The sequence below is a fragment of the Xiphophorus maculatus genome, chromosome 2 (assembly GCF_002775205.1).
Source record: "Xiphophorus maculatus strain JP 163 A chromosome 2, X_maculatus-5.0-male, whole genome shotgun sequence".
NCBI classification, from domain to species: Eukaryota; Metazoa; Chordata; class Actinopteri; order Cyprinodontiformes; family Poeciliidae; genus Xiphophorus; species Xiphophorus maculatus.
Window position 1 is genome coordinate 15,257,352 of NC_036444.1, and position 144,179 is coordinate 15,401,530.

General features: G+C 37.1%; 4 protein-coding genes across 8 annotated transcripts in view; 2 read left to right on the forward strand and 2 right to left on the reverse strand.

Annotated features, from left to right (window-relative positions):
- Window positions 1-22,175: 22,175 nt before the first annotated feature.
- On the reverse strand, window positions 22,176-49,231 carry pamr1 (peptidase domain containing associated with muscle regeneration 1). The gene is made up of 14 exons (XM_014469954.2): window positions 48,901-49,231; window positions 38,941-39,117; window positions 37,778-37,903; window positions 36,938-37,052; window positions 33,326-33,543; window positions 32,575-32,682; window positions 30,776-30,946; window positions 30,428-30,619; window positions 28,418-29,296; window positions 28,157-28,333; window positions 27,754-27,820; window positions 27,360-27,589; window positions 23,200-23,558; window positions 22,176-23,121 (listed from the first exon to the last, which is right to left on the reverse strand). The coding sequence occupies exons 1-14, from the start codon at window positions 49,055-49,057 to the stop codon at window positions 22,552-22,554; spliced, it is 3,546 nt and encodes a 1,181-aa protein (XP_014325440.2). The 5' UTR covers window positions 49,058-49,231; the 3' UTR covers window positions 22,176-22,551.
- Window positions 49,232-69,749: 20,518 nt separating this feature from the next.
- On the reverse strand, window positions 69,750-74,349 carry LOC111610826. Of its 5 annotated transcripts, XM_023345817.1 has the most exons (11): window positions 74,141-74,349; window positions 73,108-73,181; window positions 72,846-72,921; window positions 72,612-72,727; window positions 72,056-72,198; window positions 71,700-71,784; window positions 71,372-71,516; window positions 71,058-71,251; window positions 70,715-70,859; window positions 70,489-70,616; window positions 69,750-70,141 (listed from the first exon to the last, which is right to left on the reverse strand). In XM_023345817.1, exons 3-11 carry the CDS (start codon window positions 72,910-72,912, stop codon window positions 69,836-69,838), a joined length of 1,329 nt encoding a protein of 442 aa, XP_023201585.1. In that variant the 5' UTR covers window positions 72,913-72,921; window positions 73,108-73,181; window positions 74,141-74,349; the 3' UTR covers window positions 69,750-69,835. The 5 variants fall into 5 exon arrangements, with proteins under 5 accessions (XP_023201585.1, XP_023201567.1, XP_023201579.1 ...); XM_023345799.1 differs by lacking the exon at window positions 73,108-73,181; XM_023345811.1 differs by having other exon boundaries at window positions 72,846-73,181.
- A 3,857-nt stretch (window positions 74,350-78,206) lies between these two features.
- On the forward strand, window positions 78,207-85,377 carry fjx1 (four jointed box 1). The gene has a single exon (XM_023353403.1). It carries the CDS (start codon window positions 78,631-78,633, stop codon window positions 79,912-79,914), a length of 1,284 nt encoding a protein of 427 aa, XP_023209171.1. The 5' UTR covers window positions 78,207-78,630; the 3' UTR covers window positions 79,915-85,377.
- Window positions 85,378-107,723: 22,346 nt separating this feature from the next.
- The window catches only part of trim44 (tripartite motif containing 44), a 48,126-nt gene continuing 11,670 nt past the window's right edge, over window positions 107,724-144,179 (forward strand). Inside the window, exons 1-5 of the mRNA XM_014469971.2 lie at window positions 107,724-107,946; window positions 109,866-110,470; window positions 113,438-113,515; window positions 123,438-123,734; window positions 129,789-129,811. Of these exons, the coding sequence (XP_014325457.1) occupies window positions 109,880-110,470; window positions 113,438-113,515; window positions 123,438-123,734; window positions 129,789-129,811 (989 nt within the window). The 5' untranslated portion in view covers window positions 107,724-107,946; window positions 109,866-109,879. The remainder of the gene's footprint in view (window positions 107,947-109,865; window positions 110,471-113,437; window positions 113,516-123,437; window positions 123,735-129,788; window positions 129,812-144,179) is intronic.

The following is a 144,179-nucleotide window of genomic DNA, read 5'->3' on the forward strand; positions in this document are numbered from 1 at the left end:
GGCTCGGGTTGGAGGGAGAGCAAGGTTATAGTGATGAAGGGGGGAGTAATGGACATGTCCAGAATGCCAGTTCTTTCAGGCCACTGATGTCATGCCTGTGCCCACCGTGGGAGAGCAGCGGAGGGACCAAGGCGCCCCATTCTCTGTTCCCCCTCTCTCCACAGTCTCTTTTCCAGGATGAATGAATCTTTGAAAAGCGGCAGCCCATTGTCTCACATAATCGACGCCGATTATCCCAATTTTATGCAGCCTTCCCAGTGCGAGGAGGTTCCCCGAGTGCTGGCATTGAGGACCACTGCGATGCAGTAGGGACCACAAGGGGTTGTCCTAGCAACACTCTGTGACTTAGTGGGAAGGGCATGAGGGGAAAAGAGGAAGCTTTTAGTCACACAAATCCAGCACACAAACACAGCCTGATTAAAAACCACTTATAGATGCTATACGACCCGAGTGAATGATCGAACAGACACTCATTATCTTCACCTCAGCTTCTCTGTAACATCCATATAAAACCATTTCATTATTTGGATCGAAAGAACATTTGCAAGCAGAACATTGTTGGTGTTGCACTCCTGCATTTTAAATTGATTACTTATATTTACTCCACCATTGGTGCAACATGTGGTTATTCAATAACTATGAAGTGGCTGGTTGTGCGGTTATACTTGTCAAATTCAGGTTTTATAGCATAGACATACATGTAAATTAGAAATGCCAGTTTCCCACTGGCCTTTTGAGAGGCCCAGAGCCCAGTCTCATGATTTGTGTATCACAATATACTGTGAGGCAAAGACAACTGGATCTAGGCCAGTTTCCGGATATTTCCCCCTTCTAACCGAACCAACCACCCAACCCCTGGGCCTCACAACCACTTGTAATACAGTGGAGAGAGAGATAGACTCACACATTCTGGATGTCCACAAGCTCCAAACCCCCTACCAGGTCCCTCCCAAAAGAGATCTCTCAGCAAACCCTTCAGGTTGTGAGGTGCATGTGAAGTAGGAGAAACATTCCAGCACCCAAAGGAAAGAGAAGCTTTGTTACTCCTTCACTCACTCAATCACGTATCTCGAGATAATTGCTGAGATGAGTGCATTCATTGATAAAAAGGCATTTCCACAGCAAATACAAAAAAACTTCCCACTGGGAAGGAAGTGGCTTCAACAACGAATACCCCGTCAAAGTCTCTACTGTCCTTTCTTCTTATTTCCTTATCATTTTTTGAAAATATGTTTTAATCATAATCATATTAGACCTCAACCTTTCCCTCTCTAAACATGTTCCTGCACGTAAATTCATCTGAAGCAAAATATTAATCTCAAATTTACAACAAATTTGAGAATTGTTCTAAAAGTCTGAGTCTTTCTAAAACTTTCTAAAACTGAAAGACGAACGCTCTCTTGAATCGAATCCAAGTGGACCTTCAAGAGAGATTAAAAATCTGATCAAATCTGCATACTAAGTAAAGCTGCTTTTATACTGATTTTCTATGGGCCAATATTAGCACGTTGTTCTCAGACCAAGTTCAAACGCTAAACAATAAATGAAGGTGTTGTGACATAATTTGACACACTCAAACATTACTTTGAATAAAACCATTTTGCTTATTTAAGCATCCAGCTGGAGCAAACTGCTGGATTCCAATGATTCTCTCACTACTACCATTTGTTGCTGAGTACTTGAAGGAAATCTTGGGTTAAACATTGCAAGTATATAAAATGTTTAACAGGTGAAAATCTTGTTATGCCATGAAGTATAGCAAAATACTTCATTTTTCATGTCAATAAATGTTTGGAAAATTTAATGTACTATTTACAACTGACTCAGTGTTAAGCACCATGGTCTGTGACATTTCAAGACTATGTAAGCTCTCTGATTAGGAAAAAATGTGGAATATTGCATATTTTAGTTACGTGGGATCCAAATTTAATTGGACAGGCTATATGAGATTTTTTTTTGTACTAAAATCAGCTGTAACCCGAATACTCCCTTCTATGTGTTTAACATTTGTTCTATTATTAATACTCCCTTGTTTTATTGGGTGATTTTAAAATCACCCAGTACATTTTAAAATCAGATATAGTCTGAGTAAATGCAAAATGCTGTTTTCAAATGATCATGCCATTCAAACCATTATCATTTGATGGTTTGAATAGCATCAAACCATCCTTAGCCCTGTGTGAAAAAGTAAAGTCACACCTTCCACTCACACTTTTAAATCTTGGATTATCTCCAGAATGCTGGGCGGAAATGTATTGGTCACCACTCTTAAAGCAACACATCTAAAAAAAAAAAATACAAAAACAAAGTCATTGAAATACATTACTCTGATAAAGTTTCAAATCCAATTATATAGCTTTGGAACTCTACTGAATTGAATTTACAGTATTGGAACAGTGGTGAACCTTCACAGGAGAGACCAGCTTACCAAAAGAATGTCACAATAGAATGTTGAACATCTAAACCACTACAGGTTTCACTTGTCTCAGTTATGGCCTGTGGCCATGATTAAACAATAATAAAAAGACTAGGTAAAGACCAGTAATGACCAAAGAAAAGAAAAAAAAACTATCACCCATTTTCCAAAATACATCTTGATGATAACCAAGACTTTTGGGAAATAATTTTATCAAATGACAAGACAATGTTGAAACCTTTTGGAAAGTTTCAAGAGAGTTAAGAGTGAAGAAAGTTAAGAGAGTTAAGAGAGTCACTATATCTGGTATAAAACTAGCATCACATTTCAGCAAAAAGAAGAAGAAGATGGTTTAATCAAAGTTCAGACTAAAAAATCTGATTGAAATGCATGGCCATTAAGATCCTGAAAATGTTTGAAGCTCTGCAAGATGACAAAAAGGTTTGCCAATTCTTGGCAGCACAGTTGTTACTGCCAAGGGTGGCACAAGAAGTTAAGGGGAAATTATTTTCCTCATAGTTTGGATAGCTTTTGTTGCCATTTGAAAAGTGCCTTTTGTATTTACTGAAGTCATCTGATTCCCATACTATATACTAAATTCAGTCTGTAATGACAGTTCTACCTGACTCTGACTCCTGCATGACTTGTTCTTAAGGAGTTAGGTTATCCTGAGCTATCTCTGTAGGTATGTTGCTAAAGGCTTAGGATGCAGGACAGACTGAACACTTTTCCTTACTTTTCTACTTCGTTCTTCTACTACTTTTCAATTTGCTGTTACTTCAACTTCTAACTTTATGTTTTCTCTCTGTTATTTTTCTCTCCAGAGAAGCTACATCTGGACGGGCATTCTGTTTGGCTGTAATGCCTTGTTGGAGAGGGTACTGGCTGAGAAAAAGCTGCCAAAAAACTCCTGCTATTATCTTTTTACTTTTCATTAACATAGAAAGCACTCCTACAGCAGCTCTTCTGTTTCTTTTTATGTTGTCTTAGTCTTCTACTGTTTGATAACTAGGATAAATTGAAATGTATGTGTGACAGAAGTTAAGATCTTAAGATTTGTTAAGAGCTTCGAGAAGACATTTATTGTAAACTGGAGTTCTATAAATGAACTGAATTCAACTGAATTAAAATTACACTGATGGAAGTGTGTCCCCAAAAAAATGTATAAAAATACAATTAATTTTTGACAGGACTACAGAGCTATAGTACTTGTTTTCTTCTAAATAGGGGGGAAAAAAATCCTTATTTTGTGTTTTGATTCATATCAGCATGGATCGCGCTGACTTAAGCACAGACTAAGCTGCTTTTAGCGAAAGCAGATTTTATGCTGGCATTTGATCTCATTGCTGGCCTATGACATAACCTCTCATATTAGACATTTGCATTTTTTAAATTGTTTCTTTTTGTGCTGCCTTGTAAAGATTTTACTTGAACCTTCTATTATTTTTATCCCATATATGTAATAGCATGAGTGGATTTTTGTTATGGCAGTACAAGTGATAGACCATGTACCAAGATATCCAAATGATTTATAAAAACTGACTATTTAAAACTGCAAAGGTTTTATTTCAAATCATTCCCATGATTTAAATGTCAGTTTATTGAGATAGAAAAGACGATACATGCAGTCAGAGTGAATGGAGCTTTCTCTAGTTAAATGAAACAAGCATTCTCTACATTGAAAATACAAAAATTTTAATGTTTGGCAATATTTCCAATAGCAATAAATACAGACAGGCATGGTGTAGGAACCATGCAGTTAAATCATTCAACCACATCTTAAATTTCAGAGTAAATCGACTGTAAAAATAGAATGATCCTGTATATCTGTGGTCACTGAATCAAGGTTACTGCACATTGAGAATCCCACACCAGCTCAGGCCTACAGTGATTAGTGACTGCAGTTGAAACTTTGTAGAAACCCTCCTTTAAAATATTTTCAATTTTTATCATAATATTTAAAAATCCAAAGATTATTTTAATCTACCAAGAATTTCGCACGGAAAAATCTCAGGAGTTTTCCCCTCACCAGCAAAGCCTTCTGTGTTCATAAAGAGGAAATCATGACAGAGGGTCTGTCAGTCTATCAGATGCTACCAGTCCCACTGTAATTTTGCCCCATCAGTGTATGATGACAAGCCGTTGTCAGCGGGCTGCTCTTAATCTGAGACAGACTTTTCTTTAATGGCATGTATCTCAGAAAATAATTCAGCTTCACTGCTGAAGGTCAGTTGAGCAGCCACTGCTTCACATTTTTCCTAAACATTTGACGTTTATGTGCCCTGCTTCAGTATTTATAACCTTAACTCTGTCCTCTCTGTGCTTTTAAAGAGATGTATCTGTGATGCCCATCATCTGGGTCCTTCTAAGCAGAAGCTAGACGAATTTTATTGCTGCTTGGATCTAAGCTCTATCTTCCTACCCCCGCCACTTCCACACAAATGCTGAGATGAGCGGCTGAGAAAAACAAAATCACACAGTACACTAACTTGAGATTTTTCATACTGTAAAGGCATCTCTTTCTACAGCTGCCCAAACTTGCAGTTTATGAACCGAGTCATTAAACTATCACTAGCAAAACCTGCCTCTGCTTAACAGAACATGCAATATCCCTGCATACCACTTTTGATGGCTTTGGCCTGATCCCCACAGGAGCTCATTAAATCAGTCAGTAAGGCAAGACCACCACACCCCTCTCCACAAGTACCCAATATGTCGCTGACGGGGAATGACAGGAAGATAAGAGAGGAGTGAAACAGCAAGATGCAGTGCAAACAAAAATGAGTAATAGTGTTTGTATGTGGAGGTGGGTTGATGAAAAGGGGGTAAAATAAAGACAATTTGCTTAGCTAAGGAACAGTGGAGACAAATGAATGGAGATACAACCTAAAGAAAAATGTGGGGAAGGTTAGATAAGGGAGTTGTCTTTGAAGTTGCCAGGTTATTTGTAGTTACATGAAACATTAACATCTGTGTAGAACAGCTGGAGCAGTGTAACGCAATTGCTTCATAAATCTTGTTTCATACATCACCAGATTTAACACTCTCAGATTTAAATGCATGTAGATAATCCATCACACTTGAAGTGCAATCTTTCCCACAAAAGTGAATGCAAATTCACACACACACACAGACATGCAATGCAACATTGTCATCTGGGATCCTAAATCTGATGCTATTGAAGGTGGACAAGTCAGATTGCAGTTACCCTGAGGAGTGCTTATAGGTGGAGTAAAATAGGTCGGATGCTCTCTTTCTAATTAAACAACAGAGCCATAAGGGGCTGAGCACAGCCAGAAGCAGTCACCATGGCCCGCTCTCCTCACACCCCCCACAGTTTTGACTAAAGGCCACTCCTGCAAACACACACGCAGCTCATTACATCCGCAAATTAAACCTAATGAACTCTCTGTGTACACACCTCTGACATTTATGCAACAAAAATAGGTTTCTGATCATTGCTGGACCAAGAGCCAAGTATGTGTTGGAAATGCTTGCCACTAACTGTGGCACATAGTGATGTTTAGGCTTTAAGATTATAGCAGCCTGGTGAAATCCAGCCACTGGTCCTATGCTATTTGCTTATACAGCAGCTATGGGCTCTCGACAATTGATACACATTCACTTCCTGGAGGTCTGGAGTATGTTGAAGTTTTACATTTTACCCATTGACTAACGTTTGTCCATGACATATGTAGTACGCCAGTTCAACAATAAACAGTAAACAATCAACCTCCACTGTAAAGACATAAGCGCCAATCCAAACAAGGTGGTTGTTATTGTTAATTCAATATTTGAAAGTGTGGCCAACACAGACTTCTTTGCACTTTGAAAGACATAGGATTTTCAACATGGGGGGTTGTCTGGTCATGTCTAGGCTTGCTTCCAAGCACTTGAACATTTGGAATAACAACACACACACAATGCAGAATGCAGGGAGACTTTCCTAAAAGGATCATGTCACATTTGTCCACGAGCAAATAATGTTTGCTAGTAATATGATATACTTTGCAAAATCTTCATGAAGGCAGAAGGGAAACCTCTGTTGTACCTCAGTTCATTGATTTTTTTTCATGCTCTCATAGGCTTTTCTACTGCCTTATGATGATCTGATGCAGGCAGCCACAATCAACATCAAGCTGTTCTCAACAAGAATATGTTCCACATGCTGCCATCGTTTGATCCCAGTCACAGGGAGATCCCTTGAGCTTGAAGATCTTATTCTTTTCAAAAGATTGTGAAGTCAGCTTTAGCTGAGATTTCAGGCCAACAAATTCCTTCAAATCCCAGTTATACTTTAATCTTCAGACAAGACAGAAATACAGTCTCAATCACTGAATATTCATATATGTCAACAGGATGGATGGATGGATGGATGGATGGATGGATGGATGGATGGATGGATGGATGGATGGATGGAGATAGATAGATAGATAGATAGATAGATAGATAGATAGATAGATAGATAGATAGATAGATAGATAGATAGATAGATAGATAGATAGATAGATAGATAGATAGATAGATAGATAGATAGATAGATAGATAGATAGATAGATAGATAGATAGATAGATAGATAGATAGATAGATAGATAGATAGATAGATAGATAGATAGATAGATAGATAGATAGATAGATAGATAGATAGATAGATAGATAGATAGATAGATAGATAGATAGATAGATAGAGTTCCCAATTAACCAGTGAATTATGTGCTGAGCCAAAACTCTCTAACAAACCCCTCTCTGTGTTCATCAGCCATTGAGGCAAGCCGCTCTTGGAACACGCCAGCTCTGCTAGAATAATGGGCCACTTTACTGGACTCCAAGTTGGTTCACAGAATCCAGAGCTGGGAAACTGCTAACATGGGGTTCATAGGGAGGAGGGAAAACTTAATTGTTTCCTCTGGGGTTTTTTTTTGTTGTTTTTGCAACTCACCCTCCTCTCTTCTCCTCTTTTATTTCTGAAAAGAGGACTGACAAATAGGCAGTGAACAGCACTGTTGTGTGTTCCACTGGACAAGTGAGTGAGGTAAACAGATCTACAGTGTAGGGTCTATCAACTGGAGCTTGTCAGAATGGGATAGGCTGATCAGTGGGGAGCAGCACTCATGGAAAGGGTGGATTGGTCAGGGGTCTATGCGAGTGAGTAGAAGGGGTGAAGGCTAGTGTTTGTTTTTTTTTGTGGAGAGGTGGTGGATGAGGGTGATGGACGTAGCAGGCCAGAGAAACAGTGAGAGAGGGAGAAGAAGGGGTGGACATGGCTGCTGAAAGTTACTGCTTCTTATGTGGCCATTGAGTTTGGGCTGAAGTTCTCATGCATGTCCCATGTGGGCTTCCTAAAATGTCTGAAAGTGATGGAGCGCTCTGAGATTAAGCGGGCAATTGACAACTCTGCCTTGCTCTCCCACAGCTCAGGCTATTTACATACTCAAGAGGAACATTAATGCCTGTCGATTCCCTAAGTCTGAACAAAAGATGCACACAAACCTGCCTCTGAGGCCCATTGTGCACTTAATTGAGGATTTGTAGAAAAGGAAAAAAAAAAGGGGAGAAATGGAAAGGAAGAAGGGTGAGACTGCAAGGAAGAGGGAGTGAGGAGAGCAAAGGAACTTGGTGGTGGTGATGGGAGAGTTGTCATCTTCATTAAGCACTTTTTTTTCACATAGAGTTCCAAATACACCAGAAGAATTGATGTGGCAAAGTGTCTATCACTGTACCTCTGTTTCTTATCAATCTGCATACGAGTAGAGAATTTAATCTGGATGCCTAATAAAAACAGGGCAATTATTGAACAGACCTGGATTGGCAAAGATAGCTGAAAAGGCAGTTAATTTAAATATGCACACGATTTCAGTGCTGACACAGCTGATTGTAACATACTGACTGACAGGCTGGAATACTGAAAGTGATTGGTATTGTGCTAGATTTACTCAGATTTTAATGACAGTGACAACTTTGTGCCAATTAGCAATTGGAAATCTGAGTGAACATGATGTCACTGGTGGTTCCTCAAGGCTTAATACTTGGACCACTTTTAATGTTTCCTGTCAAAGCAGGGCATAGAATAGCTTGCTTTTATTTTTTTTAGTTTCTATGCTGCTCAGCTCTGGAAGAATCAAGCCTAAAAAACTTTAGTAAAGCCTTTCCATAGAGGTCAAATGTTATTTTGTCAGTTTTCAATCATGCCTAAGCTGTTAAAATGTGTTAATTTGGAATTAACTTTTTTTCAGTGTTATGCTTTAATTTTGCTATTCCTTTAATGTATTTCTTGGCTTTATCACATTTTTTATTCTTTTCCTGTAAAGGTCTTTGATATTCCTCCCCTTGACTTACTATTGTACTATGTTGGATAAAATAAAATTTCTAAATAACTTTATAAAGAAAACATGGATGCGAACAGTGAAAGGCAGAACCTGTTTCTATGTTTCAAATGTTATTATGTCTTTTGATTCTTCAAAACAGACCCCTAGCTTACCTCTTTTTCAAGGATCAAAGCGAGGTTGTGTATCATTTTTCTCATTTTCAGTTTGGACAACATGTTTTAAGCTCACAGTTCCCTGGCATACACTAAAGGCAGCTCGATGTGATAACCAGTGTGAATCTGTCGGACTGAATCTTGTGACAACTGTTCAGATGAACCGTTTTGTTTCAAACAAATCTCTTCATGTGCTTTCATTATAATTCCTTTGTTGCTGCACAATGGGCTGATTATTTACAGTGGCATGGCCTTTAGTAACAGAGGGGAAAAACAAATATGAGACCCCCGCCCTCCACCCTCTTTCCGTTCTGCCTCCTCTACGCCTTACCAATCACTCTGTGAGCAATTTCGTGACACCCCCCTGCTGACCTGAATTCCAATGCAGCAGGTGCCAATAGGATGTGGGAGGTTTGGGGATTTCAAAGGAGAACAGCAGCGCTGTTGAAAAGGTGGATGAGATAACGTAATCAGAATATCAATAAATGCTGACTCTATCCCTTTCAGACTCCCCCTGCGTGTAAATTAATGTATGATATCAATTATAAGCATTAACTCTACTTGTGTAAAGCTATAAAAAGGGGGAAATTAGCTAATTAAAAAAGGTACAGAAGTAGTAAACTATGGATGCATCAATGAGTTTTCCCATGAGCAGTTTTGATCAGTGATTAGCATCAAATAGTGAAAAATCAGATTTGTATTTCTTCCTAAGCATAAACACCAGAAGTTCCCACTATTTTGTCTGTTTACACACCAAACTGAAAATTGCACTTGGGGAAAAAAAACAAACAGCTGGCTCAATATTAGTGTTGGGCTTTTTTCATTATTGTAAACAAATATATATATCATGATAAGTATTCTGATTTGTTGTTCTTTTGATAAATTCCAGTAAGTGACTATAAAAAAAAACATCTGACAGTATTATTACTATTTTCTCTACTGTTTGTTCCACCAGAGTATCAATAATTATCAATAAATTAAAAATTATTATGAAACGGGAAGATTTTTCCAAAAGTTTGTTTGTTGCACTATGTATGCCATGAATGCAGTGCCATGCATTTGCAGGCATACAGTTACCTAACAAAAGTAATAGTTGTTAAGTATAATTTTTTATCATTATCACAATACAAAATATTGTGATAAAATTCTAAGTCCACATAGTCCACCATGACTGAATATGAGAGAGGAAAAATATGGCAGACTTACCGATGCCGAAAGCTAAGTTCAAGTCCAAAACTTTGTATCAACCAACAACTTGTACTTTGATGCACCACAAACATCTGATAAAAGTTATGATATTCAACGCACAAATAGGGATTAATCACATAATTCCATAATTCCTGTTAGATCTAAAACTACTACACCTATCTAAAACTCTGCAGAACTTTTTTTCAGTACTTAAAAAAACATCATCTAAATTATTTACACCTCTGGTAGATACATGTTTAAAATTCTTTGTATCTAGTTTAGAAGTTTGATATTAATAAGAAATGAGACAAAAGTCTCTCCAAAGACAAAACAATTACAAAATAAATATAAATTTTGAAAATAACAACACGTCTTTTGTTTACATTTAATTTAAAAATGGCATGATGAACATGATTTAAACTCTTCTTAATAATCAATTAAAAAATATATTGGCAATGCAGCAATTAGACACATCATATATTTCCCATATTTTATGTTTCCTATTTAAGTTTGATCATTTATCTCTAACTGTGATAAGTTTTAAGTTGGAAGACCTCATTGCCATCCCCCTAATCTGTTGCAATCTCCATAGGTTATCTATTGTATTCCAGTCAGGAATCTGGCTTAATATTAGTTCTGGTCAAAAAAAGCATGTAAGTAAAATCAAAGCACTACTTAAATCTTAATGAAGCATACATACTTTGGGTCCTGACTATAGTTTGTTTCAACATGTGTTGACCTTCTATTGCAGCCCTTACCTATTTGAAAAACTTGCAGGCTATTATTATTATTAGGGTGGTATTCTTCACCTGTGTCTACCCTGACAGACAAAAAAATAATATATAGCCTGCAGCAGTCTGTTGAAGTATGCATCAACAATTTAAACCTATGCTTTCAGAATTCCACTTTTTTTGACAGAAAGACTAGGAATATGAAACACATAATTGATGTCATATGACAGAGACTTTGTTTTAACCCCACACTAAAAGAAAATTCAAAACCTTACTTGGTGGTATGCAATGATTTTTTTTCACTAAAATATTTATATTTGACCTAAAATTAATTTAAAAATCTGCAAACATGCATGGCTAAAGACAACAGAAACTCATGTTTTTTTGTTTTTTTTCCAAGCACACAGTCACCATTTACACCGTGTTCAAAATTATTATGCAAATTGGATTTAAGTATCATAAAGATTACTTTTTTTTTGTGGTATTAAATTTATAGATGGTATTGTGTGTCAGGGCTCTTTGAATCATTATAATTAATTTAGTTTGTCTGGTGAGCTCAATTAAAGGAAATCTACTTAAGAAGGATGTTCCACATTATTAAGCAGGCCACAGGTTTCAAGCAATAAGGGAAAGAGAAAGGATCTCTCTGCTGACAAAAATCATCAGATAGTGTAGTGCCGTATGACAAGGTATGAAAACATTAGATATTTAACAAAAACTGAAGCGTTGTCGCACTGTGAAGATATATGTGGCTGATTCAGAACAAATTTGATTCATACTGTAATAGCTCATGGCTTGAAAATTATACTGACCATCATTTGCATTGACCATGTAAGAAAATCTGAGAAAATGTCACTTGCATAATAATTTGGAACACAGCGTATGTTGCTGTCTCATAGCGAAACTGAAGAGGCGCTTCAACAACAGCCAGCTGAGATCTATCGTTTTGCCGCCCAGCAGCAGCCCCGCTGGTGAATGCTTATGTGTCTGTTCCTGTGCAGTCATACAGAAGTGAAGGGAAGCAGGCTCTTTGTTTGGCCAGTCCATGGGAATGGCCTCACTCTGTTAAAGCTCTCTGAGAAACGATATGCTGATTCTATAGGCAGGACCATAAGAGTGTGAATCACCCTCTTCTCATCACTGGGAAGATGCACAACCAGAATACAGTGATGAGGGGGGAAAGACAAGTAAAACTGAATGATATTAAGGTAATTAGAAAGGAATTAAATGATAGGATACTGAGAAAGCAAAAAAAGAGAGAGACAGAGATAGACGAGCAAGTAAAAAGTGAACAGAGGAGCTGGATGGTACTTTGGCAGCTTCTGTGTGTTCCCAGGAGGATTACTCAAACACTGGATGCAAAAGACTGAAAACAAAACCACACTGAAGCCCCATGAATGGTCATGCACATCCGTTTACTTGCCCAAACTCACACATCTCAGAGACTGTGCTCCTGCTGGGTCTGCTGTCTATTTCACCTGGATTCTCACCTCTTTTTTCCTACTTCTACTGTCCTTTTCTCTCCCAGTTTCCCAGCTCAGTAACTACCATCTATCTCCCTCCCACCAGTGAGAGGAGAGCTTTGACTGCACTTACTGGCAGGTAACATATGTTCCATCTTCTGGCTGTTTGCCCAAAGGCAGGATGATTTAGTCACACAAAGTGCCTCAAGAAGAACAGACCCCACCTTTTTTTCCTCAATCACAGTCTGTGATTTATGTACACAAGACTAATGAAACAATTTTATGGTTTTGTTTCTTTTCTTTTCCATATTTTAATCTTTTAATTTATCCCTCCCACACAGTAATTTTCTCACACTCTCACAACACGTCTGCCACTGGTATAATCTCACTTCAGAAGTGTTTCCACATTATTTTTGGATTGATTTTTTCAAGGAACAACACTGCACTGAAGGAGCAATGTATAAAACAAAGAACATGAGCATGCATTATTTTAACCTGTTTATTATCGTTTCATGCAAACTTTCTGCAGCAGTTATTTTCAAACGATTGATAAAACTCCACAACAACAGAAATACCAGTTGGGGCACAAAATGACTGATGGAGAACAGCCATTTGTGGTGATGTTAATGCTTCAGGGCCCCGCATGTGTTGGCATGTTGCTCTGACATGTATTTGCTTTTGTCCCAAATCTATTCCCTAACAATGTTGCAGCCAGTATACTTGGACAAAATTATTTGCAGCACAAAACAGGAAAAAGAAATTGCATTTTCATTCTCCAACACAAAATCATTTTCTCTGATCTACTTAACTTCATCAATAACTTTTTTCTGGGCAAATCTTGATCAGTCTGATGTACATGCCCCCTGGTGGCTGTAGAGTAACACTCTTAAAGTACATGTTAATGAACACACAGAGAAAAGCCCCACAGGTAAAAAATTACTTTAAGGGTCATAAAGTTAATTTGATTATTTCTGCTATTTGTGTCTGAGCTGGGGGAACATGTGTTGCATGCTGCAACAGATTCTAAATAAATTACCCTGTAGCAATCTTTCTTTCACAGCCATGTTTATAACATTCATCTGATTTGACTGCCAGTACAATCACATTTGAAGAAAAAAAACATGATATAAATGAGCACTTTACCTGAAGAGGTAATTAGTATGAAGTAAAAGATGTAACTATCAAGCATAAAGCATTGAATATAGTCATTTGAACTCATTGTTGGCTCAGTAGTTAAAACATGTTGCGCAAAATGCTGTAAGGTAAAAGGCAGTGTGGTGGCTTGTTAGGCTCAACCGGAAGTGGGGGCCCAAATGTTCTTTTGGGCCTCCTACAATTCTGGGCCTGGCTCTGGTGCAAATGAATATTGAAAACATGCAAAACATACTTGATAGGATTGCTGTCTGTAGCTACTGTTCATATAATGAACACATATGCTTGCATGCATCAGAACATGCTTACTATTAAGTGACTCGTTGTGCTTTGCAGTCTGTCTGAGCTTGCCTTGAATGTCTGCTGTGTTCATTCATGTAGGTTAGAAATGCAACATAGATAGCAGTCTCTGGAAAGAAATGTGTTAGCTGCCTGGACACTGCTGTTCAGAATCCCCCTTCAAGGCCAGGGTTTTCCCTTGACAATACCAACACAAACCGCATTTTGAAGCCTGCACCACCAGAGGAACATGTACACTACAATCCATCATTTATCCGAGACTCACAGTTCACAGGAGCGTCTGCAAGCGCCTGCCCAGAATCACTTTCCAGACAAGCCAAGATGCAGAAGGCAATCAACTCAAGGTGCCAAGAGACTTGGTTTCCATGGTGACATTGATGGTACCTTTGAAAAAGTGCCTGTTTCCGTGAGTGCGTTTTATTGAGCATGCATGCGTTTTAATATGAAAGCGAAAAAGGACTATGATGATTGGCTATGGAGATGGGTGGCGCAACCACGGCACAAAAACAAGCGTTTGTAAAATTTGGTTTTCTCAGATGTAAATATGTAGGGCAACAGAAAAAGGGAATTCCTTTACATCATGCCATTAATTTGCAAAAACAGGAAGTTGTATTCATTTCCGATCGCATTAGAAATACAGTACAGGAGAAAATGCATCTTGAAAACCCTTTTTCAAAATATAATGTTTTAGATTTGCATTGTAATTCACACATTTAGATCATTAAACCATTTAAGTCCACCTGAATCTATGGTCTTTCAAATATCGGTTAATCACGTGGCCAAAATGTAAACACTATCAATTCCGAATTTAGCTCGAAGCAACTTGTTGACAGCTAATTCAAACAAAAAGATAGCCTACTTGCGTTTTTGTTGAAGCAAATGTTTATTTAGATACCAGATTCCACCATGATTAAAGAAGCAAAAGCCACAAAATTACCCAATGACAAGCTTTTACATCTCTAGGTGTTGCAATTAATTTTGGACAGAGGCTTCAGTCTGAACCGGAATGCACATTTTGTTCTTTTTTAAAACACATAACTTGACTCTTTCATAGTTTGCTTAAACTTTTTCATGCACCTCTTCTTGTAATTTCAGAATTATGACAGAAATAATTGCACTGTTTTATATGACTTATTATGGTTATTAAAACCTTGGTAGTCTGCGCTGTACGACTTTTCTTTGAAATATGTTTCTATTTATTTGTTGTGTCTATAGTCAATGGTCAATGTAGCATCGCAATCCCATGCTCATTTCAGAATGGAAATATTAACTTCAGTAATTCAGCACCTGAATAAATGGCTAAAGTTTAACTTCTGCTGTTTTAACTGTAAAACAGCTAAAATCACAATTTAAACAATTGTTTCCCCTATAATCTACAGTAAAAAGCGTTCTGTCGTTTGCACGATAAAATGAAAAAAAAAAAAAAAGCATCTTACCTTTGCTGGGAACCACGATGGGAAAGTTTTTCTTTCTCTCTCTCTCTCTTTTTTTTTTTTTTTTTTTTTTGGTGTGTGTGCAGGCTCTATAAGCGCATCCGCTTCAGACTGGGTGAGCCACAACGGTCCGGGACAGGAGCGCTTCACACACCAGAGGGGCTTCTTTTTTTTTCTGTCAGTAAAATCCGAGCAGCTCCTGCAGCTCAACGCTCCCACTGAATGAGCTCTGTCTTACCTCGCTCTTCGACGCTTTACTCCCCACCGTCTACCTCCTCCTCGTCTCCCCCTCCCACCCTCCTTCTTTGTCTCTTCTGCATGGGAATGCCAACTCCCGTTGGTCGAAGATGCAGCCTACACCCTAACATCCCCTCTTCCTCCCTCTGTCTCCTTATTCTTCTCTCTCTTTTTAGTACCCTCACGCAAACACTATTTAGTGTTAAAGTTCATGCGAAATCTGTTGAGGACGGGAAGCACATGGAGAGAGTCTGTGATCAGAACTGATCACAGACTGAATCCTAATTGCCTAAAACGTAGCTTTAACATTTTAGGGAAAGTGCTGTTCTCTGTCTTTGTGTACATTCTTTTTTTTTTGACAGAAATAAATGTTTTAGACCTGCTCTGTTCACACGTGTGTCAGGAAATCTAGAGTTTGTCTGTGTAGTCTGTTAGAATAAGCAAAGTACACCATGTCCCATTGGTCAACCCATTAATTTACAGCATGCCCCACAAGTATAGGCAAACCTTCATGTTTAAAGAGTCATTAAATACATTACTCCTATATTGCACTAAGTATGACCAGAATTGTTTTTAAAATATATTAAATAGTCTTTAAGTTGAGTACATTTATATAGTATTGGTTACCCTAATCACTCTTGTAAAAGAAATCTGACAGAATATTCACCTTCTCAAACATGCCAGATTAGATTTTTATGTGTAAATATGAGATTGATATGAACAAATAAATACATTTAATGTCTCACTTTTATATTGTTAGTTTATTCACACTTCAATTAAACTTTATTGCTTTTTTGTGGGACATTTTTTATTATGATACACTGACCATAAAATTATATTGGAGCGAATATCTAACATGCTAAATCACATTTGCATGTTTGCAACTAATTATAGCTAAAGGTAATTTGGGTAAGGTAATTTGTCTTGGTTTTATTTTGTGAAATCATAATTCCCAACCAAAACTGAGATAACAGCTGAGTAAATTTTGATACCGATAAGCTAATTATTACATTTATTCAAAGTAATAATGCTATACATAACACAAATACCTGTCTCATGTTTCCCTAATTTGTTGATAATACACTGCACTTTCTGCAGAAGAAGATCATACAACACTCTAACATGGCCATTTTCCCCAGTGTTTTTTGTCTTCAGTAACACCCAACAGTTCTATCAGTTGCAGAAGCCTTTTCATATGAAACAAAACAACACCTGGCTATGAAAAAGAGCTTCATGTGGGCTGCAGCAATTAGAGTCTCACTGGTTCTACTTGCGGCTTTGCCACCAGACAACAAGAAGAAAGTACAGAATATAATTGCCAATGTGAGTGTACCAATACAATATGAAGTCGTTTCTTTTTTTTTTATTCTCTTAGCTGCTTAAAATTGTGCACATATGAAGATACATGATCAAAACAGAAAACACTGGTCAAATCAACAAGCAGATATGTTGTGAAGCACTTTGGTCAGATGAGGTTCTTGTAATTGTGCTGTGTTAATAAACTTTGACTTGTGACTTCTGCCTTTGGTGCAAGCAGTTTCAGGTTTCACTAGAGGAGTGAGCAGATAACCTTTGGTTTCTGACTGAGCAGGTGTGCTGGCAGGAACAGCCTGAGCATGTGTGACGCATGATTAAAAAGCCCAAGAAAGGCTGAGGAAAAGACATCATTAAAGAAGCATGTTGATGGAGAGTTTCCTGTACGGTTTGCTTAAAATAGTCTCCAGACGTCAATTTATCACTACTAGATAAAGCACATGAACATTAAACTTTGATCTTGATTTATGAATTTATAGCAGTAATTTATAGCCTTCATCTACTTGTCCTTTGCTAATGTTTTTTTTTCATGTTATGTTAGACCACATTCCTGCAATTTAATCTTACCTACTCTTTTGATCAACTGCATCACGTAGTTCAAAAGAACGGTGGTTATACTGAATACTAAACATTAAAAATGCTAACATTTTTTTTGCTAATTTTGAATGGATTATGTACACTTTCTTCTAGAAAGTGGATAAATTATTAAAAATTATGTTTTGATTTAACTTAATAAAATTTGAGCACATTTGCACATTAACCAACTGCACATGTGCTGTTGTCTAATGTGCTCAGATTTCATTCAGTATATTCCCAGTTTCTCATTTTCTGTTTAACATTAACGTTTTGAGTTGATTGAGATCATTGCATTGGTTCAATGGGAATAGTAGCCATCAATCAATCAATCAATCAATCAATCAATCAATCAATCAATCAATCAATCAATCAATCAATCAATCAATCAATCAATCAATCAATCAATCAATCAATCAATCAATCAATCAATCAATCAGTTTTATTTTCAATTCCTCTTACATGTCCAGACATACAAGGGAATCGAAATGACGTTTCTCACTAACCCACAGTGATACAAGACAGGGCGTTACTAACATTGAGTAACAATAAAAGACACAGTCTAACTAAAATTATCCTAAACAATTAATAAATAGATGTACAATAACTAGACATATAGCGTAAAAAGTTTTACAACTGAGAATGTATATATATATATATATAAGTATATGGAGATATACAGATACAAAAAGTGGCAGAAGTGCAGAGTTTATGTGCCGACTTTGCCCTCTATGTTAGGAATGAATCAGGAATGAATCGTTTGATGACAATGAAAGGTCATGCATAAAATAGCAACTGTTGTCTGACATCTCTGAAAGAAGGGAAGATAAACATTGGCAATATGAGCTATAATTCAGCTTTGTTTCTTACCAAAAAAATAAAATCTCTTTGTCACAGTCTGACATTCCCTTCTCTTGATATATTAACTCAGAACAGTGATAGACGGTGAGCAGTGAATTATGTATGTCATATAATTTGAAAAACTAAATTTCCTGCTAATACTGAAGTCAGATTAGAGATAAATACATATGAGAAATTGACTTAATAAGGCGCTGCATGTCGCACATCATGTGAGGGTTTTACAGGTGGTTTTTTATTATGACACAACATGATGGTTTTTTTTTGTTTGTTTCTGTTAATTTTATTTTATTTTTATCTGTATTTTATTTTTAATACAGAGATTCTGCTGTGATTTTTGTATGTAAGAATACTTTCTAATCATGGGCGTAGGTTTGGATATGGACGGTCCTGACATGTCACGACCAATATTCAAGGATATAAAATAGTCCCGACCAATTTTTATTGGCCATATTAATAAAATAAAAAAAAACATATGTATTTTTTAACAAAAACAAAATAAATAAACGAAAATCTACATTGATTAGTTTAATATTTCAATATACTACGCAGTGGTAGCATTCATTTTAAAATTCGCTGTTATGAACTATGACGACCCGCTATTGGCTCACAGAACGTGGATCTACGTTCTTTGATTAGCTGCACCAGGCAGCGGCCAGCTGGCCACACGCGGAACGGAAGCTTGGTCCATGGTGCTGACAGTGAACGCGTCTCCTTCTGAGTTTGACATTTATTATGAGTCTCCGAGACCATGTCACCACCAAAAAAGAAAAGGACGACAGACATTAGAAGTTATTTCGCTACCTCGGCTGTAAGTACAGTGAGTGGACCCATAAGTTAGATATCTATCACGCAATAATATCTCAACAATTGGATCTTTTTCCTGAAGTGCAAGAAGTCATTTTTTGTTCTTATCTGCAATTGTGTTTGTTGTATAATCAGTAGATCCAGAGGATATTTCTTTTGATCTTACTTGTAATGTTTGCTGAATTTTGAAAAGGAAAAAGTAAAGTGTTGTAAGTTGTAAGGTCCCACCAAAACTTAGACCAAACTTATGCCCTTGTTTCTAATCCCATATATATATATACAGTATATACTGTACAGTATATATATATATATATATATATATATATATATATATATATATATATATATATATATATATATATATATATATATATATATTTCAATTTGATACTGATGGGATATGACATCAGTTCATCAGTTAATTGATCTAAAGATTTATTTTAAAAGATATAAAATTAAAAACCTGAATACATTTTGCTCTTGTTTTATACATTTGTTCAAATGTTAACACGTCTGTTCTACACTACAAAAAATTATATTGGCTATTAAACTTCATTCACTAGATAGATAATGAGACTAAATATTTATTAAAAAATCTTGCACCCTTTTCTGATAACTGTCAGAAATGACATAAGTTTTTGACTCACAAGACACTGAGAAGAATGTGACATTTCTCAATAGGTAACGGTTAGTAATTCACCTGTTAAGGTGAGGCATGCCCTGCTGATTGCAGCCACAAATACATCATCTGGCATTTTAGAGCATAATTTTTGGAGAGTCATACTGATCACCAATCTTTCCTGTGTGGACTCAGAGCCTTTCTGTTAATGTTCAAAATGTCAGAGTGAATTCCTATGATTTTATTGGTTGTGTTACATGTTTTGTTTTTTGTTTTTTTTTGTTTACATAAAAATATGTTAATAATGTTAATAATGTCCATAATGCTATAAGACAGCATTATGGAACGAGACAGTAAATACATTTACATGTGAAAGTACATACAAGCAGGATATTTTTTTTACCACAATCTAATGAATGGCACAAACAGCTTAATATGGAGCCTAATATTGGCCTGCTGAGCAAAGCAATTTCTTTAAATACATTTCATACATTTATACATGTTGGCTTACTCAAAACTATTTCTTTTCATTTCTTCTCTGACTTTGCAACATCAGCACTTTTGATACAGTAGTATCTCAGAAACCATGTGTTGGCATTTTTAGAGAAAGCACTCAATGTTGGGTTCTCTGAGCTGTGTCAAAGCGGTGGGTGCGTTTCTCCTAAGCTCTCTCTACGCAGATTGTGGTGGGCAGGACTAGACCTGATCTGGCAGCAATCAGAAGCAGTGATAAGAGGAGTGGTTTCCCCCGAGGCAGACACCAGCTGATTCACTCACTTCAAGTGATAACCAGATCTGAAGTTAGAACTTATTTACCCTGAAAACTTTCCATGTCGTCCCTCCTTGCTGTCAGTTTCTCAGATGAAGATCTCCTCCTGGATTCCTGGATTCTGTTCTGCGTCTGGCTGCTCTGATGTTGCTCTGATGTTCCTCCAAAAGTCTCCATGGCAATACTTAGATTGTTCCTATGACAAAAAAAAAACTTTCCCTCCTTACCTATTCAAATCTTCATCCAACCTCCAGTAATATTAATAATCACCCACCTTCCCTCCTAGAGAGGCCCTGTGTTGATCCTCTCCCCTGCTAGTGCCCTACTCTTTCCTGAAATGCCACTTGTCCACAATAAAACTATTAACCTTCCTGATCCTGTGTGCCCATTGTCTGCATCAGAGTCTAATAAAAACAATTAATATGACACACATATATGATTTTTGTGTGTGCCTCTTATACCTTTTTAAAAGCATGAATGGTAGTCTATTTGGAAAATTTAAGACAAACTGGCACTCTGCACAGTAAGAAAACTAAATATTATATTTAAAGAGAGTTCCTATGGTTTTGCTCAAGGTTTGAAGTAGTCATCCTTTATCACACTGTCTGAAATTTTAAGCCCTAGAGTCACATGTGACCATTTATGCCATTCACAGTAATAACCTCGGCCATTAATGTTACAGAACTGAGCAATGTTAAAGAAAATACAGAAGGAGGGTGATTCACCCAAACTCTTCACTAATGGATTGCACAAATTGCTTCAGTCTCAGATTATTATATTGCAATAAAATGTTTTTAACCTCTGGTTATTTGGGTATTATGTGTATAGAAAATCTGCATCGGCAACATTAATGCTTAAAAACAAATTACACCTTCAAAGCAAGTATTCAGATTCCATAAAAAATGAATATAATTCCCAATTATGAATTAATTCAATTTTGTCGCATTATGAGAGTCTAATTTACCAGCAAAGCAGATGGATCCATTTTCTTCATCCCAGGACACTAAAAGTAAAAATGGTAGCAGACACCAAACTGCGGACGTCAACTGAGTCCCTTTGTGAAATACAAGGGTAAGAATTGTACCCCACTGCCTCTCAATGTGCTAACCACTTTCTCATGGCAGCATTTTCTCACCATTACTCTGGTTTAAACTAAGACAACGTCTCTGTTTCCAGGTCAGCCAGACTATGGTTGAGTGTTTTCTGTCTCTGTCTATTGATGGAGCCTTGTGAGTTTACAAGTGCCTGTGAACGGAGACCATCCTCTGGGAAACACAGAACTTTGGTGATCTCAACCTTTTGTTAAAAAAAGGAAGAAGACTGTGTGTCTTTTACTGATAGTGATAGTAGTACATGCTTAAATCTGTCCCCTAAGATATAGACATAGGCAAATATTTGATTAAATATTTCTGCACTAGATCAAAGTCAGTTTTCTAATTACTAATACTGTATTTTGTAAATCCTATCTTTCATGAGTTTCAGAGTATTTTATTTATGGTTTGAGTTGTTCATTCAACTGTAATTGCTTTCTCTAAAGTTACATATTGTATATTGAAGCCACCATACTGAGGGTTCTGAATTCTACTTTATAACATTGTAATCATGCTTTTACATGTTGAGTCTTCAGACTATTTTTCAGTTCTTTCAAACATGTTTTTTGGTCCGATGACGTGATTTTATCTTTTTTCTTTGATTTAAATGCTTTTGGTTCTATTAACTGATGATGATGCATTTAGTTTTGTGGTTGCAATATAAAAAAAAAAAAAGAGTGAAAAAGTTGAGGGTGTAACGTACTGTATCATGTACATATGATATTTAAGAATGGGGACATATACCTTTTAACACACTATTTTCTTTATTTAAAAAATGCAACATTTTACATTATGTCTTTTAATACATTATATACATCTTTTGCACCATTAGTTCTGTTATTATTCAGAACACTGACTTAATAGATATTACAATCCAAACCTTTATTAGTTAGAATGATCATCTGAATTGTTTTCTGGTCATTTTCAAGTCTTTAACATTAGTCTAAGGCACCCAAACTTTGAGCTATTCAGAGGAAGAGGTAATTGCTTAACACATCTAGGTTTGCTACCACGCCAATTCACTTAAAGCATTATATTGTCCAGTGTTGCGTCTGCATTTACTTGGAAAATGCCCTTTTGCGTTAGACATTGGACAGAATGAGTACTCTGAGACCAGGTCTTTATTTGATGTTGCTCTCAATCCAGTCTTTAAAGTTATCCACACGTGTGTAAACTGTGTAGAGTTCAGGATCACATTCCCCCTGATCATAGCCAAAGCTCACCAGTCCCAGGAGTCTCCACAAGCCTCTGTTGTCCTTTTGCACCTGAGAGAACTTTGAATTATAGCTGACCTGGTTCCCAGAGTTGGCAGGGAGGACAAGGATGCCCCCAGTGTCAGACGGACATATGTTAGATGGACCATAGTCAGGTTTTTGGCTTGCACATAACATATTGTCTGTAACACTGACCGGCACACCGTTACGGGCATACTGATGCTCACACGGGACTATATCAGCAAGGTGAACCAACCCAACCCTTGCCTTTTCCTCACGGCCCAAACTAGAATCCTGCAATGGAGACCAGCCTGTCACAAGCCCTTGATCTGATGTAACCTCTTCCTCCTCGTTCTCTGACAGGCAGAGCGGCAAGACTTTTTCTCCAATTCTTGCCTTGTCGAATAACTTGATAACAGCAATGTCAGAGTCAAGAATATTAGGATCGTAATTAGGATGCACAGCAATGGAGCTCACCTAAGAGAGAAAGAGATTTGTAACTTTATTAGATTTCTTGCAGAGCAAAATTGGAAAATAAAACATCCAGAAGCTTACCCTGAGGTGTTGAGGACCCTTATTTTCCCTGCGGTCATTGCGGTAGTGCTTCCCAACGACCACCTTGATGGTGGCTGTATCCACAGGATACATCTTTCCAAGCTCTGTCACACAGTGAGCTGCAACTACCAGACTCCTTTGGTTAACCAGAGCCCCGCTGCAGACAAGCTGCCAGTCAGAGGCCTGATTTAGGTTGCTACTTCTGTCTCCAGCATCTTTCTTCAGTGTTTCGTCCTGGTTGCTTCCTTTTGTCACCTTAGTCTCTGTCTCCTTGAGGGAGCGGCGGTATATGGCCGCCAGCCAGGGCCAGTGAGCCTCTTCTGGCCTCTCTGGGTCAAAGTTTACATGTTTCCCACAGACTGCCAAAAAGGAAGAAACAAAACGAGAAGTGAGGCTATTATCAAGGCGAAACAGGAAGATACAGAAAGAAATTACTTAAATAAAGACTGAATTAAGAACTTACAGACTTTTAATGATTTTATTTCCTTTGAAGACAGATAAAAAGCAAACCAGTGCCATAGTTGGCAATGTCAAATGCCAGCAATAATTTATTTTGCCTATCTGACTAATAATCTAAAAGACAGAAAAATAAAATAAGATAAATGCTTAACTACTTGTTTGACTTATTTTTCTTTCAGCTTTTCCTTTTATAGGTTGCCACATCGAGTCATCTGTCTCCAAGTAACCCTATCTTCCTCATCACTCCACTTCATGTCCTCTTTCACTTCATCTATAAAGCTCCTCTTTGGTCTTCCTCTAGGTCTCCTGCCTGGCAGTTCCAGCATCAGCATCCTTCTACCAATGTATTCACCATCTCTCCTCTGTACATGTCCTAACCAGCTCATCTACGTACTGGTTTTACTTCTTTTTTAATCATCTGAAATGTATTATATATTTATTCAATACACTCCATAAACAACTGTCCTTTAATAGTATTAAGACCCCTTAAGCTTGTTCAATTTTCTGATGCTACAACTGCACATTTCAATGGATTTTGTTGGGATTTTACCAGCAGATAACAGATATGAAGAATAATTGTGAATCAGAAGAATAACAATTTGAAAGGATTGCAAGTATTTGCACTTTTATGTACTTCTAAATAAAATCAAGCACAGCCTATGAACATAAATAGTACATATTATAGGGGGTAAAGAGATTATTTGTTTGAAAAATACAGATTTATCTGGCATTCCATTCCAAGGCCAGATATTCTAAACATACAGCCAGCGGCTTAATGTAATGGAGTCTGTCCAAGTGTCCAAATACCTCAGACAAAAGCAGGAAGATAAATACACAGGCATTTCATACTTATTTACTTATTTAAAATGATATACCTGTTTCCTTCCACTTAACAGCTAGAGGTATGAATAATTGATTTTTTTATTACATTCTTGAATAGTGCATTTTTATAAAATGCTGCTGTTGCTCATGACAAAAAGAAGAGCAGTGCTCTAGTAGTGATAAAATGAAAATTTAATTGCAGCTTACATGAAAACCTTTTAAATAAAAGATAGTATTGTTTTAAAGTCTCTTTATATTTATTTCTTAATTCAGTATTACACATCAGTTACAGTTTTATTATCAGTTTTTTTTTTTACTGAACTGCTTGTATAAATAAATAAAACAAAGGCAAAAAATAGATCTGTGTTCTGTAAAATGATATGATCATATTTAAGAACAATAAAAACTTGCTTTGTGGGTCTATGTGAAAATGTTTTAAACGTTGCTTCCTTATGATCATCAAAAGACACATCGGACATACTACATAATAATTAATCTCAAATCATTCCAGTTTAAACCATCTGTAAATCAAGCATTGCATTCAATACAAATCAAACGGAGACATATTAAACAAAACGAGATTTTCTAGATTATTGTCTTCAATCCCACAACTTGTGGTTAGTTTTTTTTTTTGCAACAGTTGAATTTACATCCATCCATTGCATTGGGCCTGGTGTTTATCTCAAGCAGTCAGTTAGCTCCACATTTCTCAGAAAAAACCATAAAGGCATATTTTAATCTTTTTTACTGCAGCAGTCTTTCATTGAGAAGTTATGCAAACTTAAAATCTTATCTACTTTAGATAACCCCCATAGCGTCTTCAGGTTATTGACACAGAAAGATAGAATGAGGCCATGACAAAGCAAACATTTGCATGTAAGAACAAATCTCATATACTAAAATGCAATAACTACAATCTTCAAGAGTATTGTAATTCATAAACCTTTGTTATTCCATTATGACTATAAAACGGATGACCAGTGTCTCTGGTGTACAGTAAACCAGTCTAAAAGGCAATGCATTCCAGTAGCTAAAGGGATATTAAAATTATTTTACAACCCTCTTTAGTAATTTTCTATTAAACAACCTACGCTGGCGCCATCTGGTGGGCAGTTGATGCTTAATCCTTTTCTAAATTTTCATCCAGAAGCATCATCAACAAAGAAAAGCCTATCAAGAGCTAAGATTAAATTATTTGCACTGTCCTGATGCACTTTAGTCCCCCATATGTATTAAAAGTGTTATAAATGACATCTCTTCATTAATGGGATGTACTGCTGTGCTTCCATGTGCTCCTTAAAAAAGTCAGCAACATGGTTGTCTATTAAAGAGCCTTCACTTGAAAGGCATTTTATTGTTTATATCATTCATTATGATGTAGTAGAAAGTTCATTTTATTTTGACATGTTCTATTTTGCTTGCAATATTACATTGTTACAAACTGTTACCTTCTCTCTGCAACTAATTACAAACATTTTGGTGCCAAAATACCTGGTGCAATTGCACTACTACATAATTGTCTAATGAATAGTTAACTATTCAGCTATTAACCCAGTAGTGGTTTAAGAGCAGACTAGTTTCTTGTGAATAATTGGTTTTAAGTCAGTGTACGAAAAGCCTTCAGTGTGAATCAGTATATTGCTTATACATTCTTATAAATGTATAAATTCTTTATATTGGGAATATTATTGTAAAGTGGTACGAGGTTTTTACCCAAACGTGGGATTTTCTTGCCTTTTCAAGATGGCAACATTACATTTGTGTCTTGGTTTAGTTCTGTCTAGGTGTTAGCTCTGTACTTGCTCTTTAATAGACAAGCATACCATGAGAACGGAAAAAAAAAACCTAAGCCACCAGCAAAATTATTTTATTTTTTAAAATTGATCTGTTTTAATACACGTATATTGTAGAGGGGTAAAAAACAAGTTGTTAGTAAACAAAACCAAGAAGTAAGAAAATAGGCACCCCAACATAATTTTTCATTTTGTATCTTTAATTTCTCATCGTAATAAGTGCTGTAGTGTTATTTCAGTTAGTCCGTGCAATTCTACACATGGCCGCTAGGGGCGCTGACGCGTTGGTGACCAAGAAAAGATTGAGCACACCAGAAGAATAAATCTTCCTGTAGAAGGTAAAAGGAGCTCAACGTGTGTGTCTCGTCTTTTTCATATCGCAGGTCAGTAAAAATGTATTTTGATGCATAAATGCGGTGTCCTTTAAGAATTAAGAGGTTATAGACTCGAGAGTCAACTGGTGGGTCACTTTGTACAGCTTCGGATTGACATTGTGTAGAAAACGGGACGCATTTCTGGAGGCTAACTAATGCTAATGCGAGCGAACATTAGCATTAGTGTTGAGCTAGCTGAGAAACAGTTGAAGGACTAGAGATTGAATTCATTTTGAACTTATTGTATTTTTCACTTTTGAAATGGTAAAAGACATTTTCTGGTGTCTTTTCTTTATGGGTTATTTCAATAACACAGAAACAATGTTGTCAAACTCAATGAGTAAATGGTTGCATGAAGAGACAGTATTAACGGAGCAGTTTGTAGTTTTTTTTGTGTAAGAGATAAAATACTGTAATGTTGTTAAAACAGTGGATACAGTTAAAAGCTACATTGCTTAAATATTAAAGTATATGTTGTGCAGAATAAAAATTGTAAAAGCTATTAAAATAGTTAAAAGCATGAGAAGGATAAATATTTTTTTAATAAATATTTACGTCCTTTGACATTGCCTAATCCTAAACATTTATAAATAGTAAACTGTCAAGAAATTATCTAATGGCCTTTTATGATTGCAAATATATCAAAGCAGCAGTAGTGAACTGTGCATCTTCTTCTACCTCATGACCATAAGTGAAGCCCTGCTGCCCTCACCTGGTGAACATGAGACATGGCGTCCGCTCCATTTCCCTGTCTTTAAACATGTGCGCCGAGCGCTGCCAAAGTGATGATAATACTGAGAAGCACACTCATACTCAATATGGGTGTAAAGATGATGGAAACCCTGGGATAACTGAGGAAGCACTGGGGAACTTTTAGTGGGCCCCACAGCCTGGAGCTTCTGGTTGACTGCAGAGGAAAGGAGCCTGTGGACGATCGTCTTCCTGTGGGGCAAAATAACCGCTTGAAAAAAAAAAGAAGCTTTTTCGTGCAAGTACTGAAAAAAAGAGTTTCTTTCTGATCTACAAGTTAACCATTTTAAGTAGTGTTCTGGCAGGTCAATTACTTTTACTTCAATATATTTGTGTGAAAACATTAATAAGCATACCTGGACGGTACATGTGGTGGCAAAATTTTTTGCTTGACCAGTTCTGATACTTTGGGTTCTCGACATGCTGTGAATAATAACAATAATAATAATAATATTTTCAGAGCACGTCCGATACAAACAGTAAAATTGAATTGACATCAGGTTTTAAAAAGGTAATAACAACTCTTTAAAAGTGTATGTAAAACCTCTCAACTAATATAAAACATAGGAATTGTAACAATGGAAATTGTTCTTTGCAGGATGAGAGTGCTCTGGAGCATTTACTACTTTTAGTCTGCTTTGGATTGTTGCCTCTTTCTTACATTCATCGGGAGAGTAAAAGAGATTTTCCCTTTTTTATCACTGGCAAAAATCTCCAGAACATTTAGACCAAACTAAAATAAACATAAGGTACCAGTACCTCTGAGACAGAAGGGCTGCTTGCCACTCCAGGTACCATCTGGCTGACAGGTTCGCCTTTTATCGCCGCTGAGAGCATATGAGTGGTTGCACATAAACTCCATAGTTTCTAGATCCAACCCTGGCACCACCTGGTGGTAGCCGTTGTACAAGCGGGGAAGAGGAGGACACCTCCTCTCTGCAAAAATGGAACACACTGTAGATGAGTTTAAAAACTCAGAACATTTGTTTTTGTGTTTTTCTTTTTAAATAAAACTCTTGCCTGTTTGGCTCTGGTTGACTTCTTTGTCTTTTTCTCTTTCTTCCTTCTTTCTTTCCAACTCCTTAGTTTTTTCTAAGGAATCTTTTTCGGTTTCGTCTTTGGTAGTAAGAGATTTTTCCTTTGTTTTCCCATTTTCCCCATTTGCTCTGTACAAAGTGTACTGTGTCACATTAATTCGAGAGGGATCAATTTTCCTCACTGTCGTCGGAGATCCAGTGGTGTTATTTTCTTTCTTTGCATCCTTTGAGTTCGGAGAGTTTGTGCTGTTCTTTGTCAAATCCAGCTCAAATGTTTCCGCAGTGGTGTCACCCTCAGACACATTCGTCTTCAGTTTTGTGTCATTTGGGCCAAATTTATCTGGGTCTCTCTTTCCATTAATTTGCTCATCTTTTCGTTGCTTCTCTTCTTGCCCTTTGTCTTTTTTTGGCACTATTTCTGTGTTGTTAGCCTTCCCTTTCTCTGGCTCAGGGTCTGAACTTTCTTCCTTTTTCTCTGGTGCCTTTGGTCCCTCTGGTTCTTTTTCCTCAACTGTGTTATCCCTGCTGTCAGTGCTTTTAGGATCCACTTCAATTTTTTTGTCTTCGCTGGGCCTCTCTGATCCAGTATTTGTTTCTTCTAAATCACCTTCATCCTTACCTTTGTCGACAGTATTTTCTGGAACTGTTTTAGTGTATTTATCTTCAGTGTCCACTGATGTTGTGTTCTCTACCCAAGAGTATATATCTTCCCTGCCAGCACTTCCTTTTTCTGTTGTGTTTTGTTGAGGTATCTCTTTAGCTTTACTGTTATCTTTCTCACTCTCTATATCTACTCCCCTGCCAGTGTCTGCCTCTTGCACTTTATTTTTATCTTTTTCAGACTCAGTTAGAGTGTTATTCACTGTGGATGAAAGAAAAGGAAAAGATCTTAAGAGAGACACTTGGAACAGTTCCCACATCCCTCAAGGTTTTTTAAGTATCATCACATTGCAACCAAAAAGGGCAAATATATATTATATGGATGTCATCTGTTAGACCAGCATGAATTGTGAAGTACACAGAGAATGACATATATATATTTTTTCTTTAACAAATGATCAAGCTATTTCCGGTCATAACAGGAAAATCTGTCGACATGTCAATTATTAGTTCACCACTAGGACTGGCATGTTGGAAAAATACTGAAATAGGTCCTCTGGTCTAGCAAAAAAATTAAAAAAAGACAGTATCTTTTAAAGTACATATTTAGTGGTTGTATTTAGGGTGTGACAAAAAACTTTACATCACTTTAACATGTTACACTAACTGCAAAAACTGTTGATGGGAGGCTTAATGCTGGGGATAGTTTTCTTTAGTAGGGTTAGTGAAGGTGATGAATTGAAGGGGGGAAATGAAGCTAAACACAGAACAATTCTTCAAGAAAAGCCGACACAAACATTTATTAGTGAGGTTTGTGTTCTATTAGAAAAATAACCTGAACCAGCCATTGAAGTGGTTTAGAATCAAGATGAATAATGAGTTGGAATGTTCAAGTCAAAATCCAGATTCTTGCAAGAGTTGAAAAATTGTATTCACAGAAACTCTCTCCAATCTCTCTGAGCTTTGTGAAACTTTACAAAGCAGAGATGGCAAACATTTTTGTGTTGAGATATGCAAAGCTGGAGCAAACAGACACCTGCAAAGGCAGCAAAAGATGCACTAAGTATTGCTGAATTCAAATGCACTTCAGTTTTTTTATTTTTACACATTTTTGGAAACCATATGTGCACTACTTCTGTCACATAAAATGCTAGTAAATTACACATAATGTCATGTTACATTATGTCATGTAATAGGTATGATTACTTTTTTAGACTTCAACAAGCGGTCTGTAAAACAGGCTTGGATCAGAATTTTGTCTTAATGCTGAACATCTTTTTAACTTATTTCTTCAAAGATATCTTTATAAAAAAAATTGATTGATACGTAAATATTTGACCCACAGTCGGATTGTTTTTGTGTTATTTTTATGTTGTAGGAAACATAGTCTGACCTTTAGAGCAAAAAGGAGGAGTCCCACTCCAGGTGTTGTTTGGGAGGCAGGTTCTCTGGGAGATCCCAATGAGTTCATAGGGCTGGTTGCACATATACTGGAGTGCTATGAGGACATCATTTGGTCCATACACCAACAGGTGGTCACCATTTACTGGCTTGGGTGGTAAAGTACAGACTCTTTCCACTGGCACTAGAGACAAGGGAAGAAAATCAAGCTATTTTCCATGATCTACATCATCCCTCAGGCTGCGTGAAAAGGTCACAAAAACAAGAGAGTACCACACTGACTACCCAAATCCACAACTGTTACTATTTGGAAGAAACTAAATCCCATATTTTATCTTACCACATTCAGGTGCTGTTGCACTCCAGGTGCCATCGGTCAGGCAGATGGCAGTACGAAACCCCCGCAGTTCAAAGCCCGGGTCACAGCGGTAAGTGATGCGAGAACCAGAATGTAGAAACAGGCCCTCTGTAGAACCATGTTTGGGCACTGGAGGCCTGTGGCATCCCACCACTAAGAGGAAATACAGACTTGCACAGTTTATTAATGAAAACATGCTGCTTTCATTTCCTCTTTCATAAACAAATAGTGCATGTTCACAATTATGATGTATAGAAGGCATCTTGAATGTCTCAAACTTTGTTTTATTGTATTCATAGTTGTTTAATGTTCTAAACAACTACGAAAACACAAATCAATGCAGTCACATCATTTTGGTTTTTGCCCACATGCAATGACTGACAAAAGTTAAACATATCATTTGCTTTCCACTAAGAAAGTTCCAAAGATTTTAAAGCGTACCCTGCTATCACGGGGGCTTGTTTACAATTAATTTCACCCATCATGGTAAAGTGTGAACAGTTCACAGCAAAACTTTCACACATGGCTTGTAAATTTGCCAGAAATAGATGCAATAAAAGAGCCGTAGTCAAACTGCTCAACTTTCCACTGTCGTAAAGTAGCATTTATGAACTGAAGTGAGACAAACTGATAAAATGGTTGTGGAACAGATAAAAAACTCAATTGTTCCTGTGTTGGATATTAGAATTGTTGTGCAGATTCTAGCATGCAATTTCTACATCCATATTAATCCTAAAAGACCTGCAACACCAAGAGTTAAGGTCACGAAGAAAGTACATTAAAACTGCAGTTCTCCGTGTCAGGTAATCTCTCAGGAAAATTTATGTGTTGATGTGAACTGCAACATCTCCAAGAAACTGTCTTTGGCTTTGTGACTTGGAAAGCAAATTTATAATCTGGGCATATTTTCCTGTGGTCTCTAAATCTTTTATTATCATTAAACAGAGTTTACCAATATGACTCAGATGCCAAAGGATCAAAACAATTTTCTATCTTGAAGATATCATGACAAAATATTTATTTCATCATGTAAAAAGAATACAAAAAAATAGAATAAAAATGTATAGCACAACAGCAAACCTACCATCGAGCTGGAGCATTACAAAAGTCAGGCACAGTTTCACAAAAATAAACTCTGTTTACTAATTAGGTGGGTGTTATCACAGGAAATCACAGGGTTGTGAATAAAAATACCTGTCACACTGTACTACATCTTTCTAACTTAAAGTCTAATTATATAAATTTTCCTTTTTATTAACATTAGATTTTTTTGAAATAGAAAAATGGGATGTGAATACTTTTGTGGTGTAGGGTGTCTGTCCACAACTAAAATAATTACAACATTTATTGTTTTAATGTGTCCTCCCTTGAATCAGGAAAACTGATTAATTGGGTGGATTTCAGATTTTTGGGTAAAAACTAATTTTGGATTTCTTGAGAACTTCAGATGTTGGAGGCAGCTGCTAGGAACTCGGTCCAGACCACAAGCATTTCCCTCATGACAGTGAATCACTGGCTGACTCAGGGTAGAAACACAAGAGAAAAAAAGCTTCAATGAATAAATATGTTCTTGATAAGTATGCTGTAACTAGGTGTGTCTCCTTTTAGAATTACTGAAATAGTTATTCCATCTTATTTTATTTCCTAAGGCTCAGTACAGTCCATGCCACATGAAATTAAATATTCAAGGATGGATTCTCTCAGTCAAAACCTGAACACGTTGTAAATACTGTAAACAACTATAAGCATTTTGTTTGCAGTAATAAATCCTAAACACCTACCATTTTCACACCTCTTCCCCGTATAGCCAGCTAGACAGGCACAGTGGTAAGTGTAGGAAGTGTCCAGAATACAAGTCCCATCATGCAGGCAAGGGGATGAGCTGCAAGCTGTTGACAGGAAAATATGACACTGAGATACAGCCATAATTAAGGATTAATCACACACACATAAATGCCCGTCCATAATATATTACATCCTTCATGTTAAAAGCTGAAGTCTTTTTTAAATGCATGTGGGCATTTTACACAAAACAGCCTCAGTTTACTTTTACAACTTTTGACTTGGCTGCTAGTAATTGATGTGTGTGTGCGTGTGTGTGCGTGTTTGCTGTAGGTTTGTAAGTTAAAAAAAATAAGACGTTTCTGGAAAGAAGGTTTTTTGTTTTCCCAACTGACTAATAACAGACTCAATAGCGTGACGAAGGCCTTTGCTGTAACATGTAGGTGCCAGTCGTGCAGTATTATAGGCATTTAAAAAGGCCACGGACACAGTGTGCCATGGAAACTTATTTCTTGTTTGTATCTGTTGTGGAGGCTTTAAAGAGCCTCTTTATTCATTGAGTTTAACTTCACAAATGCCCTTTTATTTATTGCATATGACACAGTTCTCATTTACAGAACTAAGACTTGGTTTTGGTGAAAATTGTTCTCTTGGGTAATAGCCAAGGCAAGGGTTGATGCAGCTGGTCACTACATTTATTCATTTAAGTGGGTGCAACACTGCTTTAATTTTCTCTTGTAGATGACCCACCTGAATTTTCTTGGAAAGTAGCGAAGAATCCATCAAAATTCTTATAACCATCAGAAACAAACAAAATGTGCAAAGTGTTGCCAGAGCTCTGGAGTGCGGCAGGTCGATTGTTCCCGCAGAATCTACCAATGACACGAGAGTTGATGCTGTCTCCATCACGTACCTCTACAAAGTCATAGCGACAGGAAGGGTGAAATTCCAGACTCAGCATCATAAACCTGTAAGCACAGAAATCAGAAGCATAGTTGCAGTCAAAGGTTCATGTAGTTCATCATGGCTATTAATATCATTTTGGGTTTTAATGATGCACTTAAACTTTTTTTTTTCAGAATATAAAAATATATTCTCATGCTATGACTGTGTCAAACTGGTTTCACTGTGGGCATTTACATTGGTGCTCCAACAGCAGAGATGAGAACTGATGATTCTTAAGAAACCTTTTTCCCACTCCTACTTCTCTGGAGCAACCCTACTACCACTACTAAATATGGTTAAAGCGGAGGTCGAACATCAGATTGAAGAAATTTAAGTGGAACAGTTTCTGTCAGCAATTAGGCCCCATTCATTCCTCTGTTACGTGCTTAAACTCAGCCTCCCAAGCCATCTAACTGCATAATTGGTTCTGCATGCAGAATCTAGCAATCAGTGCTGCCACATAATGGTTCTTGGATTCCTGCTGCCTTTTATTCTTTTTGGTTACAAACAACAATGATTCGTTTCTTTTTTTGTTTGTTTTTAAATCCAACCTGAAAACAGCTTAAGAATCTCTGAGAGAACCATGGCACCAGAGTTTCCCTGGTTTGCTTTCATAGGCTGCCGTATCACAGAAACACTCACTGCATAATGGCAGTTTCAGAAAATATGGCAAAAGAGTTTTTCTGATTACTAAGTAACCTTGATCTTATTTATCTGTGTTTGAAATACAAATTACTTACCATTATTAGATAAAATAATTTCCACTGATTGTGCAGATTGTTTTGTTTGCTTTTTTTTTGGTATGAAAACAATGATAAGGATTAAGATATTTTGATTATCCTAATAAAAGCAAGATGGAGGGTTCTGAGTAATGATTAATATAACACTTACATGTATTTACTAGCTATAACTTTGTTTACATTAAACATGAATATGGCGAGATAATCATCACTTAGCAACAAAGCCATATTCCAATCCCCAACTTTGCTTTTTCTTTTTTTTTTTTTTTTACCATTTCTGGCACCGCATTGATTTCTTAATGGATAAGCCATATTCATTTTTATTTTTATTCAAATAAAAATCTCTGTATGTTCTGTTACATTGCTGTATTTAGCTAAACAATATTATCTGCTTTCCTTTGAACTTATTCACCATGTACATCACTCTAATTACAATTACCAGCTGTTGAAAGCCTGTTAAATATTTTCCTTGATGTTGCCGAAACATGTTAATTGCGCATTACTTCCAAAATAAGTAATACAACTGTTAATAACTTAAACAGACCTTTAAGTGAAATTAATAAAATTATTTTCAGAACAGTGTGTGCTCTAAAAAGAGAGCCGCTTTAGGATCTTAATGTGATTTTAAGTGAATTTAATAATGTAAGGAGAAAGTTAGATACTTTATTTACTTTGTATCGGCAAGTGATTTTGAGAACAATCAAGAAAATCAGAAAAATCTGATAATTAAGATTAAACATTTCTAGGTTTTCCATAATATCAGACAGTCACGAATGAAGGTTGTTCTGCTGCAGCTTCTACTGACTAATATGACTTGCAGTTGAGACATGTTAATTTGAATATTGTCCAATAACTTAATTTTTAACAGGAAAAAAAAGTTATTGAATTTTCAGCCTGAATGTGGTCTTGCTAAATCTCTGTTCAAAAACTTGCTTGTAAAACTGTTAATGTGAAATGAGAAACAGGTACAGAAATAGAAAGTTACCATGGCACAGAGAAATAATGACTTTTCCTGAAAAATGTGGTCAGTTATGGTTTTCAAATTCTGCTATAAACTTGCCATTCCACAAAACACATTGTGCAGAAATACTTGAGCAAAGTGGAAATTTAAAGAAAGGAGGGCATTTAGTAATGGCTATTTCAGATTGTCGTTGAATATACCATTAACTTTGACCACACAAAATCTGTTTTTGTAATTTCAAAGTTATTGTAACAAAGTGGTCATTTTGTGAATTCTCATAACCTTTTCTAAGAATCTGCTAGGATTTTCTTTGGAAAGTACGGCTTAAATCTGTAAGCAGCAAATTAAAACAAAATGCAGAGCATCTGCATGATGGACTGTTCACATACAGAAACTACTTTCCATGTTTTAATAGACTTAATACCAACTTTAAATATACTTTCTATCATTGAGAATGTAATCCATTTTGTTATGTTAACCAATCCTCACAGGTTGTGAACTTGTCCTCTGGCTTGCGTGCAAGTTTGAAATTGCAGCTATTAAACTTACTTTAAATACATGTCTATTAAATTAAACTTCTATTATTAATTTAGATCCCATGAGATGCAATTAATATGGCAGTATTTCTGCCAGACTTATTAAACCATTGTGTGGGATCATACCTTATCATTAGAAGTAAATATGAGAACATAATAAAACTGCTTTCATTTTAAGTTTTCTAAAAACAATGTCTATAGCAGAAGTTCCACAGTTTTCCACAGTTTTATAGAAACACATGAAGTCGGGTACAGCTATCTCTAGCTATGGACACTATGTATTGTGTCTGAACTAATTGCCTTTCATAAAGTCTTAAAAGTATTGGTGGTAGACCTGTTTCCAATTGTGTTTTGATGATTTCCTTCTTGTTTATTTTGTTTTCTAGGTCTTGCCCTTCATTTCTGTTTGTCCTATTGTTGAAATTTAAGGTGTTGCCATATGAGTTAATTCCTTGGTATTTATTTTGTTTATACTTGTGTTCTGTTTTTTATGCCATTGGATTTTGTTCTCTTGAATCAGCAGTTTTCTTTACCCCTTGTTTTCATTTTTTCTTTGAGTCTCTGTTCTGCTCATTAGTGTTAATTATTCATCTCTCAGTCTACTTGTTTGCCTTCCTTCACAGCTGCACTCAGTTTGTCATCAACCTCCTGCTTTCTTGTCAGCTACCACATTCTTCATTTAAGCGTCTTTCTTTTTGTCATTCCCTGCTGGGTTCTTCTGGTTTCTCATCTCCTGTTTTGTTCCATGCTCTGCTCTTCAGTGCATTCAACTCTCAAGTCTCTTGATTATTTTGTTATTCATCATTAAAAGAACTCTGTTTTTGCAACAGTAAATCTCTGTGTTTAGGTCCTCCATGAAACTTAATAATGACACATTACCAGTTTTAAAAACAAGTAAGAGGTGCTTTTTTACCCTTATATTAATTAGAATGTCATTGTTTTTGATTGGTGCAAAATAAATTGTAATATTAGAACTGTGCAGAATGTCCTGGTTTCTATAAATTTATAATAAAGGCCATTTGATAGGGAAGAAAACATCCTACAAGTAAGTTTTAGATTGAGACCACACGTTAACATTGTGTATCAATGCTATAGAGATGTAACATAACTATCTGTCTAACTATACAGCCGTATCACATAGCAGACAAGAAAATGTGAAAATAACTGTTTGATGCCTTACCTGATTTCAATAGTAAACGGTTTTTCCACTTGTATGGTCCACTCACACCTTGCATTGTTGGGGTAGCTCTCAAGAACCAAATGGCCCTGCCGTTTACGGATAACTCCTCCACACTCTGAAACAAACATAAAATCAGTGCTGCTTTTCTTTTTTTTTTCTTTTTTTATGGATGATTTGGCTCTAGCGGCCTTTATTTCACAGTAGATTGTCAAGAACGTAGGTTTAATTTATTCAGCAGACTCATGGTCGACATAGATGTAAAAAAGAATAAATATGACACACATGTATGAGAGAGGGGAGAAGACATTTGGCAAAGGTCAAGTGGCTGGGATTCGAACCCGTGACAACCGCATTGAGGATTGAGGACTCTGTACCTGGGTTGCATGCTCCCTCCACTGCTCCAATGCTACATTTTTAACTGTGGCTTAATTATTTCAAGGAATGAAAAATTGTTCCTTTTTAAGTTTTCAAAATAATTGTAGAAGCAGAAGAGAAATAAACAACACATAAAGAGAAAAACAGAGATTGACAAACATTCTTGGGCATCTGCTTATAATCAAATCCATTCTGTGTAAGTTGTACCCCCTGGTAGAATATTTGCGTATAAAAGACTCATTGCTATATATTATGTTGTTTTATGGGGGTGCAGATTATTGACTCTGATTTGTCATTCATCTGTTTGTGGAAAAAGCCCTGGGGTTCTGGCTAAGATCCAAGATGGCATAGTAGTTCCAGCTTAAGACAAATCAATGAGGAAGAAATAAAGAAACATATGGAAGCCTCAGTTTAATTTGACTTACAGAAACAGAGAAGCTACCAGAGAGGATTAAGAAAACTTACTCATGCAATCTCCTCCAGACCAGCCGGGGCGACACTCAGCGCAGTATTTTCCATTAATAAAGAAGTTATCTTGGGGCCCCCACGTTCCGTTGTTACAACGCTTACAGTTCTCAAAAATGCTGCATCCTGCAACAGATGTAGAACAGGAAGCAATATTTCAGTTACGAGGGTGTTCGCCATACTATTTTTAAGTAAGCTCCTGTTAGTTGGTGTGTGTGCGTGTGTGTGTTTATACAGGAAAATGGAACTTTTTATGAGAGGAGCAAGGTAGCTGTTCTCTACCAAACCCTGTAAATGTTTCTTTTGCTTCAACGCTGTTAAACCCATTAGGCTCAACTGTCACTAAAGCAAAACACAAACACATGCTGCTGGTTCTTAAAAAAATTTTTTAGAAATGGTTTCCTTTATGGATGGATTTTCACTTAGGAGGCCAGCCTGTTCATAAAGTGTGAAAAGCCACGTACAACTTGAGGAGTGGTATGAATTTTAACAACAATAGGGCTGGGCGTTTACCAATGAAAATTTATGATTATGGTGTTGAAACACCATTTTTGTGTAAAACTGCTATGAAGGTATTTTAAATTGAAACAGCTGCTTTTTCCTCATGAAAGAGATAATGAGCAAATTCATGCTGTGAAAAAAAGATGACATTATTCCACAGGGAATAGGCATGTAGAAAACAAAAGCTTTTAAAACTCCCATTCATGTTTAAAGGCCTCAGTTTGCACATATACATGCAGGGATTCCCCCAGAAAACTAGCTAAGCCTGCTGGTTGGGTCACTACGTCATTTCACTAGCAGCCCACCATGATGTTGTGCTAATTAATGTTAAAAGTCAAAAATAAATTTTAAAGTTTGACTGCTGCTTTTATGCTATTGGAAGACATCATTGACCATACTAAAACAACTGGGTTTATAAAGGAAAACACAAAAAATACAATAAAAGAAAAAATTGCACTTCAGTTAACTCCTTATTAGTGATCAGTGGCAGTTAAAACAGCAAATGGAAATTGGTTCTAGAGATCGGAAATTAGGAGAAAAATAAACAAATTCCACAGTAATTCAGTCTCTCAGTCAGCTTGGGCAACAGGTCACAACATCTATAAAGCTAATGTTAAACTAAGGATTGTGTCCATATGTGTCTGCATTTAAAGTGGCATTACCTGGATGGATGATACAGGGGTCGCACTCGTTGATTGCATTGCGGCAGCAGGGCACAGCATAGCCAACCTGAGTACCCTGGAGGGGACACTTACAGCGGATAACGTCGTACTCACAGCAGCCTCTGCACATAACGCTCCACTCTGGACCTGGGCAGTGGTTGTACAAGTACCTGTAATCTGAACAGCATGATACATATAGGTTAGAAATACATGCAGGAAAGAAAAAAAAGATTAAAGTGAACCAGACATGGAGAATACATGCCCAGTAACATGACTACTCTTGTGAAAAAGTGGTTCGTTGTGGGCTATGGATTAATTTGTGTTTGTCTCTGCTGCTGGGCTTCTCTGCCCCTTAATTTCACTTTGATTTCAAGAGCCTTTCTAGGCGAATAAAAGAGCCCTCTGCAGCTTACCCCCTCTGCGTGTTACTTCATCAAAAAGAATGGAAAAGTAAACACAATGGAAGACAGATTCAAGTGATTACTCTCTGCATGAATGCAAGTACAAAGACAGTCCGTGTTTGTAAATTCTTAACCCAATAAATGTTATGTTTGATTAGATCTGAAATCAGTCAAAGATGTTTGAGTCTGAGTTTCCATATTATGTAACAGTGTATTTAAAAGCTAAAACAGACAAGTGAAATGCTCTTGTGGCAGATGAGCAGGGGCTGCACTTCAAACTTGGCACAGCAACAGGGCAACATATTGTACGTCCCTCCGGTCCCACAAACATAATGACTTCTTTGCTCTTAGCCATGGATTTGCAAAAACCACAACAACATGCTAGCTCTGTCTTTTCTCGATGTGAAGTTTCGGCTCCACTGATACAAGCAAAGAAGTGGACTTACCAAGGCAAGAAAATAGTGATAAATCTCTCAAAGGATCACGATCAACTGGAGAAAAACACAGATGCCTTGGAATGTTGTGAATCCACCCTATTGCTTCCACAGTAATGATATCATAAATTGCGTCTCAGTTCAGTTCCACAGAACTGTAGCCCACTCAAGTATTTTGTCCAGAAACATGCATCGACATATTGCTGACAGTAAATCCTGTAATGATATTGAAATGATTTCCCTACAGGTTTTCTGAGGACAGCTATTGGGTTTCACAGTGTAGTTAAAGTTCTTGACTATATATCCTTTCCTGTTCAAAACCAAGGTCATTGTGTGTTTTCTTTTAGGTGGATATGGCATCAACCTCAGAAAGCACACACATAGAAGGACAATCAGTCATGCCATTAACTAGGGTACAGCTTCATAACAGTCAGATTTTGTAGGAATTTATGTAAATTCCCATGTCATGAGGCTTACTTGAAATGCAAAGCAGATGATCTTAATTTTCTTTGTCCCCTCTGGACTAAAAAAGGAAGCTCACACTTTCTATTCAGTCATTTTTGTGGATTTTTGCTGATCAAACATTAGAGCCACAAACATCCACAGCATGTTACTAGACAGCATGTCTAAAGGGATGTGTGCCGACTGCTGAGAGAAGACATGGCGCAAAAGGAGGATTATACAAGCCCAGCGTCACGCCCAGCTCTTCACATGCTGATGCTTTGTTAGGACCCCTTGGAGCCACATTGGAATTTGAAGGGTACACTTTACGCCTTGTTTCCCCACAGCTTTGTTTATGTTCAGAACTTGGACTAGAACCCCCACCATAGCGACCAAAGCAAAAAAAACACACACAAAAAAAACACTGGATGTACTCCTTATTTAGTTCAAAACAATTTTGTAAAGTGGGGTTTTGTAACATCATTATCATTAATAGTTTCCTTACCTGAAGCAGAAAGATGACATATCTAAAGCTATTTAAAACAACTTACTGAAGGGTTTGTATGTGCAAGATGTAATAATACAATTTAAAGATATACTTTCTTTTTATGTTAACTATAAATATTTATATTAACAGAAGTCAAATAACCTGTTTTTGGTTGCCTTTTATTCTTAATGTGTGCAGTCTTTATAATGTCAGGCTTACCATATGTAGAAAATGGTTGTCTATGTTCCAGGGCAGAGTTGCTGTACAAAGAGGATATCTGAACATCTTAATAGCTTAATTTACTTTAACACAAGACTCCCATTACTAAAGGAGGAAGGCCACATTAATGAAAAAATAACCTTTATGACCTTCACTCGCTTGGATTATATGTGTGTGTTATTCTTGAGTGTGTCGAGTTTTTTTGACGCAAGGTGTTTTGAATATGTTTCTTAGTGATTTTATCTGATCATATGACTGGTTATTTGCTTAAACAATTTTGATGGTGATTATTACCTGTAAGATTGAATGTGTAATGGTTTACTGCGGAACTGAGGCCTTTTATTCCAGGTATAGTCAGGTTTATGTGTTTTTTGTGGTCTTCTTTTTTTTATTATTATTATCCCGTCACACTCACAAACTGCTGATGAGGTAATGAGTTTTATTCCATAGTTGTAAGTATTTTCTGTTTGCTTTGTTTGAAATTCTTAAATTTTATGCAAACTCATAGCAAGACATCTTTACACATCAAGTATTGGGGCTGTTACTGATTATAGCTTGAAAGAATTGCACTTCAAAACATTTTTGCTGCCCCTTTAAGCACAGAATGAAAAGAAAGCTTGTTACATTGAGGAAAGTTCTGCTAACTTTCCTCAATCTAAATTAGGATTTTTTTAGTTAGTAAAGTTTACCATACAGTTTCTTAACAATCCTCTTAAATTCTGTTTTGTACATAAAGTGGAAATAGGAAAAAAATATGGATCATTTTTTACAGACAAAATAAAGAATTCCAAAAATGGCCTGGTGTTATATTCCCACAATAGCACAGAAATATGTGGGAATAAAGCACAAGTGAAATTCTCAACATGCAAGATGTTGCAATGTTGTAAAGATTATTCAGGCTTTTTCAGGCCAAACTATTGTGTTCTCTTGTTATTTACAAGGTAGTTTGGTGTCTAAATCCACTCCCTCTTTCCTTGCCATGAAAGAGTCAAAGGACTTCACGAGAAGGTCTGGTTGAGAATAAACCTTAAACAAAAACAGAGACAAAAACTCAAAGAACAAAATAAGACTCTATAATGAGTTATTTTTGTACTTTACAAACTGCATCGGTGGATAATTCATCACAGACAGTTTGGCTTCAAACCATGATGAGCTTTGGTGATATATTTATAATCCCCCATCTACCTCAAAGAAATGTGGCTTCTAATTGCAGTCTTCTCTCACTCATTACTGTTTCACTTACCACAAACACTGTCATTTAAAAAAAAAGAGATGTTGAATAGAATTACTGAACTTAAAAACAAAACACTTAGCATTAGTTTAATTGTATAAATAAAGTTGAAAACTGTTTTTGTTTTGGTTTAAACATTGTCCTAGCAAATTAAGAATTAGACATTTAAGAAGTGGGAGACCAAAACTCTCAGTAAATGTGCTTTTATTTAGCTTGTCCTCACTGTTACCTTGTAAAGATTTTTTTTCAACAAGACATAAACGGTGTTTGAAAAGAAGTGATGGCTACTGCATTGTGATTTAGGAAGTGCTGACATCAGCACCTCCCCCCATTATGTAGGTTGTGTGCCTCTGGACTGCAGAACATGGTCTGAAGGGGCCATGAAACTTGATTTAATGGACATAAACATGAAAGAGTCAAAGGACTTCATGAGAAGGTCTGGTATTGTGATTACACACCAATGTTTTTGTTGGTGTAGAGATTGTAAAAGAAGACCCCCAGTTTGCATTTAAATGCAACAGAACAATTAATATTCATTCCTAAAGAAATGCCTTTCCAGTTTCCATTATTCCTTGTGCCTTACTCAGAGTATTATATTAACTCAGGAAATAGAGTTCAGAGTTTATAAATTCTGGACTGTATTCATTTTTTTTGCTGAAATCCAGTTTTGTTGTTAAGGCTGCAATGTTTTGCTCCAAAGCACGATTATGAAAGTTCTCCGCAGAGTTGGACACATGCTGGAATGCGTCTTTATTTTCTTGAACTCTCTCTGCTCTTTCTTTGATGCGCATTTGCAGGGAGTAAAACATTCTTTCTTACTGTTGAAATTTGTCCCTCTAATGAAAGAGATTGCCATCCTGTAAAAATATTGCGGTTGTTCACTCAATTGAACACCTGCAGGTTGCTGCTGACTGAACTGGTAAAATGTCATGTGCATTTTTATGGGGGTGTTGGAAGGTTAAAACAGGTGTGAAATCGTCTGTACACAGCTGTTGACCTGCAAACAACTATTACACTTCTACTGCTACATCACTGATGTTTTTTAGGTTCACTTCTCAAAAGCATTTAAAATGATTTCAGACACTGTAATAAAAAGAAAAAAGAAATAGTATGAACAAATTATTTTGATGTGCACAACACCCCATAATTTACCTCAAAACTGTGATTTTACCATTTGCCCCCAGCTAATATGAATTTAAAGACAAACTAAAGGTGTTGACAGTCAGCAGAGAGATACCCTAACTATAAAGAAATCGCTTTTTATTAAAAGTAAAAAAAAATTATACGTCTTATGGTATGCGTTGTAATATGATTGTAGGCGAGTGAAACAAGATGTAAACACTGAGGAATAAAACATTTTTAAAGATCAGGTCAGTTTTCTTTTTTTCACAGTACATTTTCTTGCTAAGTGTGCACATTTTTGTGGGGGATGTTCATCTCCTCTTATGTAAGACGTATCTGCTTGTTCCATTCCAGACACAGAGCTTCTAAATGCACTGTTAAGCAGTCATGGCATGAGTCCATAAAAAGGTTTTTGACATCTAGTTAAAAGCATAAAATACTGGGATTTTGGCAAAGCTGGCCAAAGTATAATGTACACAGTTCTCCAGTTAGGACCTCCAGGCCAGCAGGGGGCCCTGAAGACTGTTTGACTTGTCACAAAGATACAGTATAAGCCACATGCACCAGATAAATTAAGAATCTAAGATTTCTAAATATTAAATTTTAAAGATTTAGAAAAATAATACAAAATCTAGACTGTACTAGATGTAACATAAAAATTTCATATTTTGATTGTTATGGGAGTAAATATTTATCATGCAAATAATTCTCAATAGATAACAGTTTTCAGGTTACTAGTGAGCAACAAACTAAACTTGACCAAGCCTATCTTGACATAGCCCTGCTCTGCATATGTGCACTTGAGCTCCTCAAAGCTTACATACAAGCCCATCCCTTTTTCCATACTATTTTTAGCTAAACTGAACAGCCACATTACACTTGGAAAAATACAGTTTCCACCACATCCTCTTGGAGGTGATAATGCCTAAGGTTTCTCAGTGTCAACACACAATGTGAAAGGAAGAAAGAACTGTAAAAAAGTGACTTTAAAGTCATTTATGTATACTTGCAAGATAACCTAGCTTCTTCCCACAGTGTAGTCCTTTAAAAAAGTCATTGTGAACTTTCTCCTGTGACCTCAGAGTGCAGGGACTTGTCCTGTAACTGGTCGGCAAATCCCTGCTGAAGTTGGTCTCAGTGGCCTTGGGGAAGACATTTCACCGACCTTGATAGGCAAACAATTTGGTGGGACTGATTAGATGTTGGTCTACCCAGTGCAGCTGTGGCTACAGTGAAGCTTAACATGAGTGTGTGTATAGAAGGGTAAAATGCTTTGGAGGCAAAACAAATGCAGGCCAATTGCCATTGTTTTTTTTTTGTTGGTTTTTTTTTTTGGTTGACTTCATCCAAGTCATTGTTTTCTTTAGCTGCTGTGTCTTTGGTACCACCTTCTGTCTAAATATATCATTGTCCCTGCTATAGTAGGTTGCTAGCATGGGCAAAAATATGGATTGCACAAAGACGTTTGCAAAGAGTTCTAATTAACCATAATGGACAGGAAATGGAGACTGAAATCAAATTCTGCTGTGTCCTATGCAATCTTGAAATGTCTATAGAGTTTAGGCAGCTGTCTCAGTATGGATCCAGATTCAACAGGTAAAAATTCCCATGACTCTTGTGAACATCTGCTCGGACTCGTTGCAGTAGTGTTCCTTTGACCTTCTGAACCACTGCCAAAAACACTTTAAAGTCAGTGGTAGTTTTGTATTTTAGGATGCACTTAAATATAAACCTATGATTATACAAAACATTTCAAATGTGTTGCAGATGATGAACTTGACCTCATGACTGAGTTATGGATCCCACATCTGCACTAAATGAGTGAAGCAAATCTATTTTCTACACAGCACCTCTTTTGAAAGTGAGATAAGTATAAAACCCAAATGTTGAGCCTGTTTTCCTCACATATAATTTCCCAGGAGAATCTTCTCTTTCTCCAGTTTAGACTAGCATCCAGGTGTTGTGTTCAGAGCCAAACTGGACTCTAAATTGACATGAAAAAACTTTGAAATGTGAACGGTTTGGGATTTGACAACGAAGACCACTCTTGAAGTGAAAACTAATGTTGCCCTCCAAAGTATGGAGCACATAAATAGCTGCTGTTAGTTGTGGGCAAAAACTAGCTTAATACCACACCATTAAAAGCATAAGACACACTTTGAGAACCCGCTATACAAGCCTGATGTCATTTTATTGACTAATTGTGGCACATCTGCAAGCTAATAAATTGCTGTTTATTTTTCTGTCTGTGTTTTGACCAGACACAGACACAAATACAGCAAACATGTGTCAACAATCACTTGAAAAGACTATTCTCGCAGTGAAGTTCTGTAGTGGTAGAATCTTGCAGTGGGTATGAGCTTCTTCATCAAGGACAAGAAAATCCTTGAAGAAAACCTGCTAGAAGCAGCAATAGAGGGTGAGATCACAGTTCACCAGAAGGACAATTACCCTTAACATTTAGTCAGAGCTATAATGGCATAGACCAGAAGGAAATGCACATACAAACTTTACACAGGACAATCTACAATGCAGAGAATTTAATGAAGAGACCCTATTATATACCTTCCTCCGTAGTCAGAAATGTTATGGAACTGATTTGATTAAGGTCTTAACCACAGAGTGAGCAATGAGCAATTATGTTATATAACATAACTAGTGGGCACTGTTTCTACCTGTGGTAGTTTTCTTCTTTATATATTTTGAATTTACAAACCTGTTTCCACAGTTTGACATTGCTAGTGTCATAGCACAATGAATGCATTTTAGAATACTATGTTAAATTTAGACTGTTGCATGATAATGCTTTTGAATTTATTTATAGCCTTTGAGCGCAACCATGCATGTTATCTTTCACACAAGATCTATTGTTTCAAAGTACATTTTAAATTAATCAAAAAAAAAATCTAACTTCTCAGAGTTTCAAACAACTTACTAACATCAGATCATCTGATGTTAGTTATAACCGAACTTCTTGCCCAGATAAACAAGAAGTTCAGTTATATTTTTGTTTTGCCATAGTTCAGTGGCAATTTTCTTTGGAGGAATTTTCCTGCTATAAATGACAACTGGCAGTATTTATATGCAACTAAGTAAATACTTTACCCCCTGACAAAATAAATCTTATTTCACGCTGATGTATTTTGGAAAAATAACTTTTTTACAGCAGCTGTGAGAGGAAGCACAGTGTAGGTTTGCGTTGTAAAGGAGCATACAATTTCTTTTTCTTACTGCCCACAACAGCTGTCTGGTATGTTGAGGTCAGAGTGATTTAGTTATCATCCAAAAGGGGAAAATCCCAGGGCAGCACTGTGGTCACTGTGTGTCTGAAGATACCCAAGAGCAAGGATTTGATTGGCCAGTCCACGTATGTTGACTTGAGTAGGTTCCTTAGACTGGAAACCACCAACAGAATTAAATGTCTGTCCACCTTATTTGTCTCTGTGGGTAAACAGTGTGATGGAATGCTTATATAAGTTAAAGTGTCTGGTTTTAAGCGTTAGATTATAAGGCTGATATGAAACTTGAATTTGTTAAAATATGTTGCCTTGTTATTTACCATAGATCATGCAGCTACACTTCTTAATTTAGTCGTTCTGTGTTTAAGTATGCATTTGAAAGCAATTTTTCAGTTAAATAGAATAGATATAAAAAGGCAGACCAGCCTTTTTCCTTGATATTTTAACGGACTAAATGTTTTCTATTTTAGGTCAGTAGGAATTATTAACACCAGGAAAACAAAGGATTTTTATTTATTTTTTTTAACTTTCTAAAAATTCAGAAATTTAAAAATGTAAACAATTTGGGAATGCCCAGAAAACAAAGTCATGGCTTCAAAAACTCCAGATAAGTAATTTACAATAACTGGGTTAGACGGAGACACATGCTTGGTTGTACTTTAATCCAACACCTCACACATTGTGTTTTCGTGACAGCATGGTAGAAATCTAAGCAATAGAATTAAATGCTGGTATTAACACCATGTGAATGTCCTAATATTATGCGGTACAGGATGGAAACTGCAAGTGCTGAAAGATCAGACAGGGAGGAAAAGGCCATTGTTTTAGCAGTAGCATAAAAAAGCCCAATTACAGTTCATAAATACACTCACAGTCAAAGACCTTGACGTTTGGATATATGTTTTGTCGCCATATAAACGTAAAATTAAAGTTGGGTTTTTTTTGAGAATTTTTTTTTTTTACCAACAGTACACTTGGCAAAAAAGCAAAGCTCTGATCTCAGGTCTGTAGGAGAGGCATGGACAGAGCTAAAAAGTTTTTTTTTTTATGTGTACACAGATGTTTTATATATACCCATATATATATATATACGGTATATGTATTTCAATTTATATAAATAAAATGAGAAATTCTGTCACTGTTTTTTTTTACGTAACATCTAGACATAATGTTGATCTTGACTGAGCTAAACCAGAAAATATTTGTTTCGATTTAGCATCCAAAAGTAAGTAAACGAACATGTTTCTTTTTGTGCAGTGTGTGTAAATAAATGGTTTAAGATATATTTTTTACATATGCGAGCATGAATACTTGCTTCTCTGGTGTGCGCTGCCCAGAAACGCAAAAAAGGATTTCTATGTGGGCTTTAACTAAACACACCTCTGCTTGTCAGAACAACAAGGGAGAGAGAACAAGGGATACCAAATAGGAAGTCTTAAGCACATCAAAAAACCAAAGAGGGACACCAAAACATGACCAAACTGTCATAAATGCAAGCAGAAACAAATGTGTAAACAGCCCCCAAAGAGAGGATATTTTTCTCTCTCCTTTTAAGAGGAAACCTTCTTCATGTTGTGCAATAGAAGTTCTATCACCAGCTGATTATGAAACAAGACATGCAGTAAGTTATTCAGCTGACAACAGCATAAGTATCTGCCAAAGGGAACTGCTTCTTTCCAGCCATATGCCACAGTCGCCAATATTACTTGTTAATTGTACATATGGGTTTTTAATGAAACTGAAGCACCCTAAGAGGAATCAGACCAAAGGGCAGAGGTTCAGTCGGGAGTCTTAGACGCAGTTTATGGTACACAGATTAGAAAGAGTTACTGACTCAAATGTGAGTCATGTCTTCCAGTGGTTCAAGTGGTCACGGTAAGCAGGGAGAGACAATCCTGCTCACAGCATGCTTGAGCATTTAAAGAGGGGAGTCTGAGACAATGGGGAACATGTGCCAAGATTCAACAGGCTTATTTGGACTCCGAGTGCCTAAATTCACCTCGAGGAATGTATGACGGCATCCGACTTTTGCTTTGTTGCCGATTTTTTCAAAACAAAAACATTTCCACTCATTCTCTCAAAAGCAGCTGAAAAGATGAACATCACAGAGTAATTATCTTCAACTAGACTTCACAGGCATATTGTTGTTTCATGATAAAGGATGTAAGACAAGAACTTGCACTGTCTTGTATTTTTATTCACTAAAACAGCAATAAAATAGACGTCACATCCCCCTGATCCTTCTGTTACAGAGTGCTTGGACTGACAAAAGAGGAGAGGGAAAGGCAAGAGCACAGATGCTGGGGTAATGAGAAAAGACAAACTCTGAGATTGGAAGAGGGACACAAACAAGTGCAGTGAAGGTAAATCATAGCACAGCTCTTACCGTAAGGCCATGCTGTCCCCAAGGGCAAAGAGATGAAAATAAGGGAGACAGAGAGGAGCCAGCCCTCTCTTCTGGACATAAAGGTGTTGGTCAGTCGGATTGTCCGAATGCTCCCATGGGTTTGCCCCAGCTGTTGTTCCTGTCCCGCAGACAGCATGCTGCAGTCTGTGCCTCTGTTTACTTTCTGAACTCAGCTGACATTACTCTCTCTTTGCCTTTCATTCCTTCCCTACCCCTCCTTTTTATTTTCCTCTTTCTTGCCCAGTGTCTTTCCCCCTCAGTTTCTCCCTCTCTTACAGCTCCTGGGGTTCAAGTTACAGCCCAGCCTTGCAAAGGAGTTCCACTGGCAGTGGTCTCCCAGGAAAAAAAAAAAAAGGAAAAACTCCCCTTGCCTCACTTAAACACCAATATCATGGCTGATGAATGAAAGCAAGCGCCAGTGTTTTATGCTTATAATTCATAATGATCTCACACACACGCACGTTCACACCGAGCTGAAATGTATTACAGCCGGTTTGCGTTCCAGACTCTCTCTGCCACAATCATGTCAATTATGCGGTGACAGAATTTATGCCTCTGTCACTGGATGTGTGTTGACGAGTAAAAAAAATCCTGAGGTCAGTGTTATTCAAGTTCACACAAGCAAAAAATGCCACAGCTGTGTTTAGTCTCAGAGAGCAGTAAGCGTTTTACAATAGAATGAAGACAAGTAATTAATTTGAGATTAAGTCAATAGCACGCCCACTGTGTTTAAAAGCCACTCCTCCAATTTCTCGTGATTAAACACTTGAGCTAAAGGAGACTGATTCAGAATGGGAACTCTGTAAAACCCCAGTTAAGGAAAAACAAGCTGTGAAAAGGTTTCAGGGCTTCTTACTGCTAAATGTGCAACACTATGTAGAAAAGTGTGTACATTGCAAGCTACTTAAAATAGTCAGTAAACTTAGGTTGCTAATATTATGATATTATGTGGTAGAACAATGAAAGTAGTGTGGAGTTGTGCCACAAAAATAGAACTGGATACAGGACATTTATGTGCATCAATTTTCAAGTTTTACCAATGATTATAAGTTGGCTACATTTATGCCAGCTTTGATTGAAACTACACTGTTATTTCTCTGGCTGTATGTTTGGAGCTGCTGTCCTGCTGGAAGGTAAACATCTGCTCCAGTCTCCAGCAGGTTTTCTTCCAGGACTGCTCTGTAACCGGCTCCATCAATCTTCCTGTCTACTCTGACGAGTGTCAATGTTCCTGCTGAAGAAAAAGCCAGGATGGTGTGTTCAGGGTAATGTGTAGTATTAGTTTTTTGTCTTACATTTTACCTACCTACATTTTCGGTTGATGGCTCAAACAGTGCTCTGTAAGATCCCCAAACCTGGGATATACCTTTATAGCCTAACTCTGCCATAAACTTCTCCACAACTTTATCCTTGACCTGTCTAGCTCTTTATGATGCCATCTATCTACATATGTCCTACAAGTCTCTGAGGCCTGCTCAGAGCAGCTGTATTTACACTAGGAATACATCAAAAATAGACAATATTTATATATTGTTTGAGAGTTGAAGGCAACTGGTTGTCATTCAGTTGATTTAGTTTAAGGGTATCAGTGAAAATGGCTGAATAGAAAGGCATCCTACACTTTTCGATTCTATTTTTTAAAAAGAGCTGACAACTAAGTATTTTTTTCACTTTAAAATGATCCTCTACTGTTCATTGTTCTATTTGACACAAAGTAATGCTGTACAAAATGTACAAATATCAGAGCTTGGATTCTGCTTTATTAATTTTTAGGCTCCCTCTATCATTTCATCACATAAGAAAATCATACACACTACATAGCAACAGTGATCTGGATTTCATTAAACTAAAAATGGTAAGAGAGTTATGTACTGTAATAACGGCTGTTGACCGCACTTAAAATCATTCTGGACCATTAGTCACACTAACACTCTCACAATGATGTAATTTTGCTGCTCACACATAATTAGGTCTTAGAATGCCCTGAAGGAGAATGGTTTTCATGCAGGACGGCAGACTTAGAAAGCTTGGGTCTTTTAATGGGTATTATACGCAAGCTACACAAGTTTCAGAAAAACATCTCAGCACTGACAGCACAATATGGGTTGAAACGGAATTTTGCAATAATATTAAATACCACTGCAACTACAGATTCCCTCTTCAGAAAACACAGACTATTGGGAGAAACAGCAGCAGATGTTGAGGTTTGCATGACAGATTTGTCAAAAAGAATCAGATCAGAAGTGCTAAGAAGTCCTGCTTTTATTTTTTTTCCCTTTCTTTTGGAAAGCAAACTCATCAGGCAAAGTTATTGTCTGACATTTTGATTTTACTCAATTAAAGGGTAATGATATAATTGTGACAACCTCTCTGTCAAATGACACAATTGCACATTTGAATGTCTAATTGAGTCACTTTTGGAAGCCTGGCCAGGCACATTGTGGCATTTCAGGACAGAATACTAACCAATCTGTTGTTACTATTGTGTTATATTTATGTGTGATGTTCAGTCATCTGCAGGGCACATACTGCTTCTTAATATATTGCTCTTGCTGTGCAGTTATTCTTGGCTGAACACTAAATTCAAAGTTTTGCACAACCGCAATGCAAATTCTGCAAAGTTAAAAATATTTTGTGATGTTTTTCACTTTGCTATGAACTAAATGTGACAAGTTGGTTTAGCTCTCAAACTGCTTTACCGGATGTGCTAAACACTAAAGCAAAACATAAAGAGGCATCTTGCAGGCACTGAAGACTGAAGAAAAAACCCAACAGCTTATCTATATTCGTCATCAGTCATCTTCATGTTAATGTTAAGTTGGTTTTGCTTATCCCTAAAAGTTGAAAATTATACCAATACTCGTTATATTTACTATGTTATATCATAAATGGAAAATCATATTTTGTAAATGTTTTACAGAAAGGGTTTAGCTTACAATATTTTCAAATCAATATCATCTGCAGTTATTTAAATTTTGCACATGTAAAGCCCTGGAAATATGTTAAGAACGTGATAATGTTAAACTAATAGGTATAATTATCTTATTGGGCAAAGCATTCATTTGATTTAGTATTTAGTTAGAACAATTCATTTGGTTTATGACTAAATATGTGCTCAAGCTACTTAATTATTTTTTATTTCATAGATTTCTGTCATGATAATACCCCTTTAAGAAAGACACAATGCATGATGGGAGTTAAAAGTTCATGACCTGTGGATAAATACGAAAAGAGAGAAAACTACACACGCTGTATGCTCGAACCGTGGATTTTGTTTAATAAAGTTGCACAAAAGCGAATACCTTTGAGTTTTTTAGTTCTTTTTAAGGGTGTAACACACAGATCACAACTTCCTGTGACGATGCTAACAACAAAGAAGTACAATATTGATTTATTCCATCTGGCTCTGGTTAGTTTAAAAAAAAGCTCATTTTTTATGGCCTTCAGGATATGTTTTATTTCATCTGAATGCCTTATGAGAATTATTTCATCTGTTGTTCTTAGCCCAGTGGGATTTCACGTTGAATATAAAAGTTAACTTGGAACACTGATCAAATGACCTGTAGCAGGATGATCAGATGTCCTCAGAAGTTTCCAAAATCAACCAGATCTTTAGTCCGAAGCTGTACTGTACTGTACTGTGAGAATGTTGTTGGAAGAAACACTTTGATGTTTGACTGCTGATAACAGATGTTTGCTCAGAAATGCTGTGCTGGGTTATCCCTGAGCATTAAATGACAAACATCATGGCCCAAAATGTCTGGTTTGATCTCACCTCTCAAACAAAATTGTTCCAGAAGTCTTAATTCAAATGCTACTTTACAATTCCGAGTCTTCCTGCCATATTATTTTTTAGACTGAAAAGATTTTCACCTACTCTATTGTCATGAAATGGAAGATTTAATTTACTAACTGAGGCCCGTTAAATGCTGGATAAAGTTCTCAAAATCTGCACAGTCAAAAAAAATTCCCAGTTTTTCACTTGACACAATACAATCAGGAAAGTGGCATTCTTCTGGCAACTCTCAAACCAAAACTCACACACTGGACTGCCAGACAGGGAGACATGAGCATTTTTGGTGAATGTAAATGCTAATAAACAGTGTCTTGCTAGGTCCTTCTTGGAAAAAGAGATAGTAGATCTCGGTGAGGTTTTTATCTGGTTAAATAAGTTATTATATACACATTTTCTTATCTTTAGAGTTCAGTGTATTTTACATTATTATGCATTTAACATTGTTCATGCATGTAGATGCATAATTTTTTTTTCTATTACAACTTAAATCTAATTGACACTTGATTTTAATATGGTTAACTAGTTTTTTGAAAATCTAAACTTGAAATAAACATTAAACTTAATCACATAACAGTTGTTGAAGCAACCTGCTTCCATCATAACGACTCACCCACTGAAATGTTTGTGACTTCTAATAGAACTCCATAATAGTTGACATGGACACCAAAATTCCAACTGTTGACCTCCTGCACACCATCTTCCCCCAAATAGAAACAGGGAGTTAAAAGAAATGTCAGACTTCTTATATAATACAAAAAACACATTCAACATTGAAACAAAATTATTATAATGCGTTGCTGAAGGTTTTTTTTCCCCACTACTTTTATAGTGTGTATTTGCTGTTTTCAGCTCTTCTCTTTGAATATTGGCATTTTCAAAGCTTTTCAAAGTTTTTTCTGTCGATAAAAATGGAATGCATATCCATCTCTCAAAGAGAAGGCTGCGATGACAGGAGGGTTTCCATCACACTATAGTTAGGAGGGATTCTTATTACTGCCATGTTACAAATGACTTCTTGGTTTAAAACTTTTCAACATTAAATTCTAACTACCACACACTTAACATCTTGAAGACTTTGCTTATACAACATTATAACAGCACAGTCACTAAAATGTGCAAATTATTAAAATATTTTTAATGTTCAATATCCCCACAGAAAGTTAATGGATTGCTCTTAGAACACACAAAAACTGCAAATGATGGTTCTGTTAAAAAAGTGTTATTTCAAAGACATGACTCATACCAATCAAAAAATTATTTTTACTTCCAACTAATTACTGTCTGGAACCAAATGCCTCAGACTTTGAGGAAATATTGTATTACGATTATACTTAATACATTTAACGAGATCAGTTGTGGGACGTTAGTTGGCAGAAACAGGTATACTTTTCCAGTAGCATCAAAATAAAAATCTAATCGGTGGCTTAGGAAAATGGTAAAGACAAACAATCAAACTTGACAAGGTTTTGGTCACTGCTGAAACTCCGCTATGATCTCACCTCAATTTGCCATGTCGTTTTTATGAAGTACTTTTTTATTTATAGTGTGATGTAATTTTTTGTCCTCATTTAAAGTCATTTACTCATCAGCTTAAACTTAAAACTTGTCCATCTGTCACACGAAGTGAACTCGGGTCAATAAAGTTGGTCCATGTTGCAGTTTTATGACCTGTAATGGGAATAGGTTGTGTAAAGCTTTCTCGGGCGTTGCGGAATTGGCTTTGAAAATAAACATTTGTGCTTCTGGTATGCTGTTGTCCTGCTGCATCCAAGCTAATTATGTGCAGCTTTTTCCTTCTGTGTGAGACTTTACACAAATCATTGATTCCACTTTGTTTGCTGTGAAGTCACCTTTACACCTTCAGTTTATATCTAACAACAGGGAAAACTAACAGAATAAGGTCATAGGCTGGGAGAATGTTTTTGAATCATTCAGATGACATCACTAAGCGGTGTTTTGTCCCATGCTAGAATTTTATTCATTTACCCATGATGTTACAGTAGTTAAGAGACATTTAGTCATGTGGAAATCATTTTCTCATCACCAACAGACCCTTCACTACACAAGTTCCCAAGCTGACAGCACAACATTCGGTCAAAGTAAAGACCCCTCACCCCCCCATTGGCTACAGTGATTGGTAAATCTCATTACCAACCACATAAAGAGTGCAGTGGACTGGAAGTGTATTACCAAAAGACAATCATTGCCTAAACAGTGCAAATAACAAACATCTGGTCTGATTTATGATGTTTATCACAAAAGGTTTACAGAATATATGAGTAAAATGCTCTCAAAAGGGATATCGGATCAGCTTATGAATTTTAGCTGAAATGTCATGATAATGCTATCTCACAGCTGCCACTTAATTATGTTAAATAAAACATGTAACTACAGGCCCAGGATGTTTTAATGTTAAGAAATCCATCATTGGAATTGCTTACCAAAGACACAGATTAAACGTCATTGCCTTTTCCCCATCCCTAACATCTTGCAGAGTCAGACCTGCCATTTCCATTAGATGTGGTGGATGGAATTAAGGCTGGCTGTTTTAAAAGTAAAAGGCAGATGCCAGTAGCAGCTCTTGTTGAAAAATTCCAATGGAAGGTGTGCCAGGACCATGGTACCACAAGATGCAGTTGTAGTAATTTAATGGGGCAAGACCATTTCGAATTGGATGCCAAATGTATGGTTCTCATTTATGTGTTGCACTCTGAAAAGAACCCTTCACTTGAGAATAATTTATTTTTGTCTGTAAATCTTTTAAACTTATATTTTTCTAACATTTTCTCATTTTGTATAAAGTAGCAAAAATGTACTAAGGTCTTTATCCTCACCATTTTTCCTTCTGATTTTCATTGATATACTACAGAACATAAGAATCAAGAGTAAGGACATTGACCCTCATCACATAGTGACTCACTACCTGAACCTTTAGAAATGTCTTAATGATAAAATTTAATGTATTTTATTATAATTGTATGTGATAAACCAATACAAAGTAAAGCCATTGATGACAAGTGTAGTGTGCAGTTAGTCGGACCAATTTAGAATGATACTTTGCATATTTATTTTATTTTATTTATTTTTTTATTTATTTTTATTTATTTTATTTATTTGCAGTGCATTTTCCTTTGCAAGCATCAATAAGCAGAATAATCAAAAATGATGACCAGGCTTTGGTCAAATGCAACCAATGCTTTACACCTTGTATAGAACACTGCACATGACTCTCAACACTCCATCTCCAAGGAGAAACATGGTAGTGGCAGCATAATGCTGTAGGGAGATTGGGCCAAAGGTTTACATCCCAGCATGATAACAACATTAACTATACAGCTAGAGCTGCAAAGCATATTCACGTGTTGAAATCGACTTTTCAATGTCTAAGACCTACTTTTAGTCAGAGAAAATAGTTGTAAATTGCTCTGTCTAATTTGAATTTGGCGCTTGGTGTTAGTAAAGGTAAAGGGGGAGAGGGAGTGGCAATTTTTAAATGTGCAAAGATGCCAACATACCACAAAACACTAGTATTTACCTAATGGACCTGAATGAAAAGGAAGCATCTTTTTTTTTAAATCTTTTTTAACACATACATTTTTTCTATCCACTTCCTAGTTGTCCTCTGGTTTATCCCAGTATTACAGAAATAATTCTAATACAAAAGACAAATACAGTAGGTCTCCCGTTGTAGTATAAAAAAAACTGCAGAAAGGTTTAAAGTTTCTGGATACTTTTACAATTACTATGCAATCCCAGGCCCCGGGAATTGCATGATGGATTTATCATCTTAACCTTTCAACATGGCAACATGCATGCCATGCTAGATTAAATGAGACACAGTTCTACGTGAATAAAATTTTAGATTATGGCCCCCGCATATCTAGTACCTGACACTTCAAAGCTTTCCCGGTGATTGAAATGTGCTAGATTAAAGTAATATCGCTACTGGTATTTCGTACAGCTTTATGTCCTCACTCTTGGTTTCAGGTCACACTCCAATTTGTCCTCACACTTTCTCACACTTTTATGTGAATTATGGATTCACATAAATCCATAATTCAGGTCATACACATTTTCAAGCTGCTAAAGCTTAAAATTCATCCTCCTGCATTCACACCCCATGAAGGTATACAGCTATGGCTGCACCTTTGGCTCCTGATAAGACTTGGATTGGATTTTACATTCCGCTGCATTCTCCTAATTCAAGTGGAAATGGTCACAACAGCAGAACCACAGTAGTTCTAAGATTGTTATAGCAGTGTCAAGGGGACCTAAATAAAGTATGCAATACATATAGTGCACATATTTGGGTGTGTTCACAGGCTTGTGTGACTAGCTGAGCCCCACACGTGTAGCTGGAACCCTCCCAGGACCACGCCATTAAGCCTACCAAGTCTCTATTGCATTAAGCCACTGTTTGACCATGATATGAACCATCTGCAATAAGGTATTTGATGTGAACTCTGAGGGGTTTTTTTTCATGAACGCTGGTTGACAAAGCTCTAGGTCAGCACTTATTTTGATAGGAAACAGTGATGTCTGCATTACAGCATTTGTGAGATATCTGCAAACCTCACACTTCCTTGCTAACTTTGGCAAAACCTAATGTAAAATCAGCCAGAAGTTGTAAATGCCATAAAATAGAAACACACGTGTTCCCTTTGGCTTTTACAGCTCAACATGGCCCTTGAAGCAAGAAGATTTATAAAATCAAACCGGGGGGAATGTGATAAGCCTATTATGGCTCATATATAGTTCATTTTGGCTCAAACACTTACTGTTCCATTCAGTTTTTTTTCTTGGAGCAAAGGGATAATGTTATATTGTGTTGTTTTTTCCAACTTCTGTTTTCAAAGTTGGTTGTACAAACCCTTTTTGCTAACATTACAACTCCAAGGCTTTTGAACTATGTTTCCACTAGCTTTTCAGATCTAGAGACTGAAGTAAAAACAAAGACAAACTCCATCTGTCATTTTGTGTGTTTGTTGAGTGGATCCAAATGCAGAGAAGCAGAGGTGGCGAGTAGATCTGAATATTTAATGGGGAAAAAAAATACAAACCAAGACTTACAAAAACAAACAAAAAAAAAAAAAACATGGGACCAAAGGGATCCAGAGGACACCAAAACATCAGGAATAAACAAAAGCAGAAGGAACATGACGGGGAAATGGATCTAACGAGATTAAATGGGGTGAACCAGCAAGGAGGAGCTGAGAATGAGTTGTATATACACTGGGGAGGTTGATTGCTGAACATGGAACAGATGATTGCTTAGAAATGAGTTGCAGGTTTGAGGTTAGAGAGAGTGAGAGAGGGAGGAGAGAAAGTGGCACTGGGCACAAGGGAGTTTACACAGGGGACTAGGAAATAAATCTAACACTGAAGAATAACTAGATCAGTCTTTTTCAAACTCTGATCCCCTGGACCACTAGTGCTCTTCAAGGTACTGCAGGTAAATGACCATTTATCAGTGCTGCCTTTTATTTGCTGTGATGTGAGCTCAAAGTGTAACACAAGCAAATGATTATGTTTCAAAATATAACGGTTAAGTGGCTTATAACTGGGTCACTCAAAAGAAAAACTGATGATACCCATGGACATAAAATAATGGCTGGACAACTTATGTGATCGGAGGAAGCCAAGTCCAATCTGCTGAGAGTATTGATGTGTCCTTCATGAGCGATTCAGTTCTTTTGAAAACTTTAATTCTTTTGAACACCTCTATGAAGCGAAGAGTAGGTCTCAAGTCTCAGTTAAAGAGACCTGCTCTTTGTTTTTTATGACTTGGTTTGCTTATGCTACTATGCGTACACACCAACAGCTATTTTTGTTTTTATTTAATTAAAAATGATTAATTAAATACAATAGTTAAATACAACTGATAGAAATGGGTGTATAATTTTTACATTTAATGGTGCAGAAGATGATTTTTGTTTCTGCCAAATCATTGGAATGGTGTCAAACACATGGAAAAGACAAGAAAATCTTTAGAATCCACTCCTTCAGAGGAGTGAATAATTCAAAATGTCCCAGCAGACTTGTTCATGGTTTCATCTTAGCCAGTCACGTTTACCAAACTGCACCATCCTACTCATTAGGATAAACAAAGAAAACAACAATAAGTGTTAAGAGACAAATATTTTCACTTCAAGTTGTATATATTAAGATGTTATTGCGGAGCAATTTTAAGTTAGGGTGTTTGCTAAATAGATTAAGTGGTTCTTAGGCAGAAAACGTTTGAGAAACACTGCACTAGACCTAAGAAACATAATTAAACTAGAGTAATAAAAAATAACTAGAGACAAGAACTAAACACAATAAACTAGAATCACCAAGGAAGGACTGAACTAAAGTAAAACAGAAACAAGGCTGATCTAATAAAAGGAAACTAAGGAACACAAAATAATAAACAAACCTCAAAACAACTCAGGATCCTAACAGTCAGATTGGACGAAGACCTTCTGCGACTGCAGATAAGAAGAAACTCTTATCTCCGTTTCTCAATAGGAGTTAGGACTAAACTTTGACTGAGAATGCATATGCTTTGACAAAGCCTATGCTAACACATGCTCTTTGATTTAAGCCGTTCTGTAGAATATGTGGCTGTTTGTCTCCATGCATTCAGGTCCATCTTTATTCCAATTAGCTCTGGATTGCTTCCTTGTCACTGTTGAAAACAGCATTTTTGTGTCATGAAACCAAATCAAGTTAGATAAGGAAAACATGTTCTTTCAAATGTTCGTTTGTTTTTTTAAATTGCATGTGGTAAACTGTCACTGGACGACTTTTTTTTTTTTCTTTTTCCTTCCCACTATTCTTCAACAAAAGCCAGATTAGTGGAGGACACAACTAATATGTGTGTTGTTAAAAGAGTCAGTCACCTGAGTTTTTGGACGATTTGCTGCTTTTCTGATTAATGTTTTCCTTTTCCATCATGTCAGTGTAGGTTGAAGGCCAGACTTTGGTGGGCTAACATTTCAATTTAATCTGTCATTTTCATGTGACAGATGAAACAGTTTTTTTTTGAGATCTTCAAAGTTTGTTTTTAAACAACACCAAAGCAATGCCAATTTTTCAATACTGAGAGCTGGATTTTCCCCTGAAATACATCTGGATTTGAAATCAAATGACATCAAAACAATAACTTACTCTTTCCAATGATGTTTATGGATTTTAAAAAAAAAAATCTGGCTTTGGAATCTAAGACAACAAAACAACTTTGACATTTAAATTACTATATGGGAAAGACAGACCCTGTACTGAAAACATTGGAACGATAAAGTAAAAGACAAAAGGTAACTAAAGTATGGCAAACTTGAGAGACAGGTTTAAGAACCAACATGGAGTTGTGAAGTCTTTGAGATGAAACACATTCTGGTGAATTCTGTCTGCTTATTTTCCTGCGGTGTCTAACATCATTAGTGTTTATATAAAGTGACTCCTGTTGTGTCATTGCTACAAAACTACAGCCTCCAGGCCAGTAATCCAGACAACTGTCTCACACTGACAATCTGTTTGGGGGTATCATGGAAACGAGGTTTCTGTTTACTTTTGTTTGTTTGATTTTTGTTTGTTTTTGTGCATGCCCTGTTTTTCATGGTGCTTAGTAGAACACAAAGGTTGTGACTGTGCTGGAAATCATTCTGTCAAATACCATGGAGTAAAAGAAAAGAAAAAAAAACCAAACAAGTTTGATATTTTAAGACCGCAACTAAAATACATGATGAAACTTAAAGTTTTAAATTACATCACTTAAATATTTCTGCTGCTAGCTTTTCTACTGGTTCTATTAGTTTCCCATTTTTGATCTCTGGTATTTTTTTTTTCCAAGTTTTCTTTTTCTTTTTTTTTTTCCACTTCATAGGACTGCCTAGCTTAGGCCAAATGATTTTAACATTTTCTCAGTGACATAAGTGGCATTTTAGCTGTGGAATGGAACATTTGACTTTAGGATTCACATTTTATAGAGAAGAAAGACCTCTGGCGAGGCATAATGTGGAACAAAACAACAGGAGAGGGATCATGATGATTGTGCTGGCTGTCAGGGTGCGGGGCGTGGATGTTGTACTCCACCCTCACAACGCTTGATATGTCAACGGTATTTATAGCTCTATTATTTTAGGACTTTATTCCATCGGAAGGTTTGTTGGCTCTCAGACTTACCCACACTCGTTGAATGAGATTTCATTCTCTTGGCTCATTTTGGGTGTAGGATCTGAAATGAAGAAAACGTAGAAAAAAATCCAAATGTTCATGATACAAACTGCTAATTTTTATAATCGCATAAGAAATCAGCAAATATCACAGACAGATTTTATGTGTGCAGCAGCCTCTTCTGGACAAAGCTGGAATTGCGAGCCAAGACGCAATTTAAAGCACAATACTGTACTGTATATGTGTGGTTATTGTACACTCTACAGGTATTCAAGGATACCAGCATTCAGACGCCACTCCATATGGCTGAGTTGCTTCTACAAATAATTTAAAAAAAATGAATGGATCACTTTCAGGGACTCGGTGAATTTCAATGCACATCAGTTTGGACAGCAATCAGTTACAATTTACAAATGAAGACAACAAACGCTAAGATTCAAGGTGTGCAGGAACACAGATCCAAACTTTCTGAGGCTTTCAGCTTAGCTCAAGAAAGGTGATGCAAAACTTTTCATCAAAGAGTATGTTGCTGTGGCAGCATCAACGCTCCCACTGGGGCTGTTTACTAAAGGCCCCTTGATCCTTTTATTGCAGTAAAATGAATTCTTAATGCTGCAGCACGTTGAAAGCCTTTGGTCAATTTTATGCTCTGATCCCCAATAACCAGCCACACCCCTTGCAAGTTCCAATTCTCTCCTTGTTAAATGCATTTTCTGTGTGAGACAGATTTAACAGGGACACAAAGAAATCCATTTGAGGTTTTGGTCCATATTGATGTGATAGAATCATGTATTTTTTGCAGATTTTCATCCTGCACAGCTGGAAATTATTGGAGCTTAGCAACAGTGTAATGGGTAGACTGTTGTCATAAAGGAATGGAAACGGTCAGTCACAGTGCTCTGACAGGCTAAAGAATGCCAAGAAAATATTTCTGCCACTTATATGGCACCGCAACCAGTCATGACCATGCTGCTTTGCCCAAATTCTGACTCTACTTTCTGAATGTCACAGCTGTTATGAAGATACTGCGGCAGTGGCGGTTGCTGAAATGGGCGACATCATGGGCAACCGCCCAAAATTAAATACTGCATTCCCTCGCCCGCTTTTGGCCCCCGGCTCCTCAAATACTCTCCCTTTCCCATTTCTTACAACTGGAGGATCTGGGCACCAGAAAGGCGATTTGCCCAGGTTGACAGATAGGCTAGAACCCCCTCTGCTCTCCAGGCAATCTTTGCATACATATTTCCGTATGCAACAATGAAAATTCTATGTTAATTTTCCATTCCATGTTATCATTTTATTTCTTGAAATAAAATACAAAACATTACATTTCAGGCATTATGCAGATGTGCTGGCTGATGTCAAATTTCCTCTGACAGAACCAGTTTGAAAGCACAATGCAGCGTTTAATTTTGGCTATGCTGTATCTGAAAATACACTGAGACACATGACTCTCTAATTTGCAAGTTTGGATGTTAGTTCAGAGGTCTTATAGCAAGGAGGTCACTGATTTGACTTTGCATATAGGTTAATTGTCAAATAATTGGAGTAAGTGTTCAGAGTTGTGTTTCTCCATGTTAGTCCTGCAGTGGACTGCTGACATGGCATCCTTTGGCCACTGAGGTGGACTCCGGCCTCTTTTGTCCCCTGGAATACAGAACATCTTGACAGGCAGTCCAGCATGTGTGTTAATTTTATATAAAAGTAAATATTTTATGCAATGCTTTGAAAAGGAATATTTTGTCACCTTACAACAACCAATGTGACATAATGTATAATTAAAAAAAAAGAAAAACTAGAGAATATACGTGAAGTAGAAAAAGAAGATAAATGCTTTGTGTGGTGTGTATTCAGCTCCCCTGAGTGATTAGTTTGTAAAATCCCTTTTTGCTGCAATAATTTTACTTTAATTCTTGCAGGTAAAGTCTGTACCCGCTTTTATATTATAAGCAAAAAATATGCCCATTTTTTTTTTTTTATTTTGTTACAGAAAAGCTCATGTTCAATCAAATCTCATGGACAGCATTTGCTAAAATCAATTTTCTAATCTAAGCCAAAGATTCTTAATTAGATATATAAACTGAATTGATTGAATTGAAACTGAATTAACTTAAGCCTGGACTTTAATTGGCCTTTCTATGAACAATTTCAGGGCACGCTTTGAATTTTTTTTAGACATAAACCCTGTAAATCTTGTATCATTTTCCTTGCACTTTATAACTAATGCACAGTTTCTTGCTTTTCCCAGAAAGTTCCAAGAAAATATTTTTAAAAATGAACTTGCATAATTAAAAACTTTGATCTAGAAGCCTGTGGATATTGGCTACAACTGTAATTATTAAAGCTATCACAATTTTAAAAATATTCACTTCTATAATTTAAGCAAGCTTTACACAGATTGTTTTTTGTTTCTGTTCAGCACTTAACGTTGTTTTCCTCTAGAGGGAGGCATGGCACACAAATAATTTTATCAGTTTGAGACTGAACAAGATGAAGTGAGGAGGCAAACTTAGGCTTACATGGAGACCTGCAAATAGACTTATGTTATTTTTTTCTACCAAGGAACTTCTACAACTAATGAAGTAAAATAATCAAAGTAACAAGATGAATCCAACACCACGCAACATATTACCTCTCATGTTACACATTAAGAGTCTCCCAGCCCCATTCACTGTTAGGTATTTTTGAAACATGCAAAAGTGAGTTGTTATAGTGAAGAAGACCAGAGTCAGAATCCCTGCGGTTAAACTAAGAATAAAATAATAGCAGGGAACCACAACTAATCACTTTGATCTCATTTTATCATTTATACCAGCACTGCTGCTGAGTTTTGACTGTTTGATCAATTCTTCTTTTCTTTTATCGCCGCTGAGTCACTGCCACCTCAACCTGGTTTGCTAAATTATTCAATTGGACCTGCTTTGTTCTTAATAGCAGTGATCATTCTTGCTTAAACGGGATAATGTATGTGCTGACAGGCAACAGCGATACAAACTCCATATCCTGCGGGACACAAATCTATCAGTGGTGAACGCCTCGTCTTCCACATTGGTAATTCCAGGCACCAGCGGAGCACAGGCAGGTAAAATACACTCAATCTCAAGGTGTCTGGGAAAGCCTTGCTCCGTAAATGATCAAGCTTAAGCTCTTCCTGTGAAAGAAGCTGTTTTTTTATGGGCTGACGTGAGCAGGGTAAATTTACTGAAAAGCTTAAACTACATGAGAACGATAATCTATTTTCTAGCTCAGAAATTTAAACCAACACTATTTCTACAAAACAGTTTAGGCAATAGAACTACGTTTGAAGTGAGTAACGGCCCCAATGTTTTATATCATATTCCATCTTTGAAAAAGTGCTTCCCACCATGCACAGGCTTTCGTTTGCACTCTAAATACACAGGACATTTTAGAGAGCTGTAGAGGGGCCAGTTTATGGGGAGAGAACCATTGATCCCTTGATTGAAAAAAGACAACTCTACCACTGATCCACAGCAGCACAAACTAGAGTCTAACAGGAATATGTTAAAAACGAGGTGGGATTTTAGTAATATACATTCATAGTAATATACTTTAGAGATGAATGACAGCTGTGACTCAGATTGGACTTCAAGTTATAACATATGATCTTGATGCATTTAATTTGCCTCAGTGTGTAACTTAGGCAGCTTCTGGTGTTATCTTTCTTCTAGAGAGTGGCATGTAAAATTGCTTGATAAATGTTCTTTAAAGCATATGCTTTTCAGCTAAAAAAGAAAAAAAAAAAAGCTAAATTATCACAATCTTACGTATTACTGCGAGGCACGCAGTTAATGGAGGAAAAAAAAAGCAAAGAGATCTTTATAAAACAAACTAACTCTTTGTTGTTCTTCAAATGTTTGCCTGAAAGTGTGGCCATATGTGGCTTGTTTTCCTACCCCTCCTCCAATCCAAAGTGCTCTCAACACTTTCAGCCTCATGGGTAGAAAGGGGATAAAATTCCAACAGGTCACCTTTTTTTTGCCTAGAACGCTGACCTTTCCCCTCCTTTAATGCCCTGACACAGCTATTACTTCTGCTGAAGAACCATTAAAAGTCTTGTCACTAGGGAATATAAATCTTCAGGCTAGAACTACATAAACCTTTAAATAATAGAGATGAAAGTAATCATGTCATTGGATTTTGCTGTCAACACTTTCATGCTATTCATTGGGATTTTATATGATATGCAAAGAAAAAGCACGTAAATGAAGTGGAGGATCATTGTGTAATTTGTCAAATTTCTGCGAATATAATCTAAAACTTGTGGCATGCATTTTTTATAGAGCTACACAGAAATAAAACTTTGATGAGCCACTTCTTAAATTACGGCTCCTACTCTTTTAAAGTACATCTCTACCACCTATGTACATGTAGGGACTACAATTTTCCTCATTCTTTTTCCTGCAAAACATTTCAATTTGTATAGACAGCGTTTTCAAATATCAATTTTCATATTATACCACATGTTCTCAATTGGACTTTGCATTTAAGTCTGGACTTTGGGGCATTGTAAGCTCATGAATGTGCTTTAACCTGGTCCATTCAATTTCTGTTTGCTTATGTGTATCAATGATTTCCATTACAATCGGGGCTGGGAAAACATAACCTCTTTTTAAATAGCACAAAAATAAATTCCAATTGTAGTTTTTATTATATTTTGAAATCAACGCATCAAATTACTTCTGATGGCTGTCAAATTCTGAGATACTCTTTGCTCCCTGTAAGCATGTTGCTTCTATCAAACTCATGTCCAGTTCGGACATCTAAGGAGTATTTTGAACATCAACTGAATGCATTGGAAATACCACTGGCGTAACTGTTTCTTGTCAACTGACATATGTTTCCAGTTTATCCCATATGAAAATAATTATTAAAGTGTCACATTGCGGATCTGCTAATGCCACAATCGACTGCTCATTTTGAACTCTAAGATGTGGAGTGCATTTTTTTCCATCTGTATTTATACTGTCCATTGAACCCACAGAAAATGTACCACAGTTAAATGAAATCATGCTCATCTTCAAGCATCTGTTAAAATTTCATCTGGATACCTTGTTGAAAATGTTCCATCCTTCTCATTGGTGGTTACTTGAACTGGATTTAAGTCTGCAGAGGGTGGAAGTTAGTGAGAAGATGCATGCAAACCACAACACTCTTTGCTTGCACATGCCCTATAGTAAACTCCAATTTGATATGAGAGCATGCACTCTGCTCAGCTGCATGCACATTAGCTGCTAAATATTTCAGTGGAACTTTAGGAGGTTACCTCCATTTCTAATCTCGCCTTTTAAGAGCTGGATAAAAGCCAAATCACAAAGGGTAATTCATCTTTAAAAAAAAAAATTATGGACTCATGACTTTGTTAATAATGGTCAGATGTTCTTAAGCTTTCTTCCCCACCTCCTCCCCCTAATTTACAAAGAAACATCACCAGAAAGTACTTAGCACACTTCAGTCAATGAGCCAGTTAACAGGAAGGAGAGAGAGAGAATTCCTGACTTATTAAATAGGGGATTTGGCGTGCCAGGTCAAGGGTTGTAATCCAGGAGATTGGACACTGATTCTTTAATCAAGTTGCTCCACAGTACATCTCCTTTCTCCTCTCCTGATTTCACTCTTGCAAGAGAGTCCCCCTTGTGTAGCACTGAATTTCAATGGCCCACTGCTGTTTCTGATCCACATTCATGCACATTCTCCCACCACCCCTCTGCTGCATTGAAACCAGATGGAGATCGGGAGTACAGTGCATCCATAAACTAAGCCTTCTGCTTTCTCTCCATGGCTACAGAAGAAATTAGGAACACTAGCCCATTCATTGGCAACATGGCAACTGGCTGTTCTTCTGAAAACCTCTGCGTAACAGTGTACTGGCAAAAACAGACCTGTGAGACCATGGAGAACGGTGGAATAAGGCTGCAGTTTGGGAGGCTGTGGGCCACGTTTTGTTGTAGCAACAGCCTTGACGTCTTTCTGCTCACTGCCTGTATTTCTGTCATAATGAAACCAGGAGTGAAACTGCTTTAGGAACTGCGTCATCCTGAAAAAAACACTGATTGAGTACACGACCTCTCACATTTAACACGAGCACCATCTGCCCACTAATTGATGCCAAGAAACTGAAAGTAGAGCACTGACTATAAAGTCAGCTATTTTTTTTGAGTAGGGGGAGTGTGTGGGGGGGGGATTTATGTGGTGCTTCTACTCATGAGATGAGATAAGTGCTGAGATTAATGCTACAGAACTGTAACTCTGTCACCCTGTGGTTGCAAAGCTGTCTTATCTATCTTTGGTGCATTTATTATAATAGTACATCCTCAACTAAATGCTTCTGAGGAAGAGCAGAGAACATGCTGCCAAGACCTCAATTCCTAGATTCAAAGAGGATCATAGCTCATTCATTAAGCATATTTACAGTGCCTGACATAAACTATTCATGTCGCTTTACCTTTCCCACATTTTGTCACATTAAAACCACTGACTGTAATGTATTTTAATAGGATTTTATGTGACAGACCAACAAGATGTATGACATCATTTTGAAGGGGAAGGAAATGTTTATACGGTTTTCAGTAAAAGAAATCTTCCCCCCTTTCCTCTTTCCTTTTACTCTGACAGTTCGAAATACAATGCTACACAACAAACTGCCTTTTCAAAGGCAATTGTGGCAAAGAATAGCTAATTTACATGCAGAGGAATAGCAAAAAGGAAGGCTTCAACATAACAAAACTACTGAAGCGCTGAATGGTTTGTGCACATGAAGTTATGTTTGCAGTTTGACACCAGCCAATTCAGAAGAAACTGCAAGAATCTTAAAAATGGCACAGTTGTAAGACGTGAACACATTATCCCCATAGTGATGCATAGCGATGGCAGCATGCTGTGTATAGGCTTGTCTTCAGTGAAGAAAACTGGTCTGCAATTGATGGAAAGGAGAATGGCCATAAATACAGGAAAATACTTCCCACCAGAGGTTGTAAAAAACTTGAGACTGGTGCAATAGTTCACCTTACAGCGGAAAAATGACTGAGATCACAAAAAGCTCTACAGTTGATCTACAGTTGAATAATTTACGTTATATCGAACCATGTTCATTTGGTAGAGTAGATCAGTCAATATCTAGGCCCCAATTCAATTTGGTGTTTGGAGTTGTATGATTTTTATTTGTAAAAAAAACAACAACAACAAAAAACCACTCAAATTCTAATAAAATATGTTGAAGTCCGTGGCGGTAACAGAAAAGTCAAAAACAGGACAGTAAAGTTGAGAACATTTCAAAGCACCTTGTAGATGCAGAATGTATGCATCTATAAGGTGTGATTTTTCAAAAATATAAAATCACTTATTTAAAATACACAGGAGCACACCCATTCACGTACGGAATATTTCCACTGCAAACACAATCCAGGAGACACTAATTTATTCCCATGGAACTTTCCCCACCCATCCCTGAATCCCAGTGCATGAGTAATCATCAGGCCCAGCAAAATGATTGCTGCTTTCAACACTAATGGAAGCCCTGCACATTCATTATTCAGTACAGGAAGCTGAAACGTGTCGAGGGACCTTTGAGTTATTACTCTGCATGAACTAACCTTAGACTAGTGACAGAAGCCCCCCACACTTTCTCCTCTTCTGTGTCCATCCGTTTATTACGACGGCCCCTCCCTGCGTCCATCTGCACCGGCAGACTGGAACCACACAGAGAAGACGAGATTGTATCACAGCTGTGGTGTCAGACAGACAGTGATGGGTGTACTGTGTCGCTGCAGACAGAATGACAGACGATCTGAGCTCTCTCGTGTCACAGCGGCGCTTGACCACGAACAGCCTTGACTCCTGGGGTAAAGCTTTCCCAGTGTTACAGCTCTCTCGGGGCTGCTGAAGCTGGAATGCGACAGGAGGGGGTGCGGCAGCTCTGAAACGGCAGGGGGAGAGGGAGCTCTGGAGTTGGCTGACCTGCACAGAACGAAAGTCGTGAAACAGATAGGTTTGATATGTGAACATGCCCACACTTGTGTTCAAGGAAAGAGACACCGCGGACGAATGAGCCAGTCTGTCTTGTTACCCCCCTCCTCCCAAAAGGCAACACAGATCAGACAAAATTCCAACAATGCACTTAAGCCATCTTTAATATCCATGTCTGGACTCGTTAGGATTTACTTTCACTTAGTTTTCAGTCAAGATGAATTGTGGTATGTGGAACAAATCCATATAAATCTAATAAGTAATAAAATTCCGCCTAAATCTATTCGCCCTGTTTCACTTATTACAAAGTCTGTAGCCCTTTATTTCACTAAAATACACTAGCAAAACACATTTGTTTTAAAAGCTGGACTGAAAAAAAAATCCACCTCAGGGATTGACGTTTCTTTGTTTGCATGTTACACAGTAAAAACTGCTGGGTTGAAAATAACCCAATACGTAACCCAGCGCTGGGTCATATATGGACCGACCCAACGCTGGGTTGTTTTAACTCAACTGGGTTGGGTTGAGGGTTTGACCCAGCACATTGGGTCATAGCTGCAACCTAAAGCTTGGGTTAAATTGACCACTGCCCAAAGTTAAAATGACTCAATATTGGGTTGAAATTTATTACCCATTAAAAGGGTCATTTTACCACCATATTTTTATTTTTAATTTTTTTTTTCCTTTTCTACTTTAAAATTCACTATAAAAATTTAACTAAAAACATTCAGATTAGCTCAAAATAACTTTTATTTGCAAATGTTATACATTCCAACATACATAAAATTTTTAATACAGACATGTAAAAGTTACATATAAACAATTGATTAAATCTGCACCCTTTTTTACTTTATTGGTGTACACAACAAAATATTTTCATCAGTTTGAAGGAAATGTAAAATAAAATAGTAACATAGTAACAAAGAAGGTTTTTCAATCAGAACATTTAAAACTTATTTAAGGGTTATTGAAGAATTGCATTTATTCTTCCATGGCCTCCAACTGTGCCCTCATTAATTTTATCGGGGGTGACTCGTTTCCTGGGATTTCATATATCACAGTTTGGAGAAAATCCCAAATCTGGATACACGACTTCGGATAACTCACATCAAAAACGAAGAATGATTTGAAACAGCCGTCAACGGCCCCCAAAAGAGATGGATATTCCAAAGCAGTTCCATTTATGACGACAAATGCTTGGGAACAACAATACCTGTCCCCAAGCATGAGAACACGTGGATGCTCTGTTGCTGTACTTCCAAGATATTCCACCATATTTGTCCCAATCTGGTGTGTGGAAAAAGCAGAAAGGAAGCCATTAGTCATTTAATTAAAGGTAAGGAGGAACATTCTCCACTAATAATTTTTGACTAATTCTTATATGATTTTTGTTTGATACATTATCAAAAGACCCTTGCATTTGAAGTTTACATATACTATATAAAAAGACATATTTTTGGTCAACGCTGTCTCGTGTTATATGACATTAAAATTCTTATTTCACGTCAATTAGGACTTGGTAAATTCCAGATTAATGACAGAGAGAACAGTGAGGGAAAAAAAGCATATTTGTTTTAAACTTCTGGTTTCAACTACATTTAAACAGCAAAGAACTCATTCTGACATGAACTTACTGGCTGGACATCAATGAAGGCTTGCTGGACTTCAAGGTTGCTGGGTCTGACCACCTTTCGCCCAACTCTGTAGGGAACAGCAGGGAGGAGTTTTGGCAGCAGCTGCAGTGCCACGTCACCTTGTTTGTCTGTCAAAGAAAAACTCAGATTAAAATGCTACACAATCAAAAAAGAGCCACAGGAGAAAAAAATTAGTTCAGAAAATGTTCCTTTTGAGCTTCAATACCTTGTGGAAGCAACTCAATCTCAGGCAGAAGACCGCTCTCCTCCTTCTTCCCCATGCGAATGACCTTTGATGAGAACAAGGTGTTCCAGTTCTCTGTCAGTTTTCCACAAGACTGTGGATATAAAACGGCAAAGTCCTGCAAAATCTAACAATCAGAAAAGACAAAAATACAAATCAAATGTAAATATGAAATGAACTATTACATTCAACCTTTCATGGGTGCTACAAATGTATGTTCTGGGTAGTTTGACATTTTGAGTTTGATTGTAATTGTACATTTTCACATGGTATTGCAGTTTATTGTTTAACATTTAACTGATCTCAATATGAGGTATAACCTCACCATCCCTGGTGTGTCCAACAAACGTGGGAACTCTGCAAAAATCTGCTGCATTGGGATTGTCCCACTTGAGCGGATCCATCCTGCGCGATATACTGCAGTTTCCCGCATGTATTGGACAACCTGGTCTGCGGGCCAGAAGTTATTTTTTAGCCATTCTGTCATCTGGATGGCACGCTCAGCACTCATGGTTGGTTCTGTGGGGAAAAAAATATTACAGGAATTAAAAGAAAAAAAATGTGAGGTAATTCACAGCAATAATAGCTTAGATTGCTGCTCAAAACAATAGGGCTTGGAAAAAGTCTATGTGCTAGTACCAGGCAAACTTGATCTTTTTGGTGGAGCTTCTGGGGCTGAAAGCATCTTCTTCCTTGGTTGATGCCTTTTCCTTACATTACGGAGACGCTCCTCCAGAAAGCCAGTTGCTGGCCTGTGTTGTCTTCCGCGGGTAAACCAGGCGTCCTGAACATTTTTAACAAAAGAAATATAAAAGTTAAATGTTAGCCTTTCTGTTTTAATGTCCAAATTTTTATTAAACCTACAACTCAAAGCTCAAACACCATAGTTACAATGATATTTAATGCTAACCATTGTGCAAGTTGTTGAAGTACTTGTGTGCTAGTTCTCTGAAGTGTGAAAACTTACATATCCTGTGCCATGGCTGTCTCTTAAACATGGAAACTGGTCCACAATCGAAGATGCCAGAATTGCTTTAGTGTCTGAAGATGGGCTGGAAACAAAAAAAATTACACTCAGTAAGACAGGCAAGTAAAATATTTTATTTTAATTAGTTATTGTAAGATGAAAACATAGAGCAGAAACCTTAAAACACAAACAATTTCCAAAAAATCCAGTTTTTATTAGCCCAACACATACTTTAAGACTTCTTACTGGAGAAATTTTACTTAGGTGAGCACTGCACAATGCCGTTAATGTTCTCACCAAGAGCAAAATGTCACAAAAACAATCTAATTGATCCAGTTTTTACAAGAAATACTCACTTTTCTCCATATTGATCCATCAGGTGTGACACAAGTGTTCTGACCATGCACCGTCTTTCACAAATGGATATATGCTGATTTCCATCAAGACTGATAACCACAGGTCTACCTTCAGGGGAGGCACTGAGGATCTCACGGATGTTCTACAGATAAATAGTGAAAAATAAAATAGCTGTTATTTAGCTGCAGTTTAATATTCTTAGAAATTTAAGAAAAGATGAGATGTGTCATTTTTAATTTTAATTAGTAAGAATGGATGTCAATATGTTATGTAGGAAAGGTTGATTGTGCAGCTTAAGTTACAAATGCTGCTCTTCCAACAGAAGAAACTCCACTCTCTAATTCAGCATGTGGTGTAGGATCAGCATCTTCAGTTGTTTTAGGGCTAGATGTCCAGTGTGCTCACTTTGAGCACACTGGACATATCTTGAAGTTGAATATGTGTTATGAATTACTCTTAGGTGAGAAAAAAAATTCCTTATGTTATGTCCTAAAGACATCCCACATTTAAAACACACATATCCCATTTTGTCTTGTCCTATGACTCAAAGCATACCTCAAGAAATTTTGCAAAATGACGTTGAAATTTCAGACGAGGACCAAGGTGAGGAATCAGGGATGTCAGGCAGTTAGCATCCAAAAGAAAGAAGCTTTCTTCATCAATGTTTTCAGCTGAAATATATTAGAAATTACATATTAATATTTTCAATCCAAAGAATTCCTGCCAATGCATGCTTTTAAGTACACACACACACACACACGCACACACACACGTATATACTTAACCTACCTTCAAAAGCAGGGATTAGGTCAGAAAGTTTCCATTCAGTCAGCTTCTGTTTTACAAACTCATCCATCTTTCAGATCTTTCAGGGAAAAAAGTGATACAATTTGAGTCATTTTTTTCCTATGTGGAAAATAACCTGTACAATGTGTGCAAAAATATTTTATTTAGGACAATCACCAAATATTTCACAGCAAATAAGAAAAAATAATAGGACATTGACTATATGTTTAGCAGCTAATAACCCTGAACAAATGTAAAACATCACTTTTTGGGACACCAGGAGAGATCACACTGTTCAGTCTTGTTTTCACCAGCTCTCCCCTCAGCGCAACCTGATACCTGGCAACATGAAGCAGATCTGTGTAAACCCAAAAGTTAATCCAGCTGTTTTCACTAATAACTGTATGTTTTTAATTCCACCTTGGTGGTTAATAATGGCCAGAATAACATACGTGCGCATTATCTAATTTCTGCGTCATGATGATGTTGCTGCTTACATAAAATCATATGGTAATGACAGATACATATAGCCGTCAGTTTGTGTTAAGCATATGCCATCGCAGAGTGTGCTGATCTGACAGAACACCGGTGGGGACGACTCCAAACATGTCGGAGCACTTTTAAATTAAGAGATATTTCAATAAATCGAGCAGATATTTTATTGTTACATAGTTAAATCTTCACTAGAAATCTGTAAAAGTTACTTTTATTTGACAGAAAGCATATTATCCAACTTTAGCTTCCCCTCCTCTGCCATTGCTGGTGCATACTTTTTTTTTCTACTCCACTGCCTCAATCGGTTTCACCCAGGTTAGCCGTATAATAGCATAGCATAGTGTGTTCAGTAAGAAATAAAAGGCTTAATGAAAATGGCATTTAACAGTTATATTACTGATATATTACTATGAATACCTGTATAGCTTGTACTGGTCGCTTCGGACACCGCTACTGCAAAGCCTCCAGTCCCTACTTGTCGCTATAGATCCGTTATTAGCATTCTGGCTAAGCTACCACCTTTTGCGCGCGCTAGTGAACGAGGCCCGCGAAAACCAGGGGGGGGGCGCAAAGCGCTATCTCTCCCTCCCACACCCTCACCTTTTTTTTTAAACCAAATTGGATAAATTATCTTTGAATTAAATGAATTATTTCAAAAACATTACCCTATCAACGAAGATGATAGGTTAAATCAAATAATTAAATTAAAGTTACATAAATTTAATTTAAAAAATCTGTAGTATATGAAGAATACAATAACCCTATAAACTTTAAAAGTATTATGCCATGATATTGTAACTTACCATGTTTTATTTGAATTGAGAAATCCAGTGTTGTCTGATCAGGTCGCAGTCCAGTTGAAAATGGAGGTTTGTGAAGAGGGCAATGGATTTTTACCCAATTGGTTGGGTCAAACTGTATTTGACCCAACCAATTGGGTAAAGTGTTGAGTCAACTGAACCTGAAACCTAACAGAATCAGTTAAGTGGAGTTCATTAAAACAAAAAAAAAAGTCAACCCAACCGCTGGGTCACTACTTTTGAACCAATATTGGGTCAAAGTAACCCAACATATGACCCAGCATCTCTTACCCAGAAGTTGGGTTATGAAAATAACCCAGCATTTTTTACTGTGTATAAAAACATATCCAGCCAGACATGTGCACCTCCAATATGATTCCTTGAGTTATGTTTGTATGTCTCTCTGCTCGTGCGCAATCCAGAAATTTTCCATTCACTCTGTGCTGTCGTTCCTGTCAATCTGAAATTTGGAGAAAAACAGAACAAAACATTCTGTTGACAGTAAAGCAGAAAACCATGACAGTAGATAAAGCCAGAGGAGAAACAGTCCATTATGCCACTTCAGAATTACAGCTGAGACCTGAAGTTCTCATACACTGTACAGGTTCATGCCATAATATTTTGATATATTGTAAAAATAAAAAAAAACCTTACAATTCTTTTGTCACTTATTTCAGATAGTGAAACTTGTATACTATGCAGATTTATTACAAATAGTGAAATATGTCAAGCCTTATACTCTTGATGATCAAGGCTTCCAGATAATGAAAACCAAACATTCTGTGTAAAAGCTGGTCATTGATTGAGTTTACTGTGGACCAACACCAAATCTCCTGAATATTTACACTGAACTTCAAGCAGTGGGGAATCTGTGCCTCTCCACTCTTCTACCAAACTCTGAGAACTTGATTTCAAAATTAAATACGTTCCCCAATTCTTTGAATTACCTTATTTTTCAGACTATAAGCCGCTACTTTTTTCCCACGCTTTGAACCATGCGGCTTTTAGCCCGGTGCGGCTTTTCTGTGGATTTTTCTTCAACCACCAGGGAGCTCTTTAGCAGAAAGTGAATCATTGGAAGTCAAAATTGGAAATCAAAGAAGAAAGTGCTGATGTTCATTTAGAACAAGTACATAGCAGCAGGTACGATGGAGAGAGGTTTTCAAACTTATACCCCCTCATCATGTAAACAACACGAAGAAGTTCATATGATGCAGTTCTTAAGTTGAGGGCTATCGATCTGGCAGTACAGATCGATAGCCACTGCACGTAAGCTCGGCGTGAAGGAATCCATGGTTCGACATTTTAGACGCAGGGCTGCGTCCTTGTGGAAAACCAAGAGCGGCAGAAATACCAGCGGCTTATAGCCTGGTGAGGCTTATATATACATCTTTCCAGTTTTTTTGTTTTTTGTTTTGTTTTTACTTTGTGGGTGCGGCTTATAGTGAGGTTCGCTCTATAGTCCGGAAAATACGGTACACAAAAAATTATCAGAGTATTTGGTGGGATGTATATGTAGTTTAAACTGTTAGTATACCAGACAAGTATAGAAAGACATTCAAGTCATACAGTTCATCACTAAGGAAATGTATGCTAGATGATAAGAAGAAAAAAAATGGTTACTGTAATTTTACACAGTCTGGTTCCAACTGTACTTAACTAACCTCTGCAAAGGTTTTCCATTTCTGCTCTTTCAAACCAGTGGGTGATAAAGAATAACAGACCAAGGCTGGCTTTTGTGCAGTTGAAAAACAATTCTCTTCAAGGTATAAAATCTCATTAAAATCTGTATAGAGATAAAACAGTCCCAGCTCACAGCGCTTAAAGCATACATTAGTAGATCTGTAATTTATTGGCTCTAATCATGTATTCCTGTCCGCTGGTGTCTTTTTGACTCAGGCAATTTAGCATGCTGGCATGTTGCTTTAAAAATGACCCAATTACTTTGATTAGGAAGCTGAGGTTTAAACATGAGTGGAATCATAAGGGTGGTGGTGGGGTGGGGGTGTTAATGAGAAACTAATTCAGCAAAAGAGATGCAAATAAAGAAGTTTATGTAGGTGTTATATTTAGTTTAGCAAGAGCTTTGAACAAAGATGAAACAAGGAAAAGTCTTTTGTGCAAAAACATGTCTCATGATATGCAGCACATGAGATGATTGGTGTTTATTACATATTTATGGGGTGGACAATTAACATTACCGAAACAGCTCATTTTATGTTGAGTGGACTATTTTTGGGGTTATATATCACTACTAAAGATGTTTTAATATGCCTGAGAGCTGGCTGAGAGCCAGTAAGGGGAACTTATTTTCTGGGCAATTTAGGAGGAAATTGATCTAGAAATAGAGGAAAATTACTTTGCACAAAAAATGCACTCTGGAAAAAAATAAATAGATGGGAGATTTCATTCTGATTGCGTAATGCAAAGGGGAACTGGAGGTGATTTGGTTTCATCTGTTGCCATGATTATGTTCATTTCTACTGTCCTGTTCTTCTTCTGTTGTGAAGGGGCTGTTGTCCATCTACAATTTGGAAAAAACCAATTGATTTAACATGTACTGTGTGATGAAGCCAAGGAATACTTCAACACAATTCTAAGAATACTGCAGTGATGCACATGTGATCTGACCTGTCGACTTTAGGCTGGTCTAATGAAGGTTTTACTTTATATTGCTGTTTTCAAACATGACATTCAGTGCAATTTCCAGATATTGACACACAAACATGATTTGGTAAAACAGCTCATATTTAAGATGTCCTTACACCATTATCATGTGCATTGCTTTATTGAAGAGAAACATACAAATTAAAAAAGAACATGCACATTTTGTCTAACATGTTCAAAAGCAGGAGAGAGATTAAATGTTGAGAACGAGCACCTAAAGTGTAAGTATTTTTCTGTAAAAACTTAGTTTTTTTTGCCCTGTTTAGAATTCACACATTACTGACTCTTCCAGCTCCTTGGAGAAATTGTGGCTTTTGGAAAGCCAATCACTTTAACCTACATTTTGGTCTTGCTCAAAATGTGAAAGTAAATAAATGATTTAATTAGCTTTTATTTTTAGCCAAATATGAATAATGAAATCAAACATCTGTTCACAATATTAAGAATTGCAACTAGAAAGCTGCCCCCTAAAAAATGACCCAAGTTAGATGCCTTGGTCACAGCAAATTGGTGTCTCGGTATTTACTACATTAAATTTCATGTAAAATAGCACATTATTATTAATACTATAATAGTGTATTCCAGAACGGTGACCCCATCAGTATTTGAACAGTTCTGCACAGCTGTAGCTAAAGATGCACAAAATCTGTGATTTTTTCCCCCACTGTCTACAAAGCATTGGCTTCTCTGCTCCACTCTGGTCATAGAAATTCCAGTTACATTGGTTTTTTTTTTGTTGTTTTTTTCTCAGCATTTACAGTTTTATAGATAATTGATACTTTTTCGTATTTTACTGAGAGCTTGTGGCGCTCATTAGGCTATGGCGCCCTGAGTGGGAAGCTTTATACCCCATGCAATCCCGGTACATTAACAAAATTGGAAATAAATGACACTGATTTCAACTTCAACTGCTCACTGGCCGTATCTGACTTAAATTAAATACAGCTAAAGTAGAATAAAATAATAGTGAAGGCTGAAAGCTTTCTGATTCTCTCAAAGCAACGATTACGATCAACAACAACAAAAACGGCGTTGTAGAAGGTATAAATTGTTTCTGTAATTCATAAAAGCAATAAACAGTGGTTACCTAAGGATTAAAATGTTATCCCACATCCGGTCAGATCTATTCCAGCCATAATCGCCTTGTATGCTTCATTGGATGTTTTGATTTTCAAGCACGGAATAATTTGTTTAAAAAAGGGGAGATTAATTGCAAATCAAAATGTCTCTGCTCCGAGTATTAATTATTATAATGGCTGCATGTTTCAGTGCCACATAATCCTCTTGCATCACACATACACACCATAAAACGCGGCGCGGTGCACTTGCCTCGCTGAGCCCTCCTTCCCACGATCCGCCCACCACCTCGGGCTGAAGTCACGTGCTCCACCGCCTAGTGTCTCTCGGCGTTTCTACACCATCACAAATCAAACTCTCAGTCAGCGCCCGGCGGAGAAGGAAGCCGAGATGAGCGGCAGAGAGGCGTGTGCTACACAGACAGAGAGTCCCCAAGACACCAGCGGGCTTTCACTGTGAACATCTAACAGATTACATCCGCTGCAGCTGGCTTTTTTTTTTTTTTTTTTTTACTGATTCCTGAACCCATCGGAACAGGACAGGAGATGAGATTCACACAGACCCGGAGATCTCCGCCTGGTTCCAAGCAGTCCGCCAGCGTTCAGCGGTGCGTCGAGGGTGTCCGGGGCACAGAGCGCGCAGCCCAGAGCCGCTCCACCTCAACTGTGGACCGAGGACAGTTGCTTCTCTCTTCCTAAAGCACATTTTTGTTCTGCTGGATTCTAGACTGAGGTGGGGCGGGGGGAACTATGAGGGCTCTCTCAGCAAACTTGTTCGCTGTGCTCTTAATGTGTGCCCTTGCAAGTGTTTTCTACGTGTGGAGCGCGCTGGAGAATCGCTTGGAGCGACACAAACGGGGCTCCTCAGTGCCGGACGGGGGGTCCTTTCATCAAGGTCCTTCAGAGGACCATTCTGCCAAAACTTTCCGAGCGCTGCTTGCTGTTCCAGTTGCACAAAGACAGAACTCGGCGGGCAGATCGAAGGCTCAAAACCTCACCAATCCATCTGCCTTTGTGGGAAGTCGAGATTATCACGTGAATGGGGATGACGAGAGGTCAGCGCAACGGGAGGGTCCGGTCAAGTTAGGCTACCCAGTGGATGATGGGATATTCTGGAGCAACTGGCTGGAAGACGTCCTCCCTGTGAGATTCACGGAGGGATACGCCGAGGCTTGGAGGAGCAAAGCAAGGACATCACCGGTGGTGAAGCTGGAGCCTGGATGCGGCAGGATATCCAATCAGCTGGCCACGTTTGCAGACGGGACTAAGGCGTGTGTGCGCTACGGGATCAACGCGGACCAGGTGCAGGGGGAAACTCTGACATACTACCTGGCCAGTCTGCTGGGCATCACAAATCTGCCTCCGCTCGTACTGTCCCAGCTTAACGGCGATAGTGCGCAATGGGTGGCCGTGAGGACGCGGATAAATAATTTGCAGTGGAGCGATCGGGCTGTTGTGTCTCTCACAGAGTGGATTTCCAACCTGACCGGAGTGGTCACACCTGCGCCCCTCAGACAGGAGAGCAGCGGGCTGCTTCCTGCCCTCAGGTGCTTCGAGAACAAAACTACGGCAGAGCTGCTGGAGCTGATGCAGTGGAGCGACCTGATAGTGTTCGACTACCTGACTGCGAACTTCGACAGGCTCGTCAGCAATCTGTTCAGCCTGCAGTGGGACCCCCACGTGATGGAGAGGGACACCAACAACCTCCTGAAAACGCCCCACGGGGACCTGGTGTTCATAGACAACGAGGCCGGACTCGTGCACGGCTTTCGGGTGTTGAACATGTGGGAGAAATATCACCATTCAGTCCTGAGCTCCGTGTGCGTGTTCAGGAAAAGGACTATGCAGCGCGTGGCGGAGCTGCACAGGCGCAGAGACTCCAGGCAGAGGCTGCTGGAGCTCTACAGAGACAGCGAGCCTTTGTCTCAGGAACTGGGGTTTCTCTCTGACGAGCACGCTGCAGTTCTACAAGACAGGATAGATCAATTGTACAAACACATCATGCAATGCAAAGAAAAGTACAATCAGCTGTGAGCACCAAGGGCGCACAGGTGATAGATTGGCATGGCAAGCCATTAATGACCAACAGTGGTGCTCAGGACACAGTACAATGTGAAAACCCTACCAGAAAACCGTATTCGAGGGGTGTTTTGAATTCTTTCGTCTGAACAGTTTTTTTTCTCTTCAAGAAATTGAAAACGAAATGAAGTTGCCTGCATCAAAGTTTATGCTACATTAGTTTTGGCTTGTGTGATAAGTTAATGATAATAGTCAAAGTTTACAAAGGCCAGTTGATGTCAAGCACCCCTTCAACATTATCTAAATCAATGAAAGTTGGTGTCAATTGTGGTACGTTTGTCCTACTACAATTTTCAACGGTGTTGCTGTTGTTCTAAAGAAAAATAACTTTTATTAATATATGTATAACAGAAGCAAATGCTTCAATGAAGGTGTAAGTAGTGGAAAAATTGCCATTTAATGACCAGATGGCATGTTGGATGTTTTTAGTCCTCATGAACAGTTATTTACTGTACAACTGTGTGACATAAAAAAAAATGTTTATTGGCCAGATAGATCGCTTTGTTTTCATCGGTTGTTAACACAACTTCATTTTACAGTTTTTCAAAAATGACTGGATAAAACATATGTAAAATATGGGGTTCTGGTGGGGATCTTTTTAGTGTCCTGATATTAAATGGTGAGTTTTACATATTTTTTTTACCAGACAGTACACCAATGTTTGGCACTAATGGAATGCCGTAGGTGGTTTGCACGGTATGAGGAGCTTTGCAAAACCAATGCCTGTTACACAAAGCTGATTTCAATATCCAACTGAACTACCTCTTGTGAATAAAATGTGTTGCCTACTTTAAATATAAGTCGAGTTTGAAAAATGTTCATAAGCTTCCTGCTGAGATTTACGCCTCTCTGAAGTGGAGATAATGTGGCCAATTGAAGTTATTTATTTTTCTTAATTCGCTGAACATTTGCTGACCTGAATATGAACAAATGTAAAGAGTATCTGCTGTAGACCTGTTTGTGATTAGGGTACCATAATAAAGTCCTTAAAGAGATAGCTAGTAATTTTTACCATGAGGTTAAAAACTTATTAGCAGTTAATATCTTAGATGTATCAGATAACTGTCATAGTGTCTTCACTTTGCAAAAATAAGAAGTGGTTTTCTTTGGATCCTGAAGCTAATGGCTACTCAGAGAGGGACCAAGATCAAAGTGGGCTCCTACCCTCTTTTAAAAAACAGAGTCCACTCTCAAAGGTCTCACAGTAGTTTATGCAAATTATTTTTTAGGAACATTTAAGCTGTCATCATGTTTGTATGGGGAAGTTATTAAGATGAAAGCTGTTGATTTCTTTCAGTGTAAGAAATCAGGAAATCCTGGAGCGTCCTGGCTCCAGGAGGGCGTGCACTTCAGAACATCTTCCATGTGAAATGCATGCTAAGAACACAACATGTTACTCCTTTTCTAGTTATTTTAGTATTTTATAGTTTTAAGATGTTAGAAGCCCACTTCTGCTTGACCCCTCTGCCTTTTGAATATAAAAATTAAGACACTTTAAGAGTTTCTTAATTTTTACTTATGATATTAACTATTCATAAGCTTTTTGCAGAACATCATTTAAAAGAATCAGAACTACCCTTATGTTGTGTTTGAATTTTTGCCTTGTGTTTAAATATCCAAGTGACATATGCCTACTCCAAAGCCTTAACCTATGTTGATTCTTCTTCAGTATTGTATTTCTGTTCACATTAGCTCGCTTTTTATAGACAGTAATTTGCACACATTGTAATAGATAGCACCTGCACTCGTGTCAATGTGTTAATATTCAGCCTTAAAAGTCACAGGTGTGTCAAATCTATTGTGCATTTGCTGTTTATGTTGTAAATATTGTCTGGCAACAAGTTTTGATGCTAAACTGACTTAATGTGCATTGTGACATTCCAAAATTGTGTCCTTTTTTGAAAAAAGAAATACACAAAACGTATTTTACAATATGTGTTTTGTACACAGAATATACCCAAAAGCATTAAAATTACTATTGGTGTAGTATATCTAGAGTCTCGGGGCGGGGAGTTAGCGTAAAAGTCTATTTAGTCTTTGTATGTTACAGGTACAATTTTTCACAAAAGCTTGACTGTTAGCCACATGCTTGCAACAACACAAATCTCTTTAATCCCCCTTTTTAATCTCATAGAGCTAAAGTAGACTGACTCTTTGGGACACATTTGAAAAATAGTTTTAGTGTTCCCTAACTATAACTTCCCTTTTTTTTATTAAGAACACAACAATTTAGGTTTTTAGATCAAACCTAAATTGCTAAGCTTTGGTCAAAGATTATAAATGGTTACTGAACCAGATCAATAATAGTTTGTGTTTTAGGTTCAATCTATTGACCTAAAAGGGAAGCACGCTCAGAGAGGATCGGATTGAACACTTTACAATTAATGAGAGCAGAGTGTTTGTATTTTTTCGCAGCATGATTTCGGAATTTTAAATGTTATTTCCTGAGTGAATGACTTCACCACTTCACTTTCCATCATTTTGTAGGCCCTGTTCTGTGTCTAATTTCTGTTTGTCAAGCACATCCATAGAATTTTGAAGGCTTCGTTTTTCACTATTTTGTTGTCATACGAATAATTATTTCGCTGTTACTTTCCTTACTAGATTGAATGGTGCAGCACTAACAGTTTCTGCAATATCAAATTAGCTCACCTGTTTCACATAGTGGGTATTTTTGGTACTTGCAGCCCTTGTGTCAATGATTTGTGGTTATTTCACAACAGAAGAGTAGGCAGGTGCAACTGGACTAGTTTTTTTTCTCTATTATTTTCCAGACTGTGCCTCAGCTGTGAATCAATATGTGCACTGACTGTAGTATGGTCGAAAACAGGTCATGTTAATGAGCAGGATGAGGGGTTACATGTGAATATTTGTGTCTCGGCAGGGATTTTTCAAAGACTGCACTTACAGCTGGGTTTGGTGCTATAAGCATGTCTGTTTATGCTCTACAGAGATTTTGCAGCAAGCTGCACACACTAGGGATTAAAAACAATGCCAAACAGAGGTCTGCACGTCTGAAGCGCACTTCCTATCCTCCTTCTGTATTGTATTTGCTTTCTCAGTATTTTATCTACATCACAACCATTTCTCCAGTGCATCTGTATTCTTTTAAAACATTATTGTCAGCTTCATTTGTGAATAAAAGAGAGAATGAAAGTTTAATTTTCCTAATTAGCCTTTTTGTGGGCTCCTCTGCATATGAGAGCCCTTTAAACCGGGGGGACCATGCCAGCGGTAATCACACTAATGGGGAGAAATCAAAGAGGTTTTCAAACCACTCCATAACTGTTCACATATGTTCTTCTTTCACTCTTCCTGTCTGTTCCTCTTCAACCTCCCTATTCCACCCAATGGCAACGTTTTTTTTTTTTTATTTTACACCAAACACATGGCACTTTTTTTGGCTATTCTGCAGAATGTAGAATTTCCTTTCCCTCTGAATGTCAGGTTTATGCTCTTTAATCCCGATTTTTCATCCTGCTTGTTTTTAGATCAAACCTAATTGCAGGCTCAGTCAGTCTGTACTTCCAGGGGATCCGGGCATGCCCGAGCGAAGACCCCAGGTAGTGGGGCTGATCTCCTGCTTCTTTGTGCACATTGCAAACATTCCAGAGAAGCAGAGGGAGGATCATCTCCATGGACACATTAACACACACAGACACTACTCAGGCAGGAAAGTAAAAAGAATCCCAGCTGTGTAAATAAATCTCTGCAGAATGGTTGTTTTTTTTATTTTTTTTATTTTGTCCTCTCAAAGCTGTTAAACTAGCAAAAGTAAGTTGTTTAAAATGCTTTTCTCACACTAATGCAGCATTTTAGTTAAAGACTGTTAGAAATCCCTCAGTAAGGAAAATTCTCACACCCGAAAGCAGCTATAGGATTTGCTGATCTTTAGTACTGGAAATGCTTTTTAAATATGAAATACTGCACATTCAAAGGGATTTTTTTTGTTACTAAAAGAAAAGAAATAGAAAATAGTAGAATAAAATCAGCACATTCAGCTCTACAAGTCTTAAAGACACACATTTTCCTTAAACAACCATAAGATAAAATATTTCTGTTTTATTTATATTGATGTTTTTATGCCATGAATTTTATGCCTTCAAAATCATGTTTTCTTGCCTCCATTCAAAGTTAAAACAGTTTTTTTTTCACTGAATTGCAGCAAGTTTAATACTGAATTCTGAAGATGTTACAAATAAGTTTTTTTAATTTACTTTACACAGCTGAAGCTGTTTCCCCTTTCCAACTCACTCCAGTGAAGCCACTAAACATCTAAATTATAAGGCTGAAACCATTGATTTTCTGGAAAAGAAACATACATTTTCTATAACTTTCCAAATGCTGTTGCGAGGCAGGTGACTAAATGTTTTCTCTGCCTTATGCATGTGTAGAGACATACTAGCATTCTTTTCAGGGCTCTGCAGAATGTGGAATCTCTTGCACATGATTACATTATGAAACATGGACATGAGTCACTTAGTCACAGCTGAATGAATATGGGCCATAGTGGGTAAACTGGGGGGCTGAGTCAACGTCTGGGGGGGATTTGACAGCATAAAGGCTGCGGTGTCCTGCAGAGGTGGGACAATGCTTGGCTTTGTCCAAGTCACCGTTCTAGGACTGAGGTCAAAACCTTTGAGCGTTCTTTCTCAAGGGAAAGTTGAAGTTAATGAATTTAAGATCGAGTGGGGGAGGGAGCAGTTCCTGCTTGCAAATACTTTGTCTTATAAAAAGGGATAAGTCATATGTCTGTAATGGTTTCCTTTGGGTGAAAAAACAATGATTTTATTTCGTTTCCATTCATAGTTTGTTTAGGCTGGTAAGATTTGGTCTTATAAAATTTGGTGTTCTTTAACAGATTTACATGCAGCATTAAGAAAAAAAACTCTTCTTATTTAATTTTACGTGTTCAGTCAAAAATAAGTTAAATTGTCATTTTTTTTTACACTTTAAGAAGAGACACTGGTTGATTCTTATTGTTTTACGTTTTGTCTGTAATCAATACTAAGGAGCCTAAATTCAAGAGACTGCATGTTGGCACCTAGATATAATGAAAAAACCGACTTTCAGTACTTGTTGCAAACCACTCCTCCTTTCTTTTGATTTATTTTGATATTTTAAAATGAGTGAGGCATTCTTATAATCTGATAAATGTGCTGCCACCTACATGTTTAATCTTTCCGTTTTGGTCTCATCACCTTAATAAAACGTCACTAATATGTTTTCAATCTACAGATAGGCTTAAATGTGAGTAACAGTAGTTTTCAAACTCTTTGATGCATCTGTCTGCTTTCAGCTCCTGTCATATTAGCACAAGAAAAACTAAACCAATTGGTCTCTTTCCCTCATCAAATATTTCAAAATCAAGTCTTTAACACATCCCAATATATAAGCTAATAAAACAGGATAAAACTGCTCATTGCCTGATTATTTGATTTTACATTATAGGATTGAAACAGATGATACTGCAGAGTCCCTGCATACATACACATTGATTTGGATATAATCCACTAAACTGTTTTAGAAACAAGAACTATTTAACCTTAATTTAGAGAACCCTCCATTTTCCCTTAATACGATTTTCTTCATGCCAGTCATAACACACACAAAACGAAATCCTGATTAATTTCACCACTTAATTCCATCCTATTTGATATGCTTTGTCCCTCAAGCTCTGTTGACAAAACGTCACACGAGTCTGCAGAATCTAACGACGGCTGCATTTTATGTAGAGCTCAGAGAAAAACTCTTCAACTGTTTGACTTTTCTTTTTTTTTTTTTTTTTTAGCAAATGATGTATCGTGAAATGATAATTGGTAAAGTGATGCTCATTCATATTCCAGAAACACATTCAGATCATTTTTTATGCCTGTCAGAAGGCCATTGATGATATAATTAACCACATATAAAAAAATAATTTTTGCTTCTCTGATTTATTCAGTCTTTTTTCATTCAGATGTATAAAAGCCTTCAGTTGTAATGTTTTGCTTTCCCCATCTTGACTTTCACTGCATTGATTGACATGTTTGATGGGTTCAGATTCTTTAGGGTGATGTTTGTTGATGCCTCAGTACAACCAGGGGAGCTTTTTCAAGCACACACTGTTTTGCATTTTTATTCATCTCTATGTAAATGTGAATCAGTATGCTTATGGAAATTATTTTTTATTTTTTATTTTAAGTCTTTCACTAGAAAGAACTACTGATCATATTCATGGGGAGATAATCTATCATTTTATGGTTGAATGCATTTTTCTTGCAGCCATCTGCACTTAGCTCAGATTGTGACTGTAATTAAGGTTATATTATGCAAATTTCAGGAATTCGAGGTGGGTGGTCCCAAATCAACTCCAGAACAAGGCAAATAGCTGATTGGCCCAATTTAGCAGACTGGACATAGAGCCGTGATTACCTAGCAAATATGAGGAGTGAAGGTTTGTGCAAAAGCAGTTGTGCTTAGTAAAGTCTGCTTCTACATCTCACAACTTCTATGTCAAAGAAAAAAAAAATAAAAAATGAAAGCCTTTACAGTCTGAACTGCCTGAAAAAAAAACTGTTGCTACATGTCATTATTGTCCTTCTTCATGTTTTATGGGAATGTTGTGGATTTTATTCTCTCCTTGCCTGAAGGGTAATGAGAATCAATACACAGAAGGGCAAAAGGACGTGTGATACTTGATGGCAAAATACCTACAATCTGCTGAAACAGCACATTCCTTCCTGCTCGCTAACCACTTCATCTCTGAATGTTAGTGTTAGCTGGAGGCTGTAACCTGATAGAATCCTGCATGTGGGTATTCACAGCAGTCATCTACTGGCTTTAACAGTGCTCGGTAATTTGGCCATTTCTATGTAAATTGCATGTTGTGCTGCCATATCACGATGTTGTACAGCAGCATATACATCAACTTTCCTCTTCACTCATTGGGATGATTAAAGGTAACTGTGAGAAGACAGGAAGTTGATTTAGAAGACAATTTGGCAGAAGTGCAGAGAGGAAGGCAATTAATAAGACCAATAAGTTGGTGAAAATTTGTGCAGGACCCAGAGCATTGTAATTACAAAGAAGGGGATAAACCTAGGAACAAAATTATAGCAGTCATTTGTCTCAGGGGAGATATGCCTTAGTGGCTCTGAAGTAACACTATTCTAATGGATACAATATTTGGATGGAACCAAATGTAAAAATTTGTAAAATGTGGGTAAATGTATTGGTAACAGTTCAGCCAATCAGTTCAAGCTCCCACAGACATGATTGATGATTTTTCGTACCTTGAAATGCCTAAAAAAATCAAATCAATCCTCCCTAGTTACCAAATCAGCTTTGCTCTGGTCAGAACCAAGTGGACTATGCAAAGTATGCAGTTGTGTTGGGAATAAAAGCAGTGTTTTAAAGTAGTGGCTAAACCTTAACATTTCTGTAGCATATTTTATTTCCATACAAACAAGAGCAAAAGGAACTTTTCACATTTATTAGAAACAACAACAAAAAACTGAAGAACAATTATATTAAAAAAAGGAAAATAAATTAGGGCTTGTAATGGATGTACACCCACAAAAAGCAAAAATAAAAAAAAATGTTAGATGTTGTTTAACCCATTAGATGTATAACATGCTTGAATTCTTAGCTTTCCTGTGAATATTTTGTTTCATAACCACTGTTTCTCAGAACTGCTTGGTGTATGGAGTCAACCAAGTTCAGGGACTTGTGTAGAGTTGCTTCAGTGGGATGATTTTTACTACATTCCACAGTTCCTTAGCCATTCTTAGTTTTGTCTCAGAAACACCAGTTGCATTCACAGTCTTACTGAAACATTTATTTCAGATGATACGGACAGTAAGCTTCAAGCTGTGTTTCTTTGCAATTCTAAGTAGCCATCCTTCTTGTAATTCATCAGTGCCAATGTTCTATAAGACTTTTTATTCTATCAGACTTTTTAGACATTTGAGAGAAATTAATTTTGTTTCTTCAGTCAATCCACCATCCTATAAATCATTAAAGCATGAAAATAAAATGTTAAACTAGAGAGAGCGTGCATTTGACAGGCTTAACAAGAAAGTTCAGTTTATGAGAAATCTATGTTCTATTGTTGAAAGGGTATTCAGAAGTCATACTGACTGAAAAAAGTCAAATGAATGCATTTATTCTTTTTTAGCATTTGGGATGATCTGAAAATGTGTGCAAAGGTCAGAGTGTACAAAGATAGTGTCCATGTGCAACAGGGAAAGGTCTGAGTGTGCCAAGGAACAGTCAGAGATACTGTCACAAGAAGTTTAGAAGAAAAAAAAAACATCTAGTTTTTGTCTTTTCCCAAATATTACTAAAAATCATATTGCATTCAGTATGTTAAGAAACTCAGAAGTCAAAACACAACTTTTTGCTATCTGTCAACAGCACATTTATTCTGTTTCGTTAAGATTGTCTAGAATCGGGAGAATTAAGTTTACTTTCCATGTGTCTATTAAAGACTGTGGGAACTGAATTTAGTGGTGGCTCAACAAAGCATTGTAGTGCTTTCCATCTGTAATCAGAACTCTGAAATTCCGGACTTTAATTGGAAAAATCAACTGGAACTCCCAATAAAGTCAGAGTTCCCACTCAGAAAGTGAGAGAAAAGTGGAAAAAAGTTTTAAAACATTTTAATTTAATCACGTTTGATCACGTACACCTTTTATGTTCACTGAAAATGGTTTCAAATGAACTGTTTCAAGAGAAACTTCATTTTGCTAAATTGTTAACCAATTACTCTCCAAGGTTACCTTATTTGTAAGTATGATTCACAGACCAAGTATCATGTGGTTTGTAAACAAAACAATACCCTGATGATATATCTGGGTGAGTTCAAAGTGAGTTAAAAGTTGTTTCTGTTATTTTCAGAAAATATGTTGTAAGTCCTTCAAAGAGCCTAATATTCTGTTTGTCCAGAAAGCTTTACAGAAAAGTTAGACTCAAAATAAAAAACAATCGGATGTGACTAAAAAATTATCTACAGTGTAATAAAAATGTTGCTGTAAGTGTCTAAGAAACCTAATTTACAATCTCTGTTGTAGTACCAATATACCCCAGTGTTTTATAAGTGGGTCACTGTGCTAATGGTTGAATTGTTCAATAAATCCTCTTTTAGCCATGCTCTGCTTTTCATTTTAAATGGCCAGGCTCATGCTTGAATGAGTACCTTGTTCATTTTTTGTAACATTTTCTTTTGGCACTATCACAAAGTCAGATCTAGTTAGATTTATGTGTCAGCCACAAGTGCAAATTCATCGCTCTAATAAATTAATGATTTTGCTGTGCTTCATAATGTAACACTGTGAGAAATGTAATTCTATATACAAAAGTTACAATTGTCGTGTTAGATGAGAAGCTTTAGCTGGATTCTTCCCCTGCTTTTGACAAATAATATCCCTGAAAGGAAAAGCTACATTGTGTAAAGTAACAATTGATTAAAAATCAATGCTCCTACGGTAGCACAATTAAAGGCTCACAAGTAAGATGTCAATAGTCAGTGAGAATGTAAACCATCACAAGCAATGCAATGAAATATCTGAGGGAACTGAAACAGCATAGATTTGCTGTTTCAGTTTTCTCATTTGATGTTCTGTCCAATGTTGAACAACATGCAAAGCAGTGGTGCTGAATCCAAGGATATATTACCTTAGGTCAGTGATTTTTAACCCTCATCCTCAAGGTACTCTTCCCTGCAAGTTTGAGATGTTTCCCTGTTTCAGATCTGCTGAATTCAATTGAATTCAACTGATTTCAATTGTTTGATTAACAGGCATTTGCTGAACTGCAATCTTCTGAATTGGGTGTGTTAAAGTAGGAGAAGATCTCTTCTGCAGTTTAATGCCACCAGTCTTTAGGGTTAATTAAGTTATCTAATTTAGAAATGTCTGTTATTGACATTAGCAATATTCATTCCTACACAGAATCACTGTTCCCAAGTTTAGTTTCCACAGAAGTAAAAAAAAAAAAGAAAAAAAAGATCGTAAGTTTGTGACCTTAGGCTTTACTGCAGCTGGGTTATGCAGGAGGGCAATGTCCCAAAATGCACCAGCAAGTCCAGTTTTTAATGACAACAAAATTGAGATTTTTAAGTTGCCTGGTGAAATTCTGGGATTAAATCTACTTAACTTGGCAGTTCATACTTGAAAGCACTACAATGTGGCTAACCAGAAATATTTGGACCAATGAGAGAGAGAGTCACAATTCCTCCACAGTGACGTAAATGAGATATCAGTTTTCACAAACACCTAATATTGTCACCAAAATCAGAGAGCAGGTTACTATGAATAAGATTGAGGTGGCAATTAATTATTCACCAACAGCCAAGTTTTTTTTTGATACCTTTGTCAATCAGTTCATTTGATTACTTGAAAATATTAAGCCTGAAAAAGGCTAAAACTGTAGAAATCTGTAACACCTTTTCACAGCAAATGAACCTGTCGAGTCTCTTGTATGAGAAATAACAGAGTGAAAGATAGGATAACAAAGATTACTGTCAATGTTTTTTGATGTACATTATCTGTATCCTCTCTTCACAAAGACATGTACTGCGGGAAAATAAATAAGCCAAGTACTATCTCAAGGACAACTTGTACTCTTTACAAAACTTCCTCTCAGGAAATCCCCACAACCATTCTTTGCCACACCTGTAACCTGAATCATTTCAAATTACAAGATTGAGGGATCCGGGCTTCCCACGCCAGCAGCAACAATAATTATACAACAATCTGACACGACTGCAGGCTGAAGACTCAACTTCTGGCACTTCTTGACGCCCTTAAATTACCTTAACCAGAGAAACAACAATACATGGTGTCGGAGTTCACTTCCTTCCACACCGAAGGGCAATTTAAGCAGCAAACCTTTTGTGTTTATCTCTATTCCATGCATAATATCCATCCTTTGGCAGCAAAACTGAAATTAGCATGCTAGGCTTCAATATCCTGTCAAGAAAAGACATTTGTTGGAAGGAAAGGTGCGGCTACAGCAAATTTATATCATCTGAGAATCAGCAAACCGAATCCACAGCAGAGAGAAGCTTTTGGAAAGACATGTGGCTGTTGTTCTTATCTCTGTTTCACATATTCGTCCCCTTTTTCCAAATAACTCATCTCCTTTTTTGATTCAATCTTTTTCTTTCCATTTATCTGGTCTGTGCCAGTGTCGCCATTTTGGGATCCAGAGGGCATTGATTGAGTGGATGTGGGGGGCTAATCATCTGGCTCTACTTACAAAGACATTTTCAACACAATCAATGCCACTGCAAGAGGAACTAAATCTTCTTAGGATCCCACAGTCCAAAGTAATATAGGACCGTCTACCACATGGGAGATATCTATTTTCTCTCATTTTGACTCTGTTCATTGTTCCGCCATTCCTTCGATTTTTGAACCACCTCATTAATTCTATATTATTGATGCTTTCAAAGAGAAAATGGGAGAATTTATCTGACTCTTGGGGTTTGAAATACGTCAGCGAGATCAGCTGCTGCGTGTGAGTCAATTTTAATGGAGGAAAATTATGGCCCCCCATCAGGAAATTGAAGAGTAGAATGTTGAGCAAAGGCACAAAAGATGCTTCTACAGCAAGGACAAAGAGAGAGCCTAAAAGTGATTTATTAATTTCTGTTTGGAGTTTTATGTCCATCTTATTTTTCCCGCAAGTGTGAGGTAGCTGCAAACAACACGATCTTAGTATTTGTAAACTTGTCATTCCAGACCTGTCACACACAAGGATGCAAGCAACAGAATGATGACCATCTATATGACTTGTTCATTAAGAGAAAATTCACTAGGAAAAGTTTCAGTCTTTCATTAAATCATTTCAATCAATGAATTAGTTCTCTATCCTGCACTTAAATGGATTGGAGAAAGTTTAATCTCAGAATGGCGTTACATTTCTCAGACAGGAAGACAGATCAGTGCATTTCCTTAAGAGAATTTTCTAATCAGTTCTGCACTGTAAACAAAACAGCAGCTGTTGTATTTAAATGGGAAAATTCAGCTTAACCTCTCCACTTAAAGTCAAGTGAGTTAAGTTCTCATTTCTAATGGGTATTTTTTTTGTCAACAAATGTAAGATTTGATCTACTGAATTAAAGAAAGCAAGGTAACAAGAATAAGTTTTCCATTTTTCCTATATAGGTAGATTTGAAACGATACTTTTAAGTGGCAATAATGGCATGTTTAATTGATGAAGAACAATCACACTGATTCTATAAAAGTAAATGGTGTAGTAAAATACTGATTATTATATCTGACCCTTTTTCCTGGCAGGAGAGTCATAACAAAGCGATGTTTGTGATGTTGAACGTGAATTTAAGAATTTTTTAATAGGGTTAATGTAATTATAGTGTGAATTACATAAGCATTGCTTAAAGAAAAACTACCTTAGCTATTACTCTTTAGACTTCTATTCTTCCAACCCAGAAAAGGAATTAGACCAGAGGATACTTATACTTATCTAGCAACCCTGAATAGGAGTATCTAGTTTCTATACTTTAATCAACATTCTCAGATTCTTTTTTCTTCTTTTGCTCTTTCCTTTGGATTGTTATTTTGTTTGTATTTATTCTCAAGTCATGTGAAACACTTTGAATTGCCTTGTTGCTGAAAATGTGCTATGTAAATAAAATTATCTTACCTTACCTTAAAACTCAGTTCTGATAAATCAGTCACGCAACTTTATTTTGAGAAACTTAAAATATGGTTGTCAAATTATGTGGACCTAAACTCATGTTGAATGTTTGCACCATAAACAGCAGGAAACTGAAGAAGAGTTTAGGAAAACAGATGGTAAACAGATTCAAACAAACTGCTGATAGCTGACACAAATGGAGCTCAGACTCTGAGCATGCAAGCATGAGGAATGTGAACTTGCTGCACAAGATCGACAATCAAGCCAGGTTCAGTGACCCTGGCCATGTTTTGTTTTCATAACCCTCTGCCACTGCAAAATTATTCCTCTCTGCCCTCTTTGTCTCATCCTTTTGTTTTCCGCAGCTTATTTCAATCTGAAGTTTCCACTGGACATTTGACCGTACCCTGGTAAAAACAAGAGGCATACGTGAGTATTTGCATGCAATCAGCAGGCTTGTTTTTCACACTTATTTCATAATACGAAGGTGTAAGATAGCCGTTCATCAGAACTAATCCATCTGTCTTGTTTGCTGTCAGCGCGTTGCCCTTCATAGGTGTAATCATGCCAACCCCCAACCCCTACACACACACTCTCAGTCTGTCTCCCCGTCTCCTTCACCCTTCCCAGGTGTTCCCATAACTCACTAGGTTCTCAAAACCCATATGGGCATTCCCGAACTTCAGAGCCTGGATTTATGTCTTGCTGATGGATGGTGGAGGGGGTGCGGAGTGAGGATTGGAAGGTGATAGGGTCCACTTCAAAGAGAAGGACACGTTTGTTGTTTTATCCAAGGCACATGTGGTGTAACTGGCTCACGCTGCAGCTCCCTACCTCAGACAGCACACTCAACCACCAGTTTACACACAAAATATGCAAAAATGAAACAGTTGTTGATCATACCCTTCAGTATACATCTTCCATACAACAACAATTGCACAAACATAATCAAGCCTTTAATCTTCCATAATATGAAAGGTGACCCTTCAAAGATTGCTTTTAGACTGCACATGCATACAAGATCCCAGCACTTAAAAGCCATCTCATTCCATCTTATTAGAATATGTTTGGGTGACTTTGCATATTCCTTAATAGGTCAGAAACTACCTCACAAGTGTGTTTGTTTTTGCGCATGAGGAGCTCAAGCGTCCCCAAGCAGCCAGCATTTCACCGCACTGGGACCCTCAGTGTGAAAAGATGATGGATGGGTAGCGTAGCATCGCCTCTGCGAATGGATGTGTAATGAAGCCTGCTTTGCCTCTGTAACATTTCAGCTGATTGATTACAAACAGAGGCCATTTAACAAGCAGTAGGGTTGCTTCTTAAGAATGCAACACAGCTTCACAAATGAGACTATACATTTGGCATGTGTGAAGATTGTTTCTCTTTTCCGCTGTTCTTTTTAAATACAAGCTGTCTTGGTGGGCTTTTTTTTTTACACCAACAAGAATAGGGTGAAGCTCCATGAAAACTTACAAAGATGTCCTTATCTGAACGGTGCAATTCTTGAAACTGATTGTTTGATTGAGATAAGAAGATTGAAGTTAAGTGGTTGTTGTACCTTCTGAGGTCCCAGTTCTCTCATTTATATTTATTTCTCTTTTTCTCTTTGTCCTCTGCTTTCTCTGTAGCTGCTCTCAAAGCACTTTTTTTCTGAGAGGTTCCCAGCTTTACTCTTTGTGTAGCTGAAAGCTGATGTAACTTGTGGCTGTTAATCCAAGTAACCAGGGTGATTCAAAAGGGTCCAACTTTCCCACATTTTGTCCAAACTACTGTTTGCTTTCCCTCTGCTTTTCTTCACTGTTTGGTGTGCAAAATAAAACTGTTGTCAAAAAAAAAAAAAAGAAAAACTAAAGATTGAACCTGCTCTTGAAATGGAGAAACATTTGTTGGTGAACCTGATGCATAAAAGTAAGTAAATTCTGTTGTCATCGCAGTAGCATAAACTCACACTGAAAATGCTTGTTAATTTCACTAAACTGGAGCATGCACAAAGAATTGAAATCTTTGACCATTGCTCTAAGTTGTCAGTAAAATCTGGTTGGTTCCTTGTTTATGCACAAATCTCTTCTGCTCACTCCACTGGCTTTTAAAGAAAACAGGAGGTTCATGACGGTGGAGACCCACCAAAGGAGACCAATTTGTACCTCCAGTAAACTATTTATGTCTTGATTTGAGCTTGATTTTATTGTGCAGCAGATTCTTATTTAAAAGGTCCTGCCATTTTGGAGGCTTTATAATGCACTCTAGCAAGCTTTAACAGATGCTTTAGAACAGTAAAAGACTCACAGTATCACAAATTCTGCCATCATATTAAAAAATTGGCATGAGGTCCTTTTCCACACCTCATGTTCCAAGCATGAACACGCCATATCCATGCCATATTTCAATCACATCCCATGTGAAATATTTGTTGCTAAAACAGTTCCCTTTAGTTTAATCTGACTTATTCCACATGACTATATTTGTGATGGTAGGAGAAACATATGCTTTCTAAACATCTGACCAGTTGGCATCTAGATTTGTTAACCCAAAGTTGCCACTTTTTTTCTGCAGCTCTCTACCAGTGAGCTTTAGAGATTTGCTTTATCTCCCTCGCCATCCTGTCCACCATGCAGGGTGCCAAGATAAATATGGATCCACATCCAGGCTAATGGCTATTGGCTAAAATAAATGGGCCTACGTGTCATGTCATATTTATATCCCAATTAACCAGAAAGTCTTGCATTAAAAATTAAGTGTTTCTAAACACCCTGATTAACTTAAAAAAGTAAATCATACATGAAGAATACTTTAATTACTTCTAAGGGGTTTTTAGTGGTACCAATATTTGTGCCAATAGTGACAGAAAAAAACATAAATTTCTAACTACTGAATATTCTCAACCCACTAAACAAATGTAGTCGCATTAAAGGTGGATGTTTCTCAAAACAAAACAAAACAAAAATATCCTTAATGTTGAATTCATATTAAGGCACCACACACACCCTTCCTATTGGAGTTAATAAATTTCACAGAAACTGTATGCACATCAGTGTGGCTGCATTTAGTCTCTGTGCTTTCATATTGTTTTCCATCCTTGCGCCATGTAGAGAGACTATCGAAAATGATTCATTTAGCCAGGCAGGGGTGCCACAAAATTCTGATTCTTAATGTGTGTGCATGTGTGTTTGCAAAGTGTGTGTTGTACTGGCCCTGAAGTGACACAGCGAGGGTATAAATAGCGCAGGCCCACAGATCACTGTGCCAGACAGAATGTGGCATCTGCTGTGCTGAGAGAGAAAAGTGTTTGAGAGTCTCTAAACTCCTCTCCATTTCATTTCCAATCCCTCTTTTTCTCACTTGTTTTTCCCTCTTTTATACCCCAAGCTTCCAAAACCCATCCACTCTCTTGTTTTAATATTTTGTCATCTTCCTGCTATTCCCCACTCCCCTTATTCCTTAACTCTCTCTCCCTTGGTCTTGTTTTCCTTTTTGCCTTATCCCCCTCTCACATATCTACACATCTGCTGCCATGTGTTGAGCATTGCAAGACAGTCCCACTTTCCATTTAGGTTATAAGATCGCATTTCAAAACACACAGAGAGCACCAGAGGAGCTGAGGACGTGGTGATAAAAACATAGGAAACAGGGAAAACAGCAGTGGCCCTGCAGAGTTTTCACTTCAAAGGGTCGATTTTAAACCATCTCAGTTTCAACATTCCTGTGCAGCACATTCACAATGTAGAAAACATTTAATCTCACATGATTATGTGGCATTCTCAAGATGCAATCTTGACCAATTTTGTAAGAAAAGGAGACAAAAACTGATAGAGATAAAAAAAAAGTCCCTGTCATTGTTTGGGGATTAAATCCCATCCAGAGCTGATTAATAGTCCGACTGACTTAGTGAATCGTTTCCTTTCTCCCAGTAAAGCCACAGTAATCTGAAAGTAAGCTCTCAATCTTTGCATCAGTCACATGGTGTCATACTTTGGAAAATGTCTAGGAATAAAACTCATCCACCCAGTATTTGTTTCCCCACCCAATGCCCTACATAAATACGCACACAAGACAAAGAAATCAGAGCAGAACAATTTTTTTCTAATGCTATTGTTGGTGTGTTCATTTATCTTTTAATATGTATTTCCCAGAAGCTCACCACTTAATCTTATAATCTGCTTTTGCTTTGATGGAGAGTTGTATGCCCGCAAGATAGAAGATAAACATGCAGGCGCACATCTGCACATAGACATTTGCAGCATCAGCAAAATTAATAATCAGTTTAATCATCTTTAAAGCTTCATTTTTACAATGGTCCATCTGTTCTTTCCCCATCACTTTTTAAATTCTGACTATAAATCTTTTGCTTTAACCATCTGAATGCGTTGTGACAGGTATTTTTTCGTATTTGTGTGCTGACTTGGCATATGTCAACCCCTTTGGTGCTCTAGTAATTGTTTCAAGAGTTGGTATTAGATAGCGGCAGAGATCGAAAAAGGGAGAGAAAAGTAGGAGCTGCCATCAAGAAGACAAGGGACTGTCCAAACGTCAGCAAGAAAACGGCAGCAGGTCATTTTTTCGTTCTTTTTTCCCCTTTTTTTTTGCTCTCAGGCACTGTTCTTGCCTGTGAAGATGAAATTCAATCTTCATCCCTTCACTCACAGATTTCTTTTCTCTCCTCTTTTTTATCAGCCTGCCTTTGTGCTAAAATTATTCTTTGCCTCTGTTCCCTTCTTCCTATTCCTCAATGCATTTCTTTTCCTTTACCAGCTTGTCAGCCACATCAGCATCAAACATGCAGAAGTTTTAAACACTGCAAGAACTTATTTTTGCCTTTAAAGTTAGTAATTATGTCAGCGATTGAAACAAACGTGGTCTCGTTCCTTCAGCCTCTGTCATTTGCTCATTTCTTGCACGCAGCATTAACATTTACGTCTTGACTGGCAGGTGCAGTGCCTCAACAATCTGGGATCAATGCAAAGAACTGATGTGGGAACACATGGAAAATACTGAGTTTGCCACTGTCAGGATGAAGGGCTAATTATGAAAAAAAAATATTTAAGAGGTAGTCAGTAGCTGATAAGACTCAATAGAAAAACCTTTAATTTTCCCCAATGTCTAAAATGTGGTTCTGTTTAAGTATTGCTACCTAAAGTCCCTCAGAAGTTTTGCCACATTACAACCAAACCTCAGCATTTGTTAATGAGATAGACTAACACAAATTACTGCATAATTGTGGAAGAAAAAGGATACATCCATCCATTGTCGATACCTACTCAAGCCAGTGTTACAATGGGCCTGGTGCCTAAATAAAACAGTCATTGGATGAGAGACAATGTACACCACAGAGCACAAAAAGATAAACAGGATGAACAACCATGTACACACACATTCATACCTACTAATATGCAAAATCCATGCAAAAATGGCTCTGGTTGTGCAGTTCCAGGAAGATTTTACATTGTTTCTTGATTTTTTTTGCATAGCAGCAGCACAACATAACTACTTAGATATACCACCAGACAACTGAATGCTTTAGATGAAACATGTACAACATTTGGCTTGGAGGCCACTTGTGGCCCTTGGAATGACTCAGTGTGTCCCTTTATCACAAACCAAGAACAGTCATAATTTAACCCACCAGCGGAAGAAGCTGATGAAAGAAGACATGTTTAATTTCTTTTTGAGGATTTCACAGATCAATTAGGATGGCAAAATGGAAATGTTAGAAACACAGAGCAATTACTTTTTACTATACTCCAGTTTTTCATCTTAGATTTTTAACATTATACCTATTAGAACCATCAGCATTCAGCAACTCAGCAACAACCCATATCCCATTCCTGTTGGTGAATCTGGGCTAATTAAATAGAAAACAATGAACCATTTTAAAATGTGGACATTGTATGTCTTTCTTTTAACAAGGTCAACAATGATTTAGAGGTCATTTTTACACAAAATCAATCATAGCACTCTGACTATGACTAACTCATATAAAAAGTTATGAATTAGTCATATTGTTGCACAGGTGGAAAAAAGTTGTTTCCCCAATTTGTGTAGTTCTTTTAACTTGAAAATGACACATGACATAAAGTGTTGACACCAGTGTCTTAGATCAAAGCATTTTCATGACCCAGTCAATGTAAAAACCTGACTCTCACTGGGAATCTATGCCTGAAATAAAATTTGACTGAGCTTGAGCTAAATTACTCAAGCTCATTTATCAGTTATTAAAATTACACTTTTGAATGTGCAAAGCTAGTAGAGACATACCTCAGGAGACTTTCAGCTTTAATTGCATTGAAGGATAGTTCTACAAAGTGTTGACTCAGGGGACTGAATGCAAATGCAAGGCCCTTGTATAATAAAAATCATATAATGAACACAAAAATCGAATTAAGTAATTTTCCCTCCACTCCACAATTATCCACTTTTTTTTTCTTTTCTTTTCACTTTTATGACATTACTGTGGCAACATATGAAAAAGTTTAAGTGGGTTCCTTTACACTAAATAAACTATTTACAGTAGCTGTTTACTGTATCTCAGGGCACATGTTCACATTAGAGAGGTTTCTCTTTCAACCTTTTGAAAACTGAGCCTCAGGCCTAAAGGACACCATCCGGGGATTTGGAACGGTTGAAGGCTTTTGGCTGGCGCATCCGTCCTGAGAATTTTCCAGGGCGACATCAGTGCCAGGATGCCATACGTCTGAGGGCACAGAAGAGCATTGTGACCTGGCGCCCACGTTTAGGGGCCTGCAGAGAGAGACCACAGAGAATAACACTGAATGTCATTGTCGGAAGGCAAAATGCCAGCGATCTGCTCCATGTCCCATGACATCACGGCAGACAGCTATCCAGCTGTGGACAAGCATGCAGCACTTTAAAAAAAGTAAGTAGTCTTTTAATACCACAACTTAAATATATATTTAAAAGCTTAATGTGACATTATTTGTGCTTCATATTTTATTTACATATATTCTTTCTCAGTCTTAAACTTTTAGAAGGCAGGAATCTTAAAATACAAGTGTTGTGCTCACAGCGCCAACGATTCTGACTCACAGACAAGAATGCACTTGTTTTCCACTGATGAAGTACAGATGTAGCAAGAAGTTGTTGTATGAGTACAGCCAAGCAAGAGCCTACTTAGACAAACCACCCATTGTATTGGATTCACCGTTTTTTTCTTTCGGGTTTGAGGGAAGATTTAGACTGAATCCAAAAGTTTAACCAGATTAGTATGGAGCAGCTTTAATGAGGACACAGTTGTTTTTGATCAAACAAAGAATATCCCAGCTTTTTTAAAATTCTTCATGAGACAAGAGAAAATTAATTTCGCTGCATACTAAGATATAACACAGAGAGCTCAGTGAGTAATGTAACTCTTTTGAAAAACTCCTGAGACCAAATTGATGCTGTTTTATGTTAAGAAAAAAAAATTGACAGTGTAAGAAAGCATACTTTAACATTTCAAAAGACAGCTCAGTCATATGGAGGCTCTGCATACAGTCACACTAACAACAGAAAATCAATAAACATTACAAAATGTACCTATGAGGAAAATCAAAAACAAACTCAACACATGGAGGCACAATTCATGCATAAACATTAATGAACTTTTGTGACAAAATTCTCCAGTATACATGGAGAATAAATGAAACAGCTCAACATGTATGAGAGAGCAGGAGTGCTCATTATCACTTCAAGAATTGTCAAAACATGGCTCCCACAGCTTCTGAAATAAGCGAACAGTGTTACCTCTTCTGTAACAAATCTGCTCCATCTAAACAGCAAGGATCATCTCATTAAGCTACATCTTAAGAGATTAGTATGCCGGGTCTTTTTAACCATTTTTAGGAATATCCTTTAGGGAAAATCCTTGTTCTGTTAGTCGAATTAGGTTACCATCTAGCTGAATTTAGTCCTACACTGAAGTAGTGAGATATAAAGCATATAGCAACTTGTCTGTTGTGGACAGTGCCAGAATATAACAATATGTAGACAAATGTGTAGACAGGAGACAGGAGAGTTTTACACATTTGTTAAAATTTTCGGTTTCACATAATCTGTAAAAAAAAAAAAAAAAAAAAAATCAAGTTCCTCCCTATGGTCCTACTGCTATTTGCATGCATACGTCACTTGGTCAGAAACAACTAATCAAAGCGAAGATTGCCTGACTAGTGCTGTCAATCACTCTTGTGTACACACCCTCCACCTTGCTCTCTGCTGCGCTTTGACTGGGTTACCACAATGGACCCTGCAAAGAATGCACAGGCTAGTTAGGACACAACCAATGATGGCAGAAAAACAGTTGGTAAGAAACTGTAAGTTGTTTCTCCTCCATTAACAGAGCTGAAGTGCATTTATTGATGACTGACAATGCTAAGACACTTGCCCTGGCTATGATTGGTTGTTTCTGAGCAGGAGTTGTGTATTAAGGGGCAACAGCGGTGACGGTGGTAGGAGTTCGTCCAGTAACTGATGGATTACTGGTTCAAGTCCCTGCTGTCCTTTTCTGTCATTGTTTCCTTGGGCAAGATACTTCACCTGCCTTGCCTGCGAGTGATGGTCAGGTGTCAGACTGCTCCAGGGTAACTGTGCCAATGCTGAAACCTGGTCTAATAAAAAGTATATATCTGCTTAAAGGTTATTTTCAAAGGTACTTTTAATCTGACAAAGAAGTTTAATCTTAAGACATAATCTATATTTTTCTGCACAACTAACAGATCAAATAGGAAACTAAAGCCAATAACACCAATAATAATAATAATAATAAAAACATTTAAAGTTTTGCTACAAAGGTGAGAAAAGATACACAGTTGCAGCATAGTATTTGGCTTGTTAAACTTCTTTTTCCCCTCGCTTTCATCTACACTAAGCTAATAATTTCAGAAACTTAAAAAATGTAAATTAATCTGTTTTCTCTCCTGTGCATTACCAACAAATGAAAAGATTACTGAAGTATGACATGTTTCAAATTGCTTTAGGATGCTCAGGCACAATTTCCTTAACACCTTGCTTGAGAATTCAAAGTTGATGTTGGAAACTGAGGGATGCAGACACAAGCAGCTACTTACAGATTGTGCATCAATGTTCTGAGGTTAGTGGTGCAAAAGATTTACTGTGGTCACCGAATGTGTGAACGGATGATAAAAGTGGCATATATGTCAAGTTGGTAAGTAAATTAATATGACAAGGCAGTGAAGGCACATTTAAAATTAATCTGTCTTGTATTTCTGGTTTTGAAGAGTGTTCACCTAACATCTGGATGTAATGCACATTTATATGCTAAACAAGGCACAGCAGAAATAATATAAAGGTTTTTCTTTCCTATGATCTGTACTCTTCTTTGCAAAATAATGGTCTATGAGGATCATATATTCTCCAAAGGGTTCTTTGCTTTTTTTATTTGATATGTAAGCTAATAAAACAATTACAACGTACTTGTAAGCACAGCTGTGTCTTGAATCGCAAGTCTTGAATAAATGTCAGGAAAAGTAACCCAAACATTTGGCTATCTTTCATTCTACCTATTCACATCCATAAATGTATTCCAAACTTGAACTAGGGTCAATAGGAATCCATGCAATTACTGAATAAGATATGTATTAACCCATAAGACACTTATATAAACTTACTGAAGACTGAAGACTGAGACTAATGTGCTCCAATTAATAGAAACATGCATCATTGCTCATAATGGCAAATGGTGAATGCAAGAAAAAAATAATTTTCTCATTAGGGAATGTAGCTATTTACGAGAAATTTCTGAGCTAAAAATAATATTAATTGTAATGCTTATGTCAGCTGGTCTGGAACAAAATGGTAAAAAGGAAGTCAGAAAAAGGGTTACACACAGCTATCTCTGACAAAAACTAAGGACTTGTGGCAGATAAACAAACAACTTACAGTTTTATGTTAAGATGAGACACATTTTATTTAAATATTGTCAATTTATATGCAAATGTATACATATCATATTTATTGAACAGCTTGAGGGCTGCCAGTGTTGCCTTGCAGTAAGAAAGTCCTGGATTCAAAGCCCAGTCTGTGTTCTACTTTGCTTATATAAGTGTGTATGTGTGTGTCCATTGTTGTTTTTCCTGTATGTGTCTATGTTGCACTGTGATGGACTGGCGACCTGTCCAGAGTGTAGCCTGACTCTCACCCAATGAAAGCTCAAGACATGCACCATCTACCTTGAGACCGAAAAAGAACAATGGACAATGGACAGATGACTGGAAAGCTTCATTTTATGAGGAACTATTCTATCAATCAAAATAAACTATGTCACAAACAAGTCTCTACCTCAGGCTCCCCCCCACCCTACCAAAAAAACATTATGTGTAGCCTTCAATAATACTAATTGTACATAATTATTCTGCTATACTGACTACACCAAGGATTGTTTTTTGAGAGAATAGTCGTATTCTTGAGTAAATATTGTGAGTTATTGATTGTGCCCTTCCTTGTAAAAACAGATTTTTATGCCTCTGCCTTGCTGCACTGACCCGTATCTCAGACCACTGCAGTGCCTCTATTCAGTCTTGACAGTGTTCACTCCTCTGAAATGCCTTGTACAAATACAAGTGAAGCTTATCTTAGAAAACAGCCTCTCTGATTTATCAGCAAGTGAAATGTAAAACATTTCTGTTTCTTTCTATTGGATAATGTTCCAGATCAGGCTTGAGGATGTTAGTTTTTTTTTTTTTTTTTTTATCTCTTTTTCATTTTTAATCTGTGTTGTTCATTAGATGCAGTTCTGGTCAGAAGATTAGACATTTTCACCACTCAGTTGAGTTTAAAATTGGACCTTTTAATGATTCATCGAAAATGTTGTTTTTTAATGGACTGATAATGTAGCATACTGTACAACTTGAATGATATTTAAAAGCAGGAACTTGGTTCTGGTTTGACGTATTGTGAATGTCATCTAATGATCCACATAGGATAAGAAGTTGTAACTGGGCTGTTTGTGTAAGAAATGGTGGAGCTAGTTTAAATTATTTGGTTTCCTGGCTTTTCAGCATAGCCCTTCCATTTTACCAGGGTTGGAATCAAGTTATTTAAAACCTTTTTTTCTGTTTCAAAATGTTGATTTGAGGGTAAGATAAAGAATTATGAGGTTGTCCTCCATCTTAGTTATTCCATCCACTTTCTGCAACATACTAACTTGAAGAAAAGCAGCCCCAAAGCATTATGGTATTGCCACCATGCTTGAAAGCTAATATATAGTTTTTGGGTTTGAAGGCCTTATCTTCAGAAGATAAAAAGATAATGATTGAAGATGCCAATTTTGGGGAGATGAACTGCTTTCTTGGTCATCACACTCTTTTGATGGCAGTGCTGAACTTACTTCATTATGGACAGTGGCGTTTCTTCTGGTTTATGAAAGATTTGACTGTTGGCATGGTCTCTTAAACATCCTAACAAATTTACTCATATCAAGTTGGATGCTTGGAACCTACACACAATAAAATCTTCTAACAGAACAACGATCCCAAACCCAACTAAACCTGGCTTTTGATGGCTGTCAAGCTTGCAAAATGATCTGTCCAAAGTCCAGATCAAAACGTGTTGAATATTTGTGTGTTGTGCTTAAAAGCTGGTTTCCTAACAGGAAGCCAACCAATCTGACTGAATGCTATGCATTCTGTCAAGCAGAATGTAGCTACAACATCCTGATGGTTACAAAAACTGTGTGGTCAAAATAAAAGCTCTAAAGTAATATTACATCAAACATTAGTGGAGGTGTATGTATATTTAAATTTGTTAGGGTAAAACTGATAGAAAATCCATAATAAATCATAAACTTTTGCACCCATTATTTTGCTTTTAAACATAACAGAACTTTTAAGTTGTAAAATAATTTAACTCTTGACAATGAACAGTTTAAATGCATCTCTGAAATGTTAACTTATTACTCAGATTATATATTTCATAAGTCTATAGCAACTTGCATACTTGCATATACTTATTATGTTTACATTTCTAAACCATCAGAAAGGGGGGTATGCTAACTTACTTCAGACTCACTCACTTGTGACAGTACAGCGCTGTTCCCCTGCAGGACATTTCATCTTGAGACCAACAACTGACCTCATGCCAGCAACACAATGTTAAAGCCAAAAGATTAAGTAAGTGTTTTCTGTGTGCTCTGCTCTTCTGCCAGAACTGCCTCCTTCTGTCTTGGCTGTTATTTCTAAGAGCTTGATGTCCTTTGTGTTGCAAGCATTCGTGCACAGCAGTTCCTGAGCTGTAGAAATAGAATTTAGGTAAACAAATTTAGCTCCTACAGCGCGTCACATTTTGTTTCACAAAAACTCTCCTTTGGAGACGAAGAAACAGATAAGTGAAACAGAAATTGCATATTGCACTCTTTCTAACTGCTTATCGTAATGACATGCAAGCCAATGAGGCTTTTAATTGTTTTCAGTTTTGTGCAGAATGCAAAACGACAGTGTCATATTACCATGCAGTAAAATTCAAGACATTTAGACATTCTGCAATAAGTCAAAGGTGCGTCTGTCGTCACACAGACAATGCCGTGAGTTTAAGAGTGCAAACGAGTATGTAAGCGAAACCGAGTTCATTGTGATGTGGAAGGCAAAACCATTTGTGCTTTCAATTGCACTTCCAGTCGGTGAACACAGGTAAGATGCAATACCCACAGGACACACTGTGTCAGTTTTAGACATTACATCAGCGTTACACAAGAACCAAGCCAAAAGACATATTTGCCAGTCAAATACGTTGTCATTGAATCCTCTTTTATGTATATAACCCTCTGTAACACCATTTTTAATGTAGGAGAAAATCTCTTCAAAGCAGTGCAGAAAAAATAATCCATTTTTGCAGAATGCTGGAGGGTTTCTTGGAGCACATAAATGGTTATTTTCTGTTGTAGCACTCAAACCAAACTACCAGTCGGTAAGTATTTGCCAAATAGAGCTCGTGTGAAGCCCAGTTCAATAGGCTCTTTAGATCTCTACAGAGAACAGTTTGTTTTTCCACATTTCTCTGTATCTCTCTCCAGAGCTCTAATCCTGCTCCATTGTCTCTCAGTGTTCCTTTTTGGTGGGCATGGAACAGAAGGGAAAGCTGATATAATAATTACAAATCCTCATTAGGACTTGTGAGAAACATTCACAGTTGCTCTACCCTTCCAGCTGAGCCTTTTCATTTTCTCTGTTCCTGGCCTATTCAGATACATGCACATGGCCTTCTATCTGTTGATTACCCATTTTGCTGCAATTCCTTACAAACATGCATACAGACATTATACAACAAAGAAAAAGGTACTGAAAAAGTTTCTATACATAAAAACAGTATTATCCAGTTAATAGACAACTAATAATCCACAAGCAGGCTTTAAATGCTGCATGGGTTTTTTTGCTCACATGTTTTTGAGTAAATAACACTGCAGTCCACGACTAATTAGATTTGAATCAGACACAAACTGGGCTGATCATCTGACAAGCTTAATGTCTGAGGGCATGCACAGTGTTTCCAGACCATTTTCTATTTTTGGCCATGGCATTCGAGCTTATTAGAGAAAATTTTGTATTCAAAAATTGGAATACAATCTTTAGAAATACTGCAATGCAAACTAGACTCTATGTTCTTGTAGATGACCATCCATAATTTGAATACATTCATGTGTGCAGCAAATTTGCAAACACTTCACTGGGTTTAAAAGTTTTTATTGTACAACTGTATGAGACTGTCTTTGTCTTCTAGCTAAATGTTACTCCAGTCATTCTCAGCCTGGTGGGTGGGCCAGATACTGTGCTGGCTGTTCATTTGTAGGCTGAGCTTGTGGGGGAATGGGTGGGACAGAATATGGTTTCAGGAATAGTGTGGAGAGTGAGGGGAGCAAGGGATTTGGGTTGTGCCCTGGTGGGTAGTGGGGGGTTTGGAGGATGGGTGCACCTGCCATGGCTGCTTGGTGCGTGGGGTTCTGGATCCCATCCGTGGTGGGGCTTGTTGCAACTACTCTGTGGCAATTCACCACTTGCCATTTTTGGGGATCTCTGAGGGACCCTGCGTCGTTCTATGGTGTATTAATACAGACACAGGCAGGGGCCAGGTAGGTAGATGGCCTATAGGGGAATTCAAACATTGTCGTTGGCACCCATCCCCTTCTCCTTCTCCCTAACATATGTAACACTACGCTACAATAAATCTTGATGTGTGGGACAATGGACTTTGCAGGAATGCTTCTGTTCTCTCTGGGTACTCTCGCTTCATCCCACAGTCAGAAAACATGACTGTGAGGTTAACTGCTCTCTTAATTATCCTTCCACTTTGTGAGTGTATGTCTCTGTGTTACCCTGTGATGGACTGGCGAGCTGTCCTCCAGGGTGGACCCCGTCTCTTGCCCAATGACCTCTGGAATTAGGCACCAACGCCCCTGTGACCATGCAAGGAAAAGCAGATATAGATAATGACTTTTATGTTCAGGAAACAATAACTTGTATCCCCCAGCAGCCTATATTGGAAGTCTACCCACAGCAGATTTAGGTTTAAGGTAACCATTTTATTTTACTAACATATTAGTAATAGTAGTAATGTTTAAAAGCAGCCCAGCCATAGTCCTGACTTGAATGTTGTAGAGAACCTGCAAAGGTAGCTAACAATTAACATGATGGCAAGGACACCTTCCTACAGACCAGGAGCTCATAACCAGAGATAAAACCATTTAATTGCTTGTGGACACAAGTGGGTAGAGTATCTAAGAGCTTCAACATATTTTTACTCAAGTAAAAGTAAAAAGTAGCCGTCCATGAAATTACTCCAGTAATTTTTAAAGGCTGCTCATGTAATTGATCGTAACATCTGATTTAATATTCTACAATGATGTCATCAGACAGACACAAAAATGGAAAAAAAAAAAAAACTTTCCATTTTGACAGATGTCTGTCTCATTCCCTATGAGAAGCAAACTTATCTAAATGATAATATTTTTAAACTAAATACCAGGCGTATAGCTAATTATTAGCTTTATGTCTACCTGCCCCTGGTTCTCTATTTCTCAGCTCGTTGTAAACTGTCTTTCCTCCGCCTGGCCTCTGTGTGTCTCTGTTTTCTTCACTCACTCCGAAAGCTGTGAGTGAAAATGAACAATAAAAGAAGCAGAGAGCAGCTCATGAAAATAAGGAAGTAAATGCTGTTGGACTGGAACCGTAGCCTTACCTCTGTTGTTTAAAGAGAAATGTATCAGGTAGCCGCTCCGTGACAGAATTATAAGAACGATTAGGCTAAGGAAGTTAGCGCTTAAGCTAACTCCTTAATAGACACATTATTATCGTAAAGCAGCCCATGTACAAAGAGAGACAAGTGAGAGGAAGACACGGACAAGTAAGTAACAGTGCTACTGTGCAGTGTAAAAGAAAGGGGAACGATTTGTATCTTGTGTGTCAGAAAGAAGTGGTAGAAGCAAAGAGGAGAATTTCCCCCCCTTGTATTCAAGTATTTTTATTTTGCTATTCTGAGTCAGCCTTGATGGATAGTACACAAACAACAGCTCAAAAAGAGAAAGTAAGGAGGGACACAGGTGAACAATATACTGCATGTTTGTCTTCCTCCTCCTTTCAGTTCGAAGAGACATAAATACACACACACACACACCTAAAAAAAAAGAAAAACACATAAAGGTCAGGGCCTTGGGAGAGCAAGAGATATTTGGCCCCGCTGAGACTACACATACTCAGCACTTTGAGTTAGTAAATAAGGAGAGAGTGAAAAAGGTATTTCAGTAGCTGCAGAAGCAGCATACCGTTTAATAGGACTTGGACAATGTATTTTCTTGTGTGCAAGGTTTACATTTTAGTTTTTTTTCTGCAGAGCTTTGCTGTCCTTAATGTGCTGCAGAAGCATGCCACTAATCAGACATAATGTCACGACCACCTGTGTCCTATTATGTATGTCCACATTTTTGCAGTCAAAGTAGCAATTTGTTGATTTTATATAATGACGACATGTGATGTCAGTTGTTTTATTGCTTTCTGATTGATTTTTTTACTCTAATTTCTTAGATTAAAGACAATACAAATGTGTCTTGTCTACTTTAATATTCTTCATCAGCTATATTTAAAGCTATAGAAAATTTACAAGGCTAACCCCAAACTATCCGATAAGTGCCCTAGAGGTGCTTGTTTTCCTACACTGTACTTGGTTGTGTACTAAAGGAAGAGATTTCTGAGATTTACCTGTTGATGCAGTTCCCCAACAATGTCCATTTCCACTGTTGAGGAACCTTATCCAAATAGACAAAGATCTTAATACATTTCAGATTACGTTTTTGGAAATAGCCCTGGCACTGGAAAGAAACTGCATTGCCTTTTGAAGTAAAAAAAAACAAACAAAACGTATAATCTTAAAAATAGTACCGTCATAAGAATTTGCCAGCCTTATTTAACCCCTTTACTATCAACCTCAAAACACTTACATGTAAGTCAATGGGTCCATGAAGACACAGGTGATGAGCACTGAAACACAAAGTTCTTAACATTATGGTGATATTCCAGTTTTTGAATTTGGTAGTCAAGTTCTTAAACCATTTCTAGACTGCATAAGTTTCTTATGCACTTATAGGATGCTGTACAATATCTGGCAGAAAGAGTTGAAGGGCTGAAAGAGGGCACAGCCATCAGGGAATTCTGTTTTCACTCCAACTATACAACCCATAAACAACAAAGTGCGACGCATTGTGTATTCTGATGCCCATCGAGCAGAACCAAAATAAGCTTCTACAGCAATGTGAGCTGTAACATATTTTCTATTGGATCAGATCTACAATCGCTTCATACATGAGCCAGTCAGACTGGGATGTCTGAGACCCTGTCACTGGTTCCCCAATTTTCCTTTTTAGGACCACTTTTTATAGCTGGTGACCACTACAGAACCCCATGAGAGATGAAGTTTGGCAGATTCTCCAACCCAGTCATTAGCCATCACATCTGGCCATTGTCAAACTTGTTCAGTTTTTTCCGTGTTTCTATTTTTCTGCTTTAACACATCAACATCAGTGAGAAAATCTTTACCTGTTGTCTTATATATTTTATCCCAAAACAGGGACCTTGATGAAGAGATAATGGGTGTTATTTTACCCGTCAGTGGTCATAATGTTATGCCTGATTGTTGTATGTTAGGGATTATAGTTGTGAATCTTGGACTTTTCCCTCATTTAAAGATAGCAATCACTCCCAGAAGATCTTAGTTATATACCATGTCCCATGCTATTTGTTTCTGGTATGACTTATTTATGTGATGCGCAGATATTCCAGTCACGATGGATCACAAAGACGAATCCCTGGAGGGAGCCACGGGGCTGAGTCAAGATGATTTGCCACAGATGGATGGTTCCTGTGATGCGTGTGAGCCTGACGAAGCCCAACCAGCGACGCACGTGTGCCACATCTGCAGCTTTGCCTTCTGCCCGATTCACGCTGACAGACATTCCAGCAGCACACGGCACAACTTAATGCCTTATAACGATGAAGGTGTTCAGGCCTGTGGTCTGGACACAGACAGTGACTCAAGAGTCGAAGGTGCAGCTGAGAATGGATCTGGTGAAAAGAGAGCAGCTCAAGTGAGTGAAAATCAGGATCTGGCAGAAGGTGGTGAGGGTGTGGATGCAGACAAAGAAAAAAATGCCCAGAATGAAGGAAAAGATGGGGAAGCGGCTGAGGCTGTGGCTGCTGGAGAGGCAGGGAAGAGGGACACGGTGACAGTGGAGAGACTGCGCTGCAAAGAGCACGGCCAGGAAGGCTCCCTGTACTGTAAACCAGACGAGCAAATCATCTGCGTGGTTTGCGCTGTGCAGGGCGAGCACAGGGATCATGAGATCATCACTCTGCACGAGGCCTATGTGTGGCAGAAGGTAAGGAGCAAACAACATGACAGGTTCATACATGGAGGACTAGCAGAGTATGATTTATTACATGCAATGTGTTGGATCTAATCACTTATGGCATGCTGTACAATATCTGCAGCCCTGCAGCATCGTGTATTCAGACCATCACCTATCTGCTTTGCATTCATTATCAAGTATCCCACTAGCTGTAGGCCTTTCACTCTTTAGAGGCAGCTCAACGGAGCTTTGTAAGCGCTTAGTTTAATATTATAAACACAACATTTCATGGTCACCCGCATGACTTCATTATTAAATTGATCCAACTGCACTGCGATATAAGTACATTCCCTGAAAACCATTAAATGTAAATGAAACTGCATCACTGTCAATTTTGCTTCACATCAAATGTGGATAAATATATTTTTTTGTCTTTCTGCAATGTTTTTCCTTTGATATTTAATGGTCTCTGTGATTTAACTGTTGCTCAGTACAGCATAACATTACCATTAGTTTAGATATTTCTAATCATTTATTATGTTTTCTTATGCATACATATTTAACTCTTTTAGTTTACGTTCCAAATGGTTGTATGAATTAGGGCTGTTGTAAACGAATATTTTAGTAATCGAGTAATCCATCGATTATTCTTACAATTAATTGAGGTAATCGGATAAAAAAAAGATAAAGTAAATCATTGGTAAATCTAACATAACAGTATATTCAATTCAATAATAAAGAGGTAGACAAATACACTTATTAAAAAAATGTCAGTGCTCCAGCTTTTTGTTTATACATTCATCTTCAGTCAATTTAATAGATGAACTCTCACCTTGCCCAGCCATTTATAGCTTTTGTGTTCATGTTAGCGACGGGATTTGACACCTTCGTTCACACAGAAACATCTACCAGCTATGTGCCGTCACAATGCGCTCTGCCACCCATTTGTTGCAACCGGGATGATATGAAGTAAAGTTTCTGGTTCATCCGTAAAGCTACACTTGCGTTAATTATCTAATGTGCAGCCACCTGCAGTTCTCACCTGTATAAATACACCTGCAGCGCTCTTCCCCGACATTTGGTCTTCACCGCCACCAGGCAGCAGCTCCGGGAGGAGAAAAGACTGCCGTACTCCAGGCATCGTGCCAGTCATTTTAAGGATGCTTATTGGTCCCCCAAAAAACGACAAAGACCCAGACATTATCATCAATCAATAAAATCCTCCCAGGCCGAACTTGAAAACCGGACGTTAAGCTGCTAACACTTAGCTTTCGTCAACAACTCAGGGGGAAGTGAGAGCTCCGCGCAATGAAACTAATAACCCGGCAGATAAATTTCCCTTGAGGAATTTTAATAATCGAGGTACTTGAATCACTCGCAGAATCGTTTCAGCCCTAGAATGAATTAACATTTTTTCCTCTTTACTTTGGAGGGAAAAAAAACCCATTTCTTCAATTTTTTTTTCTTTCTGTTAACAAGTGCCTATGGATATTTCAAGAGGCCCCTTATTCTGAATTCAATGCCAGCAACAGATTGTTGTTTCTTTCAAGCTGTGTAAATATACAGAAATAAAGAAAAATGCTTGAACTGATCACATCTAATTAATTGCCAACAGATAAGTAGAATAAAGCACTAAATAATAAGTTCTTTCTGAAGAGTACTTCACAGAAGATTGAACTTATGAGAACAAAGGTTCTCTGTATTATCTGGAAGAAGTTCAGACACTTAAGTCTCTTAGAGAAGGCTGTTTTATACAATTTAAATAAAAAAAAGCTTATATGAGTCACCATTTTTTTCTATCTTTTTCCTTTTAGAAAACAACGTTTGTACCATTTGAGGTTGAAAAAGATTTTAGTGTAAGCTCAAGTTATTTTCTATTTAACATCAGCTTTGCATTGTAGTGAAACACAGACACTGCATAGTCACAAACATTTGTCAATGAGATGAAACACAATTGCAAAGTATACATTTTGAGAAACTCAGCCATAAACATTGAAATGCTGACTTCTCAAATTAGTTTGAATGGATAAAAATAAATAGTTGTACCTTTGCAGATTTTATATAGAAATCCTTTGTGTCGTCTGGGCCTAAAATAAAAGGAACCATTTAGTCTCAAAAGCCACATCTGTCATGTATTTAGGATTAAAGTGCCTGACTTGAGCAGTGTGCTCTTTAGGTAAGATTCCATTAAGGGTGACTGATGTGCTGGATGAATAAATGCTAGCATCACTGTGGTTTTCTTTTTATATTTTACAAAAGACATCACTGATATTGTCTAGACAGTAACAACCAGATGCTGCAGATCTTGTAGCAAGTTGTTAGGTTTACAAAGAGAATCAATTAAAAAGTGTCTAGTGGAGTCAATCATTGTGTTATCTTTGGATTACTGCTTAAACAGTAAAAGTTTTCAGTTGTGAACACTGCAATAGCCTTAGGAAATGTGGCAAAAGTAAAAAAAAAAATAAAATCATATAAAGCCATTCTATTTAATTTTCTTCTGTTTTGTCATGTGGCTGTACATCTGGAAAAGAAAGGTAAAGTACCCAGCTCACTGGTTTACACTTAAAACCATTCAGATTAATGAGCACCAAAGAAGGTCACACATGTGGTCCAAAGACGTTTCATTTAGTCTAGACCTACCTCAGTGTTCATTCTTACTTGCAACAATTTCTACTGATGAGTGATGATGGCAGACCCGTTACATGATTCCGTTTATTGCATGATTTTAAGATATTAAGCTTTATATGTAAAGTTGCAGCCAAGGATGCATTGATGTCACACACAATTTATTTTGTGTGGCAAAAATTAACAAAAAAACCCCCATCACTCAGAAGTAAAGTGCTATTACCAAAATCGGTGTGCCCTATAAAAAATACTGTTTTGCATCAATTTATATATTGTTGGATTTTTATACCATAATATTTGTGTTCACCTACTGTGTTTATGTAGTATCTTACACTGTTGTATTTACTGCTTGTTGACATTCTCTATCTGCAGAGCAGGCAGGGTCACGACCTGCTGGGCTACACACAGCAGATGGCTGAAAACGTCAAGACCAAGTGGACTAACCCTGAGGTGAGTGCAAACCTTTCCTGAACTCCAAGTAAAATACTAACACAGTTTAGTTGATATCAGGATTTGCTAAAGAGCACCTCTCAGGAGAGGTGCTCCAAACTGCTATATTTAACCAAAATCTTCAAAGCAGCACAAGAAAAGTTATATGATCTACATCTGGATATAGGGATTCATGTTAGATGTTTCTTTAGAACTTTGTGTTACTGAAAATTGTAATAAGATTTACTTCTTACTATTAACTCTATTAACCCTGGAATAGTTTTATTAAAATATGACAATGGCAATTAAGCTCATGTATGAACATTTATGTATTAAAATTATGTTTTATTGTGAAAAGATTAACCACATAAATGAGTCACTTTCAGTTAACTTGTGTATGATTGGTTGTATATAAATAACCTTGCCTTACGCAGAAGTGATGGAATGTGAATATAATGTACTACTCTACTGAACTACCTAGAATATTGTTGATTTGATTTTTCCTGCTTTGATGGCCTATTTGTTCAACTGATTTATGAGAATTTCTTTCATATTCTCCAAACTAAATTGGCATCCATTGCTGCTTCATTGAGCACAATTTCCAAACTTTGAAAACACGCAGTCCTTTACATTTTCCTCAAGATATTTAATTCCATTATGTTTTAATTCTAACATAACTCGTATTTAGACAATAATGAGAAATTCTACAGAAAAGCAAAATAAAAATGCAAAGACATTTACTTCTACCTTAACACCATTATTTGTGTTATTGAATAAATGTCTTTATTGTGCTATTTCACAAAATTAGTCAATGTTTTTAATCAATGCTGTACTACTATATTTATGGTTTCATGAGAATGACTCGGGCATGATGCTGCAAGATGTTGAAAACCCTGGATAACCTCATGTCAACGTCAAAAACAACAAACCACCTTTATAAAGAAAACGCTATTATCAGATGTGTCTATTTTGCAACAAACATGATACATGTTAACACTTAATATTTTTCTGCAACCTCACAGAAGATATTTTATATAATAATAAAAAGCAAATTTATTTCTAAACTCCTTGTATCAGAAGGCCACGAAGTTATTCATTTGTAGTCTAGAGGCTTCGGCATTAAACATCACAGCTTTAGGGTTGCAGAGGCACAGCAGTCCAGAATGTTATGCTGCCTCATTCACAAGTCTGTTGTTACGGATTCTGCAGATAAAATTCAGCTTGTAGCATGACATGAGTGTGGACATCTGTAGGCTTTTGCTGATATCACTTCTTTGTGTCAGCACATTTGTGCTAAGTCAAGGGCTGTCTTTTCACTTTTATTTTTTTATTTTCTTTCAAAGTGAATATTGTTCAGGCTTTGACATATGAAACGTGGAATACTAAATGCCCCCAAGCTGTCTTTAAACTGATTTTGAACCTCAGCAGTTGATGGAGGGGGAAAAAAGTTGCATTTTCTTACAGAATAGTGACCCCCAAATGTTTGCACACCCTATTTATACAATGTCATATGTGTATTGCAGATCTGAAAAACAAATATTTGTGGGTGTTGGAGATTTAAAATAATAATTAAAATAAATCAAAAGTTATGATGACAGGTAACAGACTGAATCTCTTGAACTGCACTGAGTGATCAGATTTCTTTGGGATATGAAATGAGGGATATAGAAACATAAGTTTGTACCTCCACTATTGAAAATGGGACTGCAGCCATTCCACTTGCTTTATTGTTCAGGCACCTAAACACATCCACATAAAAATGACTTCATGAGAGGAAAATCTAAGGTTTGGAATGGCTTAGCCAGAGTTCAGAAATAAATATGGCAGAAAATCTGTGGGGTCACCTGAAGACAGCTGAGGGCAAGAGATGGCCTCATAATCTGCCAGATTAAGACAATGTTTGAAAGATGGAGGGGGCAGATATGAATAAGTCAATATGTGGCCTGCTGGTAGCCTTTTACGAAGACTGAAGTTTTAAAAAAAGTTCTTCTATTACTGTGTAATTCATGTGTAATTCTTGCTTAATAAATTAATATTTTTTTCTCCAACAGCTGTGTCAATTCTCTGTTGAATACTACAGGATAATTGCCACATAAAAAAATAATGCTGGAAAAACATATTTATTCCATCATAAGACCATACATTTTTAACAGGGTTGCTTACAGATTTGAGAGCTACTGTGTCTGAGTAAAGTTTTAAGCAGCTTTTCAATGTATAGATATTTCAGGTATGGTCGCTCTCAAAGGAATTCTGACCCATATATAGTCAATATTTAATCTTGATGGTTGCTTAATTCTGCTGTGGTTCTTTGTTTTGTTTTTGTCTCTTGATAGTTTTTGTCTGTATGGAAAATTTTTTCTGCATTCCTGTTAAAACCCCTCCAGATTACTCTCTGAAGAACAGTGCAACTAGTGAATTTCTGCTCATGTTAAAGGAGAGAAAAAAAAAAAAAACTACTTAAGGTGAATTTTCATAGCAAGTCAACCTTGAAAATAGTTTCTGTATTTCCATTACAGATGCCGTATAGTGGAGGCTTGTTGTGTCACTGAAAATAAAACCTGACCGCCTAGAGTTAGAGTGTTATGCATTGAAGGGCAGAAGAATGAAAAGCAACATCAGAAACGTGCGGCTCTGGTCTCAGCAAATTACCACTGAAAGCAGAAGTAGCAACATCTCCTGCTCTTTCAACCATGCCCACATTTTCACCTCTGTCAAAACCTCTAAAGGAGAGCAGTGGCATACCCGAGCACAGCTGAATACTATGAGGTGTGACCCAGGCACAGCGGCATAATGTAAAAGGTTAATTTCCCTCACCTGTGGGAGATAACACTCTTTCTTGTAGGTTGCTCCCTCTTACACTTTATCCCTCCTTTACAGTTCATATACATTATCATATTGATATACCAGCTCTAGCTATAGGATTTCCTGGAGGTTGTGCATTTTGCTGTTTCAGTGCAGGGGAGCAGTGTGTTGGGGAAAAGCACTTACCTGCTCACTCACCGGGCATTGCGTTAGAGACCATTATGTGGATTTGTCGACGTGTCCTTTCTGCTCCCTCAAATGTCAGTGTTTATTATTATGCGTGACAGGCAGCCTTCAGAGAGACTGCTTCTGGTAAGGAAGGTTATGTCTAAGTATGTGAGCAACACAGAGACAGACACACAAAGTGCATCTCGAGGAGGCTAAATTGCATAGTATTGACATCCTGAAACACTTTAAGGAGGAAGAAGCCAGAGTGGTTGTCTGGTTGGAAAAGATTTAACCCTTACTATCAGTTTGCTTCTTAAATCCAGTCTGCTTTATATCAGTGCTTTGCAAAAATATTATTTTTCATACTCTGTAAACGTCTTCATATTTTAACACATTATAACCACAAACCTAAGTGTATGTTAAGTGATACGTCATCACAAAATAGGGTGTAACTGAAATGGAAAATCAAGTTTTCATAGTTTTCAAGCTTTTTGATTATAAAATTCTTAAATGTTTCAATTTCTGTACAGCTCCACTAAGTTAGTACCTTTCAGAAACAGGTATAGTCGCAAATTCTTTCGGGTAAGTCTCCTCCAGCTGTATCCCTCTTGAAATTTTGCCCATTATGTTTCTTTTCTCTCAATCAGTCTGGAGGGAGATCTTCTCAACAGCAGTTTTCAAGTCTTGCAACATATTCTTTAATAGAGTCAGGTCTGGATTTGGAGCCATTTTTCTCTGGTTGCATGCTTGGGCGTGTTGTGCTGGTGAAAGGTGAATATCCTGAGTCTTTAGCAGACTCTAATGGGTGTTCTTCCAGGATTGCACTGTATGTAGCTTCATTAAATTTCCCCACAACTAACAAAACTATATTAGACTTATCATAGGCCTGTTGGCTGCTTGTCTGGATAATGTTGTCGTTTCTCAGCCTGTGTGGTTAGTTGGACAAGCTAGTCTTGTTTTCAGTTGTGCCATGCTCTATTCACACTGCACACATCATTTGTTTACCATTTTCTCTAATTACCTTCAAGGTCTTATTGAACTGCTGGATTTCACAGAAATAAAGCTATAGTGATCAACAAGTTTTACCAACAGATGAAGACAGTCTTTAAGTGTAGTGGAGTAAAGGGAGCTGAATATACTTGAATGTCATAATCTCCTATACATCTACACATATGAAACATACATTCTAATCCACAATTATATTTTTCATTTTCTTTGTCATTTGGATTTTGTTGCGCAATATCCAAATAAAGAAAATTAAAGTCTGTGGTAGTAAGCTGACAAAATTTGAAATTGTTGAAGGGTATCAACATGCTAGCAAGACTCTGTATGTTCTTTCCATAGACATGCGGTGAATTATGTTTTAAAAGTCATACTTTCAGTTCAAAGTGAAATCTAATACATTTATCATATCAGAAGGCTTACACTGAAGGCAGATTTTCTAAATTATTAAGCATTATCTACATTCAGTGAGCGAAAAGAGAACATTTATGTGCTTGTGGCAGACACTAACTAGCTTTATCTTCAACTTACTTTTTGTTTCTTCACTTTAAGGTATGGGGGATGGCACACACATATTGTAAAGCTGCTCCCTACAGCTGAATCTCTGTGATATGATACATCAGCAGAGCACAGCACTGCCTGTCACAAATGCGTATGTGTGTTTATTGGCTAAATCCATTTTCACTGTCTTATATGATCTACAAGAGAAGCAAGCACATTAAAGCTGTCTTAGAGACTCAAGGCTGAGAGGCAGGCAGTGGAGGAATAAAAAAAAATTCTTCCCTATCCTTTATCTTTGTTCTGTTCTTTCTCTCCAATTCAATTGCTCTTTAAGGCTGTCACTTCTATTCTATCTCTGCATTTTAATTCAGTTACTTTATGGCATTACCAGGAAGGTTCCTTGGCTGACATTGTTTCACTCAAAAGCAATAAAAAAGTTGCAGAGCATTGAAACTATTATAAGATCTCATGCTATCTTATTTTTCTTTCTTTCTTAGAAATAGATGACTTCTGTGATTGTGTCAGAGTTATTGTTTTTCAAATAAACACTATATTTATTGCTTTGTTTTGTAAGAAGCTAAATTGGAAAATCTAATTCTGAGGGGAGATAAAAGAGTGTGAAAGTAAGAGTGCACTGCTGTGTTGGAACACGTCCACTATTGCCAAGGGCAAGGACAGTTCAAAACCATTTACTCCTACTGAATTATTAATGCTTTTTAGGCCTTTTTAAAAAGACATCACACCAAAAGGAGGACTGAATAAGCAGCACCGTTGGCTGTAATTTTGGAAGACCAAAGATTTTAAATAAACTCTCACTTTGCAAATTTTCCCCCATAGTAATTTAATACTTTGTAAAAACCATTAAAACAGGCATTCTTTGCCCAAGCATTTTAGTGTATTTAATTTACATATGGAATATTTTAAATAAACCTTTAAAAAATGTGCATATGTATCTAAAATTTCTAAAGCTTTGTTTCTTTGAAGCAATGTGAAACATGTGACTTTGACGGCTGAGGCTAATTTCATGAGGCTCCTTGCATTTTTTGTCAAAAGAAACATGAGTAGTGTTATTTTCATACTGTTCTTTTTTTGAATTCCAGTAGTTCTGCTTCTTCTTAACTTTTGACTACAGCATATTCTTTGTATCTGGTCAGAATTTAAACTTCTAAAGTTTTCAGTCGAGTTGCTGTGTTATAGTAATTTAAAGTGTCATATAAGAGCACTGGAAAAGTTTTTATAAACCATGAAACAAACTGTTTTAGAGAGTTTTTAGCCACAAGAAGTTGTTTACTTTGCCACATACATGTCTGCAGCAAGAGCATAAAATAAATCTTAATTTTTCCCTTTTCGTCATGTCCCCACTTTCCTAAACAATCAGCCTGATGTCCTGCCAGGGCTTGTACTCGCTTGCTGCTCTTGCGTCCTTACAGCAACCCTCCCTGCGTAAGCATTGTGCCGCTGTTCCTCCTGAGGCCTCATTTTGTGGCCTCAGCTTGCAGCAACGCTAATGAAAATTAGCATGCATGAATGCTCTTTCCTTGCGGCCAGTTTTTTTTTTCCAGAGCTAAAGGTCTGTTGGCAAACTCCACAAACACAAACATCCAGGATCACAGTGTACATCCGCCATGCTGACCATGTGGACTCGTTTAAAGAGTAAAGGGCTTTCTGTAGGTCCTGCGAGATGCTGTAATGGTACATGTGTAAATCTTGATAGAGACAGGATGGAAAGTTTTGTGTTGGAGCCAGTGCAGTCCTATTTGTGTTGAGAGATTGTACTAAAAGCATCTGATTTTTTTTTTTTAATGTCTCAACACAAATTACGGAGTAGTTTGTATATGAAAATTAAATTTCCTAATAAATAAAAGCATTTAATGTTGCAAATGCTTCACCTCTTGTTAAAGTCGGATTTTCATTTAAGTGTTTTATTGTTTTCTCAACAAAACATTATTAACAGAACAATCGTCATATTAAGACAGTCTTCAGCATACGTTTACATAGAACATGTTCAGTTGAGTCAGTCAAGAACAGTCAATGCGAAATGGTATTTATAACTCTGGAATTTCTTCCATCTTCTTCATCCACTGGTGAGTCCATACGTCCATACGTAGCTGTAAACGGATCCCAGATTCCAACTGCCCAAATGTTCAGTAACTGAAGTCTGACTTCTTGCTTTTAGCTTAACGTTAAAAGGCACATGTATATATTTTTCCATTTCAAATGTATTCACACTTGGTAGCTATCAAGATAATTCTTGATGGTTACATTCATTTACATGTCTAAAATTGAGAAATATTTTACAAATATTGTTATACTTGGAACAAATCTGAAGAACAGAATGTGATTATCAAGTCTTCAGCTAGAATATAACGTTAATAAAGTAAATATATTGTATACAGTGGAGAGGGGTCAGAAGAAATGTTGCGTGGGTGTAAGGGTTTAGAGGCCTAATCTGCCAGCAGCTTATTGATGGATTTAGAAGTCCCCTCTTGCCAGCCAAGTCTCCCTTTTGTGCAGTGACTTAAGATTGCAATTCGAAACACAAGCATTCTCACTGCATTACCCTGCATTAGCCTGACCACAGATTCTGTGTTCTGTAACTTTTCAGTTGAGCTGTTTTATATTATACTGTTTGCATTTGGGTAGTTTAATCCAAGTTTGAGAAGCACTAAAATTACCTCTGCCTCTTCTAGTTTATATTTGATCCTCTGGGTGCATTTTGTTCAAACCTCACAAGTAACTATGAGATGTATTTCTCCCAAAGACCTTTTAGGATTTCATAGACAATGGGCAGGATTTAAAATGCATTATTTTAACAAAAAAAGTCAGACCGTGATTAGTGGTATATTATCTTCAATTGGTTGAAAATTTGTTGTGATATACAGTTTACACATTTCCTGCTCTGAGACAACTCTGTCTATTCTTGTATTGTTTGTAGGATGATGGAACACTAATTTACTTCCACAACTTTTGGTAAATATAGACTTGGATGTACTTTTGTCTCCACACAGTAGCATTAGTAGTGTAATTAGCATAAAACATCTAAATATCATTTAGTAGATGATGCCCAAGTCCAGTTTTTGAGAGCTATTATCCTGCAACTTTTAGATGCTGTACTGCTCCAACGCACCTAAATCAAATAGCTGAATTCCTTCACCAGCAACCATTCAGCCCTGCTGAAGCCCAGTATCAAAAAATTACTAGATGGTTGCTCTTGAAGAATTAACTTGGACATTCCTGCTCTAACTATATTCCCACCTACCTCGTTATTGGGTGTATCTTGCTAGTAGCAGATTGGACCCTTTTTCCCCTCAGATCTATCTTAATTCTTGATGACATTGATTCAGTAAGATGTTGGAAACATTCCTCTGAGATTTTTCTCATTTATTGACATGAGAATTATATACTTGCTGCACATTTGTGAATAACACATCCAGTCTCAGCGGAGAGCTCCGATTACGCCACATCCTAAAGTTTCTCTGTTGGACTTAGATCTGGTGACTGTGTACTGGAGTAGAGTAAAGTGATTCTTATCAAATTATGTTGTCCAGTTCATTATCATAATATTTTGGTGAGCCTTGTTAATTGTAACCTCATCTTTCCTTTCTCAGTTGGCAAGAGCCCCACTCCCAGTGTGTTCTGGGTTTTTAGCCCACCTGATTCAAGATGTGACTTGTTTATTTAGAGATTGTATTCCTCATACCTTGGTTGTAACAAGTAGGTGTATGACTTAGTGCTGGATTTTCTCTCAAACTAGTTTGTTCATTTTTCTCAAACTTCCAACATCAATAAGAAGGAGTTCAATGGATATTTCATTTTTGAACCATTCTGTGTTAGATCCTGCTTAAATTCAAAACTTCCCATTGTTACTATCTTGCATACAAATTAAGCTTGGAAAAAGAGTTTTGCTGATATAATAAGCTGACAGTAGGGGTTTGAAAGTGACAAACTAATAGCAGCTGTTCCAATACAAAATTCTAGTAGTAAATGTCATGTAAATTATTAGTATATACTGTACTCTCAGAGAGCCTGCAGCTGTTATTTCTATTAAAATTAACCCTTGTATTTTGTTAATTTCATTAACTGTATTATACCCGAGTGGTTGTGATTAACGAGAATGCTGTAACTTTAAATCTTATGGCTGCCTCTCCAGTCTTTCAGAGTTAAAGATGCGTCCAGACAAGCATTGAAGCGTTGTCCAACGTAATTTCTTGGCTTTTGTTCCTCATCTCTCAAACATATATTCAGGTTGTTAATTTCTTTGGGGCTGACAGAGAAAAACTCATTGCTCTCCTATTGGATGCTAACTCTCTCCTTCTGTCTTATTCAGAATGAATGATGAGCATGTTTTTCTATCCTCATAGAAAGAGTAATTTAAAAGTGTTACCTATTGCGCTTGGTTTAATGGGCAATTTGGAGAATCTGATTGCTTGTGAAGAAATGGCAAATGCATAATAAAACTTTGGGCCCTTGGGGGCATTCACTCTGCCAGACTTTGTGAAGACAATGATTCTTTGCTTCACTGAAGAGAGGGAGGCTGAAGGGAAACAAGACCGAGTGAATGGAGAGGAAGAGAGTTAAATTCAGCTCCAGGGAAAAGGGGAGATAGAGCAGCTGATGTTTGCAGATTGAAACAATTAGAACATATTAAAGAGAAGAGAACATGGCAAGGGAGCTTGGAATATTTTACGCCATGACAGCTTCTTTTTTCTTAAAGGTGGAGTCATTTCAGTAGAAAGGACTGCAAGGAGGAGTCTGCTTATTGAGGTGCTTTAATGTAATGAGTCGGATCTAAAGAGTCTACGGAGAGCTCGGTGAGAAATTAAAAAGGTTTCTCGGTGAGCAAGTCAACCATCTTGAAAGCAAAACAGATGGTTTCTGATGTAAAAGAAGCATCTTAGTTCTCTGTTTACTTATGGGATCCATGGAGTTTGCCCCAGTGATTCTGTGTCTTGCTAACAAATAGTTCGTGCATGAAAGAAACCTGTTGAATTGTAGAATTTCTTTTTGAAAAAGACAAAGGCATTGTTTTTTTCACTTTCTTTGATCTCTTATTTTGCTATGTTCCGCTACAGTATTCCTCAATCAGTCACTGACTTGCAGTGCCTTGAAAACTATTCATATACCCCTACATCTTGTAAATTATTTACATTAAAGTCACAAAAAAATAATCGCATAAGGCATCTTGTTTGCAGACTATCTATTTGAGGATACAACCAATCTGATGAAGATGATCTGATCAGATAAAATCCAAATGTTACTCTTTAGCTTACATGCAAAATATTAAGTGGACAAATTCTAATTCTGTGTATCCATGACGTCATTGGCAAACTTGGTGCTGACACCATCATGCTGTGGGAATTCTTTCTTTTGTTTGTTTATATTGTAAAATTGTAATAAAATACATTAAAGTTTGGGGGTGTAATACTTTTGTTTGTTTCTATTTCCTCCTCTCTGTCATATTTTCTACTAGATGTCTACAGAGGAACTGGAAGAATATGTCAGCGGCCAGTTTGATGAGCTCCGCAGGTTGGTTCGACTGGAGGAGAGGCGAACCCTTCACCTCGTAGACCTCAAAGAAGCTTTCCTCACAGCATCGGCTGCAGAAAAAATTGCTGAGATCACCCTAGAAACTGAAAAGCTGCAGGAGGAGATGGATAACATCACACACCAGCTGTGCCTGCTGGAACAGGCTGAGGCTCAGGCAGTAGGTCCTGCAGCAGTGGCAGAGGTCCTGGCAGCGAGGCCTGGACCAGTCCACAGATTACTGGTGAGAAGATCTTTCTCTCTTATTCACTCTCATTGTTTTTGTGAATTTACTCAATACTACAAAGCACAGTTACTGCAGAATTCTGTACAAGACGTACAAGTATAACTGTTACAGGATCCCTCATAACCCAACATTCAGCATGCTTCAATTTTGTAAAATCTAATTTCAGTTAATTCCAATTTTGTATTGGTCATTATGACTTTGTTATGACATGAAAACCTTGTATAGTTATCGAAGCTTTATGGTTTTCATACAAAATTCTAAAATGAAACCTATAACAGGATTTCATTGCTTTACTTTAAAATTGAAGAATAGGTTATCCCAACTGCTCCAAGCACTGTAACATGCCATGGTAATGCTATTTATTTATTTATCATTTTAATTTTGATACAAAGACTTAAGCAAAGGAATTGTCAAAAATGTTCTACATTATGTAGTTTTAAAGTGCAGCTCGTGCAGATTATACAATTTTTGTACATCTTTTGTTGGTAGATTAACACAAGTATAAAAATTCTGATATTGGTTTATTAGCTGGACTCTGTTAAGCATGTTTTAAATCACCTGCTTAACAGACAACTTCTCATACACACTTTCTGCACTATGTTTGTGACAGGCTACAAATTTTAATAATTGGAAAAGAAATGAACATTCTTTTTCTGTAAATGAAATGATTCAATGCTTTTGTAAAGCTGTAGATGATTTGTATAATTTTAAATTGAAAGTGTAGTAGGACATCCAGTACTAGGATAACAGCTTGTCTTATTTATTGTTTAATTTCTAACTCACTTGTCAGTAACAATATGAAATATAATTTGTTAGCATATTACTGATATTTCCACCTTAACAAAACACTTTATCTAATACATATGAAGCTTCAAAATATCTGCTGCAGAGCACTAGGCTGCAAAATGTCCTTTAGAGGTTTTAAATAGCACTTATTTAAAGGTAGCACAGATTTTGTTTATTTTATATTTCAGGGGTAATTTTGGTGACATCTCAGCTATTCATAATTTGGATTAGATTTAGCTCTTATTCTTACAATTCATCAGGATTTATTCTTCTAGCCGTTAAGCAATGATCCAAGGTCTTATTTTTTTTTTATTATTATTTTGTTAGTGTAGAAGCTGCAGCGATATACAGATTTGTTGCCTTGAAAGGTCAAACTAGCTCAGTTATTTATTCTAGATATTATATATATTTATAAAAACATACATAAGAGATAGTTGCATGAAAATATTAAAGCTGACAGAATTTGTGTTTTAGGGGTTTAATTTAGTTCAGTTTTATGTTGACATTTGCAGATATCCTAATATTTCTATACCAACAGTTATGTATTGGCCACTAAAACAAACAACATAACTAGCTAATGTTTTGAAGCTGACTAATATTGTGGCATTGGACTTACAGACTGCACTCTCAGTATAGAAAATAAGCTATTTTTAGGCTTCAGAAGAAGAACAGATCCATTGGAGAGAAAGCAGAGACATTAGAAATGGTCAAATCAGTAGTTTTGTACTTTTTTGAAAAAAAAAAAACAAAAAAAAACTTGGAAGACATACAAAGGCTTGGATGTCCACAGAACAGTGACGGATGATCACAGGATTCTTTTTATTATAGAGAGACAAAAATACACTCCTTAGCGTCTGGCAAAGTGAAGGACACTCTCCAGAGAAGACTTCAAGTGAGCAAACATAGAGGCTTCTCCACAAACTGTAAACCAGACATAAGCCTTTAAAATGGAAATGTCAGATTAGCCAGTATTCTTCAAAAGATAAAACACATACGATTAAACTGTGCAAGAATGATGGGGAACAGAAGCAAATACAAAGCACGCCTCGAAAGCACATCAAATAATTTTTCAAACGCATGGAGAGCAGGTGATGACATAAACATGCATTGATTTCAGCATCTCAGGTTTGCTAAGGTTTAATGATAGTGACTGAATGCAGAAACAGCTGATGAATTTTGTTTATCTCCTGTATTTCAGTCACAGAATGCAGCTGATGCTAAAAATCAGTTCTCTTCTGTGCACAGGAGAAAACAAAAAAACCCTGATGGCTTCAGTGACAGCAACTGGGGTGGTTTTGATTAAAAATGTGGAGATTCTTGCAGGCGCAGAGTGAACCGCTATAATTCCAATCACATTATGCATGTCATTTCTTAAGGAAAATGCCAGAAGAGCCATAAGCATATAATCAATTTTATTGCAGTCCTTCTATTGTTTCTTTCTTTCCTTTCTTTGTTTAAGGAGCAAATATCATGTTTTAGAGCCATTAAAATGGGAAAGGATTAGACATAAATAAATGGCAATCTAATGGTTTTCAAAGTGGACAAGAAATCTCTCGGCTTACCTTTTTAAAACAAATGGTGTTTTGCGTGACTCTAAAGCAATAAGGCTCCACCATCTATAGATGATAATGTTGCTTCCCTAGTGGATCATTTAATATGACAAAGTTGAGGGCACTGCATAGTTTATGCCGCTGCACAGAAGTGATAAGTAGAGAGTGAATGGTTCATATATATATCAATATAGTTCATAAGTGTTTTTTCTTTACATGTCCGCTGTAAGACAAATGATAAAGAATGTTAACTTCACCTGCTGCCTAAATATTTGTTTTTACTTTCTTTCCATCCCCCAAAAGTGTTAGTGATTAGCATGAAGTGATTTTTTTTTTGGGGGGGGGGGGGCTAAAAAATGTTTTGGGGAAATTAAGTAGAAAAGCTTCCAAAGATTGAGAGACATGGTAGTATCCACTGAATAACATTTTAACAGCTACATTACTGTTGTCCAGGTAAACCATCACAAGACAGATTATGTGAAGAAAGGTGAAACTATCACTGCTTGGCTTGCAAATATGAGACTATTCTGGTGAGACAGAACCAGATCTGTCAGAGTGTTCCCAGTCACTGCCACTGAAGTGAATTACAGAGAGGGTGCAGGTTTATTAGATTTTTAAGCAACTGCATTTCTCCTGACTTCCTTCTGCTTACTTTATGAATCACCATAAAACTCTTTACTTCATAAACTACATTTTAGCTACAATTTTTGCCTTCATTACTTCTGTCTTTTGTGGGGCGTTGTGTGTTTATGTACAATTTTGGAATCATCACTCCTCATCCTCTTTCTGCTGAATTCTCAGCTGCTTTTCTTTCATGTGCCTTTACTATTTCTCAATTGGGACCCTGGAAATGAATATAACTGTCATAAACTATAAGCCTGGACACATTTGAAAATGAAAAGTTGTAAAATCATTAAATATGCCCTAAAATGTTCTTTTCGTGCCAAAGAGCCATTTAAATCCCAATGTCTGCATAGGGACATGTCTGTTTGTCATAAAACAATGTCTGTTTTATATAACATAGAGCTTTTGGAAGATGTGAGCTTTGGCAGAAGAGCAAGTCATGTCCTCACACTCATCAAATTCTTAAGCACCTCACTCCTGCATGTCTCGTTTCAAAATTGCAGAGAGGGTTTTTAGTACTTATAGATGCAAAATTAAAAACTCCCGTTGGTCCATTTGTCATTCACTACATTTTAGTCACCCCAGTCAAGACAGGAGGCGTGAGGGTTCCCTGGAGATGCTATGCATGGCTAAAAAGGCTGTAGTAATGGTAATAGCTGATATGCAGATTGCTTTTTCATTGAGAGGTGAATCCATGGTGGGCCAGGTTCATTAGTGGCCCTAATTGAGAGTTCCAGAGTTTCTCCTGTTTGTCCTCTTGTATTTGTTATTACTAAAGTTAGCAACAGAAAGCGTAGTCACCTGAGATGGGACTCTGTAAGGATGAGACTTGTTATTATTATTACTTGTGAAGGATTGCACAGATTAATTAGCATTTTTATTATTATTTGTGTTGTAATTTGATTTGTCTTTTTTTTTTTTTACTTTTCAGAAAGATTGTCTCCAAGAGAGACGGTGCTTTTGTCTCATTGAAGTACTTGTTCTGAAGCCAGAAATGTTTACATATTAGGCTCAAATACTGCTGACATCGGTTGACCAACTTGCTGAATCTATCAACTGTAATGTAAAACATATATAACCTCACAAATGTCTTCTGTTTAACAGCCTAATGGAAAATAAGTAACATAATTACAACAATCAATCCTGCTTTAGGTTGAACAAATATATCATTATGAGTAGATAAGATGCTAATATACCACTGTACATAGATTTACAATAAGGGAGGTCAATATGCATCTGAAAATGGACAAATTTGTAGAAACCAGAGACAGAATATATTAAGAGACTCGGTCTGTCTTCAGCCATTATTAAAACACTGTCTCAACATGTTTTTATTAAAAAGTGCCAAAGGCCACATTTGTACAAAAATTGCATGTGCTCATTAGACTCTTCATTTATGACTATACAGAAAGCACCCGACCATACCATGCCACTGGGCAATAAGTAATGTCTGACTTTTAAATCCATGGTAAGATATTTGCATACATATGATTTGAATACATTACATGAAGACACGCTATAAAAAAAATCTCAGGCTCTGAACACATGTAAGCAGTGAATTTGTAACTTCATACTTGATACTGTTGCATGTAGAGCTTCTCCTTCTCGGGTTTACAGGGATTTATATAAACCTTTAAATAATATAAATAAAAATAATAAAATAAAAAGCTGGTAAAATAATAGTCTGGTTGTAGTTTAGTTTAAGGATGTACAGCCTTAAAACGAATATTTTGTTGAAGTACTGTTTGAAAGTCTGCATGGATTCATCTTTGGTTCAGATCTGTCAGCATTCAACATCTTGACTTGACAATTGTTACCTGTTTCTTTCTGAAAACTTGTAGTCCACTCACTGTCCTCTTCTGGTGATCCTACAGATTTCCTAGCAGATTTACGCAATTCTGGCAGGTTATTGTGAAATTACAGTGATAAAAAGATACACTATCACTGACAGTTTCTAATACCATGAAAACGTCCAGGTGTGCATGCCATATTTCGTTAAACTGTATATTTCTGTAAATCACTGTAATATTCCTTTGTGTCTGCTTCATTCAGTGTAACATGCACTGGTGTCACTTCATATTTGAAATTGTATTATAGAAAAGGTTCTATGCAGCTCCTTCCAAATGTAATTATGTCCAGGAATCTAAACACTCAACACTTTTACAATCTAGACAGGTTGCCAAAAAAGGGAAAACTTAGTTTGTGTTTTGTTAGTCTTCTGACTTTTCTGACGATGCACATTTTTTCTACTTAATGAATATTTAGAACTGAACTATTAATATATTCAAGGCTGGTTTTCCTTGTCGCAGCCACTGAAAGAGCACACTCAGACTGAATCGTTTGACTTCCGACTCTTTAGTCTTGATTGTCCTTTTCATGGCTGCTCCCAGTGACCGAGCTCATTTAAACCTATTGAATAACACAGAAAATAGGTAATTAAGATATATTAATCCGTTTATCTACACTTATAGTTGCAAAGGTTCTTACAATAGTATCAAAGTGCCACAATTTTCAGCTTGTTGGGTTTTACTGGCAGGGGTGCTTGCATCTAGAGTAAATGTAAATGATTCATGGAAGAAGTGGAGATAAATCAACGTAGCTATCACTCTTCTTTATTGTATTGATCTTTTCTTTATTGAGATTGCAATGAGAGATGTTTGTTTTTTTCAATGTTTACTCATTATAATGGTAAAAAGGTAAAACGTCATTGTTACAGTGTAATAACCCACCTTTCTTTCATAAAAAAAAAAATGACTGTCTTAAATACGTATAAGCTGATGGTTAAAAAATGAAAATTATTAAATAGTTTCCCACTCAAAGAAAAAGTAATAGCTAGCCCATGAATAATTTCTGCAGCTTACTGGTGCTTTGCTCCAGATAGTTCCTATAAAACCTCATAAATAAACATGAGCACAAGTGGTGACTGAAAGTGGAAATTAATTGGTCTGAATTAAAGGCACACCAGCTGTTAATATAACTTGTGTTATCTGGCTTTATAAAATTGTTTTGTTGATTCCAACACGAGCAATAATCTTTTATGTCTCGTTGTCTCTCCCCCTCCCTTTCTTTCTTTTCTTCTCATTGTTTTCAGCACGACATTGAAGCCAGGCCAAGGTAAGAATACCAGTGTGATTCATGCTCACTTTCTTATAGCACAATAGTAGGTGTTGCAGAAAGTGGACCCCTCTGTGTTTGAGTTTTTGATGCAACTTTCACCATGAAACTGACTAGTATTCCTGTTGCATAACACAACCCAGAGAAACACACATTTTTTTATGCTTCCTCAAACAATCCCACCTGCCAGCTCTGCCTTCAAACATCTGACAAGCTCCCTGCAGTCACATCAGGCCTGCCTCACCCCCAAACCTTTCTGATCACATGCAAGTCACAATTGTGCAGTAGTGGTGACAATCTGCCCAATAAGATGAAAGGGCTGCGAAACAGTGGCTGGCAGGCAGAAATTTGACTTATGCGTAGTTGTATTGTGTACATGCAAGAAGTTGCTGTGTAATTACCAGGGTAGAGTCTTTGTTTCTTCACATTCTTCACACCTTTTTCTTCTTCTTCTTGCTTTTTCATTTTTGTTTCTTTCATAAATCAGTTTTTGCAGCTCAGCAGGTGTTTTATGTGTTTAGGGTCTGCCTTTATTTCCCCGGTACCTTGCAAAAGTATTAATGCACTGTGAGTATATTCCCATACTGTGTGACTACAACTAAAGGGAAAAAAGTTTTTTTTGTAGTGTGTAATTGTGAAGTGGAATGAAAACTATTTACAATGAAATTATTTACAAATATTAATCTTTAATGTGTGACATACATTTGTATTCAACCCCCTTTACACTGACCCCTAGATACAGTGACTTGCAAAAGTATTCATACCCCTTGAACTGGTCCATATTTTGTCACATTGCAACCACAAACATAAATATATTTAATTGGAATTTTATGTGAAAGACCAACACAAAGTGCCATGCATGATTTAAAAAATTTTTTACATATGAAAAAAACTGAAAAGTGTGATATGCAAGCATGGCTATAAAGCTAAACCATTGATGAAAATATGGATCAAGCAAAATACATGGCAACTCTGAAAAACAATTGTTATAGACTGTGAAAGACTTGAAAGTTGGCTAAAATTATTTCCTCAACAGAACAATTATATTTAAAGCAGGGACATAATCCAAATGAACAAAATTATGTAAACTATAATATTTCCCTCCACTTACAGGAATGTGACTTTGTATTCACTATTAGAATACCAGCAATTGAAGATTTTGCTAATGTGGAAGCATTTCTAGGGTTTTGTATATTTTGGCAGTTCATTGTATGTTAAATGTGTCTTTTATAACATTAAACTACTTTTATAACATAACTACTTGTAAATAAACAATTACCTAGTTATGGTAGGTAGATTTCAAAGTGAAAACTATTTATGGTAATGTACACTCAGGAGTATTTTACATTTTCTATATGTAAAGCAATCTGAAATAGAGATCACTTTACAGTTCTCATGGTCATTGATCAGGAAAGGTGAAAACCTTTGCCTTATTTACTTGGAGCATAAACCCTGACAGCAGAGTTTATAGTCAAAGTAAAGTAGGTAAAGGTTTTTACCCAATTAGATTTCTTTATGGGCTTTCATCCAAAACTGCTCCAGATACAGACAACACACATTCACAAGCACAAAAGGCCTTGAGAAAATGTTAGACCATCTGTTGTTAAAGAAAAAAGCCCTATTCTCCTCTAGACTTTGAAGTGAAAACTACCCATTTATGGTAAAATATACTTTTTGATGGGCAATATGCTTTTTCTTAGAAAATAGAAATTGGATTTTTGACTTGACATTTTTGTGGTCTTGCTGCTTCCTTGTGGGAAAATGTTCCTTATTTCCTCTCTGTGGAGTTTAATGTGCCTTGATTTTAATAACCAAGGAAAGTCGTGACCAGTGGTGCAGCGTGGTTCCAATGTGTAATATGTTATTGATTGGTCAGCCTGTATTATGACCCCTAAGCAATGGAGCAGATGGCAGCCAGCTTGGACCCGAGGGCGAGATGTAACTAATGGTTTGCCCTTAGAAAAGGTTGAATTCTACATCTGTACAAACACACACACACACGCACACACACACACACACACACACACACACACACACACACACACACACACACACACACACACTATTATTAATCCAGATCAAACCATTTTGCACCAAGCTGCAGACCCCTGAAGAATCCTTTGTAGCTGTAACATGTGACACAAGCCCTGAACTTGGGCTTGAACTTGGATAAAATGGAACGTATATTCTGGTCACATTGATGTTTGTTGAGAAATACAGAATTTTCTGACCATTTGAGGATGAAGTAAACAAAAAGGCTAAACTAACTGTTACTCAAAAATAAACAGAAGAAAGAGAGATTTTGGAGGACCAAGTAACGAATGGATGGTTAGGGTTGTGTGCAGTGGGATCCAGACAGCAAATTGATTATGGAGCAGAAACACTAATCCGCTGTCTGAGCCCCATATCGCTGCCGTAGACAGAGCATCCCCACAGGATCTCAATCCTGCACCCACACACGTCTTTCTTAGACTTTGCTCGTCAATAGAAGCCCCCACCTCTTCGCAAGCCCCTCAACATAGGTAACCAATGCCTGCCAAGATTTTCTCGCCTCTGAATGTAAATCCTTCTTTTGTCCCCTTCTCAAAATCATTTCGCTGGTGAGTCTAACATGATGCATTGCAAATTTCACTTTCATGTCTGTGCTTTAATCTGCACACCTTCATTGCAACCTTTGTCCCTGATGTTTTGGATCTTACAAACGCTTACATCAATGCTCCTCCACTATCCACACATTGTACAGCCCAGTATTCAGGTGTTTAGGTCTCTATTTTTGTTTTACTGAATTTTAGCATTTTTTTAAAAGGCAAAATAGAACAACACCTAATCTTCACATGATTTATGTGCGTGAATTTGCAAATGTGTGTACACATTTTTTGAATTCATATGCCCACAGAAGCAAGCATATTATCATCTGAAATCTTTGAGTGCATTGTTCAGTGTGCCCAAAGATATCATATCTCCCAAATTATAGAAGATTGTTGTTCTTGGCAAGTAACTTCTTTTTAATGCCTCAAAAACCTGGTTATCAAACAACCAGAAGTGCAAAAGTATGAAATGGTTGAAGGGGTGAAATGACCAGCAAAGTTTAGAAAAGCAATTCTGTTTGTTTCATTGTGCATAGTCTCTATCAGATTGCATAATCAAAATAGGGATGTCGAACCACAAAGAAAATGATAAATTAGTAAAATTGTCACAATTGTCACACTATAAAACAGAATCTCATAAATATTGATGCTACACTGCTGAACAAATATTTTACCTTGTCAATATTGCCAAGAGAGCAACTGTAGTGAAATGCTACATACCGAATCGTTAGGATTTATTGAATCTTTATTGAATCTTATAGAGTATTTAGTTTTTTGAGACATTCTGTCTGCATCCCATACCAATCAGCCATAAAAAAATAAATAAATAAAATACTGCTTTCTGTTATTCGTTAAGGCAAGAACAACATGGAGGTATGGGGTCATTGTTGTTTGCCTATTTGTTTGCAAGATTATGCAAAATAGTTCTTTGCCATTAGATTACACCCACTCAGTTTGAACTGAGATACTGCTTAATACTGATGGAGTGTGAAAGAAGACACAGAATGACAAGTAAGGCTTAAGGGAAGCTAGCTAAAATGATAGATGCAAAACAAATGGGCAATAACAATTACTGCAAAGTAAGAAAACTGATCTTCCAGGCATGATATTTACAAAGAATCTCTGAAAAACGCGTCAATAAGCAATAACACTAGCAGCTATTAATCTGATTTGATTTTCAGATTAGTTTAAAATAAATACACAGATTTTGTTAATTTATTTGTGCAAACAACCAAATCAGGAAACATATCAGTTAAACATTTGGCAAATTTGCTTTGGTAGATTGCTGGAGACCAGATGACCACATGTCAATACTCCTCTCACACACCAGCAATTAAAGCTGGCAAGGAAGCAGAACATATAATTTCTGCAGTCATGAAACCGTTTACTGTATCTCACATCCTATTGTACACTCAGTGCATGCATGTTCCGTCATATACGCACCCATGATTCTACTTTTTTGAATGGTATTTATAGAAACAAGTTTCTCTAAATTAATACAAAACTATATTAGGCATAAAATAGCTTGTTCTTACAAAAATGTACATTTTCAGTAATGGATCGTTCGAACACTGCTTTGAAGTGAGCAGATCCTGAAGATTCGATTCCCATCAACATGTCACAGTTACTGTTAAAAACGCACTTCTAATTACGGTAAATGAGCATTGGCAACACCAATTATCATTTTTAAATTGGGGGAAAGGGTTGTGTGGAGCTGCTGAATGTAACGAATATAGCAACTTGTAATCTAACTCAGTTACTTTTGAAATCAAGTAAAATAATTGTGACCTTTTAATTGGTAGTCACGTTTCTTTTTCAAGGTGACTTTGGGAAAATATTGTGACAAAGTTCATCGTCTGACATGCTTGACCTCTTGTTTTCTAAGTTTCATGGTCAGTTTCTAGTCAAGTTTATTTCTGTAGCACATTTCAGCCACAAAGCAGTTCGAAGTGCTTTGCACTTAAAAACTATTTTGCTTATCATTTGTCAGGACTATGTTCTCTAAAGTGCAAAGACCTCTTTGTCTGTCAGCTTAAGCCAAGGCAGCAGCCCTGAGCTTCCTGCATTTTTAAAAATGGCTTCATCCTTTTGTCAGATTATTAGCTAAACTGAAGCTTTCACAAAAGCTGAAAAATTTTGATAGCCCAGATCTGACATCCGTCTTTTTAAGTGTGACAAGGAAGACAAACTCCTGTTTAACATATTTTTCTTATGGCTACTCCTTGACCTAGAACTGTTTCAATTCATGAAGACATCATTGCTGTTTTGATGTAACATCTCTGAATGAGTGCTCTGTTATTCTTGTCTGGATGTTGACTCGTTTCACTATTTCTTAGGTGCCCCCTCTTACCTGACATTACATTGTTCGCAGACATAATTTTCAGAATGAAACTGGAAGAATTGGTGGTTGATGCATTAAGAGCTGTATTAAGAAACGCAACACAATTAAGTAAAACATTTACAAATTCTAACTTGTGTAAATTCTGTATTTTAGCTGAATGCTGCAGTTGTGTTTTGTCAGATTGTTGTGGACAGAGTTATACTTTGATAGATGTCGTCATAATTTGATTTCAAGAGTTAATCAACCAGGCAGATTTTTGGAGGTTATCCCCACCCCGTAAAGCTAACTAGAGAATCAGTCTGGATCAGTCAGAATGTTTACACCTTTGCCGTTCTGAGAGGCAGCTCATTTAAAATCATTATTATAAAAAGTCTTTCACACTGCACGGCTTCATTCTTAGCTCATTTATTGCACTATTTGTAGAACCAAGTCAGCTTATGCAGAAAAAATAATTTCTGAACTATAATATTTAGCACTGTCTCTCTTCTTTGGAAGATATTTTTGTAATTTTAATCTTGTTTGCGACAAAAAATCCACTGTATACACATAGACCAAAAGACATGTTAAATTATGAAAATACTAGTTAAAGATGTTATTTTAGATAATTGTTAACTAAAAATCTATCAACTCTGTACCTCTTGCCCTGCACTCTGGCATTTCTTTTTCCAAATTTGATCTACCATCTCATTGTTCCATGCATGATCAACAGAGTTCTACAGGAGAGATGTTTGTCCAAGGTTAGAAACCACCCTCAATCACACAATGAATTCACAAGAACACACAAACCAAGAAATGGAGGCTCACACAGAAGCAGAGCATAATCTCAGGGACACAGCTTATCTGTCTGAGCTTCATGCCTTTCACTGGGGTCAAATAGATGTGTTAAGTGAGGCAGGAAGGGGCTGGAGTGAGGGGAGAGTGGCTAGAGGACATTCGATGGAGCTCAGAGATTAAGACATGGGGGGAGATGCATTTCCTCTACTGAAAAATTAATATCTCCTCCCAGAATACACCCTCTCATTTTTATGTCATTCTGCCTGTGTGTCCTTCGTTGCTTGTTTATTTGGCCAGCTATCTTTGTCTGAAATACTTTGAATTTTCAAATATGAAATGGAATTTTGTCTGTTCCTCTTAATAATTGAAAATGTTTCGCTGAGATCCATCTGTTTCTATTTTCTTGTTTGCATGTGTGTGTTTGCTGGAGAAACCCAGATGCTTGATAAAACCAATCTAAACTTTTATGCATTCTCTCTCACGGTCTGTCTGCCTCTCTCTGAATCAGTGTCTTTGTTTCTTTCCCTGTCATGCTTTCTTCTGCCTGCTTTCCTCAGGCTGTCACTGTTCCACAGTGGTGATACTAAGCTTCCAGATGAATCTAAAGCACACTAACCAAACCGTAAATATATAAACATGCAGATTAGAAGGAGGCATATTTGAGATGTTGAAGGAAAGGGAAAAAAGTTCCAGCATGAGCACCTGCTTTTGAGGTTTGTGATGACTAATAGCACTTATTAGTTTCTACTGAATATGTCCTTGAATGTAAATTACTTAATTTAAGTAGGAAATACCTCTATTGGTGTTGCTGCAGCAATATTATTTATTATACTTTGCAGGTTGAAGCCTCCTTCATGTATCCAAATTAGACATTTCTAAGAGTTGTGCTGCAAAAACTCTACCTTTAAGTGATGGTTTTTTTTTTCATAACTTTTGTGGCCTGTATTTTTTTTATTTTGCACAGCATCTTTATGTGACTAACCTTTATATTTATTTAAGACAAAGCAAATGATGCTGCTGTTGTAAGAAACTTTGCAACAATGTGTTCTAAACTGAAACATACCCGTTTAGTCAATCATCAGGTCAGTTTCGACGATCAGGATTTTACAAAATTCAGTTCTGAGAGTGAACTGGTGTTATTCTTACCATGTAGTGCAGCCTTGTATCATTTACAAGGAGCAGTAAATAAAACATCTGGGACTTCTCTGCTGCATATGAGGACTGCAGCAAATCTGTGTGTATCAGTGATGCCAGAAATGACTGTGTTTGTAGTTAGAGAGCCAGGTACCTTCTGAGGTTATTGCTGGTGTGTTGATGTTATGAGCTTCAATTGCCATTGAGAAATTTATTGATAGTCCAGGTATGTAAGGTGCAGCTCTTTCCCAATTACCTTTTCCGAACTTCCAGATGCTGTTTTTGTGTTTGCCTGCAAAGATGTGCGTTGGTCTACTCTCATTTATGTTTTATGTGCCCTCTAAAAGTCTGCTAAAAGTCAGATCCCTACCCTTTGAAAAGGCATTTTGATCCTAAAGCAATAAATCAGTGTTCACTAAATGTATCTCATCTCTAAAACATACTGAAACATAGTCAGAACTGCACAAAAATACCCTATACATTTGATTAGCAGACTTTTGCAAGAAACCCAAAACAACATAATAGCGATATAGAGAAGTGTGCAACTATTTAATTCATAAATGACTAAAAGACCAGTGGTGTTTCATTTTCATTCCATGATAAGACAAATAATACTAGCCTTTCTGGTGCTGGCAAAAAAAATAAAGATTTAACAATTTAAGATGGAGAGCCACATGACTCCTTAAGCATCCATAAGCTTAATTGAGCTTTGTTGTGTAAAAAAAACATTTTGTTGAAAGTAACTGGTTGAGACCCTTTGCTAATCATAGTGGCTTAATGCGCTCCACTTTGTGATTTCTTCATCCAGCGCCTGATGTTTAGTAATAAAGATGTTTAAGGAGCAACACTGGTGGATTTTGGATAAGAAACTGTGGGTGTAACTAAGCAGGGAGGAGATGAAAAGAAGCTGTAACCTGCAGAGATGTATTTCTGCTTCGTCGAGGCAGTTGTGGGGAGACTACTGAGGAGGAAAGAGAAAAATACATACAGTAGAAAAGAGGGAAACTGTGGCAGGTTGGAAATTCAGAGGGAATAAGCACAAAAAAAATGAAAGAAAGCATGACAAATAATGTTTCAGAAGGCTACACGCTACAAGATCCTGAGACAATGGGTTAGAACAGTGAACTACAACTAAGTTTTCTGGTATGAACATTTTATCTCCTCAGTTGGACCACATATTGAATTATCTAAGCATAATGCCTGATAGCCCCATGCTACCAAACCCCTTCTTGTGAGAAGTCATGCTATGTTTTGGTCATGTGTTCTTGCTTCATTTTCTTTTCTCAACCTGAATTCATCAGAAATAGTCATCCTGGCTGTTTTTTAGTTTTCTGTCTGATCCCCACAGTACCATAGAACAGTGGAGTCCAGCTCCAGTCCTCAGGTTTTATGGCACTTTTCCACTAAACCACTTCTAACTGGTACAATTCATGTCCACCTTGGCCAGATTCCTTTTCAATTGGCAAATTTGCCGCAGCTCTGCCTATCAGTTCCCAGATTTTTGTACCTGCTTCAAGGGTAGTACTAGCCGCATCGAGCCCAGTACGGCACCAAGGCGATTTGATGACAGCTGTCTGCATTCATTGATTGACTTGCGATTACCTCACAGTAAATTCCAAACTACATTGTAGTTTAGCTGCTGTCACAGAACTGTTTGGTAAGGAGGAGGGTAATTATGAGTTTAATCATCAGGAACACATGCATAAAGTTTTGCAGGGGAGTAACCATGATTTAGCAGCACTGCTAGCAGCTCGTCTCCCTGAAGGACAGGCAGCAATAAAGAAGAGAGAAACGACACAGCTGTGGTCAGCTTTCTGTTAGAACTGCAGTTTTGCGCCAACGGTGTGAATCACCAGAAATTCATAATACTAGCTTGTGATGAGAATTTTACTTTTCCCTACAATTTAAAAAAATTAATTAAGTTCTCGCATGGCTTGGTTTGCATCTTTCAAATGCTTTAACTAAATCCAAAATGTTGCACATTTAAAAAAATAAAGTTCCAGAATCTAATTATATTTATATGTATATTGAAAATAATCATCTGGGGCCTCATGCATAAAAGAGTGCACAGTTTTCACACTAAAACTTGCCGTATGGAAAAATTTAGAAATGTGTGGCGCACCAAAAAAAATTGGATGCATAATGCCGTGCGCACGCACCTTTCCTTTATAAAAGGAAAGGTGCACCCTGTCGCCACCCATAAATACATATGTAAATTAGTATACATACCCGGACGTCTGCCACCACGTGAAAAAATAACCATGGCAACATCCCTGTTCGTAGCAGTATAAGTATTTAAAATAATAATACTTATATATTTTATATAAAAGGTGCTTTGAGGACACATAATTTCACCTTACAAAAATAAAAATACATTTTAAGGAAAAAAAAATCCAAATTAAAAAAATAAAGAGATCGTGCAAATGCCTGTTTGAACAGTATTATGCTTTGCACTAGCAAAGCTGAAATGGTCCAACCACCTCTCGCCATGTTCTGCAGAGGCCAGCTAACAAGTCATCTTTTTATTCAGCTGTGTTGTGTGAGGACAAGAACGAAAACATGCAGGATATCAGTGAGGGACTGACGTTGGAAACTACTGCCACAGAAGTTTTTGCAGTTTGTAGACTCTATAACAAAACATCAAAAATTAATTTTTAATTGATATTTGTAGCTGTTATAAATGCTACAGTCTGAAGCAACGCAATTATATAGAAAAGAAAAGAGTCAAGAGTCAACAGGAAGTGAGAATAGATTTTATCTAAAGAAGAAGCTGTATAACAGCATCAGAGCGGTATTCTCACATGTCTATCACATGTCAAAGCATATCAAAGATGATGGAACTCTGTTCCCCTAGTAATGAGCTGACCTTTTTTGTCACATTATGTTATTAATGAGCACTGTTTTGTAGTCAGTACAAGGATGTCTGTCTGTTGGGTGTTTTGCCTTCAGACTGCAAAGCATGACTGTGCTTGAATAAGAGTAATGGGGAGATATTTTTAATTATAAAAATACCGTGTTGAATTTACAATACAACCAGGTTAAAGCTGATTATTACTATGGATCAAAATTGATAAGATGTTAGCAATACCAATTCCATTATCGATCTCATTTATCAATTCAATTTTGTATCAATTTTCTTGTTGATTTTCGCCAAGTTAGGAAATAAACTTTTTAATTTAAAATATGCACCATGCTGCATTTGATTCAAATAAAATAAAATCTGGCTTAAAAAATAAGAATTTGTCTGTCAAATAAACATTTCAACATGAAATGCAACTTTTTGCACATCAACCATTTTTGTGCAGATAAATTATGCAGCTTTCTGAAGATCTTTAGAAAGCTGTAAGAAAACAACCTCTCAGATGTTATTTCAATTTATGTTTTCCTGTAATAATTATTATAAAAAGTTCATGTATGTCAGTAATTTTGAAAATATTTTAAGGTACCAAGAGGCACCTGCTAAAGAAACCAGTTTTAACAGAATCCATCTGACAAAAACATGCATGTCATATTCTCACAAAATCTTTGGTACGTTGTGGAATAGACATTAGTATGTAACACGATGTGTTCTATGCTTGCTAAGCAGAGTTGACAAGCGTAGGAAAATCAAAATACATTGTAATTTTTTTAGTGAAAGAAAAACATCTGACTCTCGGCCACACTGTAAATCATTGGTCTGAACATACCTCTTTCATACCGCTGCTTCATATGTCCTAAATTCACTCCATTTTAAACAGTATATGTTGCACCTGTTTTTTTTGTTAAAGAAATTGAAAAATATATGTGTATGTTTTGTTTGTTTATTTTAACACTAGACCTGTCCTACAGTAGATATAGCCGAATTGAATTTTTGGACATTTTCTCAATAAGAAAAAAACTAACAAGAAAAAATAAACAACAATATGTTCCCCCAAAACGTCTCATTTCATTGTCAGGAACTCGGTATGTCTTGTCTCATGAGCTGGGTGTGTCATCATGTATCTAATGATTACTGTCACTTATGCCATAACACGATTATGCTATTGACTTTTTCTTGTTTTTATTGTTAAGAATCATTACCAAAGAAAATTTGGGCATCAGTGATTACAGCATACCAGGCGCACTGGATGCAGTCAGCAGTACAGTGGAACATAAACTTTGCTTACTTTTGAAAATAATTTGTCTTTGGTGTGACAGAAATGAAATATTGCCGAAGAAAGTGGATAAGGCAATTAGAGCTTCCTCTTCTTTTGACCTCAGCACTTTAGTCCTGTGCTGGTTGTTTTAATAGTAAAGTTGGATTGAGTTCTAGGTGACAGAAGATTTCAAACGGCTTATGTGGAAATTATTTGTATTTTCTGTCAAACCCACACACACCAACGCATAGTTTCGCTACATGTTTTATCCATATGGCAGAATGTCATATTTGATAGGCATATGATCATTCATGTAGTACTCAAACACACTGTAAACGCACGCAAGTGATGCTGCGCTGTGTACAGACATTCATTATTCATTCGTTAAACCACACAGACACACAAGCAGACATTTGCATCCACCAGGTAATTAGAGAAAAGATAAAAAGTGCACAAAAACCGTCTTTCTGTGCTGTTGGAATGGGACTTTAAATGCACTGATGCTTTTTTTCATGTAGTCTAACCTATGGCCTCTTTAATCACATGCACATGAATGCTCACCCATATAATCATAGCTGCTTTAGCCTTCAGAAGGAATACCGGTCTTACTTCAGCTTGTTGGAGATGAAGAAAGATAATGGCAGACTGAACTCATAGGGCAATGAATCAATGTCTTATAAAACTATTGTTCTAGGTATGAACTGTCAACAGAGAATCTGCAGTCTTCCCTTACACAAACACACTCTTGAAAAACGTATTTGTTCCACAACTGGAGATGGCAACAATGCTGCAACAACAAAATCTGTGCCTCTCCTAGTTCCCACTTTGTCCTTCTGATTAGTTATTTTTATAGTAGGGTAAGGAGGAGAGTGTGACCGGTGGCATGTTTAATTCAGCAGCCTCATGACAAGCCCTGTTGCCACATCAGTTTAAAATGTTTGGTAGTGAAATATGAAAAATAGCTTGGATTTACCTACCTCTGGCTGTAATAGTAGATACCAAATACCCTTTAAAAATCACATTAAACTAGTGATTCTTAGAAAAATAGAGGAGGATGCAGGAAGTAGTAGAAGATTTTTTTACTACTTCCATTATGTTTTTTTTGGGGGGGGGGGGATTTTACATACCGTCACCTTCCTAAAATAATGGCCTAAGTCCATTTTTTGCCAAAAGGTAGGTAAAATATCCTATTTTTCAATCAGAGAGGAGAAATAGGGTATTTCACTATACAGCTAAAGATCCATTTCCCAATTATTAACTAATTTGTCTCTTAAAACGGGTTTTTCTCTTAAATCTGCAATCACCTTCAGTTCCCTATGATAGAATATCTAATAGGTGCATGTGACCTCCAGGAAAAGGCAGGCATTTATGACTGATGTTTTACAGGATGCATTAGCACACATAAAAGTTTATTAGTCAGGCAGCACTGGGGGGAGCCTTTAATCTTCACAGATCTGTTTCATTGTGCTGCAGTGTTGAATCCAGCCCAAGTGCTTCTGTAAGAACCCTGTGACAACAATTTTTTGTTTTCTTCAAAATTGATCATATTGCGTTATTAATATGGTTGAAGGTACAGATCTGTAGATCCTGTGTCCACAAGCTTCTTTATGCAAGTTTTAATTTCCATATGTATTGAATATTTTTAATCTCCCGTAAAAGTATAAAACCTTTCTCTTTGACTGAAAACTGGTTTTATAAACAACTATAATATTGTTGTCTGTTGGAATCAAGATCAAGTATATTTAGCTATAAATCCCATATCAGTAAAGTCTTTGCTTGATGTAGTAGGTTGTAGAAAGGAGGTAACATAACTTTGTCATTGGAATCTCCCTATCAACTTGTTGTAGCTTTTAGATTTGTTCTAAAATTTCATTCCTTGTTTTTTACAGTCTTAATGACTCATCTCATGTCTTAGTGACACTTTTACCACTTTTTACCATTTATGTTCAACCCAGAGTTGTAATCTACTGGTGACACCAAAGACTCCAATGAAAATGGAAGAAGCTACTTTTAGTTATCATGACCCAAAACTCTGGAATGCACACCCAGAGTCTGAGACCTACTTTAACTATTTATTATTATTATTAACTATTTTACCAGCTTGTTATGAAGCTTTCTTTCTTTCATTTTTTCCTCTATAACGCATTTTGACAACATTGCTGTTGTAAAGGTGCTGCACAAATAAGGATGTATTTATGTGTTGCAGAAGCTCTCTTTGGTGTAATCTGAGGAAAGTCATTTAATTTGTACTAATTAACATTCTGCAGGGTAGATGAGGCGTATTGTACTTTTATCTGGTCAGATGAGACTTGTGACAGTCTGGTGACTGGATTGTCTGTCTGGATGTCCTTCACACTCAGGGTTTAGATGACAGGCCTTGAACGCAAGGGTGGGGGAGTTTTCATGTAGCAGAAGGCTTGCCTAATAGCCGTTCTGTTCTCCAGCTCTGTCTGCTTTTCACTGGCACAGAGAGGATTTTTGCTCCCTTTTTTATCATCCTCCCTGGTTTTTATGCACCTATGATTCCCCTACCTCTCCAATCAGGTAGAATGTAGACCAGGAAAGGATTAGTATTATTGCTTCATGTGTGGCATAAAGAGGCTTTTAATTTCAAAATTTCTCCAGAGCAATCTAGATTTCAGGACAGTGCATTGGGGGTACCAGAGCTGTCTCTAATTAAGGAGGTGTCAGCGCTCTGCTGTTAGAGAAGGGGCTTGTTTGAAAAAGGCAACAGGGGGCATCTCTGCCAACCTGCCAAATGTGTGGGCGCTGCTGTGACCAGTCAGTCTTCATAATGGCTGTCTGCCCCTGGGACTGAGCCAGTTCTGTGCTCACACGACAAATTTGTGGAAATGAGCCTATAAGGAACAGCCTTTGTGAGTCCTGGATTGTTGGACAGGGCAGCAACAGTAAGTGGAACGTTAGTGCAGTAAGAAAGCGTTTTAAATGCCTCACAGTAAATTATGTACGAGCCATGTTACTAAAGCAAAGAGAAGGGAGAGAGCAAGAAGACCAACATTAAAAGCTGAAAAAAAACCCTAAAGATGGCCATTTGGCCCTTTTTTCAGCAATTTTAAGCATTGTAAGCATAGCTCAAATTGTCACGTTAGGTTTTTTCTTATTGGTCAACACTGAATGGGTAACAGAATGGGTAAGACACGCGGTTGCAATAAATATCCCTTAATTATTTTATGAAAACTTTTTTTTTCAATTTGTGCATTTTAAAGATTAATGACTGCATGTTTGCCAATAAGTTGAATAACAGTGAATGCTACAGTGCACCATCATAAAATATAGTCTTGTTAGCAGCAATGTGCAACATCTGTCTTCATCCATCTCTTTGTTATCCATCGGGGAACCATGAAAGGGATTCCATTATCTTGTCTGCACTCCCCTTTAAGGAATCTCCTTAATGT

Excerpts from the sequence above, each read along its gene's own strand:
- fjx1 (XM_023353403.1), top strand. The coding sequence starts at position 78,631 with ATGAGGGCTCTCTCAGCAAACTTGTTCGCTGTGCTCTTAATGTGTGCC.
- LOC111610826 (XM_023345799.1), bottom strand. The coding sequence starts at position 72,912 with ATGGATGAGTTTGTAAAACAGAAGCTGACTGAATGGAAACTTTCTGAC. Across the intron at positions 72,199-72,611 it reads ATTTTGCAAAATTTCTTGAG|AACATCCGTGAGATCCTCAG; the intron begins GTATGCTTTGAG and ends ATTTATCTGTAG. Across the intron at positions 70,860-71,057 it reads TGTTGGACACACCAGGGATG|ATTTTGCAGGACTTTGCCGT; the intron begins GTGAGGTTATAC and ends TCTGATTGTTAG.
- pamr1 (XM_014469954.2), bottom strand. The coding sequence starts at position 49,057 with ATGCTGTCTGCGGGACAGGAACAACAGCTGGGGCAAACCCATGGGAGC. Across the intron at positions 28,334-28,417 it reads AGTCAACCAGAGCCAAACAG|AGAGGAGGTGTCCTCCTCTT; the intron begins GCAAGAGTTTTA and ends CCATTTTTGCAG. Across the intron at positions 23,122-23,199 it reads AGGGTCCTCAACACCTCAGG|GTGAGCTCCATTGCTGTGCA; the intron begins GTAAGCTTCTGG and ends TTTCTCTCTTAG.